Raw genomic sequence first — 122,538 nt, 5'->3', positions numbered from 1 at the left:
TATTATTATTATTATTATTATTATGACACAACAAACAAGATAATGCTGGATTTCACATCATTATCATTATTATTATTATTATTATTATTATCCCTCTGCAGCACTCTCTCCTGACATTTTCCCCACATCCTCTATTATTATTATTATTATTATTATTATTATTATTATTATTATTATTATTATTATCCCTCTGCAGCACTCTCTCCTGACATTTTCCCCACATCCTCTATTATTATTATATTATTATTATTATTATCCCTCTGCAGCACTCTCTCCTGACATTTTCCCCACATCCTCTATTATTATTATTATTATTATCCCTCTGCAGCACTCTCTCCTGACATTTCCCCCACATCCTCTATTATTATTATTATTATTATTATTATTATTATTATTATTATCCCTCTGCAGCACTCTCTCCTGACATTTCCCCCACATCCTCTATTATTATTATTATTATTATTATTATTATTATCCCTCTGCAGCACTCTCTCCTGACATTTTCCCAACATCCTCTATTATTATTATTATTATTATTATTATTATCCCTCTGCAGCACTCTCTCCTGACATTTCCCCCACATCTATTATTATTATTATTATTATCCCTCTGCAGCACTCTCTCCTGACATTTTCTCCACATCCTCTATTATTATTATTATTATTATTATTATTATTATTATTATTATCCCTCTGCAGCACTCTCTCCTGACATTTTCCCCACATCCTCTATTATTATTATTATTATTATTATTATTATTATTATTATCCCTCTGCAGCACTCTCTCCTGACAATTCACCTGCACCCTCTATTATTATTATTATTATTATTATTATTATGATGTCCCAGCAGCACTCTCTCCTGGCTTGGAGATGGTGCGTTCCCCACACAATATCAGGACGGGGTGGACTAGGTGGCCTCTGGGGGTCCCTCCCAACTCAGATTCTGTCTCTCTCTCTCTCTGGTTAAGGGTCCAGAGGGCGTGACGTCACGCGTGTGCCGGGAGGGAATGCCTGGGCCATGACGTCGCTTCCTCCTCCCCCCCAGACCCCCTTCCTGTTGTGTCTGGGGCCGAGGAGGAGGGGGCCGGGCCAGAAAAAAAATAGGGAGTGGGAGGCCCACAGGCAACATTTTCATCCTCTCCATCCATCATCTCCAGCATCTCCACCACCATCATCTTCACCATCTCAGCCGACTCCATCATCTCCATCGTCTCCATCATCTCTATCTACCGTTTCCATCATCCCCATCATTCTGTTTCCATCATACCCACCATCCCCATGATCTCAGATGTCTCCCTCATCTCCATTGGCTCCATCATCTCCATCGTTTTTATCATCTCTATCCATCATCTTCATCATCTCAGCCGCCTCCATCATCTTCATTGTCTCCATCATCCCTGTCGGTTGTCTCCATCATCTCCATTATCTCAGTTGTCTCCATCATCTCCGCTGCCTCCATCATCTCATCGTTCTATCTCCATCGTCTCCATCATCTCAGCCGCCTCCATCATCTCTATAGTCTCCATCGTCTCATCATTCTACCTCAATCATCTTCGTTGTCTCCATCATCTGTCGGTTGTCTCCATCATCTCCATCATCTCAGTTGTCTCCATCATCTCCATCGTCTCCATCATCTCTATCTACCGTTTCTTTCATCCCCATCATTCTGTCTCCATCATACCCACCATCCCCATGATCTCAGTTGTCTCCATCATCGCTATCCATCATCTTCATCATCTCAGCGGTTTTCTTGTACTGATTCTGCTCTAGTTTGTAGTGCGGTTTTCTTGTACTGATTCTGCTCTAGTTTGTAGTGCGGTTTTCTTGTACTGATTCTGCTCTAGTTCGTAGTACGGTTTTCTTGTACTGATTCTGCTCTAGTTGGTAGTGCGGTTTTCTTGTACTGATTCTGCTCTAGTTCGTAGTGCGGTTTTCTTGTACTGATTCTGCTCTAGTTTGTAGTGCGGTTTTCTTGTACTGATTCTGCTCTAGTTCGTAGTGCGGTTTTCTTGTACTGATTCTGCTCTAGTTTGTAGTGCGGTTTTCTTGTACTGACTCTGCTCTAGTTTGTAGTGCGGTTTTCTTGTACTGATTCTGCTCTAGTTGGTAGTGCGGTTTTCTTGTACTGATTCTGCTCTAGTTTGTAGTGCGGTTTTCTTGTACTGATTCTGCTCTAGTTTGTAGTGCGGTTTTTCTTGTACTGACTCTGCTCTAGTTTGTAGTGCGGTTTTCTTGTACTGATTCTGCTCTAGTTCGTAGTGCGGTTTTCTTGTACTGATTCTGCTCTAGTTTGTAGTGCGGTTTTCTTGTACTGACTCTGCTCTAGTTTGTAGTGCGGTTTTCTTGTACTGATTCTGCTCTAGTTTGTAGTGCGGTTTTCTTGTACTGACTCTGCTCTAGTTTGTAGTGCGGTTTTCTTGTACTGATTCTGCTCTAGTTTGTAGTGCGGTTTTTCTTGTACTGACTGCTCTAGTTTGTAGTGCGGTTTTCTTGTACCGATTCTGCTCTGTTTGTAGTGCGGTTTTCTTGTACCGATTCTGCTCTAGTTTGTAGTGCGGTTTTCTTGTACTGATTCTGCTCTAGTTTGTAGTGCGGTTTTCTTGTACTGACTCTGCTCTAGTTTGTAGTGTGGTTTTCTTGTACTGACTCTGCTCTAGTTTGTAGTGCGGTTTTCTTGTACTGATTCTGCTCTAGTTTGTAGTGCGGTTTTCTTGTACTGATTCTGCTCTAGTTTGTAGTGCGGTTTTCTTGTACTGATTCTGCTCTAGTTTGTAGTGCGGTTTTCTTGTACTTTTTTTTTGTCTGCTGTGCTTTGAGAAGTTTCTGATTTTTGACTTCAATCAAAGCTGGTTCTTCACTTTGCTTTACATATTCTGCAAGGGTATGTTCTATTATTATTATTATTACTATTATTATTATTGTTCCAGCCCTTGTTTATGTATATATATCTATGGCGCTGAATGCAGTGCTGTGCTGCCCCCTGGTGGACGGCAGACTTGGGTCCGGCCTTCCTGCCCGGCTGCCTGGCTGGCAAACTTTGGCCCGCAAGGTCCAAGGGCCACTCACTTCCTCACTCACTCACTCACTCACTCGTGCAGTCCGAAAGCAGCTCGGAGCCTTCTGCCGGGGTTGAGAAGAGCCAGGAGACCCCCGAAAGGTAAGCGAGACGCCCCCAAAAACAACACAGGCTGGAGTTCTGTGGCTCTAATAATAATAATAATAATAATAATAATAATTTTTAAAAAATCAAATAAAATACTACTACTACTACTACTACTACACTACTAAATATAATACCGCTATTAAATATACATATAATACAAATACGAATATAATAATAATAATAATAATAATAATAATAATAATAATTTTATATTATTATTATTATTATTATTATTATTATTATTATTATTATTATTACCGGTGGTTAGAAATTATGGGAGGTTTTATTACAATTATATTTTATTATTATATTATTACTACTGGCGGTTAGAACGAGACCCTTCTTTTTGAGCCGAGCCATGTTGTTGTTCTCATGTGTTGTATCAACGTAGAGGCGTGGATGAGAGGTTGTGCTGTCAATTTTCGAGGTTGTGGGGCATTTAGTTTTGTTGTTTTGTCCGGCGCCGCGATCCCATTACCCTTTTATATATATACTTTATATTTTATTACAATTATATTTTATTATATTATTACTAGCTGTGCCCGGCCACACGTTGCTGTGGCAAAGTGGTGGCGGTATTGGTTAAAAATTGTTGTGTAATTTTTATTTGACGTTATTTGTATTTTTTAAATTAATTTTATTGTAAGCTATCTTTTTATTTATTATATTTTATTATTTTCTTGTATTATTTTTAGTTATTTTCTGTTATTATAGTATTTTATTATATTAATTTTTTTTAGTGTTTTTAATTATTTTTTAGGTCTTTTTTAGTGTTTTTTATTGGGTCGCTAGGAGACCAAGTTGGAGGAGCATAGCCTTCTAACTGGCAACAATTGGATAAAAGCAATTATTCCTCTCCCTCTAGTTAGGACTTTATTTTTCTTTTCTTTTTGTTGTATCAACCTAGAGGCGTGGATGATGGGCTGTGTTGTCAAATTTCGAGGTTGGGGGGCCTGTAGTTTTGTTGTTTTGTGGGTCGCCGTGATGCCATCACTCTTTTATATATATAGATTTTAGGAAGGGAGATATATATAAATATATAGAATACATTCATAGAACCAGAAATCATATTGCCCATATAATTTTTTTATTATTTTACTATTATTATATTTTAGTATTTTACTACTATTACTTTACTGTAATTTTTTTTAATTATTATTTTACTATAATTATATCTTGTTACTACAGTATTATTATTACCAGTGGTTAGGAAATTTTGGGAGGGCCGAGCCGTGTTCTTGTTGTCGTGTGTTCTTGTGAACGTGTGTGTTTGGCCCTTTGCTCTGCAGAGTCACTGCTTCCCGAACCCATGACTGTGAATCACCCGCGAGCTGCCGAGGACGAGCCGAGGACGATCCGATAAGCAAGAGGAGCCAAAGGTCTCAACTATATTCCTCCAGGAGGCCTCACGGGAAAGAATCATCTCCAAAGGTTCTTAACTATATTCTTCCAGGAGGCCTCCTTCTCAAGGGAAACAAACATCGGGGTTGTTGTATGTCTTTTGGGCTGTGTGGCCATGTTCCAGAAGCATTCTCTCCTGACGTTTCGCCCACATCTATGGCAGGCATCCTCAGAGGTGGTGAGGTATGGAGAAAACTAAGCAAAGAGGTTAATCTATATCTGTGGAAAGTCTAGGGTGAGAGAGGTCAGTGTGAATGTTGTGTAGTTAATCACTTTAATTAGCATTGAAAAGCTTATCTGCTGTCTTCTTCCTGCCTCTGGGGCATCCTTTGTTTAGAGTCGTTAACTGCCCTAGGTTGATTCATGTCTGGAAATCCTCTGTTTTCAGAGTATTGCTTTTTATTTACTGTTCTGATTCTTGAGTTTTTTAATACTGGTAGTATTCTGTGTCCAGGCTGGTTCATTAAATGCTCTGCTATGGACACAGAATACTATTTGAGAACACAAAAATGCTGGACCATTCTAACAACTATCATGTCAGACTACACAGAGAAGCCATTGAAATCCACAAGCATGTGGACAACTTCAACAGAAAGGAAGAAACCATGAAAATGAACAAAATCTGGCTACCGGTATTAAAAAACTCAAGAATCAGAACAGTAAATAAAAAGCAATACTCTGAAAACAGAGGATTTCCAGACATGAATCAACCAGGGGCAGTTAACGACTCTAAACAAAGGATGCCCCAGAGGCAGGAAGAAGACAGCAGATAAGCTTTTCAATGCTAATTAAAGTGATTAACTACACAACATTCACACTGACCTCTCTCACCCTAGACTTTCCACAGATATATATTTACCTCTTTGCTTAGTTTTCTCCATACCTCACCACCTCTGAGGATGCCTGCCATAGATGTGGGCGAAACGTCAGGAGAGAATGCTTCTGGAACATGGCCACACAGCCCGAAAGACATACAACAACCCTGTGATCCCGGCCATGAAAGCCTTCGACAACACATTGAAACAAACATCATCTCCAAAGGTTCTTAACTATATTCCTCTAGGAGGCTTCACGGGAAAGAATCCTCTCCAAAGGTTCTTAACTATATTCCTCCAGGAGGTCTCCTTCTCAAGGGAAACAAACATCATCTCCAAAGGTTCTTAACTATATTCCTCCAGGAGGCCTCACGGGAAAGAATCCTCTCCAAAGGTTCTTAACTATATTCCTCCAGGAGGTCTCCTTTTCAAGGGAAACAAACATCCTCTCCAAAGGTTCTTAACTATATTCCTCCAGGAGGCTTCACGGGAAAGAATCCTCTCCAAAGGTTCTTAACTATATTCCTCCAGGAGGCCTCCTTCTCAAGGGAAACAAACATCATCTCCAAAGGTTCTTAACTATATTCCTCCAGGAGGCCTCACGGGAAAGAATCCTCTCCAAAGGTTCTTAACTATATTCCTCCAGGAGGTCTCCTTTTCAAGGGAAACAAACATCCTCTCCAAAGGTTCTTAACTATATTCCTCCAGGAGGCTTCACGGGAAAGAATCCTCTCCAAAGGTTCTTAACTATATTCCTCCAGGAGGCCTCCTTCTCAAGGGAAACAAACATCATCTCCAAAGGTTCTTAACTATATTCCTCCAGGAGGTCTCCTTCTCAAGGGAAACAAACATCCTCTCCAAAGGTTCTTAACTATATTCCTCCAGGAGGCTTCACGGGAAAGAATCCTCTCCAAAGGTTCTTAACTATATTCCTCCAGGAGGCCTCCTTCTCAAGGGAAACAAACATCATCTCCAAAGGTTCTTAACTATATTCCTCCAGGAGGTCTCCTTCTCAAGGGAAACAAACATCATCTCCAAAGGTTCTTAACTATATTCCTCTAGGAGGCTTCACGGGAAAGAATCCTCTCCAAAGGTTCTTAACTATATTCCTCCAGGAGGTCTCCTTCTCAAGGGAAACAAACATCCTCTCCAAAGGTTCTTAACTATATTCCTCCAGGAGGCTTCACGGGAAAGAATCCTCTCCAAAGGTTCTTAACTATATTCCTCCAGGAGGTCTCCTTCTCAAGGGAAACAAACATCATCTCCAAAGGTTCTTAACTATATTCCTCCAGGAGGCCTCACGGGAAAGAATCCTCTCCAAAGGTTCTTAACTATATTCCTCCAGGAGGTCTCCTTTTCAAGGGAAACAAACATCCTCTCCAAAGGTTCTTAACTATATTCCTCCAGGAGGCTTCACGGGAAAGAATCCTCTCCAAAGGTTCTTAACTATATTCCTCCAGGAGGCCTCCTTCTCAAGGGAAACAAACATCATCTCCAAAGGTTCTTAACTATATTCCTCCAGGAGGCTTCACGGGAAAGAATCCTCTCCAAAGGTTCTTAACTATATTCCTCCAGGAGGCTTCACGGGAAAGAATCCTCTCCAAAGGTTCTTAACTATATTCCTCCAGGAGGTCTCCTTTGGCCTTTTGTCTCCGTTTCTTGGAAGCCCCGCCTTTGTTGCTGTCAATCTCTCCTTGTGGCCCCTCCCTCCCCCTCCCCCCGAGGCCCCTCCCCCTTTCCCTCCCCCTCTCTCTCTTTCTCTCTCTCTCTCTCTCTGTCTGTCTGTCTCATCCTCCCCGGATCCTCCTCCTCTTCTTCTGCTTCTTCTTCTTCTGCAAGAAACAGGTTCGGATCCGGATCGGAAAGGGTTTCGGGGAGGGATCGGGGGTCAACAAAGCCCCCCCCAAAACCCATCACCATGGGAAGGAGGGGTGGGGGTGGGTGGGTGGCCCCAAAATGGAGGGAAGGAAAAGAGGAAGCGTTGGGGTGGAGTGGCCGTCATCTGCGTCTAGGTCTCCTATGGGACCCGTAGAATCCTCCGAGCATTATTATCATTATCATCGTCATTATTATTATTATTATTATTACTATTGTCATTATATCATCATCATCATCGTATTATCACTATCAGGATTAGTATCAATTTATCATTATTGTTATTGTTATATTTATTTATTTATTATCATATATTTATTCATTATTATATTTGTTATTATTTTTATATTTATTATCATATATTTATTCATTATTATATTTGTTGTTTTTATATTCATTTATTTATTATCATATATTTATACATATTCATTTATTTATTATATATTTATACATATTCATTTATTTATTATATATTTATACATATTCATTTATTTATTATATATTTATACATATTCATTTATTTATCATATATTTATACATATTCATTTATTTATTATATATTTATACATATTCATTTATTTATTATCATATATTTATATATATTCCTTTATTTATTATCATATATTTATTAATTATTATATTTGTTATTGTTTCTATATTCATTTATTTATTATCGTAAATTTATATATATTCCTTTATTTATTATCATATATTTATATATATTCCTTTATTTATTTTCATATATTCATTATTATATTTGTTATTGTTTCTATATTCATTTATTTATTATCATATATTTATATATAGTCATTTATTTATTATCATATATTTATATATATTCCTTTATTTGTTATCATATATTTATTCATTATTATATTTGTTATTGTTTTTATATTCATTTATTTATTATCATATATTTATATATATTCATTTATTTATTATATATTTATTCATTATTATATCTTTTATTGTTTATATATTCATTTATTATCATATATTTATACATATTCATTTATTTATTATCATATATTTATTCATTCTTATATTTGTTATTGTTTTATATTCATTTATTTATTATTATCATATATTTATTATATTTGTTATTGTTTTTATATTCATTTACTTATTATCATATATTTATGATCATTTCTTGTTTATGTTTGTTTATTATTGTTTATATATTCATTTAATTATCATATATTTATTTACGATCATATATTATTGCTTATATTTATTATTATATTTATTATATATATTTATTATTATTATTACATATAATTATATTATTATATTATTATTGTTTATATATTCATGTATTTGTTATATTTATTATCATATATATATATTATATTTATTATATATTATTATATTTATTATCACATATTTATTGTTATTATATCTATTATCATTTATATATTTATTTATTAATTAATATATTTATTGTCATTTATATTTATTATTATATTATTATATTATTATATTTATTATTTATTTATATTTATTTATTGTCATTTATTTATTATCATATATTTGTTATTATATTTATAGTCATTTATATATTTATTATCATATATTTATAATTATATTATCATTTACATTTTCATTTTTTCCCCATATATTTATTTATTATAATATACATATATATATATATATCATTATATTTATTATTTTCATACATTTATTTATTATTTTATATTTATTGTTGTTTATATATACATTTATTATTATTATATACATCAAGGATATAATCATCACTATTATTACTATCGTATCACTATCACGATTAGTATCATTGTATTATTATTATTATTATATTTATTGTTGTTTATATATACATTTATTATTATTATATACATCAAGGATATAATCATCACTATTATTACTATCGTATCACTATCACGATTAGTATCATTGTATTATTATTATTATTATATTTATTATCATATCAACATTATTATCATTACATCCTCATTATTATCATCATGATCATATTATCACTATCGAGATTATTATCTAATTATTATTATTAGTATGGTACTGCAAGTCCCATTGTCAGTTGTGCCATAGGAAAGGGTAGGAAAGGGTTAAGGGAGAGGCGGTGGGCGGGGCTATGCAAATGAAGGGACCCTGGGATGTCCGTTCTGGAGGAAAAACAGAACATCTAGGCCTTATTATTATTATTATTATTATTATTATTATTATTATTATTATTGTGGACGATGGGAGTGGTAGTGCGGCCTCCCAAAGGAAGGAAGGAAGAGTTGACTTTGGGTAATTGGCCCGTAATGATCCGCCTAATAGACGATTACGGCGGGTTATATAACCATAATTGGGCCATCAGCTGCCATGGAGACGGGAGATAATGGCTGTGATTGACACCTGGAATCTCCTCGCCGCCGAGAGGGTTTAAATAAACATCATAATTATACAATAATATATACATATTAATAACGATTTAGGTTGAATTATGTATTATTATTAACAATACACGCTATTTATTTACTTGTTTAGTGCCTTTATACCCTGCTTTTAGTACGTGCTAATTAATTTACTTGTTTAGTGCAATTAAACCCCACTTTTAATACACACTATTTATTTACTTGTTTGGTGCATTTATAACCCGCTTTTAGTACGTGCTAATTAATTTACTTGTTTAGTGCAATGATACCCTGCTATTAATTTACTTGTTTAGTGCATTTATAAGTCGCTTTTAGTACGTGCTAATTAATTTACTTGTTTAGTGTAATTAAACCCCATTTTTAGTAAGCGCTAATTAATTTACTTGTTTGGTGCAATTAAACCCCGCTTTTAGTACGTTCTATTTATTTTCTTGTTTAGTGCAATTAAACCCTGCTATTAATTTACTTGTTTAGTGCAATTATACCGATTTTAATATGCGCTATTAATTTACTTGTTTAGTGCAATTAAAGCCTGATTTTAGTATATGTTATTTATTTACTTGTTTAGTGCAATTATACCGCTATTTATTTACTTGTTTACTGCATTTATACCCTGCTTTTAGTACGTGCTAATTAATTTACTTGTTTAGTGCAATGATACCATGCTATTAATTTACTTGTTTAGTGCATTTATAAGTCGCTTTTAGTACGTGCTAATTAATTTACTTGTTTAGTGTAATTAAACCCCATTTTTAGTAAGCGCTAATTAATTTACTTGTTTGGTGCAATTAAACCCCGCTTTTAGTACGTTCTATTTATTTTCTTGTTTAGTGCAATTAAACCCTGCTATTAATTTACTTGTTTAGTGCAATTATACCGATTTTAATATGCGCTATTAATTTACTTGTTTAGTGCAATTAAAGCCTGATTTTAGTATATGTTATTTATTTACTTGTTTAGTGCAATTATACCGCTATTTATTTACTTGTTTACTGCATTTATACCCCGCTTTTAGTCCGTGCTAATTAATTTACTTGTTTAGTGTAATTAAACCCCATTTTTAGTACGTGCTAATTAATTTACTTGTTTAGTGCAATTAAACCCTGCTATTTATTTACTTGTTTAGTGCAATTACGCCCTACTATTAATTTACTTATTTAGTGCATTTATACCCCACTTTTAGTACGTGCTAATTAATTTACTTGTTTAGTGTAATTAAACCCCATTTTTAGTACGTGCTAATTAATTTACTTGTTTAGTGCAATTAAACCCCACTTTTAGTACGTTCTATTTATTTACTTGTTTAGTGCAATTATACCTTGCTATTTATTTACTTGTTTAGTGCATTTACTCCGCTTTTAGTACGTGTTATTTATTTACTTGTTTATTGCATTTATACCCCGCTTTTAATATGCAATACTTATTTACTTGTTTAGTGCATTTATACCGCGCTTTTAGTACGTGCTAATTAAACCCTGCTATTTATTTACTTGTTTAGTGCAATTACACCCTACTATTAATTTACTTATTTAGTGCATTTATACCCCGCTTTTAGTACGTGCTAATTAATTTACTTATTTAGTGTAATTAAACCCAATTTTTAGTACGTGCTAATTAATTTACTTCTTTAATGCAATTAAACCCTGCTTTCAGTACATGTTATTTATTTACTTTAGTGCAATGATACCCTGCTATTTATTTACGTGTTTAGTGCATTTATACCCCACTTTTAGTGCACGCTATTAATTTACTTGTTTATTGCAATTATACCCTACTATTTATTTACTTGTTTAGTGCATTTATAACCTGCTTTTAGTACGTGCTAATTAATTTACTTGTTTAGTGCAATTAAACCCTGCTTTTAGTACATGTTATTTATTTACTTGTTTAGTGCAATTTACTTGTTTACTGCATTTATGCCCCACTTTTAGTACGTGCTATTAATTTACTTGTTTAGTGCAATTAAACCCCACTTTTAGTACGTACTATTAATTGTTTAGTGCCTTTATACCCTTTATACCCTTTATACCCTGATTTTAGTAAGCGCTAATTTACTTGTTTAGTGCAATTAAACCCTGCTTTTAGTACGTTTTATTTATTTACTTGTTTAGTGCAATTATACCTTGCTATTAATTTACTTATTTAGTGCATTTATACCCCACTTTTAGTACGCGATACTTATTGACTTGTTTAGTGCATTTATGCCCCACTTTTAGTACGCGCTAATTAATTTAGTTGTTTAGTGCAATTAAACCCTGCTATTAATTTACTTGTTTAGTGCATTTATACCCCGCTTTTAATACTCGGTATTTATTTACCTGTTTAGGGCAATTATACCCCGCTTTTAGTACGCGATACTTATTTACTTGTTTAGTGCATTTATACTCCACTTTTAGTACGCGCTATTAATTTACTTATTTAGTGCATTTATACCCCGCTTTTAGTACGCACTATTTATTTACTTGTTTAGTGCAATTATACCCCGCTTTTAATACGCGCTATTAATTTACTTGTTTAGTGCAATTAAACCCCGCTTTTAATACGCGCTATTTATTTACTTGTTTGGTGCAATTAAACCCCGCTTTTAATACGCACTATTAATTTACTTGTTTAGTGCAATTAAACCCCGCTTTTAATACGTGCTATTTATTTACTTGTTTGGTGCCTTTATACCCCACTTTTAATACACGCTATTTATTTACTTTGTGGGGGATTTTTGCCAGAATCGGCCTCGGAATTAAATATTAAACATGACCCGTCTCTTCCCGAAAAGCAGAGTCACTTGAGTTCAGGCTCCAAAGTTTACTCAGTTCTTAAAATAACTTTTTCCCCCTCTTATCACGGCATTTTGGGATGGTAAATAGATTCCCGATTGAGAGGCAACGAAAAGAAACACAGCCCTAAACCCGTTGTCAGAATATTAGTGTTTTACTATTATTATTATTTTACTATTATTAGTATTTTATTATTATTACAGGATAGACCTTATAGATGCATACTTTCATATATGTATATGCCTGGCATTACTATTATTATTATTATTATTATTATTATTATTATTATTATTACAGGATAGATCTTATAGATGCATACTTTCATATATATATATATATATATATATATATATATATATATATATGTATACGCCTGGCATCATCATCATCATTATTATTATTATTATTACAGGATAGACCTTATAGATGCATACTTTCATATATGTATATGTCTCGCATTATTATTACAGGATAGATCTTATAAATGCATACGTTTATATATTTATATGCCTGGCTATATTATTATTATATTACAGGATAGGCCTTATAGATGCATACTTTCATATATGTATATGTCTCGCATTATTATTACAGGATAGATCTTATAAATGCATACGTTCATATATGTATATGCCTGGCATTATTATTATTATTATTATTGCAGGATAGACCTTATAGATGCATACGTTCATATATGTATATGCCTGGCATTATTATTACAGGATAGATCTTATAAATGCATACTTTTATATATGTATATGCCTCGCATTATTATTATTTTTATTACAGGATAGATCTTATAGATGCATACTTTCATATGTGTATATGCCTGGCATTATTATTATTATTATTATTATTATTATTATTATTATTATTACAGGATAGATCTTATAGATGCATACTTTCTCATATATATATATATATATATATATATATATATATATATATATATGCCTGGCATTATTATTATTATTAATATTATTATTATTATTACAGGATAGACCTTATAGATGCATACTTTCATATATGTATATGTCTCGCATTATTATTACAGGATAGATCTTATAAATGCATACGTTTATATATTTATATGCTTGGCTATATTATTATTATATTACAGGATAGGCCTTATAGATGCATACTTTCATATATGTATATGACTCGCATTATTATTATTACAGGATAGACCTTATAGATGCATACTTTCATATATGTATATGCCTGGCTATATTATTATTATTACAGGATAGACCTTATAGATGCATACTTTCATATATGTATATGACTCGCATTATTATTATTACAGGATAGACCTTATAGATGCATACTTTCATATATGTATATGACTCGCATTATTATTATTACAGGATAGACCTTATAGATGCATACTTTCATATATGTATATGACTCGCATTATTATTATTACAGGATAGACCTTATAGATGCATACTTTCATATATGTATATGACTCGCATTATTATTATTACAGGATAGACCTTATAGATGCATACTTTCATATATGTATATGACTCGCATTATTATTATTACAGGATAGACCTTATAGATGCATACTTTCATATATGTATATGACTCGCATTATTATTATTACAGGATAGACCTTATAGATGCATACTTTCATATATGTATATGACTCGCATTATTATTATTACAGGATAGACCTTATAGATGCATACTTTCATATATGTATAGGACTCGCATTATTATTATTACAGGATAGACCTTATAGATGCATACTTTCATATATGTATATGACTCGCATTATTATTATTACAGGATAGACCTTATAGATGCATACTTTTATATATGTATATGACTCGCATTATTATTATTACAGGATAGACCTTATAGATGCATACTTTCATATATGTATATGACTCGCATTATTATTATTACAGGATAGACCTTATAGATGCATACTTTCATATATGTATATGACTCGCATTATTATTATTACAGGATAGACCTTATAGATGCATACTTTCACATCTATATTTGGCCGGCAAAGAGAGGATTTTGGGGAGAGAGAGGGATCAAGGGCGAGGATTAGGATTCCCGTCTGCTGCTTAATCGCATGCCGCTCGGAGAGAGAGACAGACACGGGGACCATGTCACGCCAATTAGGGAGGCGTGTATGTCACGTGTTGGGTTTTACCGCCTAGAGGGACGGATCCGGATCTGTGTTGACGAAGTAGAGTCGTTGGGAAGAAATAGGAATGCGTTATCGTTGGCGTAGATGAAACTTTGTGAGCGGTGATGGCATGATCGTCAGCCTAGAGGAAACTATAATAATATAATAACAACAACACTAATATCATTTACCATAATAATAATATCAATAATAATAATGTTCCTTACGGTATTGGCTGCTCATTTGTGAGCGGTGATGGCACGATCGTCAGCATAGAGGAAACTATAAAAATATAATAACAACAATAATAATGTCATTTACAGTAATAATAATGTCAATTACAGTAATGTCCCTTATATTGATGACTGGTCATTGGTGAGCGGAGATGGCATGATCGTCAGCATAGAGGAAACTATAATAATATAATAATAATAACAATAATAATCATGTCCTTTATGTTGATGACTGGTCATTGGTGAGCGGAGATGGCATGATCGTCAGCATAGAGGAAACTATAATAATATAATAATAATAACAATAATAATAATGTCCTTTATGTTGATGACTGGTCATTGGTGAGCGGAGATGGCATGATCGTCAGCATAGAGGAAACTATAATATAATAATAATAATAATAATAATAATAATAATGTCCTTTATGTTGATGACTGGTCATTGGTGAGCGGAGATGGCATGATCGTCAGCATAGAGGAAACTATAATATAATAATAATAATAATAATAATAATAATAATAATAATAATGTCATTTGCGGTAATGACTGGTCATTTGTGAGAGGTGATGGCATGATAATCAGCGTAAACTATAATAACATAATAATAATGACAATAATAATGTCCCTTATATTGATGACTGGTTATTGGTGGGCAGCGATGGCTCTATCATCAGCATAGAGGAAACTATAATAATAATAATAATAATAATAATAATGATAATAATAATGACCCTTATATTGATGACTGGTCATTGGTAGGCAGCGATGGCCCTATCGTCAGCATAGAGGAAACTATAATAATAATAATAATGATAATAATGATAATAATAATGACCCTTATATTGATGACTGGTCATTGGTAGGCAGCGATGGCCCTATCGTCAGCATAGAGGAAACTATAATAATAATAATAATAATAATAATAATAATAATAATAATAATGATAATAATAATGACCCTTATATTGATGACTGGTCATTGGTAGGCAGCGATGGCCCTATCGTCAGCATAGAGGAAACTATAATAATAATAATAATAATAATAATAATAATAATAATAATAATAATGATAATAATAATGACCCTTATATTGATGACTGGTCATTGGTAGGCAGCGATGGCCCTATCGTCAGCATAGAGGAAACTATAATATAATAATAATAATAATAATAATAATAATAATAATAATAATAATAATAATAATAATGACCCTTATATTGATGACTGGTCATTGGTAGGCAGCGATGGCCCTATCGTCAGCATAGAGGAAACTATAATAATAATAATAATAATAATAATAATAATAATAATAATAATAATAATAATGACCCTTATATTGATGACTGGTCATTGGTAGGCAGCGATGGCCCTATCGTCAGCATAGAGGAAACTATAATATAATAATAATAATAATAATAATAATAATAATAATAATGTCCCTTATCTTGATGACTGGTATTTAGTGGGCAGCGATGGCTCTATCGTCAGCATAGAGGAAACTATAATATAATAATAATAATAACAATAATGTCCTTTACGGTAATGACTGGTCATTGGTGAGTGGTGATGGCATGATCGTTAGCATAGAGGAAACTATAATAATATAATAATATCAATAATAATGTCCCTTATGTTGATGACTGGTTATTGGTGAGCAGCGATAACCCTATCGTCAGCATAGAGGAAACTATAATAATATTATAACAATAATAATAATAATAATGTCCCATATATTGATGACTGGTCATTGGTGAGCAGTGATGGAACGATACAGATACGGGATCGTGAATACTATCATGTTGACACAGGCTCCGCCGTTGGTTTCCAGGTCTTGTGACTCTCATGGCCATCTGTCGGGAGGGTTCGCCCCGGCGCTGAGAGGCCTCCTTTCCCCTTGCGGGGATTAGAGCCCCTAATCCGCATTGTGCTCCATCTGCTGCTGCCTCGCTCCTTCTGGGTCTTAGAAGCGGATTGTCCGCACCAGAAATAGCCCTCGCCGGCCGCTGCCTCTTCTTCCCAACAAAGCCGGCTCCCGTTTATTTTTGGACTGTTCTCCTCTGGCTTTGTAGGAAAGTCGTCCCGACCGTTTGATGGTCTGAATGTTTGCAGGAGATAAGGAGCCCGCTTTTAATACACGCTATTAATTTACTTATTTAGTGCCTTTATAACCCACTTTTAGTACGTGCTATTAATTTACTTGTTTAGTGCAATTAAACCCCGCTTTTAGTACGCGCTATTTATTTACTTGTTTAGTGCAATTAAACCCTGCTTTTAGTACGCGCTATTTATTTACTTGTTTAGTGCATTTATGCCCTGCTATTAATTTACTTGTTTGGTGCATTTATACCCCACTTCTACTACGCGCTATTAATTTACTTGTTTAGTGCCTTTATACCCTGTTTTTAGTACACGCTATTAATTTACTTGTTTAGTGCCTTTATACCTCACTTTTAGTGCACACTATTAATTTACTTGTTTAGTGCAATTAAACCCCACTTTTAGTACGTGCTATTAGTTTACTTGTCTAGTGCACTTATATCCCACCTTTAGTACGCGCTATTAATTTACTTGTTTAGTGCAATTATGCCTCGCTTTTAATACGTGCTATCAATTTACTTTTGGGGGGATTTTTTGCCAGAATTGGCTTTGGAATTAAATATTAGACATGATCCGGCACTTCCCGAAAAGCAGAGTTGCTTGAGTTCAGGTTCCAAAGTTTACTCGGAGTTTACTCATCCTCAGAGGTTGTGAGGTATAATTCACAACAAACTTGGGGAAAACACCAGGTCCAGAAGGCAAAGGGTTGTTGTGTGTTTTCCGGGCTGTATGGCCTTGTTCTGGGAGTATTCTCTCCTGACGTTTCACCCACACGTGTGGCAGGCATCCCCAGAGGTTGTGAGATATAACTCACAACAAACTTGGGGAAAACACCAGGCCCAGAAGGCAAAAGGTTGTTGTGTGTTTTCCGGGCTGTATGGCCATGTTCTGGGAGTATTCTCTCCTGATGTTTCACCCACATCTGTGGCAGGCATCCCCAGAGGTTGTGAGGGATAACTCACAACAAACTTGGGGAAAACACCAGGCCCAGAAGGCAAAAGGTTGTTGTGTGTTTTCCGGGCTGTATGGCCATGTTCTGGGAGTATTCTCTCCTGATGTTTCACCCACATCTGTGGCAGGCATCCCCAGAGGTTGTGAGGGATAACTCACAACAAACTTGGGGAAAACACCAGGTCCAGAACGTAAACTTTGGCGAAACACCAGGCCCAGAAGGCAAAGGGTTGTTGTGTGTTTTCCGGGCTGTATGGCCATGTTCTGGGAGTATTCTCTCCTGATGTTTCACCCACATCTGTGGCAGGCATCCCCAGAGGTTGTGAGGGATAACTCACAACAAACTTGGGGAAAACACCAGGCCCAGAAGGCAAAAGGTTGTTGTGTGTTTTCCGGGCTGTATGGCCATGTTCTGGGAGTATTCTCTCCTGATGTTTCACCCACATCTGTGGCAGGCATCCCCAGAGGTTGTGAGGGATAACTCACAACAAACTTGGGGAAAACACCAGGCCCAGAAGGCAAAAGGTTGTTGTGTGTTTTCCGGGCTGTATGGCCATGTTCTGGGAGTATTCTCTCCTGATGTTTCACCCACATCTGTGGCAGGCATCCCCAGAGGTTGTGAGGGATAACTCACAACAAACTTGGGGAAAACACCAGGTCCAGAACGTAAACTTTGGCGAAACACCAGGCCCAGAAGGCAAAGGGTTGTTGTGTGTTTTCCGGGCTGTATGGCCATGTTCTGGGAGTATTCTCTCCTGATGTTTCACCCACATCTGTGGCAGGCATCCCCAGAGGTTGTGAGGGATAACTCACAACAAACTTGGGGAAAACACCAGGCCCAGAAGGCAAAAGGTTGTTGTGTGTTTTCCGGGCTGTATGGCCATGTTCTGGGAGTATTCTCTCCTGATGTTTCACCCACATCTGTGGCAGGCATCCCCAGAGGTTGTGAGGGATAACTCACAACAAACTTGGGGAAAACACCAGGTCCAGAACGTAAACTTTGGCGAAACACCAGGCCCAGAAGGCAAAGGGTTGCTGTGTGTTTTCTGGGCTGTATGGCCATGTTCTGGGAGTATTCTCTCCTGACGTTTCACCCACATCCGTGGCAGGCATCCCCAGAAGTTGTGAGATATAACTCACAACAAACTAGGGAAAAACACCAAGTCCAGAAGGTGAATTTTGGGGGAACACCAGGCCCAGAAGGCAAAGGGTTGTTGTGTGTTTTCCGGGCTGTATGGCCATGTTCTGGGAGTATTCTCTCCTGACGTTTCACCCACACGTGTGGCAGGCATCCCCAGAGGTTGTGAGATATAACTCACAACAAATGTGGGGAAAACACCAGGTCTAGAACATAAACTTTGGCGAAACACCAGGCCCAGAAGGTGAATTTTGGCGAAACACCAGGCCCAGAAGGCAAAGGGTTGCTGTGTGTTTTCCGGGCTGTATGGCCATGTTCTGGGAGTATTCTCTCCTGACGTTTCACCCACATCTGTGGCAGGCATCCCCAGAGGTTGTGAGATATAACTCACAACAAACTTGGGGAAAACACCAGGTCCAGAAGGTGAATTTTGGCGAAACACCAGGCCCAGAAGGCAAAGGGTTGCTGTGTGTTTTCTGGGCTGTCAGGTCCAGAAGGAAAACTTCGGATCGGTCGACCAACTCGGAAGTCGTTCCGCTCTGGTGACAGTATTGAAACGTGTCACTCACTGTTGGTTTTGGAACGCTTCTCCGTCCAAGTTGCCCAATTCGGGCGCCCAACATGAGTCACTCGCTCCATCCACACGAGGCTTTGCCGCCGCCGTTGTCACTCGTTGGCATCGTTGTTGTCGTCCTCGCCGAGGGGAGAACGGCCTTTTCCTGTTCCCGCCTCTCGCTCGTTCCGTTTTGACGGCTTCTTCTTTTTCCCAAATCCCTTCCGGGAGGGAAACCAACCGCGGCTCCTTTTCCCCGAACCACAGTTGCGGGTTCGAGGCGTTGGCACAGGCCTCGGGGATCTGTAAACAAAAGAGCATCTGAACAAACGAGAATCCGGTCAGAGCCGTTTGCCGTCTTGCGCTGACCCAGAAAAAAAAATAACCAGGGCGGCCTCTGGGGTCACTGCAGCTGCTTTCGGGATGAACTCGGCGGTTAATTCGGGAGCGAATCGAGGGCACACTTATAAGGTATTTACGAACACAAACAAAGTTAAAAACTTGGCATTATATTAGATTTCCTTGGGCCATTTGGTGTCGCTGTGAAAAGGCCCTCCGTTGTCGGATTCGCTCATCTGGTGTCAGCCACTGATTGAGGTTCTGGGTTTCCATCAGCCGGTTTTGGACTCTTGCTTGCTGCGGTGTCTCTGCGGGTTTTTGTCAGCCGGTTTTGGACTCTTGCTTGCTGCAGCGACCCTGCGAGTGTCTCTGTGGGTTTTGTCAGCCGGTTTTGGACTCTTGCTTGCTGCGGTGTCTCTGCGGGTTTTCGTCAGCCGGTTTTGGACTCTTGCTTGCTGCGGCATCCCTGCGAGTGTCTCTGCGGGTTTTTGTCAGCCAGTTTTGGACTCTTGCTTGCTGCGTCATTCGTGTGAGTGTCTCTGCGGGTTTTTGTCAGCTGGTTTTGGGCTCTTGCTTGCTGCAGCATCCCTGCGAGTGTCTCTGTGGGTTTCCGTCAGCCGGTTTTGGACTCTTGCTTGCTGCGGCATCCCTGTGAGTGTCCCTGGGGGTTTTGGTCAGCTGGTTTTGGACTCTTGCTTGCTGTGGTGTCTCTGCGGGTTTTTGTCAGCCAGTTTTGGACTCTTGCTTGCTGCGGCGTCCCTGCGAGTGTCTCTGAGGGTTTCCGTCAGCTGGTTTTGGACTCTTGCTTGCTGCGGTATATAATAATAATAATAATAATAATAATAATAATAAAATATAATAATAATATTATAATAATAGTAATAATAATAATAATAAATATTTATTTACACCTCGCCGTATCTCCCCGAAGGGACTCAGGGCGTTTTCTAGAAAAACATGGCAAACATTGAATGCCAATGAAATGACAAACAGACGAGCAAACCAAACCAAAGGGTAAAACATCAATACATACTCAAAATGACTCACCAAAAAAAATATAAGTACCTCCCTAAACTTAATATATCTCGCTCGACATATAATGAAGTCATGTTTTCAAGTGCTGGGCGAGGTCTTTAAGCACTGAGTCCAGTGCACCTGTCACCACCGGGACCCCCTTGACCGGGCTAGTGCTGGAGTCTTTGCACTCCGATCTTCAAATCTTCGTTTCCCGCAACGGAGGTTGAGTGGTCTCCCGTCTTGTTCCCTTTTGGGAAATGTGAGCGAGTGGCTTTGAGGGAAGAGGAGGAGGAGCCGAGCCTTGGCCGGAGGAGCTTTTTTGGCTCGGAGCCGCTCTTTGGCTAATTAACTGGACGAGAAAGAAAGAAAGAAAGAAGGAAGGAATGAAAGGCAGCCACTTGTCATTCCGGGCAGGACAGCCGAGGAGTTGTTGTTGTTCCTTGAGAGAAGCTTCCAGGCCTCGAGTGGCAACAAGGGCGAGAAGAAGGAAGGAAGCTGTGGTTTCGAGCTTTGATTCTCTCTTAATGGTTTCTAACTGGGATTGTTTACATGTATTCCCGTTTTCACGTTTGCATATTGCTGTATTTTGAACTGTAGGCTGATGCTTTTATGTTACGCCGCTCCGAGAGAGAAAAAGCAAGATATAAATACATATAATAATAATGATGATGGTGGTGGTGGTGGTGGTGGTCCCAGTGATGATAATAACGATGACGTAGTAATTCTATCTTCCTGCTTAGATATCCCTTGGGGAGGGCGGGGGTCTTGTCTGACTTTAGAAATCTAATAATAATAATAATAATATTAATATCATAATATGAAGATTTGAGGAGGGAAGTGCACAAGCCAGGTCAAGGTGGTCCCAATGGTGATGGGCACACTGGACGCAATGCCGTGCTGGCACTGCGTCCAGTGTGCCCATCACCATTGGGACCACCTTGACCTGGTTTGTGCACTTCCTTCCTCAAATCTTCATATTATGATATTATTATTATTATTATTATTATTATTATTATTAAACACAATTGGTGCTGACGAAATGACCACCTGTCCACTGCAAAAGGCCACCCTACCCGGACCTGCACACATGCATCACATAGTCCTTTGGAAGGGTCCAATGTGGGATCCAAGTTACTTGTAGTTACTTGTTATTCCCTTATAGCTCCTGGTACTTATACTTACTAATAGCCTCTTTGAGTTACTTGTACTTAGTTACTTGTACAGCTAGTTATTAGTATTCCCTTGTATCTCCTGGTACTTATACTTACTAATAGCCTCTTTGAGTTACTTGTACTTAGTTACTTGTACAGCTAGTTATTAGTATTCCCTTGTATCTCCTGGTACTTATACTTACTAATAGCCTCTTTGAGTTACTTGTACTTAGTTACTTGTACAGCTAGTTATTAGTATTCCCTTGTAGTTCCTGGTACTAATACTAATAGCCTCTTTGAGTTACTTGTAGTTACTTGTACAGCTAGTTATTAGTATTCTTGTAGCTCCTGGTACTTATACTTACTAATAGCCTCTTTGAGTTACTTGTAGTAGAGCAAGTTATTATTATTCCCTTGTAGTTCCTGGTACTAATACTAATAGCCTCTTTGAGTTACTTGTAGTTACTTGTACAGCTAGTTATTAGTATTCTTGTAGCTCCTGGTACTTATGCTTACTAATAGCCTCTTTGAGTTACTTGTAGTTAATTGTAGAGCAAGTTATTAGTATTCCCTTGTAGTTCCTGGAACTAATACTAATAGCCTCTTTGAGTTACTTGTAGAGCATGTTATTAGTATTCCCTTGTATCTCCTGGTAATTATTGTTTCTTATAGTGACTTATAGATACTAGTTATACTTATAGATACTATAAGACTTATAGATACTAGTAGCTTATAACTACTAGTTATAAGAGTTGGAAACCTGGCTATTTAGGCCGGCTTTTGCTAATGGCTAAGAGTATATTAACCTCCCGATCGGGCAGACTTTGAATGGTGCAAGAACAGGCCCGCAATTCCTTCCGTACATGGACGACCTCGTCCTGTATTTAGACGACTTGCTCATAACAGGCGCCGGGGCCCATGGGTCCTCCCTCCAGATGTTTTGGGCTCCAACTCCCACAACTCCCAGAATGGGGCAAAGAGAGAGCCGGGTGGCTGTGCGTTGGCAAAGGCAAGGCCCAGAATTCCCGGCAGGCCGGGAGGAATGCTGCTCGGCCTCGCTGCCAAGGCAAGGCGATGCTGCCAGAAAGTGTGACTCACTCACTCCCTCGGCCGCTCAAAGGGAAGCAAGAGGAACCCGATCCGGATCCCGTGGCGAAAGGAGGAGGAGCTCCGCCCTGTTCTGTTCTCTGCCCAAACCCGTGCCCGGCAGATGCATCCCGTACAAGGCCAGGGAACAATCCTAGCCTTGCAAGGGACCCCCAAAGGACATCCAGTCCAACCCTCTCACTCTAACATAGCTGCTTAGAGTCTCCTTCGGGAGAGGATAAAGCGGGGTATAAATATAATAATAATAATAATAATAATAATAATATTAATGATACGTAGCCGCTGAGAGTCTCCTGCAGGAGAGGATAAAGCAGGGTATAAATATAATAATAATAATAATAATGATAATGATACGTAGCCACTTAGAGTCTCCTGCAGGAGAGGATAAAGCGGGATATAAATATAATAATAATAATAATAATAATAATAATAATAATAATAATAATAATGATACATAGCAATTTTGAGTCTCCTTCAAGCTATAAATAAATCTAAATATAATAATAATAATAATAATAATAATAATAATAATAACAATGATACATAGCAGCTTTGAGTCTCCTTCAAGCTATAAATAAATCTAAATATAATAATAATAATAATGATACATAGCCGCTTAGAGTCTCCTGCAGGAGAGAATAAAGCGGGATATAAATATAATAATAATAATGATAATAATAATAATACATAGCCACTTAGAGTCTCCTTCGGGAGAGGATAAAGCGGGGTATAAATATAATAATAATAATAATACATAGCTGCTTAGAGTCTCCTTCGGGAGAGGATAAAGCGGGGTATAAATATAATAATAATAATAATAATAATAATAATAATAATAATAATAATACATAGCTGCTTAGAGTCTCCTTCGGGAGAGGATAAAGCAGGGTATAAATATAATAGATATAATAAAAATAAAAATAATATATAATAAAATAAAATAATATATTTTATATAATAATAATAATAATAATAATAATAATAATAATAGATACACAGCAGATTTGAGTCTCCTTCGGACTATAAATAAATAAATAAATAATAATAATAATAATAATAATAATAATAATCTATATAAATGAAAATGTAATGTTCATCTGTTAGGGACCCCATATCTCCCAAACTAGGAAATTTGGACACAACATAGCACTCGAACCACTGTGTGTTTTAAACCTACTCTCACCAACCTGACACACCTAAGAAATGTAAAATCTATAAATGAATGTCCGTATGTTAGGGACCCCGTATCTCCCAAACGACTCCACTGATCGCTATGAAATTTGGACACAACATAGTGTTCGAACCGCAGTGCGTTTTAAGCCTATTCTCACCAACCTGACACACCTGAGAACAGTAAAATCTATAAATGAAAGTCCGTATGTTAGGGACCCCGTATCTCCCAAGCGACTCCACGGATTGCTATGAAACTTGGACACAACATAGTGTTCGAACTGCAGTGCGTTTTAAGCCTATTCTCACAAACCTGACACACCTGAGAAATGTAAAATCTATAAATGAATGTCCGTATGTTAGGGACCCCATATCTCCCAAACTAGGAAATTTGGACACAACATAGCACTCGAACCACTGTGTGTTTTAAACCTACTCTCACCAACCTGACACACCTGAGAACAGTAAAATCTATAAATGAAAGTCCGTATGTTAGGGACCCCGTATCTCCCAAACGACTCCACGGATTGCTATGAAATTTGGACACAACATAGCGTTCGAACTGCAGTGTGTTTTAAGCCTATTCTGATAAACCTGACACACCTGAGAAATGTAAAATCTATAAATGAATGTCCGTATGTTAGGGACCCCGTATCTCCCAAACGACTCCACGGATTGCTATGAAACTTGGACACAACATAGTGTTCGAACTGCAGTGCGTTTTAAGCCTATTCTGATAAACCTGACATGCCTGAGAAAAGTAAAATCTAGAAATGAAAATGTAATAACTGTCTGTTAGGGACCCCGTATCTCCCAAATGACTCCACGGATTGCTATGAAACTTGGACACAACATAGTGTTCGAACCGCAGTGCGTTTTAAGCCTATTCTGATAAACCTGACACACCTGAGAAATGTAAAATCTATAAATGAAAGTCCGTATGTTAGGGACCCCGTATCTCCCAAACGACTCCACTGATCGCTATGAAATTTGGACACAACATAGTGTTCGAACCACTGTGTGTTTTATGCCTACTCTCACAAACCTGACACACCTGAGAAAGGTAAAATAAAACCCCTAAGTGTTAAAGGATGTTACCGAGGGGATACCAGAATATCTTCTGTATAATAATATAATAATAATAATAATAATAATAATAGAACCATAGCATTGTAGAGTGGGAAGGGATCCCCAGAGGCCATCCAGTCCAATCTATTGCAAAACGACAGCTTTGCTGCCAAACTTGGGAGGAGAGATAGATATAGATCGGATGCGAGCCCAGCGTTCGCTTCCACACCTCTCGCCGCCTCCGGCTACGAATGATTGGCGGGAGACAGGCGAAGGCATGCTCATGAAAGGCAGATTTGGGAGGGAAGGGATGCCTGGAGGCGAGCATACATACATACATAATACATACATGACAATGGCAAGCCCAGGCAAGGAGCCTCAATTTGCTCAGGCGTTCTCACCCGGAAGAACAGCCCTATTATGATTGATTGTGCCTTATTATTTTTATTATTTTAATATTGTTGTATTATTTTTAATATCATCACATTTTTATTACTAGCCTATTTTTATTATTTTAATATTCTAATATTGCTTTTAATATTACTTAATATTATTTAATATTTTATTCTTATATTACTATATTTTATTCTTATATTATTCTATAGTATTAGGATATTGTTTTCATTCTTTTAATATTATTATGAGAATTATTATATTTTATTGTAATATTATTAGTATATTATTTTTATTTTTTATAATTGTTATTTTTAATATTATATTGTTATTTTTAATATTATTGGTATATGATTTTCATTCTTTTAATATTGTTGTATTATTTTTAATATCATATTATTTTTATTACTAGCATAATTTTATTATTTTAATATTATAATATTGCTTTTAATATTACTATATTTTATTCTTATATTATTCTATAATATTAGTATATTATTTTTATTCTTGTTATTTCTTATTATATTATATATTATTATATATTATATTTCGTATTTCTTATTATTATTATTGTTATTTCTAATATTATATTATATTATTATTTTTTAATATTTTAAGTATATTATTTTCATTCTTTTAATATTATGATAATTATTATATTTTATTGTAATATTATTAGTATATTATTTTCATTCTTTTATTATTATGACTATTATATTTTATTGTAATATTATTAGTATATTATTTTTGTTATTTTATTGTTATTTTTAATATTATATTATATGATTTCATAATATTTTTAGTATATTTTTATTGTTATTTTTAATATTATACCATATTATTATATTTCATAAAATTATTATATTTTTATTATTTTATTATTGTTATTTTTAATATTATATTATATTATTTCATAATGTTAGTATATTATTTTTATTATTTTATTATTTTAATATATTATTTCATAATATTATTCGTATATTATTTTTATTTTATTTAATATATTATTTCATAATATTAGTATATTATTTTTATTATTTAATTTTTAATATTATATTTCATAATATTATTAGTATATCATTTTTATTATTTTATTGTTATTTTAATATATTATTTCATAATATTATTAGTATATTATTTTTATTATTTGAATATTTTTATATTATTTCGAGTACGTGTCGGCCGGTTTTGGACTCTTGCTTGCTGCGGTGTTTCTGTGGTTTTGCATCAGCCAGTTTTGGACTCTTGCTTGCTGCAGTGTCTCTGCGGGTTTTGCATCAGCCAGTTTTGGACTCTTGCTTGCTGCGGTGTTTCTGTGGGTTTTCGTCAGCCAGTTTTGGACTCTTGCTTGCTGCGGTGTTTCTGTGGTTTTGCATCAGCCAGTTTTGGACTCTTGCTTGCTGCAGTGTCTCTGCGGGTTTTGCATCAGCCAGTTTTGGACTCTTGCTTGCTGCGGTGTTTCTGTGGGTTTTCGTCAGCCAGTTTTGGACTCTTGCTTGCTGCGGTGTTTCTGTGGTTTTGCATCAGCCAGTTTTGGACTCTTGCTTGCTGCAGTGTCTCTGCGGGTTTTGCATCAGCCAGTTTTGGACTCTTGCTTGCTGCGGTGTTTCTGTGGGTTTTTGTCAGCCAGTTTTGGACTCTTGCTTGCTGCAGTGTCTCTGTGGTTTTGCATCAGCCAGTTTTGGACTCTTGCTTGCTGCAGTGTCTCTGTGGGTTTTTCTCAGCCAGTTTTGGACTCTTGCTTGCTGCGGTGTTTCTGTGGTTTTGCATCAGCCAGTTTTGGACTCTTGCTTGCTGCGGTGTTTCTGTGGGTTTTTGTCAGCCAGTTTTGGACTCTTGCTTGCTGCAGTGTCTCTGCGGGTTTTGCATCAGCCAGTTTTGGACTCTTGCTTGCTGCGGTATATAATAATAATAATAATAATAATAATAATAATAATAATAATAATAATAATACTAAAATAATAATAATAAATATGTACAACTCGCCGTACCTCCCCTGGCAGGAGGGGTGTTGCCTGGTCTGGATGTCCTCTGGGTGCCCCTTGTGACTCTCTTCTTTCCGCCTTCCGGCAGGCGATGTCCCTCCCGCTGACGGACTGGCTGTGGCGGCACGAGTTCTGGCTCCCGCCGGGCATCACCTGGGAGGACATGCGCGAGACGGCGGAGGTGCGCTACCCGCAGCCCCGGCACCTGCTGCTCAGCCTCCCGCTCGCCCTCCTCCTCGTCGGACTCCGATTCCTCTTCGAAAGGTCAGTCCACGGGCTAAGACATTCGGACACAACATGCCATTCGAACTGCCGTGCGTTGCAAGCCGACTCTCATAAACCTGACACTCCTGAGAAGGGTAAAACTGTTTTGTTTTTTTCATTGAACCAGACTAGGCCACAGCAACACATGTCTGGGAATATTATAGTATAATATAAAATTTCCTGTAAAATAATCTTCTATATCTATAAAAGAGTGATGGCATCACGGCGACCCACAAAACAACAAAACGACAGGCCCCCCAACCTCAAAATTTGACAACACAACCCATCATCCACGCCTCTAGGTTGATACAACAAAAAGAAAAGAAAAATAAAGTCCTAATTAGAGGGAGAGAAATAATTGCTTTTATCCAATGGCTGCCAGTTAGAAGGCTAACACGCGTTGCTGTGGCAAAGTGGTGGTGGTATTGGTTAAAAATTGTTGTGTAATTTTTATTTGACGTTATTTGCATTTTTTTATTAATTTTATTGTAAGTTATATTTTTATTTATTATATTTTATTATTTTCTTGTATTATTTTTAGTTATTTTCTGTTATTATAGTATTTTATTGTATTAATTTTTTAGTGTTTTTTATTTATTTATTTTTTTGGGTTGCTAGGAGACCAAGTTGGAGGAGCTTAGCCTTCTAACTGGCAGCAATTGGATAAAAGCAATTCTTCCTCTCTCTCTAATTAGGACTTTATTTTTCTTTTCTTTTTGTTGTATCAACCTAGAGGCATGGATGATGGGTTGTGTCGTCAAATTTTGAGGTTGGGGGGCCTGTAGTTTTGTTGTTTTGTGGGTCACCGTGATGCCATCACTCTTTTATATATATAGATTATATATTATATTATAGTAAAGTATATTATATTATATTATATTATATTATATTATATTATACTAGCTGTACCCGGACAGTCTGGTTCAATTAAAAAACAAACAAATGTTTTACCTTTCTCAGGAGTGTCAGGTTTATGAGAGTAGGCTTAATACATAGGTTCGAACGCTATGTTGTGTCCAAATTTATATATCTACTAGCTGTGCCCGGCCACGCGTTGCTGTGGCTTAGTCTGGTGGTGTTGGTCAGTCTACATGAGGTTGTATTTATGCTGTGACCTCCACCTTCTTTATACTCACATTAGTAGTAGTATTTGAAGTCTGTTACTTTCTTCAATTTTTGTGTTGATTGATAATTGCTTGAGATCCCTGTTGTCTTTGGTTTGTTGTTAGTTGTAATGTCTGATTCTGCTGAGTGCGGTTTATATTTTTATTGTGGTACAATAGTCTTTTTTTTTGTTTTGCCTGTGTAGCTGTTTATTATTATTGTTGTTGTAGTGGTCATGAAGGTTGGATAAGTTAGAGGCTACTGTATTGTTTTTTGGAGGCCCAGTGTAGCACTGACTGGCCTCTCAGCCTCAGTGCCTGGCTGTTTCTTGCCTGTGATGGTGTAGATTCTTATTGTTGTTGTTGTCATTGTTATTATTGTAATTGTTTTTTTGGAGGCCAAGTGTGAATGTAGGGATTGGGGAGGTGGATGAGCACTGAATGGCCTTGTAGACTCAGTGCATGGCTGATTCTTGCCTGTGTAGGTGTTTATTATTAGTGGGTGAGTGGATGGATAGATGAGTGGATGGATAGATAGAGTGGGTGCTCTCCTTGTTTCCTTTATTCCTATGCTGTTCCCTTTCTCTCCTCCGATCCTGAGCTCGCTGATAAGAACACACTGGTCAGAAAGGAGAGTAAATATAACCGGATCAATGGTCTTTCTCTCCCTTTTGCTCTTGGCCTTCTGGGCAAAGAAGGAGGGCTCTTAATACATAGGTTCGAACGCTATGTTGTGTCCAAATTTTATATACAAAAATAAAGGCCTTCTGTGTCCCAAATCGGAAACGGCTCGAGGGCCCGACCGCAAGGCTCTCTTAGCGCTTGGCTGGACGTTGACAGACGGGCCTTTGTGACCCTTCCATGGGCGAAAGCGGGGCCCATTGTTGGGAAACAAGGCCCATTGTCGGGACGCGACGGAGACAATGGACCGCTGAGCCGGCCTCTCTCCCTCTCTCTCCCTCTCTCTCTCTCTCTCTCTTTACATTGTTCTTAATGAGGACTCGCTCGTAAGTTGGATGCTTGTTCTGTAATCCGCCCAGAGTCTCCTTGGGGAGGTAGAGCGGAATATAAATAAAGTATACTATTCGTATGATTATCAATAATAATAATAACAATAACAATAATAATAATCGTAATGTGTGTCTTACGGGGTGTTGTCCTCCTCCCTGGCAGGAACGTCGCGGTGCCCTTGAGCCGGCGGATGGGCCTTCGGGAAAAAGTCCGGAGGAAAGTGGCCCCGAACCCGGTCCTGGAGGCCTTTTACGCCACGCGCCGGAGGAGCCCCACGGGGGTGAGTGAGTGCCCCTCTCAATGTCAACAACAAGGAAAACATTTACATATACAATATAACAATTTATAATATATAATATAATATTATGTTATATACTAAATTACAGTAGAGTCTCGCTTATCCAACACTCGCTTATCCAACGCTCTGGGTTATCCAACGCATTTTTGTAGTCAATGTTTTCAATATATAGTAAGTAAGTAAATAAGTAAAAGTTTATTTGTATCCCGCCCTCTCTCCCGGAAGGGACTCAGGGCGGTTTCCAATATAAAATCAGCATAAAACATTGTACAATAAAACACTGAAAACACTATAAAACGCTATAAGAATTAAAACACTGAAAACACTATAAAACGCTATAAGAATTAGAAACGAAAACAAAACATAACAATTGACTAAAACAATCACAGAAGCAGAAGGAATATAATCACTCAAATAACATATGAATCTGCAAAGAAAGAGGGGAAAAAAAGACCACTGGGATGGAGGAGAGGATGGTATATACAGTAGAGTCTCACTTATCCAACACTCGCTTATCCAACACTCTGGATTATCCAACGCATTTTTGTAGTCAATGTTTTCAATATATCGTGATATTTTGGTGCTAAATTCGTAAATACAGTAATTACTACATAACATTATTGCGTATTGAACTACGTTTTCTGTCAAATTTGTTGTCTAACATGATGTTTTGGTGCTTAATTTGTAAAATCATCACCTAATTTAATGTTTAATAGGCTTTTCCTTAATGCCTCCTTATTATCCAACATATTCACTTATCCAACATTCTGCCGGCCCGTTTATGTTGGATAAGTGAGACTCTACTGTATCTACAGACCCACAAGGGAAATCCAACCAATGCTACGGTCAGCGAAGGACAAGAGGATAATAATAATAATATGATCCTGAAGCAGAGTATAAATAAATATCAATATAATAATAATAATAATAATAATAATAATAATAATAATAATAATAAGGGCCTGAAGCGGGGTATAAATAATAATAATACAGTAGAGTCTCACTTATCCAACACTCACTTATCCAACGTTCTGGATTATCCAAGCCATTTTTGTAGTCAATATTTTCAATATATCGTGATATTTTGATGCTAAATTCGTAAATACAGTAATTACTACGTAGCATTACTTCGTATTGAACTACTTTTTCTGTCAAATGTGTTGTATAACATGATGTTTTGGTGCTTCATTTGTAAAATCATAACCTAATTTAATGTTTAATAGGCTTTTCCTTAATCTCTCCTTATTATCCAACATATTCACTTATCCAATGTTCTGCCGGCCCATTTACGTTGGATAAGCGAGACTCTACTGTATATATATCTATATATATAAAAGAGTGATGGCATCACGGCAGCGGACAAAACAACAAAAGTAAACACCCTACAACCTCGAAAATTGACAGCACAATCCATCATCCACGCCTCTAGGTTGATACAACAAAAAGAAAAGAAAAATAAAGTCCTAATTAGAGGGAGAGGAATAATTGCTTTTATCCAATTGCTGCCAGTTAGAAGGCTAAGCTCTGTTCACTTGGTCTCCTAGCAACCCACGCAGCCCAGGGGACCCTTTACCTTAACTACCACCAATTCCTCAATACTTTATTTCCCATACAGTAGAGTCTTGCTTATCCAACGTAAACGGGCCGGCAGAACGTTGGATAAGCGAATATGTTGGATAATAAGGAGGGATTAAGGAAAAGCCTATTAAACATCAAATGAGGTTATAATTTTACAAATTAAGCACCAAAACATCATGTTTAACAACAAATTTGGCAGAAAAAGTAGTTCAATAGGCAGCAATGCTATGTAGTAATCACTGTATTTACTAATTTAGCATTAAAATATCATGATATATTGAAAACACTGACTACAAAAATGCGTTGGATAATCCAGAATGTTGGATAAGCGAGTGTTGGATAAGTGAGACTTTACTGTACCACCATACTTCGCCACAGCAACGCGTGGCCGGGCACAGCTAGTAATATATATAATATAGCATTTGAACGGCCGTGTTTTACACCTATTCTCACCAACCTGACAGGCCTGAGGACAGTAAAAGCAAACTGCTAAGTGTTAAAGGATCTTGTTACCCAGGGGACACCTGGATGTTTTCCCGTCCTGTCGAACTCATTATAAGTTTGTTTCAGGCTGTTGGGTCTTTGGTCAGTGGTCAGCGGTGTCTGGCTTTTGCCGGACAGGACGCTCCTGACCGCCCTGCGTCCCCTTTGGACAGGGTTTCGCAATCAGAAACCGTATCTGTGGGATTGTTTTTCGTGTCGTTTTCTCTCTACTTTCGGTTCCGTTTTGTGTGGTTTCGCGCTCCGAAAGTCACCGTTCGAGCAGGGCTCTGTGTTGCAGCTGCAACCGACTCTCCCGCTAGCAAAGCATTTGTAAAAATGATATGGTTCCCTTTTTGATTGACACCCTGCCTTGCTTGGGTGATTGACACCCTGCTTTGAGTAGGACTGGATGGCCCGTGACATCTATTCCAACTCTACGATTCTATGATTCTATGTTGTTTGACGAGGAGTTCAGCCGAACCGAACCCGCCTTATTCCCGGCCTTTTGTTCCTCGTCTGAGCCGAGTCAGGCGCCTGACTCACATTCCCTGGAAAACCAGACTCAGCCACGATGATGACAACGATCTCCAACATCCCTGCGTGTAAATAGCTCCGCGATGAAAGAGGCCCTTCTCCTTCTCCTCCTCCTCCCGTGACTCATATCTCCATCCGTCCCTCGTCGGAGGCCTCCGAGCAGAGGGCCACCTGCCGACGGAAACACAACAACACACGGGCTGTTTTCTGCCTCGTGTCGCTCTGCAGAAAAGACACATTTCGGGTTCACAACGAGCCACGACCCCGGACTCCCCGGACTCTTTCTTCTCTCTGTTTTTCTTCTTCGTGGTCTCGGTGAAATTGCACCTACAGGTCTCCTCCTCCTAGAGAGTTCCGGAACTCTAATAATAATAATAATAATAATAATAATAATAATAATAATAATAATAATAATAAAACTTTATAAGGCCTACCTTCAATGTCATGACGCAACTGTAAATGCTTTCTTCTTTCTTCTCTCTCTTTTTCTTCTTCGTGGTCTCGGTGAAATTGCAACTACAGGTCTCCTCCTCCTAGAGAGTTCCGGAACTCAAATAATAATAATAATAATAATAATAACAATAATAAACTTTATAAGGCCTACCTTCAATGTCATGTCGCAAATGAAAATGCTTTCTTCTTTCTTCTCTCTCTCTTTTCTTCATCGTGGTCTCGGTGAAATTGCACCTACGGGTCTCCTCCTTCTATAGCATTTCAGAACCTTCTAGAAGCTCTAAAAATAATAATAATAATAATAATAATAATAATAATAATTTCTTTGTATTCAAAGACATGTTTTGGGTTCACAATGAGCCATGACCCCGAACTCCCCGGACGCTTTCTATTTTTCTTCTTCGTGGTCTTGGTGAAATTGGACCTACGGGTCTCCTCCTTCTATAGCATTTCAGAACCTTCTAGAAGCTCTAATAATAATAATAATAATAATAATAATAATAATAATAATAATTTCTTGGTATTCAAAGACATGTTTTGGGTTCACAATGAGCCATGACCCCGAACTCCCCGGACGCTTTCTATTTTTCTTCTTCATGGTCTTGGTGAAATTGGACCTACGGGTCTCCTCCTTCTATAGCATTTCAGAACCTTCTAGAAGCTCTAATAATAATAATAATAATAATAATAATAATAATAATAATAATAATTTCTTTGTATTCAAAAACATGTTTTGGGTTCACAATGAGCCATGACCCCGAACTCCCCGGACGCTTTCTATTTTTCTTCTTCGTGGTCTTGGTGAAATTGGACCTACGGGTCTCCTCCTTCTATAGCATTTCAGAACCTTCTAGAAGCTCTAATAATAATAATAATAATAATAATAATAATAATAATAATTTCTTTGTATTCAAAAACATGTTTTGGGTTCACAATGAGCCATGACCCCGAACTCCCCGGACGCTTTCTATTTTTCTTCTTCGTGGTCTTGGTGAAATTGGACCTACGGGTCTCCTCCTTCTATAGCATTTCAGAACCTTCTAGAAGCTCTAATAATAATAATAATAATAGTAATAATAATAATAATAATTTCTTGGTATTCAAAGACATGTTTTGGGTTCACAATGAGCCACGACCCCGAACTCCCCGGACGCTTTCTATTTTTCTTCTTCGTGGTCTTGGTGAAATTGCACCTACGGGTCTCCTCTAATAATAATAATAATAATAATAGTAATAATAATAAACTCTATAAGGCCAACCTTTGATGTCGTGATGCAACTGTAAATACTTTCGTCTCCCTCTTTTTCTTCTTCGTGGTCTTGGTGAAATAGCACCTATGGGTCTCCTCCTAGAGATGCGAGTAGATCAATAGGTACCGCTCCTATTGGTGGGAAGGTAACGTTCCGGGCTCTTGTGTCTTGTGCAGGTGGAGGTGGAGGGCCTGGCCAAGCAGTGCGACCTGCAGCCGCGGCAAGTGGAGCGCTGGTTCCGCTCCCGACGCAAGTGGGACCGGCCCAGCCTCACCAAGAAGTTCTGCGAGGCCAGGTGAAAAGGGAGGGTGGCCCTCTTGGGAGGGTGTCCCCTGGTTCAGGGAGGAAGGCGAGGCCACTTCACCCCGGAAGCAGACTCACCCCTTCTCTTCCTTTCCATTCGCAGCTGGCGCTTCACCTACTACGTCACCGCCTTCTGCACAGGAGTGGCCATCCTCTACAATGTAAGCGGGAACCATCACAGGCACCGGCACCATGTCCTACAAGTCCCTTTGGAGCCTATTATTATTATATTATATTATTATTATTTTCTTATTGTTATTATATTATATTAATATTATTTTTATTATTATAATATTTATATTAGTATTTTCCTCTATTTTTATTTTATTATTACTATTATTTTACTATATTATCATTGTTATTATTTTATTATTTATTTTATTATTTTACTGTATTTTTATTGTTATTACTATTATTTTACTATTTTTATAGTTATATTATATATATATAATTTATTATTATTTATATTATTATTTTACTATATTATCATTATTATTTTATTATTTATTTTATTATTTTACTGTATTTTTATTGTTATTACTATTATTTTACTATTTTTATAGTTATATTATATATATATAATTTATTATTATTTATATTATTATTTTACTATATTATCATTATTATTTTATTATTTATTTTATTATTTTACTGTATTTTTATTGTTATTACTATTATTTTACTATTTTTATAGTTATATTATATATATATAATTTATTATTATTTATATTATTATTTTACTATATTATCATTATTATTTTATTATTTATTTTATTATTTTACTATATTTTTATTGTTATTACTATCATTTTACTATTTTTATAGTTATATTATATATATATAATTTTATTATTATTTATATTATTATTTTACTATATTATCATTGTTATTATTTTATTATTTATTTTATTATTTTACTATATTTTTATTGTTATTACTATTATTTTACTATTTTTATAGTTATATTTTATATATATATATATATAATTGTATTATTATTTATATTATTATTTTACTATATTTTCATTGTTATTATTACTATTGCTATTATAATAATATTATTTTTATTATTATTTTATTATTATTTATATTATTTTACTATATTTTCCTTATTATTATTTTATTTATTTTATTATTTTACTATATTTTTATTTCATTGTTATTACTATTATTTTACTATATTATTTTATTATTTATTTCATTATTTTACTATATTTTCATCATTATTTTATTTATTATTTATTTCATTATTTTACTATATTTTTATTGTATTGTTATAGTATAACAATATAATAATAATAAATTATTATTGTTATTATATTATCATTGCTAAGCAGGGGCTGCATGGCCATCTGTCGGGAGGGATTAGAATGGGGTTGGATCTATTATTATTATTATTATTATGACTGTATTATATTATAATATTATATTATTATTATTATATTACTATATTTTATTATTACTATTATTATTATTATATTACTTTATTACTATATTATACTGTATTATTATTATTATTATTATTATTATTTTCTCCTCCTTTCTGCAGAAACCCTGGTTCTGGGACCACCGCGAGTGTTGGGTCGGGTACCCCCAGCAGGTAAGTGGGGAAACCACGACATCGAACGGGACATAATACTTTCCGACCAGGAACCGAACGTTGTGACATAGTGTGATAACAATTTCCTACTCACCCGTGAGTTGAGTTCAGGCGACACTGGGTGAGCGTCTGTTTTCCTTCCTTCCTTCCGGTAGCCGCTCCTGCCCTCCATCTTCGGCTACTACGTCCTCCAGCTCTCCTTCTACTGCTCCCTGGTGGCCACTCTACCCTTCGACGTCAAGCGCAAAGTGAGTTTCGGTCCTGCCGGACTGGCCTTTCTGGTCCCGTGGGGATGGCGGCCCGTACGTGACCACCGGCCTCGTCTTTTTCCTCCTCCCGCAGGACTTCCACGAGCAGATCGTGCACCACGCGGCCACCATCTTCCTCATCAGCTTCTCCTACTGCGCCAACTACATCCGCATCGGAACTCTGGTCATGATCATCCACGACGCGCCCGACTGTCTCTTGGAGGTACATATACAATATTCGTAAAAAATAGTCCGGAAATTTTTTTTTTTTCTGATTTTTGTGTGTAAGAAAAAAAAAATGCAATTTCACAGTGACCACGATGGAGAAAAATTTTCACGGAATTCTTCTGCGAAATACAAGAAATATTTTCATGGATTTTTTTTTTTTTGCAAGATACATATAAATATGCGTAAAAATATTCAAGAGAAAAAAAAATGCAATTTCACAGTGACCACGATGGAGAAAATTTTTTACGGAATTCTGCTGCGAAATACAAGAAATATTTTCATGGATTTTTTTTTTTTGCAAGATACATATAAATATGCGTAAAAATATTCAAGAGAAAAAAAAATGCAATTTCACAGTGACCACGATGGAGAAAAATTTTCACGGAATTCTTCTGCGAAATACAAGAAATATTTTCATGGATTTTTTTTTTTTTTTGCAAGATACATATAAATATGCGTAAAAATATTCAAGAGAAAAAAAAATGCAATTTCACAGTGACCACGATGGAGAAAATTTTTAACGGAATTCTGCTGCGAAATACAAGAAATATTTTCATGGATTTTTTTTTTTTGCAAGATACATATAAATATGCGTAAAAATATTCAAGAGAAGAAAATGGCAATTTAACAGTGACCACGATGGAGAAAATTTTTCACGGAATTCTTCTGCGAAATACAAGAAATATTTTCATGGATTTTTTTTTTGCAAGATACATATAAATATTCGTAAAAATATTCAAGAGAAAAAAATGGCAATTTCACAGTGACCACGATGGAGAAAATTTTTCACGGAATTCTGCTGCGAAATACATATAAACATTCATTTAAAAAATTATTCTGGAAAAAATATTTTTCTGATTTTTTTGTGTGGATACTTTTCTGTAGAATACATATAAATATTCATTAAATAATTCGGGAGAAAAAAAATCCCAATTTAACAGTGACCATGAAGAAGAAAATTTTTCACAATTTTTTTTTTGTAAAAACTATTCCAGAAAAAAAATGTTTTTCTGATCTTTTTTGTGTGGATATTTTTCTGTAGAATACCTATAAATATTCGTAAAAATATTCAGGAGAAAAAAAATCGCAATTTCACAGTGAGCACAATGAAGAAAAAATTTCACTGAATTATTTGCTGTGAAAAACATAAATATTCATAAAAAATATACCGGGAAAAATCGTAATTTCATAGTGACCACAATGAAGAAATATTTTCACGGAATTTTTTTTCTGCAATACATATATAAATGTTCGTAAAAAATATTCTGGAAAAAAGATTTTTTAAAATTTTTGTGTGTGGATATTTTTCTGTAGAATACATATAAATATTCTCAAAAATATTCAGGAGAAAAAAATTACAATCTCATGGGGACCATGATGAAGAAATTTTTTTCTGCAAAATACATATCAATATTCCTAAAAATGTCCAGGGGAAAAATCGCAATTTCACAATGACCACGATGAAGAAAAAAATCTGCAAAATACATATCAATATTCCTAAAAATATCAGGGGGGAAAAATTGCAATTTCACAGGGACCACGATGAAGAAAAAAATCTGCAAAATACATATAACTATTTGTAAAAAAATAATTAGGAAAAAATGCAGTTTCACAGTGACCACGATGAAGAAAAATTTTCCCACAAAAAATATTTCATGCAGAAATATTCAATATATATATATATATATATTCAGGAAAATATTCACAAACATATTCGTTAATTATTTGCGCGGGTTTTCGAAATACTCGTAACTTGGCGAACTCATTTTTTTGCAGCCCACCAAGATCTTCAACTACTTGAAATGGCGGCGGATTTGCGACGCGCTCTTCCTGACCTTCTCGGCCGTCTTCCTCTTCACCCGCCTGGTCATCTTCCCCTACAAGTAAGCCGCCGGAGAGCGAGTGGCGCTCCTACTCCGAGTAGTAGGAGCAAGTCTTGGGTCGGTTGGTGTTGTTGGGTCAAGAAGGATCGAGTTTTGGGTCGGTTCCATCTCGTTCCTTCTCGTTGCTTCCTCGCAGGGTGATCTACAACACCTACTACTACTCCATGGAGATCTTCCAGCCCTTCTTCGGCTACTACTTCATGAACGGGCTCCTGATGCTGCTCCAGCTGCTCCACCTCTTCTGGTCCTGCCTCATCGTCCACATGGTCTACAAGTTCCTCAAGTGCGGCACGGTACGTAGCCACAACCACCTTCTTAAGGTTGTTTCATAGACGGCCATGAAATCGTTCTGTTTCCCGTGAATTTCTCTCTCCGTTTTCCCGCGTAATCTCTCTGAACGATACAAGATTTTCAGCTCTGATTGGTAAACAAAGACTTGTTTTTGTTCCCGGGTTCTCATGGGAAGCCTCCTTATCACTCAGTTCCTCACTCGACTCCTTGTTGTCGCTACTTCTGTTGCTAATTATTATCATGTACACTGGAACCCAATCGACAGACCCAGTTTTTTTGAACTGAACATGCCTACCTGTATTTTATAATGTGTTTTATGAATACTGATGTAAGTTAATAATAATTTTTTAACTGATTTATATTGCACTGTATAATTTTTATATATGCGTTTTATTGTAAGCCGCCCTGTTGGGTGAGAAGGGCGGGATATAAATATTGTAATAAAATAAATAATAATTTTTATACCTTTCCTCCATCTCAGCTAATATTCGATTTCATGGGTCGTTGTTCCAAAATTTATTTATTTAATTTACAGTATTTCTTTTATTTATTTACAGTATTTATATTCGATTTCATGGGTCGTTGAACAATTTCATGGATCGTTGTCCCAAAATTTATTTTATCTACAGTATTTATTTTATTTATAGTATTTATATTTGATTCCATTGGTCGCTGCCCCAAAATTAATTAATTAATTAATTTAAATTCCACTATTTGTTTTATTTTATTTTATTTTATTTACAGTATTTATATTCGATTCCATTGGCCGCTGTTCCAAAATTTATTTATTTATTTATTTTATTTCCAGTATTTGTTTTATTTTATTTTATTTTATTAACAGTATTTATTTTATTTTATTTTACAATATTTATATTCGATTTCATGGGTCGCTAAACGATTTCATGGGCCGCCGAACGATTTCATGGGCCGCCATTCCAAATGTTATATATATTGACTGTAATAAAAGTTTACTACTACTACTACTACTATCATGTATATCTATTATTTATTTACAGTATTTAAATACTGGATATTTACAGTACTTATATATTTATATTTATATATATATATAGGATTTAAATTGATATTTTTATAGTATTTATATTAAACGGCGATATCGTCGCGCATGCAAACCTGACGGGGAGGAAATTGCCTGTCTTCCATTTCTTATTTGACTGGCGGGTATTTCCTTTTTTAACAAAATTACTTTTTAATTATTTATTATCGTTGTTATTATTTCCTTGCAGATGGAGAAGGACTTGCGGAGTGAGACCGAGGACAGTGAGAAGGCCGAGGACGAGGCTGAGAAAAAGGAGCCGCGGCGAAATGGGAGCCTCAGCAACGGGAACTGCGGCGACGGCAACGTCGACGGCGACAACGTCCTTCTGGGCAAAGAGCGCCCCCTGGAGCTCAACGGCAGGGCTCTCCCGGACAACGGCCACCACCTTAAGGCCAGATAGCCCTCCGCCGTGCCCGCCTCCTCTCCTTCCTCCCTTCTTTTCCTTCCTCCCACCCATCCAATTTCCCCCCAAACGGTTTCCGGTAGACTGTAGCCTCCTAGCCGAATATTCCGCTCGACCACAATAACCAGAAGACTAATCATAACCATTAACGATAACTATACTACTACTACTACTACTACTACAAGATAAACCTTCTCGTCAGATCAGCGCCGTGCTTTGGGTCTCGGGAGGAAAACGGATCGGACCGGTCGGACGGACGGGGATGGTGCCCGAGATGCCGGCGTGGGAATACGGACGGACCGAGGGTGCCGGGAAGGAGACGGTGATGCCCCACCCGCCCTCCGTCGGCCGCAGCGGAGTCTCCTCCCTCCACGTTGAGCGTGGACAGGGCTCCGGACTCTCCTCGGGGGGTGGGGGGTGCCGTGGACAGGGCTCCGGACTCTCCTCAGCAGTGGGGGGGGGATGTCATGGGATTTGGACTCTCCTCGGGGATGTCATGGGATCTGGATACTCCTCAGAGGGTCATGGACAGGGCTCCGGACACTCCTTGGGGGGTCGTGGACAGGGTTCTGGACTCTCCTCGGGGTGGGGTGTGTCATGGGATCTGGACACTCCTCAGGGGTTCATGGACAGGGCTCCGGACACTCCTTGGGGGGTCATGGACAGGGTTCTGGACTCTCCTGGGGGTGGGGGGTGTCATGGGATCTGGACACTCCTCAGAGGGTCATGGACAGGGCTCTGGACACTCCTTGGGGGGTCATGGACAGGGTTCTGGACTCTCCTGGGGGTGGGGTGTGTCATGGGATCTGGACACTCCTCAGAGGGTCATGGACAGGGCTCCGGACACTCCTTGGGGGGTCATGGACAGGGTTCTGGACTCTCCTAGGGGGTGGGGTGTGTCATGGGATCTGGACACTCCTCAGAGGGTCATGGACAGGGTTCTGGACTCTCCTTGGGGGTGGGAGGGGTGTCATGGGATCTGGACACTCCTCAGGGGCTCATGGACAGGGTTCTGGACTCTCCTTGGGGGTGGGAGGGGTGTCATGGGATCTGGACACTCCTCAGGGGCTCATGGACAGGGCTTCGGACACTTCTTGGGGGGTCATGGACGCTCCTCCAGGGGTCGTGGATGCTCCTCGGGAGGTCCTTGGGGGTCTCCAGACTCTCCTCAGGGGTGAAGGGGTGTTGTGGGATCTGGACACTTCTCGGAGGGTCATGGACTCCAGACTCTCCTCAGGGGTGTGGGGGGGTGTCATCAATCTGGACGCTCCTTGGGGGGGTCGTAGACAGAGCCCCGAACTCTCGTCAGGGGGTGTCATGGGATCCACAGGTGGGACCGGAATGTTGTGGGAGGGTCTGTGCAGGGCGTCGGCAGGAGAAGGACATGTATCTGGGACGGTGAAGGACGGAGCCATGGTGAGAGTTCGGGGTACCGTTGAGCAGGGAACGATGGCTACCGTTTCCGCCCCCCCCCTTCCTGGCTGCACGTTGGGGTTTTCTTTCCTCGAGCTGCCCGGACACTGGAACCGATAATAAAAACTAATTCCAGGAAATGTATCGGCTTGATCGTATTCCGTGGTTCCGCCGGTTTAGAAGAACGAGCAGGAGCAGTCCGGACTCTGGAGAACGGGTTTATTGGCATCGCTTTCGGGGGGTATAGTGTCTGGAAGTTTGTCCGGAAGTCAAGGGGTCGGTGGCGGTGGAGGGTCGTGGGGGTCATGGGACGGACCCCGCTTCCTCTGTCGCCGCCGGAAGAGCAGGAACAGGAGGGCGACCAGGACCAGCAAGGCCGCCAAAAGGGGGAGCAGGACCCTGGCAGGGCCATGAGGAGGCCTTGTTTTGGGTCCTGGGGTTGCCGGGGTGGAGGTCACAGGGGAGGCATGACCTGGAAAGAAGAAGGGATACGGGGGGGGGGGGGGGACAAGCACCCCAAATGAATATACACCATAGCAATAGCGGCAACCGTGGTTCCTGATCCCTGGGTAGGGATGCCAGCGACCGTGATTGCTGCTCCGAGGCCGGGAGACTAAGACAACCGTACGTCTCAAATCTAATGCAGAACTCATCATCCCCATCATCCTCATCTGGAAAATACAGTCGGGAGGGGTCTCACCTCGACATGTCCCGCCCGGGCAGCCCCCGGTCGCGGCAGGCGGACTCCTCCGTGCCATCATGTCCTCCTCCGTCCCGTAGAGCTTCAGGGTGGCGCCGTCCAGGAACCCTGCCGGGCGGAGAGAAATGGGATCCCTCCCGACAGAGGGCCACCCAGCCGTGAATATGATAGGCACCACCCGATCCCTCCCGACAAGATGGCCGCCCAGCCATGCATATGACAGAGCGACACACTATAGGGATCCCTCCCGACAGAGCGTCGCCCAGCTGTGAATATGATAGGCACCACCCGATCCCTCCCGAGAGATGGCCATCGAGCTAAATATATGATATACACTATGTTCTATATATCTATATATCTATATATACATATATATATTGGGGTATCACTTGAATGGGACCCGAAGGCACCACACGATCCCTCCCGACAGATGGCCGCTCAGCCATGCATCTGACAGAGCGATACACTATATTCTATAATAGACACCACCCGATCCTTCCTGACAGAGGGCCACCCAGCCATGCATATGATAGACACACTATATTCTATGATATATCTATTGTAGGACATTAGGGTTGGCAGGGACCCCAAGGCACCATCCGAATCCCTCCCAATAGATGCCCACCCAGCCATGCATATGACAGATGCCACCCAATCCCTCTCAATAGATGGCCATCCAGTCGTGAATATAACAGACACCATCCAATCCCTCCCGACAAGACGGCCATCTAGCCAAGTATATGATAGACACACTATATTCTATGATATATCTATTGTAGGATATTAGGGTTGGAAGGGACCCCAAGGCACCATCCGAATCCCTCCTGACAGATGGCCACCCAGAGAAGAGGCTTCCACCGGACTCTGAGATCCCTCAGAATCGGTACGGGGGGGGGGGGGGGGCAAGACCTGTGTTGTCGGCGTCCCCCTTGTTCTCCAGCAGGAGGGTCCAGGTGCCGCGGGGGTCTTCGTCCCAGTGGTGAGTGGACATAAAGGACCAGGCCTGGTAGCCCTGGCGGCTGGTGTCAGAAGGCCTGCCGGGCAGAGGGACAGGCAGGCGTCACTCGTGGAGGCGTGTTGGAAGAGACCTCAAAAGCCGTCGAGCCCGACCCCAGCCCCCCAGAACCGGGCCCACGAGAGAGCCCTCTTCACGGCTGCTTAACCAACGACCGATCCACCGAAGAGTGGCCTCGGAAGCGGGAGGCCTGTCCGCACGAACCTGACGTCGACCAGGACGGAGCGGGTCCCTCTGGGGCTGGAGAGGGAGACGGCCAGGTCTCCCCGGCGGCTGTAGCGCAGAGAGAGTTGGACCTGGACATGCTCCAAGGAGCGGATCCGGCGGCTCTCGCCCAGGCAGGAGCCCGTCACGTTGCGGGAGACCCGGAGCCGGGGACCCTCCATCCGCCTGCCTCCGGGAAGAAAGGCCACCCAACCGTCAATCATCGTCGTACTGCATTGACTCGAGTCTCATACTCATCCCTCACTCGTCCTCACATTGGTTGCTGGAGCATCTTGACATCGCACTGCCTCTGTGGACGGGTGGCGTTCCACGTCGCGGCCAAGGCCACCAACACCCCGGCGTCCAGGAGTCCGTATCCGTAGTAGTGACTCACTGGGAGGACAAAGAGCTTTGTTGACGTTCCTCAGCCCGTCCCCATTGAGGGGAGACCCATCCTGAGGTGTTCTTCAACGGGGAGGATGTGTACCTTTGCGTCCCACCCCGTTCGTGGCCCAGTCGTCCGCCTGGAGGTGGGCCGGGCGGGAGGCTCTGACCACTAGGTGCTGCATGTCGCGCCACGTCAGGGCTGGGCTGAAGAAAGGAATGAACCGAGAGTATATCAGTCTCCGCAGAAGTTGAGTGGACACTCCTGATTGCCTCACTTTTGCAGCACTGTCCGGAGAAGGGACACCACGGTGACGGACTTTGGTCGTCCAAGTCTATAAGACGTCCGCTCCCAGAATCACCGACCACAATAGTCGGAGGTCCGAACCCCCGGAGGACCATGAGATTAACATCAGTTCCTGGGAATTGGAGGTCCGAAACCACGGGAGAATACAAGACAGACACCGGTTCCTGGGAATCGGAGGTCCGAAACCCCGGGAGGATACAAGACGGACACCGGTTCCTGGGAATCGGAGGTCTGAACCCCGGGAGGACTATGAGACAGACACCGGTTCCTAGGAATGGGAGGTCCGAAACCCCGGGAGGATACAAGACAGACACCGGTTCCTGGGGCTCAGGGGTCCACCAGGGGGATAGAAGACGGACATCGGTTCCTGGGAGTCTTACTTGGCCTCCAGTGCGAGGGCAATCATTCCGGCGGCCAGAGGAGCCGAGGCCGAGGTTCCCGTGTGGCTCCCAGTACAGGTGTGCCTCAGGTCCGTGGTCACCTGGAAGAGTACCACTCACTCTCAGAAAACTCACAGCAACCCAGTTGTATCTTTCGACAAGGTTCTGGAAGTGTTTGCGACTCACGATCTGCCGCTCGCCCTTGGCCCCGCTGCTGTAGGTGGTGGTGAGGGTGGAGGCGCAGGCCTCGCTGTACCAGGGCACCCGCCCACCCTCGCTGGTGCTGCCCACAGACAAGGTGTAGGGGCTGTTGGTGTAGCCGTCACAGTTGCAGTCGTCGCGGCGCAGGCCCCCGTTCCCCGAGGCCCAGACGAAGAGCGAGCCCAAGCCGCTGCGGCCCTGTGGGCAAAAGGAGGGAGAGAGCCCTTGTGGCACTCCTAATTTAAGCCCAGGCCCAACCAAGAAGCCGTGAGATCGTGCCGGACGCACCTGGGCTTCACGGACTTGTCACAGAGTCTCTCAGGACATCTAAACACCACTTAATTCAAGCCCAAACGCAACCAAGAAGCCGTGAAATCATGCCGGACACACCTGGGCTTCACGGACTTCTCACAGAGTCTCTCAGGACATCTAAACACCACGTAATTTAACCCCGAGCCTAACCAAGAAGCCATGAAATCGTGCCGGACGAAACTGAGCTTCAAGGACTTCTCACTACTCTACAAGTAAACACAACTTAATTCAAGCCCAAGCCCACAAGTCACAGAGTCTCTCAGGAGATCGAAACACCACGTAATTTAAGCCCAAGTCCAACCAAGAAGCCGTGAGATTGTGCCAGACGCACCTGGGCTTCAAGGACTTGTCACAGAGTCTCTCAGGACATCTAAACACCACTTAATTCAAGCCCAAACGCAACCAAGAAGCCGTGAGATCATGCCGGACACACCTGGGCTTCATGGACTTCTCACAGAGTCTCTCAGGACATCTAAACACCACGTAATTTAAGCCCAAGTCCAACCAAGAAGCCGTGAGATTGTGCCGGACACACCTGGGCTTCAAGGACTTGTCACAGAGTCTCTCAGGACATCTAAACACCACTTAATTCAAGCCCAAACGCAACCAAGAAGCCGTGAGATCGTGCCAGACACACCTGGGCTTCACAGACTTCTCACAAAGTCTCTCAGGACATCTAAACACCACGTAATTTAAGACCAAGACCAAGAAGCCATGTGATTGTGCCAGACACACCAGGGCTTCACGGACTTCTCACTACTCTACAAGTAAACACAACTTAATTCAAGCCCAAGCTTGACCAAGAAGCCGTGAGATTGTACCAGACACACCTGGTCTCCACGGACTTCTCACAGAGTCTCTCAGGACATCTAAACACCACTTAATTTAAACCCAAGTCCGACCAAGAAGCCGTGAGATCGTGCCGGATGCACCAGGGCTTCAGAGCCTCTCAGAACGTCTATCTTTCACTCCCACTGTCCTCAAACCTAATCTAGCTTCACAGGAAAACTCCCGATCAGCCAACAGCCATTTCACGAGGGGCGATTGGACCACCACCCCATTTCAAAGCCACGGGTACGAGACCACGGACTCACGCCGAGCACCCCTTTGCGGAAGGCTTCGGCAGCCAGGAATCCGGGCCCGTCCACGGTTTTCCCGTCGTCCTCGGGCCCCCAGCTGGCGCTGTAGATGTGGATGTGCTGCGGGCGGAGGCTCAGGGACCGGGCCTCCACCACGTCCGTCACCGACCCGTCTAGCATCCGCACCCCTGTGGAGGAGCGGAGAAACGAGGACTACAATAAGAAGGGTTGCGAGGAGTGAGTTGAGACACATAGGGCTCTCAAGGGGGTGGCAAATGCTCACTTGCCCCCAATTCTCGCTCTGTGGGCGACGCCGGCTCCGCAGACGTCGTTGTCGGCAACTGCTGCGACCTCTCCCGCGCATCGTGTCCCGTGCCCGGGAGAGAAAAACGGACAACGTTTCAACACTCAACAAATGTAAACACATAATATTATAATTTTTTCCCGGTGTCTCCCCGAATCTCACCGGTTCTCATCCCAGGAATTGTATCGTGGTTGCGGGTCTGGGTCGTTGTCGTTGAAGTCGTAACTCGCTAGAGGATCCTGCGGAATGAGCGGAATTCTACAAAACCCATCAAGAGAGGTTGACATCCTTTAGTGCCCCCCACCATGTCAGATGGTTCAAGGATCCCCACGAGCCCCGCCCCGGGCTCACGTAGTTGGCGGCCAGGTCCGGGTGGTCCTTCTCAAGCCCGTCGTCCAGGATGCTGACCACGACCCCGGCTCCCGTGTAGCCCCGTCTCCACGCGCTCAGCACCTCCAGGTCCGGGCGCAGCTCGTGGTTCTCCGGGGAGAAGAACAACAACACAAGGGGCCCTCAGACACGGGCAACCGGAGACCACGACCAAGAAGCCATGATGTGCTTGTGTGGCCAAGATAAAGCCATCGTAAGTATTGACCTGCCTTTAAAACCAGTGCCGAGCATAGATAGGGAAAGACCTGTTCTTTCTACAAATAGTAGCTTAGCACCGGGGCAGAGAATGCCTCTGGATTTCTTTGCCACTGGCTTCTTCCCTACCAACCTCGCCTCAAAAACTAGCTTCTCACTGAGTCTCTCAGAACGTCTAGTCTAGTAAACACTTGGGCTTCTCATGGATTCTCTCACAACGTCTACACCACTTTTTTTATAATAGTAGCTTAGCACCGGGGCAGAGAATATCTCCGGATTTCTTTGCCACTGGCTTCTTCCCTACCAACTTCGCCTCAAAAACTAGCTTCTCACGGAGTCTCTCAGAACATCTAGTCTACAAGTAAGCACTTGGGCTTCTCATGGATTCTCTCACAACGTCTACACCACTTATTTTAAGCCCAAGCCACACAAAACGCACCATGTACCACTGTTTCGGGAACCAGGGGTCGGTGGGCACCGCCCTCCGCACGCGCCGCCTCAGCGCCTGCTGCTCGAACCACGAGATCTAGACGACGACGGTGACAATAAGAATGAATAATATGGATAGGTGACCCCATTTCGACCCCGGGGTCGGGCCAGACCGACCTTTGGCTCTCTCTCCAGGCGGAGGTGCCAGCCCCGGTGGCGCCGCAAGGACTTCTGGGCCAGACCCCGGTGCTTCAGGTGGAAGTAGGGCTCGCCGTCCATCACCTGATAAGCAAAGGAGAGTAGATGAATAGGTACTGCAAGTGGCTGGACTGAATCTGGGGAGCGGGAGTGAGTTCCCACTGTCAGCCCCAGCTCGCCCGTTAGGGTTAGAAAATGTGCCGACATGAGTAGATGAATAGGTACTGCAAGTGGCTGGACTGAATCCGGGGAGTGGGAGTGAGCTTTACTTACTTTCGGTTTCGTTTTGCGCTGTATACAATGGAATATTATAATAATTAAATGTTATAATTAAATGTAATAATAATAGTACTAATATAATGTATATAATATATAATATAATAATATAATGTATATAATCCTTTACTTACTTTCGGTTTCGTTTTGCACTGTATACAATGGAATATTATAATAATTAAATGTAATAATAATATTACTAATATAATGTATATAATATATAATATAATAATATAACATATATAATAATATAATGTATATAATCCTTTACTTTCGGTTTCGTTTTGCACTGTACACAATGGAATATTATTATAATAATTAAATGTTATAATTAAATGTAATAAGTTTGTACACAGAGGCCTTTGTTTACTTTTGGTTTCATTTTGCACTGTATACAATGGAATATTATTATAATAATTAAATGTTATAATTAAATGTAATAATAATATTGCTAATATAATGTATATAATATATAATATAATAATATAATGTATATAATCCTTTGCTTACTTTCGGTTTCATTTTGCACTGTATACAATGGAATATTATAATAATTAAATGTTATAATTAAATGTAATAAGCTTGTATACAGAGGCCTTTGTTTACTTTCGGTTTTGTTTTGCACTGTATACAATGGAATATTATTATAATAATTAAATGTTATAATTAAATGTAATAATAATATTACTAATATAATGTATATAATATATAATATAATAATATAATGTATATAATCCTTTGCTTACTTTCGGTTTCGTTTTGCACTGTATGCAATGGAATATTATTATAATAATTAAATTTAATAATAACAGTGAAATTAAATATAATAATATAATGTTGTAAAATATTATATGAGGCGTCGGAAGCGACTGGACGAATAAGCAACAAATAATAATAATAATATTACTTACTTTCGCTTTCGTTTTGCACTGAATACAATGGAATATTATTATAATAACTAAATGTTATAATTAAATGTAATAATAATATTACTAATAAAATGTATATAATGTATATAATATAATAACGTAATGTATATAATAATATAATGTATATAATCCTTTATTTACTTTCGGTTTCATTTTGCACTGTATACAATGGAATATTATTATAGTAATTAAATGTTATAATTAAATGTAATAATAATAGTACTAATATAATGTATATAATATATAATATAATAATATAACGTATATAATAATATAATGTATATAATCCTTTACTTTCGGTTTCATTTTGCTCTGTATACAATGGAATATTATTATAATTAAATGTTATAATTAATAATAAAAAAACTAATATAATGTATATAATATATAATATAATAATATAATGTATATAATCCTTTACTTACTTTCGGTTTCGTTTTGCACTGTATACAATGGAATATTATTATAGTAATTAAATGTTATAATTAAATGTAATAATAATAGTACTAATATAATGTATATAATATATAATATAATAATATAATGTATATAATAATATAATGTATATTATCCTTTACTTTCAGTTTCATTTTGCACTGTATACAATGTAATATTATTATAATTAAATGTTATAATTAAATGTAATAATAATAGTACTAATAGAATGTATATAATATATAATATAAAAATATATCATATATAATAATATAATGTATATAATCCTTTACTTTCAGTTTCGTTTTGCACTGTATACAATGGAATATTATTATAATAATTAAATGTTATAACTAAATGTAATAATAATATTACTAATATAATGTATATAATATATAATATAATAACATAATGTATATAATCCTTTGCTTACTTTCGGTTTCGTTTTGCACTGTATACAATGGAATATTATTATAGTAATTAAATGTTATAATTAAATGTAATAATAATAGTACTAATATAATGTATATAAAATATAATATAATAATATAATGTATATAATCCTTTACTTTCGGTTTCATTTTGCACTGTATACAATGGAATATTATTATAATTAATGTTATAATTAAATGTAATAATAATAGTACTAATATAATGTATATAATATATAATATAAAAATATATCATATATAATAATATAATGTATATAATCCTTTATTTTCGGTTTCGTTTTGCACTGTATACAATGGAATATTATTATAATAATTAAATGTTATAACTAAATGTAATAATAATATTACTAATATAATGTATATAATATATAATATAATAACATAATGTATATAATCCTTTGCTTACTTTCGGTTTCGTTTTGCACTGTATACAATGGAATATTATTATAATAATTAAATGTTATAATTAAATGTAATAGTACTATTAATAGTACTATTAATAGTACTAATATAATGTATATAATATATAATATAATAATATAATGTATATAATCCTTTACTTACTTTCAGTTTCGTTTTCCACTGTATACAATGGATTATTATTATAATAATTAAATGTTATAATTAAATGTAATAATAATGATAATAATAATATTACTAATATAACGTATATAATATGTAATATAATAATATAATGTATATAATCCTTTGCTTACTTTCGGTTTCGTTTTGCACTGTATACAATGGAATATTATTATAATAATTAAATGTAATAATAATATTACTACTATAATGTATATAATATAATAATATAATGACTATAATAATATAATGTATATAATCCTTCAGTTACTTTCGGTTTCGTTTTGCACTGTATAGAATGGAATATTATTATTATAATAATTAAATGTTATAATTAAATGTAATAAGTTTGTACACTGAGGTCTTTGTTTACTTTCGGTTTTGTTTTGCACTGTATACAATGGAATATTATTATAACAATTAAATGTTATAATTAAATGTAATAATAATAGTACTAATATAATGTATATAATATATAATATAATAATATAATGTTTATAATAATATAATGTATATAATCCTTTACTTTCGGTTTCGTTTTGCAATGTATACAATGGAATATTATAATTAAATGTTATAATTAAATGTAATAATAATAGTACTAATATAATGTATATAATATATAATATAATAATATAATGTATATAATAATATAATGTATATAATCCTTTACTTTCAGTTTCGTTTTGCAATGTATACAAGTATACAATGGAATATTATAATTAAATGTTATAATTAAATGTAATAATAATATTACTAATATAATGTATATAATATATAATATAATAATATAATGACTATAATAATATAATGTATAAAATACTTTACTTTCAGTTTCGTTTTCCACTGTATACAATGGAATATTATTATAATAATTAAATGTAATAATAATATTACTAATATAATGTATATAATATATAATATAATAATATAAGGTATATAATCCTTTACTTACTTTCGGTTTCGTTTTGCACTGTTTACAATGGAATATTATTATAATAATAATTAAATGTTGTAATTAAATGTAATAAGTTTGTATGCAGAGGCCTTTGTTTACTTTCGGTTTCGTTTTTGCACTGTTTACAATGGTGAGGGTTCGCGCATGCGCAGAAGGCCGCTTTCTCGCCTCACCTGCCCGAGGAAGAGGAGCGCGTGCTTGCGGGCGAGGCGCTGGGCCTGGGCTCCGCCGTCGGGCACGCGCACGGCCCACTCGTTCACGTACACGCGCCCGCCCACCGTGGGCAGCAGCAGCAGGACCCACAGCCGCAGCGCCTCCGGACCCATGGCGCCCACGCGAGCGGCGCCGCGGCCTAGCCCGCTTTAAGGCCTCGAGCCGCCGCCGCCGTCGCCATGGCAACAGCGGAGCCTCTTCTCTCCCATTGGCCGCCTTCTGCCCTTGAGTCCCACCCACTTGTAAACGCCGAGCTCCCATTGGCAGCTCCGTGAAGTGGGCGTTGCCTTTCCCCTTACAAGCCCCGCCCACCTGTTAGAGCCAAACGGATTTATTTTCTCCTCAGGCGTGGCCCCGCCCCCCTCTCTCTCCCATTGGCCGCCTTTCGCACCGAAGTCCCACCCACTTGTAAACGCCTAGCTCCCATTGGCAGCTCCGTGAAGTGGGCGTTGCCTTTCCCCTTACAAGCCCCGCCCACCTGTTAGAGCCAAACGGGTTTATTTTCTCCTCAGGCGTTGCCCCGCCCCCTTCTCTCTCCCATTGGCCGCCTCTCGCACTGAAGTCCCACCCACTTGTAAACACCGAGCGCCCATTGGCTGCTCGTTGCAGTGAAGCCCCGCCCACCTGTTAGCGCCAAACGGATTTATTTTCTCCTCAGGCGTGGCCCCGCCCCCTTCTCTCTCCCATTGGCCGCCTTTCGCGCCGAAGTCCCACCCACTTGTAAACGCCGAGCTCCCATTGGCTGCTCCGTGCAGGGAAGCCCCGCCCACCTGTTAGCGCCAAACGGGTTTATTTTCTCCTCAGGCGTTGCCCCGCCCCCTTCTCTCTCCCATTGGCCGCCTCTCGCACTGAAGTCCCACCCACTTGTAAACACCGAGCTCCCATTGGCTGCTCCGTACAGTGAAGCCCCGCCCACCTGTTAGAGCTAAACGGATTACAGTAGAGTCTCACTTATCCAACATAAACGGGCCGGCAGAATGTTGGATAAGTGAATATGTTGGATAATAAGGAGGCATTAAGGAAAAGCCTATTAAACATCAAATTAGGTTATGATTTTACAAATAAAGCACCAAAATATCATGTTAGACAATAAATTTGGCAGAAAAGGTAGTTCAACATGCAGTAATGCTATGTAGTAATTACTGTATTTACGAATTTAGCACCAAAATATCACGATTTATTGAAAACATCGACTACAAAAATGCGTTGGATAATCCAGAATGTTGGATAAGCGAGTGTTGGATAAGTGAGACTCTACTGTATTAAGAGAAACCTTTTCTCCTCAGGCGTTGCCCCGCCCCCTTCTCGCTTGTAAGTGACGAGCTCCAATTGGCCACTCTGCTTTTCAATCCCCGCCTACTTGTAAACAACGAGCTCCCATTGGCTGCTCCGTGCAGTGAAGCCCCGCCCATCTGTTAGAAATAAACGGATTTATTTTCTCCTCAGGCGTGGCCCCGCCCCCTTCTCTCTCCCATTGGCCACCTTGTCGCACCCACCTGTAAGCGACGAGCTCCAATTGGCCGCTCTGCCTTTCAATCCCCGCCTACTTGTAAGCGCCGAGCTCCGATTGGTCGTTTCTTTTTATAAGCTCCGCCCACCTGTTAGAGTAGAGCAGATTAGAGTTTAGCGAGAAAAAGAATTTACCTCAGGACGGCGTGGCCCCGCCCCCTCTCTCCCATTGGTCGCTCGGAGAAAGAGGCGGTGCCTGCTTGGAAACGCCGAGCTCCCATTGGTTCGCTCTGTGTAGTGGGCGGCGCCTTCTCCCCTGAGAGGATTAGAGCTCCCCGCCGGTCTCCGCTTGGGTTTTGTTCCGCGATGGACTCGCTTCAGCGCCGCTTCCAGGCCTTTTTGGACCAGCCGGGCTGGCTGGGCGACTTCCTGGGCGGAATGGAGGCCCGGACCGGCGTGCAGCGCTATTACCTGGCCACAAGTAATATTATTTTATATTATTATTATTATTATTTATTTATATAATATATTATTATTATTTATTTTATGTTATAACATTATTATCATATTAATAATAATATGTTGTTAAATAAATATATTTCCTATTGGTATACATTATGTCAATATAATATCATTATTGCCATATATTACTTTTTTAATTTATTGGTATATATTATTATATTATTATCACATATTATTTTATTTTGTAATACAATATGTTATTTATTTTATTTACATTATGTTATCATAATATTATTATATTATTATTATCATATATTATTTTGTATTATGACACGTTATTTATTTTATTTATATTACTATATAAAGAATATGTTTTTGGTATATATTATTATATGACTTATTGGTATATATTATTATATTATTATCATATATTTTATTTTGTAATACAATATGTTATTTATTTTATTTATATTATCATAATATTATTATATTATTATCATATATTATTTTGTATTATGACACGTTATTTTATTTATATTATTATATAAAGAATATGTTATTAAAATATCTCTTATTGGTATATATTATTATGTATTCTTATATTGTTTCTGTATTGTAATATATTATTACATATATTTATATTATAATATTATTATATATCTTATTATATTATTCGTAGTATCATATATTAAATTTTTGGAGTATAATATATTAAGATTTATTATATTTATAAGATTATTTATTATTTTATATTATAACATTAATATCATATTAATAGTAATATGTTATTAAATTAATATATATCCTATTGGTATATATTATGTTAATATAATATAATTATTGGCATATATTACTTTTTTATTAATACATGACTTATTGGTATATATTATTATATTATTATCATATATTATTTTATTTTGTAATACAATATGTTATTTATTTTATTTACATTATGTTATCATAATATTATTATATTATTATTATCATATATTATTTTGTATTATGACACGTTATTTATTTTATTTATATTATTATATAAAGAATATGTTATTAATTTATCTCTCATTGGTATATATTATTATGTTATTCTTATATTGTTTCCGTATTGTAATATATTATTATATTTATATTATAATACTATTAATAATATAGCTTATTATATTATTATTATATTATTAGTAGTATCATATATCAAATTTTTGGAGCATAATATATTATGATTTATTATATTTATAATGTTATATTAATAATATATTATTATAGTAATATATCTTCTTGGTATATATAATATTAGTATTGACTTATTTTTTTGTATTATAATTTGTAATATATGTAGTAGATATAATATTATCTTATGGTTACATATTATAATATTATGAATTATCTATATTAATATAATCATTCTCTTATTATATTATCATGCTGCTATATTGTCAATTTGATATAATTATATAATAATAATTGGATAATGTTATAATAATATTATATTATTATTATAGTAATATATATCTTATTGGTATATATAATATTATTCTTATTGGCATATATTATATTATTTTTTTTCTATTGTTATATATAATTTTATTATTATTCTATTTGTATTAAATGTGATTACCGGTATATGATTATATCTAATTTGTAATATATGTAGTAGATATAATATTATCTTATGGTTACATATTATAATATTATGAAATATATATATATATATATATATATATATATATATATATATATATATAATATTATATTATATTATATTATATTATATATATATATTATATATTATATATATATATCTATAATCATTCTCTTATTATATTATCATGCTGCTATATTGTCAATTTGATATAATTATATAATAATAATTGTATGATGTTATAATAATATAATCACATTATTATATTTTAATATAATTTTTAATAATATAATAATATTATTATATTATATTATAATAATATAATTATATTATTATAATATGTGAAATAAATTATAAATAAAGGGCAACGCTCAGCATTTTATAAAAATGGAAGGCTGTTCAAGCGTCAGGAGAGAATGTTTCTGGGACATGGCCAGACAACCTGGGCCGGTTTGCATTCCATAGAAACGCACTAAATTCAAGCCGTTGGTCCCAGAAGGGATTTTGAACTGGAATAACTGGGTTTGCGCCATGTGTCGCAATGCAAAAAAACCCCGCCAAGATGTGAGATTGCGTCGAGCTGGACTTTGCCTTTGAAATGTTTAATAATTGTCCCACCGCCATAAAAAATAGTTCCTCCCGGGTTCAAAAATCACCTCATTAAGGCTTTGCATATCATGATGATTTGCATGTTGGGTCGCTGTGAGTTTCCCGGGCTGCCGGGCCACGTGCCCGAAGCAGCATTCTCTCCTGGCGTTTCGCCCACATCTCTGGCAGGCATCCTCAGATAGAGGTTGTCAGGTCTGTTGTAAACTGGGCAACTTCGCCGACAATAGCAAGATAATATACTGTATAGATGTGCACCTAAGAGCGAGATAACAATAATAATAATAATAATAATAATAATAATAATAATAATAATAAGAGAAGCTTTGCTCAAATCAACCACGTCTTTACCGGCGGATATGTCATGATCTCCAATCTTTGACATCTCCGGTCGGCGGACAAAGAACAGATGCCAGCCATAAAACGGGCCAGCCATAAAACCTCAATGACCCTCTGGTATGTGAGAGACCCTATATAAATGGGCCAAAGAGAAGGTTCTGGGATTCTGTACAAATTGTCGGGTTCTCTTGTGCTACGGGTCAGTCTTCCACCAGAAAAAGCACCAAGACACACGCTGGTAGATCCCAACAGGTTTTATTGTACAGAATCCCAGAACCTTCTCTTTGGCCCATTTATATAGGGGCTCTCACATACCAGGGGTTAATTGAGGTTTTATGGATTGTTAAGTTCTCTTCTCCCAATTGTGCTGCGGGTCAGTCTTCCACCAGAAAAAACACCAAGACACACGCTGGTAGATTCCAACAGGTTTTATTGTACAGAATACCAGAACCTTCTCTTTGGCCCCTTTATATAGGGGCTCTCACATACCAGAGGGTCATTGAGGTTTTATGGATTGTTAAGTTCTCTTCTCCCAGTTGTGCTGCGGGTCAGTCTTCCACCAGAAAAAGCACCAAGACACACGCTAGTAGATTCCAAAGGGTTTTATTGTGCAGAATCCCAGAACCTTCTCTTTGGCCCATTTATATAGGGGCTCTCACATACCAGAGGGTCATTGAGGTTTTATGGCTGGCACCTGTTCTTTGTCAGCTGACCGGAGATGTCAAAGATTGGAAATCATGACAGTTGGCTGCCTTGCTCACAATTGCGGTTCTGGAGCTTTCCCAAGCTTCCGTATCCGCGGTTGTGTTCCCCGAACCCACGCCTGTTGTGTTCTCTGTTGTGTCTCTCCCGGGGGGTCCCTCCTCCTCCTCGCCCCCCCCCCCCAGGTGCGGTGGCCATGCTGGGCCTCTACCTGATGTTCGGCTACGGGGCCTCCCTCCTCTGCAACCTCATCGGGTTCGTCTACCCGGCGTACGCCTCGTAAGTATCACAAGACCCATCAGCCACCTGGAAATAATGTATTAAAAGGCCCACCTTCTCCCTGAAAATAATGGGGATATCATATATTAAAAGACCCGACTAATTCCCAAAATGATGGGGAAATAATGGGTTAAAAGACCCACTTGTCACCTGGGAGCAATGTATTAAAAGACCCATCTCTCACCTGGAAATTATGGGAAAATAATGGATTAAAAGACCCACCTTCCACTTGAAAATAGTGGATTAAAAGACCCACCTTCCACTTGAAAATAATGGATTAAAAGACCCACCTTCCACTTGAAAATAATGGATTAAAAGACCCACCTTCCACTTGAAAATAATGGATTAAAAGACCCACCTTCCACTTGAAAATAATGGATTAAAAGGCCCACCTTCCACTTGAAAATAATGGATTAAAAGACCCACCTCCTACCTGGAAATTATGGGAAAATAATGGATTAAAAGACCCACCTTCCACTTGAAAATAGTGGATGAAAAAAGACCCACCTTCCACTTGAAAATAATGGATTAAAAGACCCACCTTCCACTTGAAAATAATGGATTAAAAGACCCACCTTCCACTTGAAAATAATGGATTAAAAGACCCACCTTCCACTTGAAAATAATGGATTAAAAGGCCCACCTCCTACCTGGAAATTATGGGAAAATAATGGATTAAAAGACCCACCTTCCACTTGAAAATAATGGATTAAAAGGCCCACCTCCTACCTAGAAATGGTGGGTAAATAATGGATTGAAAGACCCATCAAAATATGGGGAAATAAGGGATTAAAAGGCCCATCTTCTTCTTGGGAATGATACCACGATGCCTCCCGCAGCATCAAGGCCATTGAGAGCTCGTCCAAGGAGGACGACACCACGTGGCTGACCTACTGGGTGGTCTACGGGCTCTTCAGCGTGGCCGAGTTCTTCTCCGACACCTTCCTCTACTGGTTCCCCTTCTACTACGTCGGGAAGGTGAGCGCGGGGTGGCCGACTGTCCATGGACGTGGTTGACCTAGTTTAGCACCCATTCCTGACCGTACCCGGGGGAGAGGATCATGTGGTCACCTCCCGTCCTCCTTGTCGCAGAGCCTCTTCCTGGTCTGGTGCATGGTCCCGGTCTCCTGGAACGGCTCGCAGGTGTTGTACCGGCACGTAGTCCGGCCCTGGTTCCTGCGGCACCACCAGGTGGTGGACAGCGTCCTCAACGACCTCGGGGGGAGGGCCGCCGCCGCCTCCAAGGAAGGTAGGGAACTATGTCTCCCCTCCGTCAGACCCCGTGGTCCATCGGGTCCCGTCTCATCCAGCTAATGCGTAGCGTTATCGTGGTAAATGCCACTTAATTTAAGCCCGAACCCCCACCAAGTACCCATGAGATCGTGCCTAACACACCTGGGCTTCGAGGACTTCTCGCAGAACATCTAATTCTTAGTCTACTTTTCATGACCAAGAACCCATGAGATTATATTATTAAATTATATTATTATAATTCTATTTTATGTTATATTAATATTATATTCTCTCAGAACGTCTGATTAGTCTACAATAAATGCCAATTTAAGCCCAAGCCCGACCAAATACCCATGAGATCATGCCTAACGCACCTGGGCTTCTCACAGAATATCTAATTATTAGTCTATTTTTCACTCCCTCTGTTCTCTAAGCTAATCTGACCTCTCGTGAAATCTCCTCATTGAACGAAAGTCATTTCCCAAAATACATGGACCTTTCACTGATTATTATTATTATTATTATTATTATTATTATTACTATTAGGCTCTAATTCTTAGTCTATTTTTCACTCCCTCTGTTCTCAAAGCTAATCTAACCTCTCGTGAAAACTCTCCATCGGTCAAAGGCCATTTCCCAAAATAGATGGACCTTTCACTGGTTATTATTATTATTATTACTATTAGGCTCTTGAAGCTCTCCTGTGAGTTTTTCCCCCCTTGAGCTGTCCTTCCTGTCCTCCGTTTTCTTATTCTTCCTTCCTTTCTTTCCTTCCTTCTTTCTTCCTCTTCTGGCCTCAGTCCTCCAGTCTCTGGTCAACGGCTGAACCCTTTGGCCACCAAACGACAAAAAGGGCGGAGATTCCGGCCGTTTGTGCGTCCGTCCATCCGTACGTAATAATAACCCCAAAGCCTCCCCCAGCTCAAAGCAGTCGTCTGTCTTTTGTATACATGTGTTTTTATGGTGTCGTAAATTAGTTAAATTAGCGGTACCTAAGTTTCCTACTTGACAGATGCAACTGTCTTTCGGGCTGCTTAAGTCAACTAGTAGCCAATCGTCAATATATGGAAACTGTTGTTTACCAACTATGAGCAAATCGTCTATATAGGGAACCTGTTGTTGCGGGTCAGAGCAGTGGGTAATACAAATATCTCCGATTCTGACGAACCCGAGTGTTGTGCCTTCCTTCCCGCCACGGGTTGCGGGTTCTATTTCAGACCAAAGAGGCTTAAGGCCTCTCTGTGCCGGGCTCGTAAAGTGGATTACCTGCCCGGCGACTATTTCGGTCAGGCGACAGGGAGTAGGAAACCCATTGGAGTATGTTTTTTATTATTATTATTATTATTATTATTATTATTATTATTATTAATTCCACTCTCCAAAGAAGCTGTCAAACGGACCTTCCAGGTGACATATTATTATTATTATTATTATTATTATTATTATTTATTCCAGTTTCCAAAGAAGCCGTCAAACGGACCTTCCGGGTGACAGATTATTACTATTATTATTAATTCCAGTTTCCAAAGAAGCTGTCAAACGAACCTTCCGGGCGCCAGATTATTATTATTATTATTATTATTATTATTATTATTATTATTATTATTATTTATTCCAGTTTCCAAAGAAGCTGTCAAACTGACTCTCCAGGCGACATATTATTATTATTATTATTATTATTATTATTATTATTTATTCCAGTTTCCAAAGAAGCTGTCAAACGGACCTTCCGGGTGACAGATTATTACTATTATTATTATTATTATTATTATTATTATTATTATTATTAATTCCAGTTTCCAAAGAAGCTGTCAAACGGACCTTCCAGGCGACAGATTATTATTATTATTATTATTATTATTATTATTATTATTATTATTATTAATTCCAGTTTCCAAAGAAGCTGTCAAACGGACCTTCCGGGCGCCAGATTATTATTATTATTATTATTATTATTATTATTATTATTATTTATTCCAGTTTCCAAACAAGTGTCAAACGGACCTTCCGGGTGACAGATTATTATTATTATTATTATTATTATTATTATTATTATTATTATTTATTCCAGTTTCCAAACAAGTGTCAAACGGACCTTCCTGTTGACAGATTATTATTATTATTATTATTATTATTATTATTTATTCCAGTTTCCAAACAAGTGTCAAACTGACCTTCTGGGCGACAGATTATTATTATTATTATTATTAGTATTAATTCCAGTTTCCAAAGAAGCTGTCAAACGGACCTTCCGGGTGACAGATTATTATTATTATTATTATTATTATTATTTATTCCAGTTTCCAACGAAGCCATCAAACGGACCGTACGGGCGACAGAAGACTAAGCTGCAGTTGTTATTATAGATAGATATATATATTTGTATACAAACCCAGAATTCCCAAATAAAAAAGATGCCGAAATGTCTGGATTCTTTATATTTCTATTTGCTGGGGCAATTTCTATATATTGAAATATATATATATATGCGAGAAAATTGCAGGGGCATTGGCTGCCAGCAGGGGGCGCTGCTGTTTTAAGGATTTCCAGTTCTCACCAAAGCCCAGCAGGAGGCGGCATTGCGTCAAATATATACATAAATATATATATATATATATATAGTGTGTGTGTGTGTATATATATATATATATATATATATATATATATATATAGTCAAATATATACATGCATGTATACATAAATATATAGTGTGTATTATATATAGATAGATAGATAGATAGATAGTCAAATATATACATGTATGTATACATAAATATATATATATAGTGTGTGTATGTGTGTGTGTGTATGTATGTATATATATATATATATATATATATATATATATATATATATATATATATATATATATGTAGTCAAATATATACATGTATAATATGTAGTGGAAAATATATACCTGTGTGTATATATAGCTATGTAGAGAGAGAAATGCATATGTAGGGGTGTGTAGAGTAATATGTATAAATATGTGTATGTATATATATATAGAGAGAGAGAGAGAAATATATACTATATTAGTAGAGTAATATGGATATATGCATATATAAATATGTCTGTATATAGAGAGAAATATATATGTGTGAGTATAAATATGCGATTTGACAGAGACCACGATAGAGAAAAGTGTGTGTATATATATATATATATAGAGAGAGAGAGAGAGAGAGAGAGAATTATTATTATTACTATTATTTTCCTGATGATCCTGCGTGTTGTTGTTATTATTATTATTATAACTATTTTCCTGATGATCCCGGGTGTTGTTGTTGTTGTTATTATTATTATTATTATTATTATTATTATTATTATTATTACTACTACTATTTTCCTGATGTTCCTGGGTGTTATTATTACTATTTTCCTGATGATCCTGGTTGTTGTATTATTATTATTATTATTACTATTTTCCTGATGTTCCTGGGTGTTACTATTATTACTATTTTCCTGATGTTCCTGGGTATTATTATTATTATTATTATTATTATTATTATTATTATTATTTTCCTGATGTTCCTGGCTGTTACTATTATTATTATTATTTTCCTGATGATCCAGGGTGTTATTATTATTATTATTATTATTATTACTATTTTCCTGACGTTCCTGGGTGTTACTATTATTGTTATTATTTTCCTGATGATCCTGGGTGTTGTTATTATTATTATTATTATTATTATTATTATTCCTGACGTTCCTGGGTGTTACTATTATTACTATTTTCCTGATGATCCTGGGTGTTGTTATTATTATTATTATTATTATTATTATTATTATTATTATTTTCCTGATGTTCCTGGGTGTTATTATTGTTACTATTTTCCTGATGATCCTAGGTCTTATTATTATTATTATTATTACTATTTTCCTGACAATCCTGGGTATTATTATTATTATTATTATTTTCCTGATGATCCTGGGTGTTGTTGTTGTTGTTATTATTATTATTTTCCTGATAATCTTGGGTATTATTATTATTATTATTACTATTATTTTCCTGATGATCCTGGTCTCTCCAAGTGCCTTGATGGGGGACAGGGCGGGCTGTGTCTTTGGTTATGGGCCCACCCGGGCGGCTCTGACCCAATTATCCCCCAATTAGAAGGGGCTTCGAGGGGACGGAAGAAAGGAAGGAAGGACAGCTGCGGGAACGAGCCCAGCGTTGTTATGACTTTGGGGGGGGGGTCCCACCAAGGCAACGCTTTCCCCCCGCTTTCCCCCCGACCGAGACCCTTCAGGCCGAATTAGTGACGGGTGGCCTCCGGATGTCGCAGCGCTACAGGCGGTTTTGCAAAAATCGTCTCTTATTTATTTATTATTTTTGTAAATAAAGTCACGATCCCGGAAAAAAAGAGCGGAGCGGACCCCGTACAAAGAGAGCGTGTTCCCTTCTCTACATCCCGCGTATTATAAGAAACACTATATTGTAAGAAAATATTCCGAGAAAGAAGAGGCGGGTTGCCGTTGTTTGGGAGTGACGGGGACCCAAATTCCCCTAATGAGCCCCGTCTGTCCGTCCGTGGGGGTCCCGCCCAAGCCCCTTTGCGTCAGTGGGGCAGCCAGGCGTGCGGGCGTCGCCTCCCGACCCTCTGGAGCGGAACCGAACCGCAACAAGTTGTGCTGTGCGGACAGAACCAAGGGGAGAGGAGCAGGAGGAGCCATATGTGTCAAAAACAATTACGTTGTCCAAGGAACCGGGACTCAAAAAAATCTCATCATGGGTGTCTACTAAAGACTTCCGAGCCAGCATGAAGAACTACGTATTTTGGACCTCCCTCGAACTCTGGACCTTTGGGACAATGACTACTGACTCTTGACTACATATTTTGGACCTCCCTTGAACTCTGGACCTTTGGGACGATGACTGCTGACTCTTGACTATGTATTTTGGACCTCCCTTGAACTCTGGACCTTTGGGACAACGACTACTTGACTCTTGACTATGTATTTTGGACCTCCCTTGAACTCTGGACCTTTGGGACAACGACTGCTGTCTCTTGACTACATATTTTGGACCTCCCTTGACCTCTGGACGTTTGGGACAACAATTACGCTTTGGCCTCTTGAACCTCGGACATGAATGCTCACGTATCCTGTCGTAGTTTGAATCCCTGGACTGACTCTGGACTACGTATTTTGGACCTCCCTTGAACTCTGGACCTTTGGGGGGAAGACTACTGACTCTTGACTACGTATTTAGGACCTCCCTTGAACTCTGGACCTTTGGGACGACTACTTTTTGGCGTCTTGAACCTCAGACATGAATGCTTTTGTATCCTGTTGGACCTTGAATCCCTGGACGGACTCTTGACTACGTATTTTGGACCTCCCTTGAACTCTGCACCTTTGAGATGACTACTCTTTGGCCTCTTGAACCTCGGACATGAATGCTCACATATCCTGTCGTAGTTTGAATCCCTTGACTATGTATTTGGGACCTCCCTTGAACTCTGGACCGTTGGGATGACGACTACACTTTGGCCTCTTGAACCTCGGATATGAATCAGCGAACCCTGGACTACAGCGGACTCTGATTCTTGAACCCTGATTACGGCGGACTGTGATTCCTGAATCCTGATTATGGCGGACTGTGATTCCTGAACCCTGATTATGGCGGACTGTGATTCCTGAACCCTGATTATGGCGGACTGTGATTCCTGAAACCTGATTACGGCGGACTGTGATTCCTGAACCCTGATTACGGTGGACTGTGATTCCTGAACCCTGATTACAGCGGACTCTGACTCCTGAACCCTGATTACGGCGGACTGTGATTCCTGAACCCTGATTACAGCGGACTGTGATTCCTGAACCCTGATTACGGCGGACTCTGACTCCTGAACTCTCGTTTGTACCACGCTCTTTGTTCTAAGCCTTTCTTTTGTACCTGAGACACACATATCTTTATGTTTTGAGTCAAACAAGTGAGAAAATAGTTTTCAGATGAGCCGGGCGTTGAACCGGTTAGTCTCAGGCCAGGATCCGGAAACTAAGTCTCTTCGATGTTGTACGATTTGACGTCCGGACTCTTGGAACCGCGACCGGCGGACTGAAGACCCGGGGGGAAGAGGGCCAAGTCTCTCATTTCGACAGGCCCAGTGCGACCCCAAAGTCGATACCTATCCCCCTGTGAGGCTGTGTCCGGATTCGCTGGGCCGTGACCCGCCCCCCAAGCCCCGCTCAGATGGGCTGCCAGGTCTTGTCGATGGTCTGGATGTGCTCCTTGGCCTTGAGCCGCAGGGCGGCGATGCTGGAGCTGCGCTGGTCGGCCTCCTCCAGCGGGAACGGCGGCCCCCCCACGGCGGCGGCGCCGCACGGGAAGCCCCCCATGCTCTGGGGCAGCGGCTGGGGCCCGTTGAGGAAGGGGAGCGGCCCGTAGCCCGGCGGGGGGAGGCCCTGCCCTGAGCCCATGAAGCCCGCCAGGCCGGGGAGGGTGCCGCCTGGGGGGCCCGGGGGGGCCGGCATCCAGGGGTCCAGGGGGAGGGGCCCCACGCCCGGGGCCAGCGGGGGGCGCCCGAAGGAGAGCAGCGGGGCCTCGTGCAGCCGGGACGCCCCCGACTCCATCTTCTCCTGCCGGCGCCACTTGGCCCGACGGTTTTGGAACCACACCTACGAGCGGAAGGAAGGAAAAAAGAACATAAGGTTATATCGGGTGGACCGCCCTCTGTCAGGAGGGATCGAATTGTGTCCTCAGGCATAATAGAAATGAGGCTGGAATGGATGCCTGTCTGTCAGGAGGGGGGTTGGACTGGATCGTCATCTGTCAAGAGGGATCGGATAGTGTCCTGAATCACAAAAACAGGTTGGACTGCATGGTCATCTGTTGGGAAGGATCGGATAGTGTCCCAAATCACAGAAACAGGTTGGACTGCGTGGCCAGCTGTTAGGAGGTATTCGGTTGGGTCCTCCAGCATAATAGAAACAGGGTTGGACTAGATGGCCATCTGTCAAGAAGGGTCAGATAGGGTCCTGAATTACAGTATAGGGTTGGACTGCCATCTGTCGAGAAGGATCGGGTGGTGTCCCCTCCAGCATAATAGAAATCAGGCTAGAATGGATGGCCATCTGTTGAGAGGGATCGGGTGGTATCCTAATAGAATGGGGTTCAACTGGATGGCCATCTGTCAAGAGGGATCGAAGGTCAGAATAGCACTGGACTAGATGACCATCCGTTGAGACGGATCAGATGGTAACAGGAATGAGGGCGGACTGGCCATCTGTCGGTGAGGGATCGGACTGTGCCCTGAGTAACAGAACAGGCTCGGACTGGGTGGCCATCTGTCGGGAGGGATCGGGTGGTGCCCTCCGAAATATTATAACCCAAGGAGGTCCCTTCCAACCCTAGGATTCTATGGTTATGATGGTGGTGATGGTGGTGGTGGCTACAACCCACCTGGACGCGGACCTCGGGCAGGTTGACCTTCATGGCCAGCTCCTCGCGGCTGTAGACGTCCGGGTAGTGGGACTTCTCGAAGGCGCGCTCCAGCTCGTGCAGCTGGTACGTGGTGAAGGTGGTGCGGTTGCGCCGGTGCTTCTTCTTGGGGGGCTCCAGACCCTCTGCCGCCACCTCTGGGACCACCTCCCCGCCGCCACCGCCGACCTCGGACTCGGCCTCCTTGCGCAGCAGCAGCGACGACGACGACACCAGCTCCGCCTCGCACTTGCCCAGGAACATCCCGGCTGCAAAGACAACGAGGGCGTGAGGGTCAAGGGCTAGACGGCCTCAGGATCTCATAAAACAAGAAGGGACCACCAAAGACCTTCTAGTCTACTCCTAGGTGGTCCTCCGTAAGACTAGATGAGCCTCAGGATCTCATACGGCATGAGGAGACCACCAAAGATCATCTAGTCCACCTTTAGGTGGTTCTCCATAAGACCAGATGGGCCTCAAGGTCTCATAGAGCCAAAGGAGACCCTCAAAGACCTTCTAGTCTACTCCTAAGTCATAAGACTAGATGGGTCTCAAGGTCTCATAGAACCAAAGAAGAACCCCAAAGACCATCTAGGTGGTCCTCCATAAGACCAGATGGGCCTCAGGATCTCATAAAACCAGAAGGGACCACCAAAGACCTTCTAGTCTACTCCTAGGTGGCCCTCCGTAAGACTAGATGGGCCTCAAGGTGTCACAGAGCCAAAGGAGACCCTCAAAGACCTTGTAGTCCACCTCTAGGTGGTCCTCCATAAGACCAGATGAGCTTGAGATCTCATGGAGTCAGAGAGGACCCTCAAAGGACATCTAGTCTACGCCTAGGTGGTCTTCCGTAAGACTAGACGGCCTCAGGATCTCATACGGCATGAGGAGACCCCAAAATACATATGGGAAGAGTCTTGAAGAGCCAGAGGGAACCCCAAAGGACATTTAGTCCTCCCTAGGGGTCCTCCATAAGACGTGATGGGCCTCAAGGTCTCATAGAACTAAAGGAGACCCTCAAAGACCTTCTAGTCTACTCCTAGGTGGTCCTCCATAAGACTAGATGGGCCTCAGGATCTCAGAGAGCCAAAGGAGACCACTAAAGGACATCTAGTCTACTCCTAGGTGGTCCTCCGTAAGACTAGATGGGCCTCAGGATCTCAGAGAGCCAAAGGAGAACCCCAAAGACCATCTAAGTCAGGGGTCCCCAAACTAAGGCCCGGGGGCCGGATGCGGCCCTCCGAGGTCATTTACCTGGCCCCCGCCCTCAGTTTTATAATATAATATATTGTATATACATATAAAATTGATAATAATATTATAATGTAATACACTATAACACTAATAATAATACTATATAATAATATTAATTATATATTCTATATTACATATAATATTACTAATAATATTACAGTACAGTGGTATAGTTCAACATAGTAATATATAATGCTAATAGTGTGCTATGTTAATAATATAACATATTGTATGTACATACAATTTGTAAGCCACTCTGAGTCCTCTTTGGGGTGAGAAGGGTGTGATACAAATGTAGTAAATAAATGCAGTAAAAAAATAATAAATAAATTTTAGACTTAGGCTCGCCCAAAGTCTGAAATGACTTGAAGGCACACAACAACAACAACAACAACAACAACAACAACAACAACAACCCTAATTAACTTGACTATCTCATTGGCCAGAAGCAGGACCACACTTCCCATTGAAATCCTGATAAATGTATGTTGGTTAACATTGTTTTTATTTTTAAATATTGTATTGTTCTTTCATTGTTCTTGTTCTTGTTGTTTTTGCACTACAAATAAGACATATGCAGTGTGCATCGGAATTTGTTTGTATTTTTTTTCCAAATGACAATCCGGCCCCTCAACAGTCAGAAGGATTGTGGACCGGCCCTCGGCTTAAAAAGTTTGAGGACCCCTGATCTAAGTGGTCCTCCGTAAGACTAGATGGGCCTCAAGATCTCATAGAGTCCAAGGAGACCACTAAAGGACATCTAGTCTACTCCTAGGTGGTCCTCCGTAAGACTAGATGGGCCTCAGGATCTCAGAGAGCCAAAGGAGAACCCCAAAGACCATCTAAGTGGTCCTCCGTAAGACTAGATGGGCCTCAAGATCTCATAGAGTCCAAGGAGACCACTAAAGGACATCTAGTCTACTCCTAGGTGGTCCTCCGTAAGACTAGATGGGCCTCAGGATCTCAGAGAGCCAAAGGAGAACCCCAAAGACCATCTAAGTGGTCCTCCGTAAGACTAGATGGGCCTCAAGATCTCATAGAGTCCAAGGAGACCACTAAAGGACATCTAGTCTACTCCTAGGTGGTCCTCCGTAAGACTAGATGGGCCTCAGGATCTCATAGAACCAAAGGAGACCCCCAAAGTCCATCTAGGTGGTCCTCCGTAAGACTTGATGGGCCTCAAGGTCTCATAGAGTCCAAGGAGACCACTAAAGGACATCTAGTCTACTCCTAGGTGGTCCTCCGTAAGACTAGATGGGCCTCAAGGCCTCACAGAGTCAAAGGAGACCCCCAAAGACCATCTAGTCCACCCCTAGGTGGTCCTCCATAAGACTAGAGACCCCACAACCACCGTCTGGCCCACCCCTAGATGACCGAGTGACCCATCCAATCATCACAGGAACCTTCAAATCCTACGAGGTGCTTCCTTGGGTTCCTCTAGAACGATTCCATCCATATATATATATAGATAGATAGATAGATAGATAAATAGATATAGATATATATATATGGATGATACCCGTCGTAATCCTTCCTCCGTCCGCTCCCTCCCTCCTTCTTTCTTTCTTTCTTTCTTCTGATTTATTTATTTCCTTCCCTTTTTCTCCGGCTTTAAGGCCTTAAGCCCCGAGATTGGGAGGCAAGAAAGCCAGCAATCTCCGGAGGGATTTACTCATCCGCCGCAACCGCCCAGGCCGAATCCAAAATGCCAGCCACATATATCTATATATATCTATATCTATCTATCTATATCTATATGTCTATAAAAATTTTTATATATATATATATATAGCATTGCATGATAAATACATTTTAAAATGATGAAAAAAGGAAATGTATATATATATATATATATATATATATATATATATATAACATATATTATATATATATATATGTATATATGTGTGCATATGTGTGTACATATATATATATATACACACATATATATACACACATGTATGTATATGTATATATGTGTATGTACTTGTATATACAGACACATACACACATATATACACACATACATGCACACATATATACCTGCATATATACACACACATGTATGTATATGTATATATGTGTGTGTGTGTACATATATATATATACAGACACATACACATATATACACATATACATACATACATATATACATGCATACATATACACACACATATACCGTAATATATTAACATGCATATATATACACACACATATACTATAACGTATTTATGTGCATATATACATACACCCATATACTGTAATATATTTACATGCATATACACACACATATATATATTACATGCATATACACAAATATACTGTAATATATTTACATGCATACACACATATATTTACATGCATATACACACATACTGTAATATATTTACATGCATATGCACACACACATACTGTAATATATTTACATGCATATACACAAATATACTGTAATATATTTACATGCATTCACACAATATACTATAATATATTTACATGCATATACACAAATATATTTACATGCATGTATACACAGACATATCCTGCAATACACTCACATGCATATACCGTAATATATTTACTTGCATATGCTGTAATATACATGCATATACACACATATACTTTAATATATTAACATGCATACACACACATATACTGTAATAGATTCACATGTATATGCACATATATTTACATGCATATACACACATATACTGCAATATAGTCACATGCATATACACAAATATACTGTAATATATTAAGGTGCATATACACAAATATACTGTAATATATTTGCATGCATATACACATATATGTACATGCATATACACAAATATATACTGTAATATATTTACATGCATATACACATATATGTACATGCATATACACAAATATATACTGTAATATATTTACATGCATATACACACACATATTTACATGCATATACACACCCATATACTGTAATATATTTACATCCATATACACACACATATACTGTAATATATTTACATACATACACACACATATATGTACATGCATATACACAAATATATACTGTAATATATTTACATGCATATACACACACATATTTACATGCATATACACACCCATATATTGTAATATATTTGCATACATATGTACATGCATATACACACACAATATACTGTAATATATTTACATGCATATACACACCCATATACTGTAATATATTTACATGCATATACACACACATATATATATTACATGCATATACACACATATACTGTAATAGATACACATATATTTACATGCATATACACACATGTTCTGTAATATATTTACATGTATATACACACATATATGTACATGTATATACACACATTTATACTGTAATATATTTACATCCATATACACACACGTCATATATTTACATGCATATACACACCCATATACTGTAATATATTCACATGCATATACACACAAATGCTGTAATATATGCACATGTATGTATATGTATACATATGAACGCATACATATGTATACATAGATGTGTATTCCAGTGCGTTCAATTGTATAATCGGAATCCGCCCGCAACAAGGAGCCTGATGGGTCTGTGAGTGATGGGGAAGCACCCGAACGGAAGGAGACCCAACTGTTGCGTCTCGGCGGCAAACGAGAGGCCGCGAAGAGGGGAGGGCGAGGGGTCCGGGGAGGGGTGGGGGTCCCGTGTTACCTGCCCGGACGGGGTGTCCGGTCCCGGCGTCCCCCCGGCTCGGCTCCACTCGGTCCGCGAGTCTCGGGCGCAGAGGAGTCTTTATTTAGTCCCGCAGATGTCACCGGACCCTGAAGATTGGAAACGAGTCCAAGGGATTAAGGCGGAGGAGGTCATTAATTGGAGGCCTTCCCCTTTAAGAGTGATTGACAGTGACTTTCGGGATCAGTAATTGCTCTAAGTGGGAGAGGGAGGCGGGTGGGGGTCCGGGGGGGGGGCGGGGCGGTGGGGGGGCACCCGTAATCCCCTCCTGACGCCAACACCGCCTGCGTCTCCCGGGGGTCGCGGTGGGGTCGGCCAAGCGGAGACCCCACGGTGGGTCCCGATGAGGGCCGGAGGGTCAAGAGAGTGACCCCGAGGGGGGTTTCGGACCAAAGAGTGGCCCCGAATTGGGTTTCGGCCAAAGTGTAGACCTCGAGTTGGGTTTTGGTCCAAAAAGTGACCCCCAAGTAAGGTTGGGAGTAGAGCCAAAGGGTCAAGAAAGTGACCACAAGGTGGGTTTTGGTCAAAAGAATGACCCAAGTAAGGTCCAGAGTGACCCCAAGGTGGGTTTCGGCCCAAAGAGTGACCCCAAGGTGGGTTTCAACCAACGTGTAGACCTTGAGTTGGGTTTTGGTCCAAAGAGTCACCCCCGAGTAAGGTCCAGAGTGGGTTCAAATGGCCAAAAGAGTGACACCAAGGTGGGTTTTGGCCAATGTGTAGACCTCGAGTTGGGTTTCGGCCCAAAGAGTGACCCCCAAGGTGGGTTCAGAGTGGGTCCAAATGGCCAAAATATTGACCCTGAGTTGGGTTTCAACCAAAGTGTAGATCTCGAGTTGGGTTTTGGTTGATGTGTGCACCCCAAGTAAAGTTCAGAGTAGGGCTAAAGGGTCAAGAGTGACCCCAAGGTGGGTTTCGGCCCAAAGAGTGACCCCAAGTTGGGTTCAGAGTGGGTCGAAACGGCCAAAATAGTGACCCCATAGTGGGTTTACACCAAAGTGTAGACCTCGAGTTGGGTTTTGGTCAAAAGAGTGACCCCAAGTAAGATTCAGAGTGGGTCCAAAGGGTCAAAAGAGTGACCCTGAGTTGGGTTTTGGTCAAAATATAGACCCCGGGTTGAGTTTTGGCCAATGGCGTGACCCCAAGTTGGGTTTTGGCCAACGTGTAGACCTCGAGTTGGGTTTTGGCCAATATGTGGACCCCAAGTAAGGTTCAGAGTAGGGCCAAAGGGTCAAGAGAGTGACCCCGAGTTGGGTTTCAACCAAAGTGTAGACCTCAAGTTGGGTTTTGGTCAAAGGAGTGACCCCAAGGTGGGCTTTGGCCAAAGTGTAGACCTCGATTTGGGTTTTGGTCAAAGGAGTGACCCCAAGTTGGGTTCAGAGTAGGACGGAAGGGTCAAGAGAGTGACCCCAGGGTGGGTTTTGGGCCAAAGAGTGACCCCAAGTTGGGTTTCGACCAATGTGTAGATCTCAAGTTGGGTTTTGGCCGATGGAGTGACCTCTAGTTGGATTCAGAATAGGTCCAAAGGCCCAAAAGAGTGACCCCAAGTTGGGTTTCGGTTAAGGGAGTGACCCCAAGTTGGGTTCAGAGTAGGTCCAAAGGGTCAAGAGAGTGACCCCAAGGACCAAAATATGGGCCTCTGAGCAAAACATAGACTCTGAGTTGGGTTCTGGCCAAAAGAGTTGACCACAACTTAGGTTCGGAGTGGAGCCAAAGGGTCAAGAGTGCCTCTGAGCACGAGCAGAGTTCCCCACTTGCCTCCTCCCTCCCCACACCCCCCCCCCCCTTGTCGCCTCCCACCTGCTTTTGGGCGACGGAGCCAGACGGGCCGCGGCGGCCCCGAGGCCATCTGTCCCCGGGGCTCTTTTTAAATTAATTTCATTAATTGCATTACGCTCCAATTATATTAACTATTTAGGCATAATAAGCCTCCCCTCCCTCCGGGGAACAGGGAGGGAGGGGGGAGGGAGCGGGGGGAGCGTCCGGACATCTCTCCACTCATCTACATATCCCAATGTGTTTGGATCCACAACAACGTGGGTCAGGTGACCCCTTGGTTGACCAACGTGTCCGATTCCAAGAGGACAAGGACTTGGGTGGTGGGACTGAGAGTAGAGCCTCCTCGGAAGATCTAAACCTCTGAGGTGGTTCATGCTGGGAAATACGTTCGAGTAGGTAACCGGGACTTTATAGGGACCAGTTGGACCAGTTGGACCAGTTGTAGCTCCCGAACAGTCTCCAAAGGCAGCCCCACGTAGAACGCATTGCAGTAGTCTATCCGGGATGTAAAACAGTCTCCAAAGGCAGCCCCACGTAGAACGCATTGCAGTAGTCTATCCAGGATGTAAAACAGTCTTCAAAGGCAGCCCCACATAGAACGCATTGCAGTAGTCTATCCGGGATGTAACAGGAGTGTTGAGCTGCCGCCAGTTGGACAACTTGAAGCTCCCGAACAGTCTTCAAAGGCAGCCCCACGTAGTGTGTGTTGTAGTAGTCTATCCAGGATGTAACAGGAGTGTTGAGCTGTCACCCGTTGGACCACTTGAAGGTCCCGAACAGTCTTCAAAGGCAACCCCATGTAGAGTGTGTTGCAGTAGTCTATCTGGGAAGTAACAGGAGCGTTGAGCTGCCGCCAGTTGAACCACTTAAAGCTCCCAAACAGTCTTCAAAGGCAGCCCCACGTAGAGTGTGTTGTAGTAGTCTATCTGGGAAGTAACAGGAGCATTGAGCTGCCACCCGTTGGACCACTTGAAACTCCCAAACAGTCTTCAAAGGCAGCCCCACATAGAACACATTGCAGTCGTCTATCTGGGAAGTAACAGGAGCGTTGAGCTGCCGCCAGTTGAACCACTTAAAGCTCCCGAACAGTCTTCAAAGGCAGCCCCATGTAGAACGCGTTGTAGTAGTCTATCCGGGATGTAACAAGAGTATAGACCAACCTGGACGACTGGAAGCTCTTGAAAGATACCCAAGCCCCAGTTCAGGACCCGAGCAGCCCCCTGAGCAGCAAGTGCAAAGGAGTGATGGAGTTTGGCGTCATCTGTGTACAGACGACACCGGACTCCAAAACTCTGAACGACCCAGAACCCAGGAACCGGTTCGGGACCCGAGCAGCCTCCTTAGTGCCATCTGTGTACAGACGACATTGGACTCCAAGTACTGGTTCCGGACCTGAGCAGCCTCTTTAGCGGTGGGTTGAAAGGAGTGATGGAGTCGGGTGTCATCTGTGTACGGACAACATCGGACTCCCAAACTCTGGACGACATGGCGAACAGGACCCAGGAACCAGTTCAGGACTCTGGACGACATGGGAAGCAAGACCCAGGAACCAATTTGGGACTCCAAAACTCTGGACGATCTCTCCCAGATGTAAACAACATAGGGAACAAGACCCAGGAACCGGTTCGGGAGTCCCAAACTCTGGACGACATGGGAAACAAGACCTAGGAACCAGTTCGGGAGTCCCAAAGTCCGGACGATACCCAGGAACCGGTTCAGGACTCCCAAACATAGGGAACAAGACCCAGGAACCGGTTCGGGAGTCCCAAACTCTGGACGACATGGGAAACAAGACCTAGGAACCAGTTCGGGAGTCCCAAAGTCCGGACGATACCCAGGAACCGGTTCAGGACTCCCAAACATAGGGAACAAGACCCAGGAACCGGTTCGGGAGTCCCAAACTCTGGACGACATGGGAAACAAGACCTAGGAACCAGTTCGGGAGTCCCAAAGTCCGGACGATACCCAGGAACCGGTTCAGGACTCCCAAACATAGGGAACAAGACCCAGGAACCGGTTCGGGAGTCCCAAACTCTGAACGACATTGGGAACAATACCCAGGAACTGGTTTGGGAGTCCCAAACTCTGGACGATACCCAGGAACTGGTTCGGGAGTCCCAAAGTCCGGACGATACCCAGGAACCGGTTCAGGACTCCCAAACATAGGGAACAAGACCCAGGAACCGGTTCGGGAGTCCCAAACTCTGAACGACATTGGGAACAATACCCAGGAACTGGTTTGGGAGTCCCAAACTCTGGACGATACCCAGGAACTGGTTCGGGAGTCCCAAACTCTGGACGATACCCAGGAACCGGTTCAGGAGTCCCAAACCTAGGGAACAAGACCCAGGAACTGGTTCGGGAGTCCCAAAGTCCGGATGACATTGAGAACAATACCCAGGAACCGGATTGGGAGTCCCAAACTCTGGACGACACAGGGAACAAGACCCAGGAACCGGTTCGGGAGTCCCAAAGTCCGGACGAGACCCAGGAACAGGTTCAGGACTCCCAAACATAGGGAACAAGACCCAGGAACCGGATTGGGAGTCCCAAACTCTGGACGACATGGGAAACAGGGCCCAGGAACCGGATCGGGATCCCAACAAGACAAATCGGCAGGAAAGAAAGAAGGAAGGAGGGTGTCCGTCGTTGGCGTCGTCGGCGTGATTAGTGGTCAAATTAGGATAATGGCAGTGGGAGGTGGCGCTGGGAGGGGGCGGCCCCGCTTGGCCGGCTCCCGACGACCACGCTAATCGCCTTCATCACTTTAAAATGTTAATGCTACCCTCCTTTGCTCGTTTCCCAATTACCCTAATTGAAGGCAAATTGGCTCAAGAGGTGCCGGGCCCCGGGATCACAGGGCTTTGCTTCACGCCCATGACAGTTTTAGCCGCCGGTAAGCGCCTTAGGCGCCCCAAAGCCGATCAGGGCACCACGTCCAGCGAGAGAGAGAGAGAGAGAGAGAGAGAGAGAGAGAACGAGGAGGAGGAGGAGGAGGAGGACTCGCCCACAAACACACAGACAGACAGACAGACAGACAGAGCAGGACACATCAGCAGTCTCACCATCCCGATATCATCATCATCATCATCATCATCATCATCATCATCATCATATTATTATTATTATTATTATTATTATTATTATCATCATCATCATCATCATATTATTATTATCATCATCATCATCTTCTTCTTCTTCTTATTATTATTATTATCTTATTATTATTATTATTATCATCATATTATTATTATCCTCATATTATCATCATCACTGTCACCATTATATTATCATCATCATCATCATCATCGTCTTGTTATTATAATTATTATTATCATATTATTATTATTATTATTATCATCATATTATTATTATTATTATCATCATCATCATCATCATCTTATTATTATTATTATCTTATTATTATTATTATTATTATTATCATCATCATATTATTATTATCCTCATATTATCATCATCACTGTCACCATTATATTATCATCATCATCATCATCATCATCATCATCATCATCTTATTATTATTATCATCATCATCATCATCATAATATTATTATTATCATCATCATCATCATCTTATTATTATTATTATTATCTTATTATTATTATTATTATCATCATCATATTATTATTATTATCCTCATATTATCATCATCGCTGTCACCATTATAATATCATCATCATCATCATCATATTATTATTATTATTATCATCATCATATTATTATTATTATTATTATTTTATTATATTAATAAATATACTGTAGTGAATAATATAATAATAAATTATATAAATAATAATAATAATAATATAAATGTAATAATAATAATATAATTAATACGTATAATATAATATATACCGTAGTGAATAATATAATAATAAAATTATATTAATAATATAATATAATTAATAATATAATATATACCGTAGTGAATAATATAATAATAAAATTATTTAAATAATACAAATAAAAATATAATATGTTTAATATGTATAATATAATATATATACCGTAGTGAATAATATAATAATAAAATTATATAAATAATACAAATAAAGATATAATAATATAATTAATATGTATAATATAATATATACCGTAGTGAATAATATAATAAAATTATATAAATAATAATAATAATAATATAATAATGAATAATATAATAATATAACAATAAAACGACATAATAATTATATAATATAATAAATATAATAATAAGCAATAATAATAATAAAACTATCCAACTTGCAAAGTTATGAACAATGGGGCTGAGACCACAGGAACTGAGAGGAATTGTATATTATTATTATTATTATTATTATTATTATTATTGTTATTATTATTGGGAAGCCACCCTTTCGGCCCTCGTCTTGCTTACGTCCTGGCCTTCTCTGCAGCGGTCAGCGGCCGTAATCCTTGGGCCGAGATCCACGTGGCCTGGCGGTCCTTGGTCAGGGCCTTCTCCGGGGTGGCCCTTCCGGGTGTCCATCGTGGCCGAAGGGAAGAAGAAGCAGCGGTCAAGCCTCCTCTTCTGACCGCTCTCCGGTCTCCTTCTCGACTGTCCATCCTGAGCTCGGTCTGGACGAGAAGCCCGTGAGGAAGGAAGGGAGTCAGGAGGACACCCGGGGCCTCTTGTCCTGTCCGCCCGGCCGGCCATAATCAATCCCATCAGGCCCTATTAATTAGCTCGTTGTTTCATTAAGCAATTTCTCCCTCCCGAGGAGAGCCGGAGGGCCAAACGAGTGGCAACGAACAAACGAGGAAGGAAAGACGGAAAGAAGGAGGACGAGACATACGGACATGACTGTACGAGTGTTACGACCCCGTATAGACGTGAGAGCCCCTAGATAAATGGGCCAAAGAGAAGGTTCTGGGGTTCGGTACAAAATTGCCGGGTTCTCTTCTCCCAGTCGTGCTGTGGGTCAGTCTTCCACCGGGAAAAGCAACGAAGGCACAGCCATAAAACCTCAATGACCCTCTGGTATGTGAGAGCCCCTAAATATGTGGGCCAAAGAGAAGGTTCTGGGGTTCGGTACAAAATTGTCGGGTTCTCTTCTCCCAGTTGTGCTGTGGGTCAGTCTTCCACCGGGAAAAGCAATGAAGGCACAGCCATAAAACCTCAATGACCCTCTGGTATGTGAGAGCCCCTAAATATGTGGGCCAAAGAGAAGGTTCTGGGGTTCGGTACAAAATTGTCGGGTTCTCTTCTCCCAGTTGTGCTGTGGGTCAGTCTTCCACCGGGAAAAGCAACGAAGGCACAGCCATAAAACCTCAATGACCCTCTGGTATGTGAGAGCCCCTAAATATGTGGGCCAAAGAGAAGGTTCTGGGATTCGGTACAAAATTGCCGGGTTCTCTTCTCCCAGTTGTGCTGTGGGTCAGTCTTCCACCGGGAAAAGCAACGAAGGCACAGCCATAAAACCTCAATGACCCTCTGGTATGTGAGAGCCCCTAAATATGTGGGCCAAAGAGAAGGTTCTGGGGTTTGGTACAAAATTGCCAGGTTCTCTTCTCCCAGTTGTGCTGTGGGTCAGTCTTCCACCGGAAAAAGCAACAAGACACACGCTGCTAGGTTCCAACAGATTTTACTGTACCGAATCCCAGAACCTTCTCTTTGGCCCACATATATAGGGGCTCTCACATACCAGAGGGTTATTGAAGTTTTATGGATTGTTAGGTTCTCTTCTCCCAGTCGTGCTGTGGGTCAGTCTTCCAAAGGAAAAAGCACCAAGACATACGCTGCTAGGTTCCAACAGGTTTTATTGTACCGAATCCCAGAACCTTCTCTTTGGCCCATTTATATAGGGGCTCTCACATACCAGAGGGTCATTGAGGTTTTATGGATTGTTAGGTTATCTTCTCCCAGTCGTGCTGTGGGTCAGTCTTCCACCTGAAAAAGCACCAAGACACACGCTGCTAGGTTCCAACAGATTTTATTGTACAGAATACCAGAACCTTCTCTTAGGCCCACTTATATAGGGGCTCCCACATACCAGAGGGTTATTGAAGTTTTATGGCTGTGTCTTGATGCTTTTTCTGGTGGAAGACTGACCCGCAGCACGACTGGGAGAAGAGAACCCGACAATTTGTACCGAATCCCAGAAGCTTCTCTTTGGCCCGTTTATGTAGGGGCTCTCACATACCAGAGGGTCATTGAAGTTTTATGGCTGTGTCTTGATGCTTTTTCTGGTGGAAGACTGACCCACAGCACGACTGGGAGAAGAGAACCCGACAATTTGTACCGAATCCCAGAAGCTTCTCTTTGGCCCGTTTATGTAGGGGCTCCCACATAGCAGAGGGTCGTTGAGGTTTTATGGCTGTGTCTTGATGCTTTTTCTGGTGGAAGACTGACCCACAGCACGACTGGGAGAAGAGAACCCGACAATTTGTACCGAATCCCAGAAGCTTCTCTTTGGCCCGTTTATGTAGGGGCTCCCACATACCAGAGGGTCGTTGAGGTTTTATGGCTGTGTCTTGATGCTTTTTCTGGTGGAAGACTGACCCACAGCACGACTGGGAGAAGAGAACCCGACAATTTGTACCGAATCCCAGAAGCTTCTCTTTGGCCCATTTATGTAGGGGCTCTCACATAGCAGAGGGTCATTGAGGTTTTATGGCTGGCACCTGTTCCTTGTCAGCTGACCAGAGATGTCAAGGACTGGAGGTCATGACAAGAGGTGACAATCCATACAGACATTACGACCTTCGCGGACGTTACGGCCCATATGGACATTATTGTACGAGTGTTACGACCGCATACAGACATTACGAACCATACGAATGATATGACCAATGGGAGGAGCCTTGGGCCGAGAGCGTGTGACTCCGGAGCAGGAATTTCAAGCAGAAATACAATCCGCCGTGAATTTTAAAAGGGTTTCCCGGGCTTATCGCCGCCGAGGAGAGAAGATCCGGGATTAGGAGAACCCAACACGGAAACAGGCCTTAAGCCAATGACCGTCAGGCCGGCCGTCCACCTCGCACGGACAGCGGTCAGTCGGGTGAAAATAATAAAATATAGGAATATTAAAATATTAAAATGTTGTATTACAAAAATATAATCTATATTATGTATTATTATTATTTTATACTAATATACATATATAAAATAGAATAGAATATTAAAATATTGCATTACAAAATTATAACATATTATCTATTTATTGTTGTTTTATACTAATATATATATATATATACACAATAAAATATAATATTAAAATATTGCATTACAAAAATATAATATTTGTTTATTATTATTTTATACGAATATATATAAAATAAAATATAATATTAAAATATTTCATTACAAAAATATAATATAATATATCATCTATTATTTATTGTTATTTTATACTAATATATATATAATAAAATATATTAAAATATTGATTTACAAAATTATAATATATATTAAAATATTGCATTACAAAATTATATATTATCTATTATTTATTATTATTTTATACTAATATATATATAAAATAAAATATTAAAATATTGCATTACAAAATTTTAATATATATTAATCTATTATTTATTATTATTTTATAATTATAATATATATTATCTATCATTTATTATTATTTTATACTAATATATATATACAATAAAATAAAATATTAAAATATTGCATTACAAAATTATAATCTATATTATCTATTATTTATTATTATTTTATACTAATATATATAATAAAATATTATATATAATAAAATAAAATATTAAAATAGGTATTGCATTACAAAATTATAATATATATTAATCTATTATTTATTATTATTTTATACTAATATATATATAATAAAATATTATATATATAATAAAATAAAATATTAAAATATTGCATTACAAAATTATAATATATATTAATCTATTATTTATTATTATTTTATACTAATATATATACATTAAAAATAAAATAGAATATTAAAATATTGCATTACAAAATTATAATATATTATTTATTTATTATTTTATACTAATATATATATAATAAAATATAATAAAATATAGTAATATTAAAATAATAAATTATTACTAAAATATAATACAATATATTATTTATTATTATTTTATAATATATATAAAATAAAATATAATATTAAAATATTGCATTGCAAAAATATAATATATATTATCTATTATTTATTGTTAATTTATACTAATATATATATATATAATATATTTTTGTAATGCAATATTTTAATATATTTTATTATATATATATGTATAAAATAACAATAAATAATAGATAATATATTAGATTTTTGTAATGCAATATTTTAATATTATATTTTACTATATATATATATATATATTCATATAAAATAATAAGAAATAATAGATAATATATTTTTGTAATGCAATATTTTATTATTTATTTATTATTTTATACTTATATATATATATATTATATTAAAATATTGCATTACAAAAATATATTTTATTACTTTTATTATTGTTATATTATGATATGATAAAATAATAAAATATAGTAATATTGTATTACAAAAATATAATAAAGAAAAATAACGATATAATAGTAATTTATATTATAAAATAATAAAAATATAGTAATAACTATATTTACTAATAGTAATATAGTAATATAGTAATCTATATATATAATAAAAATAATAAAATATAGGAATGTTAAAATATATTACAAAAATATTATAATAAAATATTATGATATAATATAATACAATAGTAAAATAATATAATAAAACATACTAAAATACAGTATAATATAATAATAAATAAATTATAAAATAATATAATACAATAAAATATAATAAAATGATATAATAAAATATAATACTAAAATATTATTCTAAAATAATATAATAAAATATAATACTAAAGTATAGTATAATAAATACATTATAATATAATATAATATCAATGTTATAAAAATGATATGATATAATATTATATTTAAAATATAATCCAATAATGTAATGCAATATAATAATATTATAAAAATATAATACAATAATAAATATTATATATGGAAACGGGTGGCGAGCGCCGTCCAATGGGAGCCGCGGTTTGCCTTCGAGGCAGCCAATGAGCGACGAGCACTAGAGAGGGGGCGGGATCTTCCCATTTCTTAACAGACTCTCGGGACGTCCAATGAGAGCGGCGGTTTGCCCGCGAGGCAGCCAATGAGCGACGTTAGAATCGGAGGCGGGCGCTAGAGAGAGGGCGGGAGAGCTGTTGCCTTTACTCCTTAACAGACGCGAGAGCCGTCCAATGAGACCGCGGTTAGCCCGTAAGGCAGCCAATGAGTGACGCCAAAAGCTGAGGCAGGCACTAGAGAGGGCGGGAGAGCGCTATCTTTTTCCCACCTCTTTAACAGACACGCGAATCGTCCAATAGGAGCAGAGTTTGGTCCCGAGCGGACCAATGAGCTGCATTGGAAGAAGAGACGGGCGCTGTGGAGAGGGCGGGAGAGTTCTTTCTCTTCCCACCCCTTTGACAGACACGGGAATCGACCAATGGGAGCCGAGCTTGGCCCGCGAGGCAGCCAATGAGCGACGTCAAAAGCTGAGGCGGGCACTAGAGAGGGCGGGAGAGCCCTCTCCCTTTGACAGACACGCGAGTCGCCCAATGAGAGCCGAGTTTGGTCCTCGGTTGGACCAATGAGCGACGTCAAAAGCTGAGGGGGGCACTAGAGTGGGCGGGAGAGCGCTATCTTTTCCCACCCCTTTAACAGACACTCGAATCGTCCAATGAGAGCCGAGTTTGGTCCTCTATTGGACCAATGAGCGACGTCAGTAGCCGAGGCGGGCGCTGTGGCGAGGGCGGGAGGGCTTTAGCTCCTCCCACTCCTTAACGGACGCGAGGGCGGTCCAATCAGAGCCGAGTTTGGTCCTCAAAGCGGCCAATGGGCGCCGCCGTTCGCGTGAGAAGGCGTGTCCCGCGGCTCCCTCCGCCTCTTTTCGGCTGCTGGCTGAGGGAGCGGACGGCTGCGGCGTTTCTCCTCGTCCTCGTCCTCCCCGCGCTCCCCGCTCTCCTCGCCTCCTTCCCGGCCGCCCCGGCTGCCTCTCTCGGCCTGCTTCTCCCTTCCGCCAGGTAGGCCCGCCGACGGGACCGAGTAGGCCGCAGAGGCCTCGCCGGTGACGTAGCCCGGGGGGGCGTGGCCTCCGAGGCCGCGTCATCAGCGGGCGCCATCTCCAGCGGCGTGACGTAGGGCCTCGCCGTGGTGGGACGGCCAGGCCTCGAGGCCTTCGATCAGCCCCGGCAGATGGCCAGACGGACAGAGGGTTTGATAAACAGGGAGGCAGATAGAGTCAGCCGAGAGGCGGAAGCACAGCCAAAGCCTTCCCAACAGATGGCCATCCAGTCCTAACTATCCTATAATACATATATAAAAATATCTAAATATATTAAAAAATATATGAAATTGGCCAAGCAGTCCAAGCCTGGAGGGATTATGATTAATAATAACAGAATTATATATATATATATAATTATTAATTATAAATGATTATATATATATAAATATAAATATTATATATATATAAATATAAATGATTAATAATAATAGAATTAGGAAATTGGTCAAGCAGTCCAAACCTGGAGGGATTATGATTAAATAATAATAATAGAAATATATATATATATAATTATGATTAATAATAATAGAATTTTATATATATATATATATATATATATATATATATATATGAAATTGGTCAAGCAGTCCAAGCCTGGAGGGATTATGATTAATAATAATAATAATAGAATAGTTATATATATATATTTATTATAATGTATTATATATGTGTGTATATGTATTATATATATATATATGAAATTGGTCAAGCAGTCCAAGCCTGGACGGATTATGATTAATAATAATAGAATTATATATATAATTATGATTAATAATAATAGATATATATATATATATATATATATATATATATATATAAAATTGGTCAAGCAGTCCATGCCTGCAGGGATTATGATTAATAATAATAATAATAGAATAGTTATATATATATATTTATTATAATGTATTATATATGTGTGTATATGTATTATATATATATATATATATATATATATATATATATATATAAAATTGGTCAAGGAGTCCAAGCCTGGAGGGATTATGATTAATAATAATAATAATAATAATAATAGAATAAAAATAATGGAGGGGTTTATGGAGAAAGTGGACACACATAGTATAATAATTACAACTATAGTGATATATATTTATTATATATATTAGTGTGTGTGTGTGTGTATGTACCGGTATATATATATATATTATTGGTCAAGCATTCCAAGCCTTGGAGGTTTATTATATATATTAATATATATGTGTATATTATATATTATGTGTGTGTGTGTGTGTGTGTGTATGTGGATATATATATATATATATATATATAGTCAAGCAGTCAAGCACTCCAAGCATGGAAGGATTAGTCATAACAATGATTAATAATAATAATAATAATAATAATAATAATAATAATAATAATAGAATAATAATAATTGAGGGGTTTATGGAGAAAGTGTTCACACATAATATAATAGTATATTACAACTATTTTATATATATATATATATATATATATATATAGACACACACACTATTATATATATTAATATATATGTACTTTGAAAACTATATGTAATATATATTATTAGTCAAGCGGTCAAGCAATCCAAGCGTTATATATATATATATACTTTTAATACTATATGTTATATGTATGTATGTATGTATATATATATATTATTAGTCAAGCAGTCCAAGCCTGGAGGGATTAGTCATAACAATGATTAATAATAATAATAGTAATAATAGAATAATAAGGGAGGGGTATATGGAGAAAGTGGACGCACATAATACAATTATTATAACTATAGTAATATATATTATATAGTAATATTATATATTATATAGTAATATAGTAAAATATATTACATATTATATAGTAATATAGTATATAGTAATATAGTATATAGTAATATAGTATATAATAATATATTTATTATATGTACGGATGTCTTGGACCCAAGCAGCCTTCTGTTTGTGTGTTTTAATATAGTAATATATATTTATTATATGGTAATATTATATATTATGTAGTAATACAGTAATATATATTATATAGTAATATAGTATATAGTAATATATTTTATTATATGTACGGATGCCTTGGACCCAAGCAGCCTTCTGTTTGTGTGTTTTAATATAGTAATATTATATATTATATAGTAATATAGTATATAGTAATATATTATATGTACGGATGTCTTCTGTTTGTGTGTTTTAATATAGTAATATTATATATTATATAGTAATATAGTATATAGTAATATATTATATGTACGGATGTCTTCTGTGTGTTTTAATATAGTAATATTATATATTATATAGTAATATAGTATATAGTAATATATGTACGGATGTCTTCTGTTTGTGTGTTTTAATTTAGTAATATTATATATTATATAGTAATATAGTATATAGTAATATATGTACGGATGTCTTCTGTTTGTGTGTTTTAATATAGTAATATATAATATATTATATAGTAATATTACATATTATATAGTAATATATATATAGATATATATTTATTATATGTACGGATGTCTTCTGTTTGTGTGTTTTAATATAGTAATATATATTTATTATATAGTAATATTATATATTATATAGTAATATAGTATATAGTAATATATTTATTATATGTACGGATGTTTTCTTTGTGTGCTTTAATATAGTAATATTATATATTATATAGTAATATAGTATATAGTAATATATGTATGGATGTCTTCTGTTTGTGTGTTTTAATATAGTAATATTATATATTATATAGTAATATAGTATATAGTAATATATTTATTATATGTACGGATGTCTTCTGTTTGTGTGTTTTAATATAGTAATATATATTTATTATATAGTAATATTATATATTATATAGTAATATAGTATATAGTAATATATTTATTATATGTACGGATGTCTTCTGTTTGTGTGTTTTAATATAGTAATATTATATATTATATAGTAATATAGTATATAGTAATATATTATATGTATGGATGTCTTCTGTTTGTGTGTTTTAATATAGTAATAATATTATATATTATAGTAATATAGTATATAGTAATATATTTATTATATGTACGGATGTCTTCTGTTTGTGTGTTTTAATATAGTAATATTATATATTATATAGTAATATAGTATATAGTAATATATTAAATGTACGGATGTCTTCTGTTTGTGTGTTTTAATATAGTAATATTATATATTATATAGTAATATAGTATATATTAATATATTATATGTACGGATGTCTTTGTGTGTTTTAATATAGTAATATTATATATTATATAGTAATAAAGTATATAGTAATATATTATATGTACGGATGTCTTTGTGTGTTTTAATATAGTAATATTATATATTATATAGTAATATAGTATATAGTAATATATTAAATGTACGGATGTCTTCTGTTTGTGTGTTTTAATATAGTAATATTATATATTATATAGTAATATAGTATATAGTAATATATTATATGTACAGATGTCTTCTGTTTGTGTGTTTTAATATAGTAATATATATTTATTATATAGTAATATTATATATTATATAGTAATATAGTATATAGTAATATATTTTATTATATGTACAGATGTCTTGGACCCAAGCAGCCTTCTGTTTGTATGTTTTAATATAGTAATATTATATATTATATAGTAATATAGTCTATAGTAATATATTTATTATATGTACGGATGTCTTCTGTTTGTGTGTTTTAATATAGTATATAGTAATATATTTATTATATGTACGATGTCTTCTGTTTGTGTGTTTTAATATAGTAATATTATATATTATATAGTAATATAGTATATAGTAATATATTATATGTACGGATGTCTTCTGTTTGTGTGTTTTAATATAGTAATAATATTATATATTATACTAGCTGTGCCCGGCCACGCGTTGCTGTGGCTAGGACTTTATTTTTCTTTTCTTTTTGTTGTATGAACATAGAGGCATGGATGAGTGGTTGTGCTGTCAGTTTTCGAGGTTGTGGGCCATTTAGTTTAGTTGTTTTGTCCGGTGCCGTGATTCCATTACCCTTTTATATATATAGATAGTAATATAGTATATAGTAATATATTTTATTATATGTACAGATGTCTTGGACCCAAGCAACCTTCTGTTTGTGTATGTTTTTTGGGGGGGTGTCCAGGGTCCTTTTTTGGGCGAGGATGTCGAATGGTTACGAGGACCACATGGCCGAGGACCTGAAGGACGACATTGGGCGGACGAACCTGATAGTGAACTACCTTCCGCAGAACATGACCCAGGACGAGCTGCGCAGCCTCTTCAGCAGCATCGGGGAGGTCGAGTCGGCCAAGCTCATCCGGGACAAGGTCGCAGGTAAGGCAGGCCCCGCTCTCCGCGCCGACCACCACCACCACCACCACCACGTCCCGCCCGCGGGCTCACGCCTCTCCCTCTCCCTCCAGGACACAGCCTGGGCTACGGCTTTGTGAACTACGTGACGGCCAAGGACGCCGAGAGAGCCATCAACACCCTCAACGGGCTCAGGCTCCAGTCCAAGACCATCAAGGTGAGCCTGGCCGTGGCGGGTTCCCTGCCCCTCGCTTTGGCTGGGAGGGCACTGAGCGCGTTCAGGCACAGGACTCCCTTTTGTATGCTGCGTTTGCGTTACACCTCAGTGGAGGTGGATGCATGTCTCTATTATTATTATTATTATTAGTGGAAATGGAAGTGGATGTGTCTCTTCTTTACACCTCAGTGGAGGTGGATGCATGTCTCTATTATTATTATTATTATTATTAGTGGAAATGGAAGTGGATGTGTCTCTTTACACCTCAGTGGAGGTGGATGCATGTCTCTATTATTATTATTATTATTATTATTATTATTATTAGTGGAAGTGGATGTGTCTCTTCTTTACACCTCAGTGGAGGTGGATGCATGTCTCTATTATTATTATTATTATTATTATTATTATTATTATTATTATTATTATTATTGGAAATGGAAGTGGATGTGTCTCTTCTTTACACCTCAGTGGAGGTGGATGCATGTCTCTATTATTATTATTATTATTATTATTATTATTATTAGTGGAAATGGAAGTGGATGTGTCTCTTCTTTACACCTCAGTGGAAGTGGATGCATGTCTCTATTATTATTATTATTATTATTATTATTAGTGGAAATGGAAGTGGATGTGTCTCTTCTTTACACCTCAGTGGAGGTGGATGCATGTCTCTATTATTATTATTATTATTATTATTATTATTATTATTATTATTATTATTATTGGAAGTGGAAGTGGATGTGTCTCTTCTTTACACCTCAGTGGAGGTGGATGCATGTTTTTATTATTATTATTATCATTATTAACGGAGGTGGATGCATGTTTTATTATTATTATTATCATCATTAATGGAGGTGGATGCATGTTTTATTATTATTTGTGGAGATGGATGTGTCTCTGCTTTCCACCTCAGTGGAGGTGGATGCAGATTATTATTATTATTGTTGTTGTTGGAGATGGATGTGTCTCTGCTTTCCACCTCAGTGGAGGTGGATGCAGTTCACCGAAAGCTTTGTGTTTCTGCCCCGAAGGTGTCCTACGCCCGTCCCAGCTCGGAGGTCATCAAGGACGCCAACCTGTACATCAGCGGCCTGCCACGGACGATGACGCAGAAGGACGTGGAGGACATGTTCTCGCGGTTCGGGCGCATCATCAACTCCCGCGTCCTGGTCGACCAGACCACAGGTGCGCACACCAGGAAGGGTGGTGGGCCTTGGGTTCGGGAGTTGTGGTTCACCCACATCCAGGGAGCACTGGAGATTTTATATAATAAATGTATATATATAAAAGAGTGATGGCATCACGGCGACGCACAAAACAACAAAACTACAGGCCCCCCGACCTCGAAATTTGACAACACAACCCATCATCCACGCCTCTAGGTTGATACAACAAAAAGAAAAGAAAAATAAAGTCCTAATTAGAGAGAGAGGAATAATTGCTTTTATCCAATGGCTGCCGGTTAGAAGGCTAAGCTCCTCCAACTTGGTCTCCTAGCAACCCAATAAAAAACAATTAAAAAAACACTAAAAATAATTAAAAACACTAAAAAGTTAATACAATAAAATACTATAATAACAGAAAATAACTAAAAATAATAATACAAGAAAATAATAAAATATAATAACTAAAAATATAACTTACAATAGAAATAATTAAAAAATGCAAATAAAGTCAAATAAAAATTACACAACAATTTTTAACTAATACCACCACCACTTTGCCACAGCAACGCATGGCCGGGCACAGCTAGTATATATATATTTGTAGGGAACAGTCTTTGTCCTCAGTCTAACAACTGAGTAACCTGTGTGCCATGACACGAATTTTTTAATAAATATAGTGTTTTCCAAAGGTCAGCTTCTAAAGAGGCCATGTTTTCTTGACTAGTGAGTGGTTGACCCACCCCTGAACCCGCCCCCCCTCCCCCCATCGTGACTTCCAGGTTGACCTAACAACTGAGTAACCTGTGTGCCATGACACAAATTTTTTACGAATATTGGGTTTTCGGAGGGTCGGCTTCTAAAGAGGCCGTGATTTTCTCGACGAGTTATTGGTTGACTCCCTCTGAAACCCCCTCCCCTCCCATCGCGACCTCCAGGTTGGCCTAACAACTGAGTAACCTGTGTGCCATGACATTAATTTTTAATGAATATGTTGTTTTCCGAGGGTTGGTTTCTGACGAGTCTGTGATTTTCTTGACTAATGAGTGGTTGACTCCCCTCTGAACCCCCCCCTCCCATCGCGACCCCCTGGTTGACCTCTAACAACTGAGTAGCCTATGTGCCATGACACTAATGTTTCCGAATATCGCGTTTTCAGAGGGTCGGCTTCTAACGAGACCGTGATTTTCTTGACTAATGAGTGGTTGACCCCCCCCTCTGAACCCCCCCCTCCCATCGCGACCTCCAGGTTGGCCTAACAACTGAGTAACCTGTGTGCCATGACACTAATTTTTAATGAATATGTTGTTTTCCGAGGGTTGGTTTCTGGCGAGTCTGTGATTTTCTTGACTAATGAGTGGTTGACTCCCCTCTGAACCCCCCCCCCTCCCATCGCGACCCCCTGGTTGACCTCTAACAACTGAGTAGCCTATGTGCCGTGACACTAATGTTTCCGAATATCGCGTTTTCTGTGGGTCGGCTTCTAACGAGGCCGTGGTTTTCGTGACGAGTGGTTGATGCCCCCCCCTCCTCTTCCTCTTCCTCCCGTCCCCAGGCCTGTCCCGCGGGGTGGCCTTCATCCGCTTCGACAAGCGCTCCGAGGCCGAGGAGGCCATCTCCAGCTACAACGGGCACAAGCCCCCGGGCTCCTCGGAGCCCATCACGGTCAAGTTCGCGGCCAACCCCAACCAGAACAAGAACGTGGCGCTGCTCTCCCAGCTCTACCATTCTCCCGCCCGGCGGTTCGGGGGCCCCGTCCACCACCAGGCCCAGAGGTTCAGGTAGGTCCCCGGGCGGCCCCCCGGCCCCTCTCGCGGCCCCCCGGCCCCTCCGTCTTGTCTCTGTCGCTTCCTGTCACTCATTGCCCTCCCGTCATCACACGCTCTACGCCGACGACAGCGACACCACGTCCCCCCATTCGCTAGGCCCAGCAGAGCATAAGAAGGCCTCCTTAAGATTGTATTAATTTATAATATTATGACAATATTATACGTATATACAATATATTATATTACAGCATAACATTAGTATTATCAATATTACAGTAGAGTCTCACTTATCCAACGTAAACGGGCCGGCTGAACGTTGGATAAGCGAATATGTTGGATAATAAGGAGAGATTAAGGAAAAGCCTATTAAACATCAAATTAGGTTATGATTTTACAAATTAAGCACCAAAACATCATGTTATACATCAAATTTGACAGAAAAAGTAGTTCAATACGCTGTAATGCTATGTAGTAATTACTGTATTTACAAATTTAGCACCAAAATATCACGATATATTGAAAACATTGACTACAAAAATGCGTTGGATAATCCAGAACGTTGGATAAGCGAGTGTTGGATAAGTGAGACTCTACTGTATATGTATACAATATACTATATTATTAGTATAGCACAATAATAATATTATCAGTATTATGTGTATCTACTGTATAATATAATATTAGTATAGCATGATGTTATGATCAGCATTATATGTGTATACAACAAACTATATTTTTAGTACAGCACAATATTAATATTATCAATATGTGTATATACAATATACTATAATATTAGTATAGCATAATAGTATTATTAATACTGTATGTATATATTGTATAATATAATATTAGTATAGCATGATGTTATGACCAATATTATATGTCTATACAATATACTATATTATTAGTATAGCACAATATTAGTATTATCAATATTATGTGTCTATACGAACTATTAGTATAGCATAATATTACTGTTATCAATATTGTAGGGATATACAATATAATATATTATTACTATAGCATGATATTAATATCAATATTCTATGTCTATACAATAAACTATATTAGTATAGCATAATATTAGTATTATTGTAGGTAATAATACAATTATTACAATATTATATGTATATACAATATATTACATTATAGCATAACATTAGTATTATCAATATTATATGTATACAATATACTTTATTAGTATAGCATAGTATTCGTATTATCAATATTATGTGTATCTACTGTAGTATTATCAATATTATATGTATACAAGATACTATATTACTAGTATAGCATAATGTTATGATCAATATTATATGTGTATACAATATACTATATTTTTAGTATCAATATTATGTGTCTATACAAACTATTAGTATAGCATAATATTAGTATTATCAATATGTGTATATACAATATACTATAATATTAGTATAGCATAATAGTATTAATACTGTATGTATATATTGTATAATATAATATTAGTATAGCATGATGTTATGATCAATATTATATGTCTCTACAATATACTATATTATTAGTATAGCACAATATTAGTATTATCAATATTATGTGTCTATATGAACTATTAGTATAGCATAATAGTATTATTATCAATATTGTAGGTATATACAATATAATATATTATTACTATAGTATGATATTAATATCAATGTTGTATGTATATACAATATAATATATTTGTATAGCATAACATTAGTATTATCGATATATGAATACAATATATTTGTATATCATAATATTAGTATTATCAATATTATATGTATACAATATACTATATTATTAGTATAGCACAATATTAATATTATCAATATTATGTGTATCTACTGTATAATATAATATTACTATAGCATAATGTTATGATCAATATTATATGTCTATACAATATACTATATTATTAGCATAGTATTAGTATTGTCAATATTACGTGTCTATACAAATTATTAGTATAGCATAATATTCATAGTAGTATCAATATTATGTCTGTGCAATATACCATATTATTATAGCATAATATTAATATTATTAACATATATTATTAGTATAGCATAATATTAGTATTAGTATTAATATAATATGTCTATACATATGTTAGTATAGCATAATATTAGTATCATCAATATTGTATTTATATACTGTATAATATATTAATATATCAATATTATATTTCTACATAGTATATTAGTATAGCATAGTAGTAGTAGTATTAATATTATGTATCTATATAATATATTATTAGTATAGCATAATATTAGTATTATTATCAATATTGTATGTATATACAATGTAATATGTTAGAATAGCATAGTATTAGTATTATTAATATATGTCTATACATACTATATTATTAGTATAGGATAATAGTATTATTATCATTGTGCGTATATTCAATATACTATATTATTAGTATAGCATAATATTAGTATTAACAATATTATATGTATATTAGTACAGCATAATATTAGTATTATTCTCAATATTGTATGTATATGCAATATATTAGTATTGCATAATATTATTGCCAATATTATGTGTATGTACAATATAATATATTATTAGTATAGCATAATAGTATTATAATATGTCTATACCATATATTATAGGTATAGTATGATATTAGTGTTATCAATATTATATGTATATACAATGTAATATATTAGTATAGCATATTCGTATTGCTATCAATATTGTATGTATATACAATATAATATATTATTAGTATAGCATAATATTAGTATTATATTTTATTATATTGACATAGTAGACATGGTGGGATGTCCAAGACCCGAACAGCCTCCTTAATATTGTTATACATTATAATATTATTATCAATCGGCACTGGTTCAAGACCCGAACAGCCTCCTTAATATTGTTATACATTATAATATTATTATCAATCGGCACTGGTTCAAGACCCGAACAGCCTCCTTAATAACCAGCGGAAAGGAGTGATAATAGTTCGGTGAAATCTTGAACACAACTTGTTAGTGTTTGCTCTCTGGGAAGGCTCATGGACCCCTTGACCTCGTTCTTCTTGGCCCCTCGTAGCCACCATATTGACCCGCCCGCCCTGTCGTTACGGCCCTTCCTCCTTCTCGTAGTTTTAGGGCTCGATGTGACTCTGTATCCGCGGATTTCCTGCGACGCCGTTAACCAAACTCTCTCCCCATGTTTCTTGACAGTTCGCGTGGAGCCCATCCGCTTGGTCCCAATTGCACCTCCAACTTCTTCCATTAGATTAATTATTATTATTATTTTCTTATTAATAATTCTGTATCGACCGCGGAGAGTTTCCGTATCCGCGGTTCCGTTCCCGCCCTTCCAAAGCGATTTCTGTACCGTTGTTGATGTCCATTTCTGTTCCGTATTATTATATTATTTTATTTACCGTCCTCTCTCTGACTCCCCCTTCTCTTCCATTTAAATTAGAGGATTTTTTAATTATTAGCTTCTCCCTGCTAATAAAGTTTGAAACACTCTCTGTCTGCTCTGATGTTTCATGGACGTTGCGCGGGAGCGGGACGGCGGCAGTGACAACGCGGTGTTTGTTGCAAAAAAAAAATTGCCACAAATATCAAAATATATTATTTTTAATATCCTCCCAAACCTACCAAAGGGGTTTGTTTACGTTTGTTAGTAAGTTACCCAGCCAATGGGATTTGTTTACGTTTGTAAGTTACCCAGCCAAAGGGGGTTTGTTTACGTTTGTAAGTTACCCAGCCAAAGGGGGTTTGTTTACGTTTGTAAGTTACCCAGCCAATGGGATTTGTTTACGTTTGTAAGTTACCCAGCCAATGGGATTTGTTTACGTTTGTAAGTTACCCAGCCAAAGGGGGTTTGTTTACGTTTGTAAGTTACCCAGCCAATGGGATTTGTTTACGTTTGTAAGTTACCCAGCCAAAGGGGGTTTGTTTACGTTTGTAAGTTACCCAGCCAATGGGATTTGTTTACGTTTGTTAGCAAGGTTCCCTGCCAAAGGGATTTTGTTTACTTTTGTTTACCTTTGTTTACTGTTGTTATTTGTTCAATTTGAAGGTGGGAAAGGCCCTTGTTTACTTCGGTAGGAAGGCTCTCGGTTGTCACTCACTTGCTCGGCTTCTCTGACCCGAAAACAGTGAAAATACAAAGTAAAAGTTAAAACCCCGTTTAACGGGGACTTGGGTTCAGGTCTGCTTGGAAATGTGATATTATTAGTAAATATTATTGCATGTAATATATAAATGTTTTCTTTTCGTTGTATGAACGTAGGAGGTTGTGGGCCATTTAGTTTAGTTGTTTTGTCAGGTGCCGAGATCCCATTACCCTTTTATATATATATTATTATTATTTTCCTGGAGACCATAAGGGCTGTGCTGGATGCCTCCTTGATACTAAGGCCTTCTTAATGTTGTTATACATTATATTATCAATATTATGTGTATAAATGATATAGTATAATCGGTGGTGAACATAGTAAACAATCGTGATAGTAAGGGGTCTATAATGAAAGTCCTTAAATGACTTATAATCCCACGGCGTTGTAAACAATGGGGTCTGCTCAACATAGTTAAGTTGAAGGTGGAGGATTGAGATGTATATCATAATGTCAACCATCTAATCCCTCCTGACAGACGGCCACCTAACCATAGATAGGATTGAGATGTGTATCATAATGTCACAATGCGATCCCTCCCGACAGATGGCCATCCAGACTCTACTCGATGAATCCCCCCTTTCATGGGAAGCCAGATTGAATGGCCTATCTTTTATTTTGTTTGTTGTTTTGTTTATTGTTTTTTTCCCTGAACGGCTGTTGTGTTGCTTTCCTTCCTTCCGCCAGGTTCTCCCTGCTGGGTGTAGATCCCATGAGTGAGCTCTCGGGTGTCGGCATGCCAGGGAACTTGTCCTCCTCGGATTGAACTGCCTCTCTTTTATTTGTTTGTTGTTTTATTTATTGTTTTGTCCCTGAACGGCTGCTGTGTTGCTTTCCTTCCTTCCGCCAGGTTCTCCCCCCTGGGTGTAGATCCCATGAGTGGGCTCTTGGGTGTCGGCATGCCAGGGAACTTGTCCTCCTTGGATCGAACTGCCTTTCTTTTATTTTGTTTATTGTTTTGCTTGGTCCCTAATTGCTTCTAACCCTGCGTGTAGATCACATGAGTGGGCTCTCGGGTATCGGCATGCCGGGGAACTCGTCCTCCTCGGATTAAATTTTGTTTATTTTGTTTGTTGTTTTGTCCCTGAACGGCTGTTGTGTTGCTTTCCTTCCTTCTGCCAGGTTCTCTTTTATTTTGTTTATTGTTTTGTTGTTTTGTTTATTATTTTGTTTGGTCCCTAATTGCTTCTCCCCCTGCGTGTAGATCCCATGAGTGAGCTCTCGGGCGTCGGCATGTCGGGGAACTCATCCTCCTCTGATCAAATTTTATTTATTTTGTTTGTTGTTTTGTCCCTGAACGGCTGTTGTGTTGCTTTCCTTCCTTCCGCCAGGTTCTCTTTTATATTGTTTGTTTGGTCCCTGATATGTTCTACCCCTGGGTGTAGATCCCATGAGTGTGCTCTCGGGCATCGGCATGCCTGGGAACTCGTCCTCCTCGGGTCGAACTGCCTCTCTTTTATTTTGTTTATTCTTTTGTCCCCGAACGGCTGTTGTGTTGCTTTCCTTCCTTCCGCCAGGTTCTCCCCCCGGGTGTAGATCCCATGAGTGTGCTCTCGGGCATCGGCATGCCGAGAAACTTGTCCTCCTCCGATCGAACTGCCTCTCTTTTATTTAGTTTGTTGTTTTGTTTATTGTTTTGTCCCTGAACGGCTGTTGTGTTGCTTTCCTTCCTTCCCCCAGGTTCTCCCCCCTGGGTGTAGATCCCATGAGTGTGCTCTTGGGCATCGGCATGCCGAGAAACTTGTCCTCCTCCGATCGAACTGCCTCTCTTTTATTTAGTTTGTTGTTTTGTTTATTGTTTTGTCCCTGAACGGCTGTTGTGTTGCTTTCCTTCCTTCCGCCAGGTTCTCCCCCCTGGGTGTAGATCACATGAGTGGGCTCTCGGGCGTGGGCGTGCCGGGGAACTCCTCCTCCTCGTCCTCCTCCTCCTCGGGCTGGTGCATCTTCATCTACAACCTGGGCCAGGATGCCGACGAGGGGATCCTCTGGCAGATGTTTGGGCCCTTCGGGGCCGTGACTAACGTCAAAGTCATCCGCGACTTCAACACCAACAAGTGCAAAGGCTTTGGCTTTGTGACCATGACAAACTATGAGGAGGCCGCCATGGCCATCGCCAGCCTCAACGGCTACCAACTGGGGGACAAAATCTTGCAGGTTTCCTTCAAAACCAACAAGGCACACAAATAACAACAACAACAACACACCCCGCCGCTTCGTTTATTTCTCGACTTATTCCCCCTCTTGCTTTATTTTTTTTTTCCTCGATGACGACGATTAATATTAAATTTTTTGTTGTTTTTTTCTTTTTTGTATGGAATTTTTGGGGTTTTGTTGTTTTTTTTTGTTTTTTGTATGGAATAGAGAGAAACGAGAGAGTGACAGGAAGACAAGGAAGGTAAACAAAAACACCTTTATTATTGTTATTATTATTATTATTTGGGTTAGCGTATTACCGTTCTTTCCTTCCTTCGTTGTGTTGTTTTTCCGCGTCCTTCCGATGTCAACGATAACACGGGAGAGGTTGCGTTGTGTTTCTGGGATGCCAAAATGTTTTGGAAAAGCTTTCGATCCAATTATTGTTTTATTGTTTTGGAAACGCATTTGACCCAATTATTTTATTATTTTGGAAATGCATTCGACCCAATTATTTCATTATGTTTTCGAAACTCGTTCGATCCCATTATTTTATTATTTTGGAAACGCATTTGACCCAATTATTATTTTATAGTTTTGGAAACGAGTCCGATCCAATTATTTTATTGTTTTGGAAACACATTCGATCCAATTATTTTATTATGTTTTGGAAACGCGTCCGATCCCATTATTATAATTTTATTATTTTGGAAATGCATTTGATCCCATTATTTTATTGTTTTGGAAACGAGTCCGATCCGATTATTATTTTATTATTTTGGAAACGAGTCTGATCCGATTATTATTTTATTGTTTTGGAACCGAGTCCGATCCGATTATTTTATTATTTTGGAAACGCATTCGACCTAATTATTTCATTATGTTTTCGAAACTCGTTCGATCCCATTATTACTTTATTATTTTGGAAACGCATTTGACCCAATTATTTTATTGTTTTCGAAACTCGTTCGATCCCATTATTATTTTATTGTTTTGGAAACGCATTTGATCCCATTATTATTTTATTGGTTTGGAAACTAGTCCGATCCCATTATTTTATTGTTTTGGAAACGGGTCCGATCCGATTATTATTTTATTGTTTTGGAAACTAGTCCGATCCCATTATTTTATTGTTTTGGAAACTAGTCCGATCCGATTATTTTATTATTTTGGAAACGCATGCGATCTGATTATTATTTTATTATGTTTTGGAAACGCATTCGACCCAATTGTTTCATTATGTTTTCGAAACTCGTTCGATCCATTATTTTATTGTTTTGGAAACGAGTCCGATCCGATTATTATTTTATTGTTTTGGAAACGAGTCCAATCCAATTACTTTATTGTTTTGGAAACGCATTTGACCCAATTATTATTTGATTATGTTTTGGAATTGCATTCGATCCCATTACTATTTTATTATTTTGGAACCGCATTTGACCCAATTATTATTTTATTGTTTTCGAAACTCGTTCGATCACATTATTATTTTATTATGTTTTCGAAACTTGTTCGATCCCATTATTATTTTATTATTTTGGAACCGCATTCGACCCAATTATTATTTTATTATGTTTTCGAAACTCGTTCGATCCCATCATTATTTTATTGTTTTCAAAACTCGTTCGACCCGCGTTCGACCCAATTATTTTATTATGTTTTGTAAACTCATTCGATCCAGTCGTTACAATTTTATCGTTTTGGAAAAGCATTCGATCCAATTATTTTATTATTGTTTTGGAAAAGCGTTCGATCCAATTATTATTATTGTTTCGGGAAAGCGTTCGATCCAATTATTATGATTTTATTATTACATTTTTTGGAAAACGTTTGATCCCATTATTACGATTTTACGTGTCGTCGAAAAGGCTCCCGTTGCGGTTGCTGCGAGTTTGGCGGTCTGCCCGGCTAGGTCCCAGCAGCACTCTCTCCTGACGTTTCACCCACATCTACTGCAGGCATCCTTGGAAGTTGTGAGGTCTTGTTGGAAGACTAGGCGAGCTGGGTTGATATATATATATATATATATATATATATATCCGTGGTGGTGTCCAGGTTGCGAATGGTGTTAGCTGGCCCTGATTGTTCCCTAGGGTTTTGTATAGCTATGGAAGGTCCAGGAAGTCTTTTGTCTGTGTGATGCAAGTGGCAATGTTGCAAATGGCCAGCTTAATCGACATCGAATGGCCTCGCAGCTACAAAGCCTGGCGGCTTCCTACCCGGGTTGAATCCTTTGTTGGGAGGTGTTAGCTGGCCCTGATTGTTCCCTAGGGTTTTGTATATCTGCGGAAGGCCCAGGAAGTCTTTGTCTGTGTGATGCAACCTCAAATAGCCTTACAGCGTCAAAGCCTGGTTGCTCCCTTCCTGGGGGACTCCTTTGTTGGGAAGTGTTAGCTGGCCCTGATTGTTCCCTAGGGTTTATATATATCAGAGGAAGGTCCCAGATGAGAAAAATAAGTCTTTGTCTGCCTGCGAATGTTGCGAACAACCAGTTTGATTAACACTGAATAGCCTGGCTGCTTCCCGCCTGAGGGAAATCCTTTGTTGGGATGTGTTAGCTGGCCCTGATTGTTCCCTAGGGTTTATATATATCAATGGAAGGTCCCAGATGAGAGAAATAAGTCTTTGTCTGCCTGTGAATGTTGCAAATGGCCGGCTTGATTAACACTGAATAGCCTCGCTGTTTCCCGCCTGGGGAAAATCCTTTGTTGGGAGGTGTTAGCTGGCCCCGATTGTTCCCTAGGGCTTATATCTGTGGAAGGTGGTCCGGGGAGGCCGAAATAAGTGAGAATATTGTCATGGGAATAGTCCTTACAGCTTCAAGGCCTGGCTGCTTCCTCCCTTTGGGGAATCCTGGGTTGTCCCGACCTCACAACCTCCCACAGATGTGGGTGAAACGTCAGGAGGGAGTGCTTCCGGAACGTGGCCAGGCAGCCCAGAAAAGTCTCAGCAACTTTATTTTTATTTTATTTTATTATTATTATTATTCTTTTCAAGACGACGACGATGACGACGTCATCAACACCCCGAAAATCAAGACTCGCGATTGTCGGACGTCTTTCTTTGCAAAACCGTTGTGTCGGGAGGAACACAGACAAAAAAAACAATCCCACAATCCCCTGTTTCCAAGGACCAAAGAGTTTCGGAAGGAGCTCTGGGAACGGTCGCGGAGCCGTTGTTTTCGAACGAAACTCGGAACTCGTCGCGCCTGCGCATTTGAGCATCGTTCACTCTCTTCGTTTGGGGTTTATTAATTATTTTAAATTTTTTTTTGCATCCTTGCTAACGAATAAGTACTAGGTTGACCTTGTTGTTCTTCCCCCCCCCCTTTCTTATTTTAATAATAACGACGATAATAATAATAGGATAGTTTTACGTATTTGAACGAGTTCCGAGACTGACGAAGTCACAACCTCGTCGCCGATGACGATTTTGCTTGAACGGAAGCCCCTCCCCCTTAACGAGACAGGTTATTATTCTCGTCAGGCTGCCTTGAAACTATTTTTTTTTTAAAAAAAAAGTTCTTTGTTTTCTGTTTAATTTTGTTCTTTTGCTTTTGATTTTTTTGGTTTGTTTGTTCATTTGTTTGTTTTTACTTTTTTGCCTTGGAAAAGACCTGATTAAATTTGATTTTGGTTTTGCTCGAGTTTTGTTTTGGTTTGTTTGTTATTTTAATTTTACCCCCCTAACCCCGCTTTCCCGACACACGCACAAAGGGAAGTGGCCGGAAGAATCGCTTCCACCCACAGACGCTCCGGCAATTCCGAGTCCGAGAATTTCAGAAACTCAGACTCGGGAAAGAGCCAGAGGTTCCTTAGAAGTGACCGGGAAAAATGCCGTCCAGAGTCCGAGAGCGTCAGTCCATCCCATAAAGAGTTGACTGTAAACATGACTTCTGTCCGGATCGGGGTGAGTTCTCGAGGAATCAGTCTCGCTCAGCAGAAGGTTGAGTCTGAAGCCTGGGTCAGGGTGACCTCCTGAGCAATCCAGAGTTGGCTGTAAACATCGCTTCCACCCATAGGCGCTCTGGCAGTCCAGAGTCCGAGAGCGCCAGTCCGTTCCGCAGAGAGTTAGCTTAAAACATCGCTCCCACCCGGGTCGGGGTGAGCTCTCGAGGAATCAGTCTCGCCCACTGGAAGAGAGTCCGAAGCCCGGGTTGGGGTGAGCTCCTGACTAATCCAGAGTCCAAGAGCGTCAGTCCGTTCCGCAGAGAGTTGGCTGTAAACATCGCTTCCACCCATAGACGCTCCGGCAGTCCAGAGTCCGAGAGCGTCAGTCTGTTCCGCAGAGAGTTGGCTGTAAACATCGCTTCCACCTGGGTCAGGGTGAGCCCCCGAAAAATCAGTCTCGCCCACCAGAAGGTTGAGAGTTGGAAGCCCGGGTCGGGGTGAGCTCCCGAGGAATCAGACTTGCCCACCAGAAGGTTGAGAGTCCGAAGCCCGGGTCGGGGTGAGCTCCCAAATAATCAGTCTCACCCACCAGACGGTTAAGTGTCCGAAGCGTGGGTGGGGGTGAGCCCCCGAACAATCAGTCTCGCCCACCAGAAGGTTGATAGTTCGAAGTCCGGGTCGGGGTGAGCTCCCGAGGAATCAGTCTCGCCCACTGTAAGGTTGAGAGTCCGAGAGCATTGGCTGTAAACATCGCTTCCACCCGGGTCAGGGTGAGCTCCTGAGGAATCCAGAGTCCAAGACCGTCAGTCCATTCCGCAGAGAGTTGAATGTAAATATGACTTCCATCCAGATCGGGGTGAGCTCCCGAGGAATCAGTCTCGCCTACCGGAAGGTTGAGAGTCCGAAGCCTGGGTTGGGGTGAGCTCCTGACTAATCCAGAGTCCGAGAGCGTCAGTCCGTTCTGCAGAGAGTTGGCTGTAAACATCGCTTCCACCCATAGGCGCTCCGGCAGTCCAGAGTCCGAGAGCGTCAGTCCGTTCCGTTGACGATAACGCACGGTCTTCAAGTCAACGTAAAACAAATCTTCACACAGACAGCAATTTAAGTCTTCAATGAACAAGCTTACCACTTGTAAACGATGAGAGCCTTCGAAGACACTGTGCTGAGAACAGGAATGCCCCAAAAATAGGCCAGTTGCAGCCAGCACTAATTTATAGTCCCGAGCTTCCCTTAGGGACACGAATGGCGTCCTGCAATGTCCGGGAAAGAGCCAGAGGTTTCTTAGAAGTGAACGGGAAAAACGTCCTTTGTCTTTATCACTTCTCGACATTTGTTGACAAATCTCAGCCATCTTCGAGACGAGCGAGTGGAGAGAAAACGCCGCAGGAACGGAACCTGAAAATGAACGGGGAAAGGATACTCGCCGGGTGCGTTTCTGCCTCACTTCTCTCCCGTTTGCCATGGATTTATCGTTCTTTGGAGTGACAGACGAGATGGGATCATTGCCAAACTAGAAATGCCAAAGTTTCCTCTCGTTTATGGAGAGGCCGTTTCGCTCGTTCTTCATTCGTTGCGGAAGGTTTGTATGCATTCCCAGATTTTTCGGCTTCCCGATCCATCTATCAATGTGCCAATGTTTATATATATCTATATATAATATAGATACGAACACACAACCTCATGAACATTTCCAGGAATGGATTTCCCTCTGAAGACTTTGCTGCTCGATCCACAATTTCGTCTTGGATAATACAACTGACCCTTTCGTTCCACTGCCAAAACGTGGTTTTTCCTGCCCTGTTCTCCTTTATTTGTGTTTTTTTATATATTATTATGATTATTTCTAAAGGCCTGGACCAAACTTTGTATAGGGTGTAAATCTCAAAATACAGAGACAGACAGGACACGAACAGAGGCAAGGCTGTTGTTTTCCGCGCCGAGGAGCCAGTCGTCTATATATGTGTTTCACAGTCGGATTTTTGCCCGGCTTTAGCACACCCTAAGATACGATTTATCTCGCCCACCAGAAGGTTGAGAGTTCGAAGCCCATTTGAGAGTCCGAAACCCGGGTCGGGGTGAGCTCCTGAGCAATCAGTCTCAGAGTCCGAAACCCGGGTCGGGGTGAACTCCCAAATAATCAAAGTTTAAAGCCCGGGTCAGGGTGAGCTCCTGAGTAATCAGTCTCAAATTCCGAATCCCGAAATAATTGTGGAGTCCGAAACCCGGGTCAGGGTGAGCTCCCAAATAATCAGAGTCCGAAACCCGGCTCGGGGTGAACTCCTAAATAATCAGAGTTTAAAGCCCGGGTCGGGGTGAGCTCCTGAGTAATCAATCTCAAATTCCGAATTCCCGAAATAATCGGAGTCCGAATCCTGGGTCGGGGTGAGCTCCTGAGCAATCAGTGTCAGAATCCGAAACCCGGGTCGGGGTGAGCTCCTGAGTAATAAGTGTCAGAATCCGAAACCCGGGTCGGGGTGAGCTCCTGAGTAATAAGTGTCAGAATCCGAAACCCGGGTCAGGGTGAGCTCCTGAGTAATAAGTGTCAGAATCCAAAACCCGGGTCGGGGTGAGCTCCTGAGCAATCAGTGTCAGAATCCGAAACCCGGGTCAGGGTGAGCTCCTGAGTAATAAGTGTCAGAATCCAAAACCCGGGTCGGGGTGAGCTCCTGAGCAATCAGTGTCAGAATCCGAAACCCGGGTCGGGGTGAGCTCCTGAGTAATCAGTCTCAGAGTCCAAAACCCAGGTCAGGGTGAGTTCCCAAATAATCAGAATCTGAAACCCGGGTCGGGGTGAGCTCCCGAGTACTCAGTCCGAAACCTGGGTTGGGGTGAGCTCCTAAATAATCAGAGTCCGAAACCCGGGTCGGGGTGAGCTCCCGAGTACTCAGTCTCAGAGTCCGAATCCCGGGTCGGGGTGAGCTCCCGAGTACTCAGTCTCAGAGTCCGAAACCCGGGTCGGGGTGAGCTCCCGAGTACTCAGTCTCAGAGTCCGAAACCCGGGTCGGGGTGAGCTCCCGAGTACTCAGTCTCAGAGTCCGAAGCCCGGATCGGGCTTCGGACTCTGAGACTGAGTACTCGGGAGCTCACCCCGACCCGGGTTTCGGACTCTGATTATTTGGGATCTCACCCCGACCTGGGCTTCGAATTCAGCTCCTATTTATCTACTCACATCTGTTTTCGGACCTCTGGATGGGCAGGAGCCGGGCGATCGAACGGTCCGGAGCTCACCCCGACCCGGTTCCCCCCTTTTTTGCTTTACCTTCTTCCTTCCAAAATGTACAATCTTGATGATGCTTGAGACACATATTCTTATTTTTATTTTTTGTACGTATATTTATTCGGTGTGTTTGTTTGTTTTTTGGTACCGTTTTATACCGAACGAGACGATTTATTTGTTTGTTTATTTATTTTCCAGGGGCCACTTCTTTCGGACTTTTTTCTTTCTCTGCTTCGGACTTTTGGGGGGAATTTACTCTTTTCTTCTTCTTCTTCTTCTTTTTCTTTTCCTCCTTCAATAAAGTATTGACGCTGCTACACGGAGGCCTCCGCTGCCCTTGAATGCGCTTCGGGGGAGGCGGGGGGGGCCACTCCACCTTCGGAGCGCGTACGGACATACACGGCACCCCAGAGGGCCACTCCACCTTTGGGATGCCTACAGAGCGACGTGGCATCCCAGAGGGACGCTCCATCTTTGTGATACATACATGGCATCCCAGAGGGCCACTCCACCTTTGCGATATGTACAGACATACATGGCATCCCAGAGGGCCACTCCACCTTTGGGATGCCTACAGAGCGACATGGCATCCCAGAGGGCTGCTCTGCCTTTGTGATACATACATGGCATCCCAGAGGGCCACTCCACCTTTATGATACATGCACCCTATCGCAGAGGGCCACTCCACCTTTGTGATACATCTTTGGGAAACCTACAGAGCGACAAGGCATCCCAGAGGGCCACTCCACCTTTGCAATATGTACAGACATACATGGCATCCCAGAGGGCCACTCCACCTTTATGATACATGCACCTTATCCCAGAGGGCCACTCCACCTTTATGATACATGCACCCTATCCCAGAGGGCCACTCCACCTTTGCGATACATCTTTGGGAAACCTACAGACTGACATGGCATCCCAGAGGGCCACTCCACCTTTCGGATACACCTTTGTGATACATACAGACACATCCGGCATCCTGAGGACCACTTCCCCTTTGTGGTACATGGTGTCCCGGAGGGCCACTCTACCTTTTGGATGCATGGTGTCCCGGAGGGCCACTCTACCTTTCGGATACATGGCGCCCCAGAGGGCCACTCTACCTTTCGGATACATGGCGTCCCAGAGGGCCACTCCACCTTTTGGATACATGGCATCCCAGAAGGCCACTCCACCTTTGTTTTCCTACCAACCGAACCAAACCCTCGAGTTTACGACGTCTTGGTCAGACTGACCGACTGGACGGATGGAATCTCCCGAGACGAGGTTGTTGTTATTATTATTTAATTAATATTTATTTATTTATTTACACTTATATATGTATATGTATATATATTTTAAAAACAACAACAACAATGTACCCTGTTCTCCGCCCCTCAAAAAACGGGTCGGAAAGTTTTGCCTCCCGTGTCGCCGGAAGCTGCCGCGGATCGCGGACTCCTCGCGGTACCTATTTACCTACCCGACTCCGCTGGGAAAGCTAGGGCTGACGGGCGGGAGCTCGCCCCCCATATGTAGCTACAGATAGATAAACAAATAGCGGGGAGAAGGGCGAGGCCCAGCCCTAGACGTCGGTCTCCCTGAGGCGGAGGAAGCACCCGGGGTCCCAGGCGCAGAGCGGCGCCGCCTCCTCCTCCTCCTCCTCCTCGGACCCCTCCTTGCCCAGGATGAGGGTCTTCCTGCTCTCGGCGGGCGGGGGGTCCGCCGGCCCATCGTCCCCCTCCGTTCGGGCCTCCTCCACACGCCGGTCGGGGTCCTGCCAGGACGGGAAAGAAGAGACGTCGCCCAGGATGTCATTCAGAGGTACCTATTTATCTACTCTCGACCTGCTAGGTGGGCAGGGGAGCTGGGGCTTACAGTGGGTGCTCACCCTGACCCAAAGAGCCCTGTCCATCATCTTTGCTGAGGAGCTTTGTCATCCTTAGACATCCTCCCGATTGATATCCTTGAGGATTACCTCCCCGCTAAAAGCGGTACCTATTTATCTACTCTCTGCTAGGTGGGCAGGGGAGCTGGGGCTTACAGTGGGTACTCACCCCGACCCAAAGAGCCCTGTCCATCATCTATGCTGAGGAGCTTTGCCATCCTTAGACATCCTCCCGATTGATATCCTTGAGGATTACCTCCCCGCTAAAAGCGGTACCTATTTACCTACTCTCTGCTAGGTGGGCAGGGGAGCTGGGGCTGACAGCGGGTACTCACCCTGACCCAAAGAGTCCTGTCCATCATCTATGCTGAGGAGCTTTGTCATCCTTAGACATCCTCCCGATTGATATCCTTGAGGATTACCTCCCCGCTAAAAGTGGTACCTATTTATCTACTCTCTGCTAGGTGGGCAGGGGAGCTGGGGCTTACAGTGGGTGCTCACCCTGACCCAAAGAGCCCTGTCCATCATCTATGCTGAGGAGCTTTGCCATCCTTAGACATCCTCCCGATTGATATCCTTGAGGATTACCTCCCCGCTAAAAGCGGTACCTATTTATCTACTCTCTGCTAGGTGGGCAGGGGAGCTGGGGCTTACAGTGGGTGCTCACCCTGACCCAAAGAGCCCTGTCCATCATCTATGCTGAGGAGCTTTGCCATCCTTAGACATCCTCCCGATTGATATCCTTGAGGATTACCTCCCCGCTAAAAGCGGTACCTATTTACCTACTCTCTGCTAGGTGGGCAGGGGAGCTGGGGCTGACAGCGGGTACTCACCCTGACCCAAAGAGTCCTGTCCATCATCTATGCTGAGGAGCTTTGTCATCCTTAGACATCCTCCCGATTGATATCCTTGAGGATTACCTCCCCGCTAAAAGTGGTACCTATTTATCTACTCTCTGCTAGGTGGGCAGGGGAGCTGGGGCTGACAGCGGGTACTCACCCCGACCCAAAGAGTCCTGTCCATCATCTATGCTGAGGAGCTTTGCCATCCTTAGACATCCTCCCGATTGATATCCTTGAGGATTACCTCCCCGCTAAAAGTGGTACCTATTTATCTACTCTCTGCTAGGTGGGCAGGGGAGCTGGGGCTTACAGTGGGTACTCACCCCGACCCAAAGAGCCCTGTCCATCATCTATGCTGAGGAGCTTTGCCATCCTTAGACATCCTCCCGATTGATATCCTTGAGGATTACCTCCCCGCTAAAAGCGGTACCTATTTATCTACTCTCTGCTAGGTGGGCAGGGGAGCTGGGGCTTACAGTGGGTACTCACCCCGACCCAAAGAGTCCTGTCCATCATCTATGCTGAGGAGCTTTGCCATCCTTAGACATCCTCCCGATTGATATCCTTGAGGATTACCTCCCCGCTAAAAGCGGTACCTATTTACCTACTCTCTGCTAGGTGGGCAGGGGAGCTGGGGCTGACAGCGGGTACTCACCCTGACCCAAAGAGTCCTGTCCATCATCTATGCTGAGGAGCTTTGTCATCCTTAGACATCCTCCCGATTGATATCCTTGAGGATTACCTCCCCGCTAAAAGTGGTACCTATTTATCTACTCTCTGCTAGGTGGGCAGGGGAGCTGGGGCTGACAGCGGGTACTCACCCTGACCCAAAGACTCCTGTCCATCATCTATGCTGAGGAGCTTTGTCATCCTTAGACATCCTCCCGATTGATATCCTTGAGGATTACCTCCCCGCTAAAAGTGGTACCTATTTATCTACTCTCTGCTAGGTGGGCAGGGGAGCTGGGGCTGACAGCGGGTACTCACCCTGACCCAAAGAGTCCTGTCCATCATCTATGCTGAGGAGCTTTGTCATCCTTAGACATCCTCCCGATTGATATCCTTGAGGATTACCTCCCCGCTAAAAGTGGTACCTATTTATCTACTCTCTGCTAGGTGGGCAGGGGAGCTGGGGCTTACAGTGGGTACTCACCCCGACCCAAAGAGCCCTGTCCATCATCTATGCTGAGGAGCTTTGCCATCCTTAGACATCCTCCCGATTGATATCCTTGAGGATTACCTCCCCGCTAAAAGCGGTACCTATTTATCTACTCTCTGCTAGGTGGGCAGGGGAGCTGGGGCTGACAGCGGGTACTCACCCTGACCCAAAGAGTCCTGTCCATCATCTATGCTGAGGAGCTTTGTCATCCTTAGACATCCTCCCGATTGATATCCTTGAGGATTACCTCCCCGCTAAAAGTGGTACCTATTTATCTACTCTCTGCTAGGTGGGCAGGGGAGCTGGGGCTGACAGCGGGTACTCACCCTGACCCAAAGAGTCCTGTCCATCATCTATGCTGAGGAGCTTTGTCATCCTTAGACATCCTCCCGATTGATATCCTTGAGGATTACCTCCCCGCTAAAAGCGGTACCTATTTATCTACTCTCTGCTAGGTGGGCAGGGGAGCTGGGGCTGACAGCGGGTACTCACCCTGACCCAAAGAGTCCTGTCCATCATCTATGCTGAGGAGCTTTGTCATCCTTAGACATCCTCCCGATTGATATCCTTGAGGATTACCTCCCCGCTAAAAGTGGTACCTATTTATCTACTCTCTGCTAGGTGGGCAGGGGAGCTGGGGCTGACAGCGGGTACTCACCCTGACCCAAAGACTCCTGTCCATCATCTATGCTGAGGAGCTTTGTCATCCTTAGACATCCTCCCGATTGATATCCTTGAGCACACCTTGATTGCCTCCCCGCTGAACGTAGTACCTATTTATCTACTCGTGACCTGCTAGGTGGGCAGGAAAACTGCCAACCTTTTCTGCAGCTATTATTACGGCTGATCAACCCAACCTTTCAATCGGCAGGATTTTTTGCAACTATTATTATTATTATTATTATTTGCTGTTGTTGTTGTTGGGTGACCTTTGCCCCCTTGGCTGACCCCTTACCTTGCCCAAGGGTTCCTTGAGGTCATCGGGAAAGTCAGAATCATGAGTGGCGGGTGTCCGTTTCATGATGTCCCACCAGAGCATTCTGGGACGCTTCTCGCTGCCTTTCGCTGGCCCTGAATAATAATAATAATAATAATGATAGTCTAATATAAATAATATACTTATAGTTCATGAATAAATAATAATAATAATAATATACTTATAAATCATGAATAAATAATAATATACTTATAATTCATGAATATATAATAATATATAAATAATATACTTATAATTCATGAATATATAATAATAATAGTTAATATAAATAATATAATTCAATAATATATAATAATAATAATATACTTATAATTCATGAATAATAATAATATACTTATAATTCATGAATAAATAATAATAATATAAATAATATACTTATAATTCATGAATTAATAATAATAATAATATAAATAATATAATTCATGAATAAATAATAATAATATAAATAATATACTTATAATTCAAGAATATATAATATTAATATACTTATAATTCATGAATAATAATAATATACTTATAATTCATGAATATATAATAATAATAATATAAATAATATACTTATAATTCATGAATAAATAATAATAATAATATAAATAATATAATTCATGAATATATAATAATAATAATAACGTTGACCTTTGAGGTAGCTGGTCAAGACCCCGACAACGATGGTGGAGAGGGTGCCCAGCGCCCCGTAGTAGAGGTACGAGATGGCATAGAAGTCGTCCAGCATGGCCGAACTGTGGACAAAGTGAGGTCAGACGGGGTCACCCTCAAGGGTCCATCGGTCACTCACCTCTCTGGGTCTCCTGGGTCATCCAGGGAAGACCTACCAGGTTCCGACCGGCCACTCACCTCTTGGGGTTGTCCAGTGAGAGCTCACCAGGTTGCGACCGGTCACTCACCTCTTGGGGTTGTCCAGGTTGTCTGGTGTGACCGGTCACTCACCTCTTGGACTCCTGGGTCACCCTCGAAGTCCCACTGGGTTGCGACCGGTCACTCTCTAAGTCTCCCAGGTCACCCTTGAGGTCCACACCAGATTGTGACCGGCCACTCTCTAAGTCTCCTGGGTCATTGGGTGAGGTCCCACTGGGTTGAGACTGGTCACTCACCTCTTGGTTTCCTGGGTCACCCTTGAAGGTCTACTGGGTTGTGACTGGTCACTCACCTCTTGGGGTTGTCCAGTGAGAGCTCACCAGGTTGCGACCGGTCACTCACCTCTTGGGGTTGTCCAGGTTGTCTGGTGTGACCAGTCACTCACCTCTTGGACTCCTGGGTCACCCTCGAAGTCCCACTGGGTTGCGACCGGTCACTCTCTAAGTCTCCCAGGTCACCCTTGAGGTCCACACCAGATTGTGACCGCCCACTCTCTAAGTCTCCTGGGTCATTGGGTGAGGTCCCACTGGGTTGAGACTGGTCACTCACCTCTTGGTTTCCTGGGTCACCCTTGAAGGTCTACTGGGTTGTGACTGGTCACTCACCTCTTGGGGTTGTCCAGTGAGAGCTCACCGGGTTGCAACCGGTCACTCACCTGGTCTTGGACTCCTGGGTCACCCTCAAAGTCCCACTGGGTTGCGACCGGTCACTCACCTCTCTGGGTCACCTTTGAGGTCCACCAGGTTGTGACCGGTCACTCACCTCTCTGGGTCACCCTTGAAGGTCCACCAGGTTGTGACCGGTCACTCACCTCTCTGGGTCACCCTTGAGGTCCCACTGGGTTGTGACTGACCACTCTCTAAGTCTCCCGGGTCACCCTTGAAGGTCCACCGGGTTGCAACTGGCCACTCACCTCTCTGGGTCTCCCGGGCCATTGTCCGTGTGGGTCAGCGGTCCGAAGTGTATGGTGGCGTTGTGGCCGTGGGAGGCGTTGTAGAGCGGGCAGAAGTGTCCGAAGGAAGGCAGGACGCCCATGGTGGCCGGACTGGGCGGGTAGAGGGTGCCCCCCACGGCCACCCACAGGGACAGTCCGAATCCGGCCCCCAGGCCGCAGAAGACCCCCTGTAAGCAGGACACACACACAACCCTTGACCCCGGTGTTGACAAAGGGGCTTCCGGTTTGTGTCGTCTACGCTGACGATCACGCCATCACGTCAACATTTTCTCAGGATCATGGACTATAACCCGTAAGCACATGCGTGTTTGCGTGTTGCGTGTTGCCTTACCAGGGTGTTGCAAACAGGGACGAACATGCCCAGGACGAAGGCGCCCAGGAGTGGCCCGCTGATGACCCCCATGACCGTGAAGGAGCCCTGCAAGTTAGTATTATTATTATTATTATATAAATAATATTATTATTTGTTATATAAGCAAGATTGGTTTCCCCCTGTAACGGGCAGTAAGACCACCTAAAGCTTCTGCTCAACTCGGCCGTGATGACGCTATCGTCAGCATGGACTAAAATCCGTAAGCCTATCGACTAAGATTTCCCAAGAGCTACGTCATTACTATTATTGTCTATTAGCTGTGAGGTAGCACCAGGGCAAGAAATCACCCGGGATTGACTACTACTCTGCATTATCTGTGGGGCGGCCCTTGGAGACTGCCATTGTTGTCATAATAACTACACTGGATCGCCACCTATTGAGCATCCCAAGATGTAATGAATTGATAGGATCTACTACTAGCTCGTCCAGGACACCCAGGGCTAGAAATCACCCGGGATTGACTACTACTCTGCTTGATCTGCGGGGCGGCCCTTGGAGACTGTCATTATTATTATCATCATAATAACTACACTGGATCGCCACCTATTGAGCATCCCAAGATGTAATGAATTGATAGGATCTACTACTAGCTCGTCCAGGACGCCCAGGACTCGAAATCACCCGGGATTGACTACTACTCTGCTTTATCTGCGGGGCGGCCCTTGGACACTGTCATTGTTATCATCATCACTACACTGGATAGCATCCCAAGGTGTAATGAATTGATCGGATCTACTACTAGCTCGTCCAGGACACCCAGGGCTAGAAATCACCCGGGATTGACTACTACTCTGCTTTATCTGCGGGGCGGCCCTTGGAGACTGTCATTATTATTATCATCATAATAACTACACTGGATCGCATCCCAAGATGTAATGAATTGATTGGATCTACTACTAGCTCGTCCAGGACACCCAGGGCTAGAAATCACCCGGGATTGACTACTACTCTGCTTTATCTGTGGGGCGGCCCTTGGAGACTGTCATTATTATCATCATCATAATTACACTGGATCGCATCCCAAGATGTAATGAATTGATCGGATCTACTACTTGCTCGTCCAGGACTAGAAATCACCCGGGATTGACTACTACTCTTCACTATCTGCGGGGCGGCCCTTGGAGACTGCCATTAGAAGTATGTATCTACTACTAGTACTGATGATGATGATGATGATGATGATACTGACCTGGAGCACCCCTCCGCCCAGCAAGGAGGACAGGGCGGCCACCGTGATGCAGGACGTGCCGTAAATCAGCGCTGGAAGAAACACAGACCAAGGTGAGACCCAAACCCGAACAACACAGAGTCTTGATCCGGAGTTGGGAGAGATCTAACTTGTTCAATAAGAACACAATGCAGTGAAAACTCTGCCAACTCCCGACCAAGACTCTGCAACCTCTAGAGATGTTCTGACGTGAGGAGATACTCACAGAGTCCTTTGGAGACGAGGGTGAGCTTTCGCGGCGAGAGGTTGGGCAGGTTGGGCTTGACGAGGTCCTCCACGGTGACGGCGGCCATGGCGTTGATGCTGGTGGAGGCCGTGCTGTTGGGGGTCAAAGGGTTAGCGGGCGGTACATCACACTGGACGGATTCGAGATCAAGACCTTGGATTCGAAGTCCAGGTGCGTCAGGGAGCCTGGTGTCACGATCTGGTATGTGAGAGCCCCTATCTAAATGGGCCAAAGAGAAGGTTCTGGGATTCTGCACCATAAAACCTGTTGGAATCTACCCAGCGTGTGTCTTGGTGCTTTTTCCTTTGGAAGACTGACCCACAGCACAACGGGGAGAAGAGAACCCAACAATTTGTACAGAATCCCAGAACCTTCTCTTTGGCCCATTTAGATAGGGGCTTTCACATACCAGAGGGTCATTGAGGTTTTTTGGCCGGCCGGTTTTATGGGTGGCTTCTGTTCTTTGTCAGCCGACCGGAGATGCCAAAGATTGGAGATCATGACACCTGGTCAACAAGGACCTTCTCCAAACAGCCCACCGAAGGACCTCCGGCCACCTCCGGAAGGATCTCAATGGGGTCTTTTGTGACCCCGGAAAGGGGGGGGGTGGGGTCTTGGACTGACCTGAGGGTCCCGCTGTAGGCACAGGCCAGGAAGAGTCCCGGGACGCCCGGGAAGGGCTCAAAGATGTCCAGCACCAAGTACGGCATGTACTGCAAGGAGGGCGGAGAAGGTCAGCGGGATCCGGATGGACGGATGGATGGATGGATGAGAAGGAGGGATAGACGAGAAGGAGGGATAGACGAGAGGGAGGGAGGGAGGGATGGATAGATGGGAGGATAGATAGATACCTGGATGGATGGATGAGTTGATAGATGGTTGGATGGATGGATGGATGGATGGATGGATGGATAGATGAGAGGGATGGATGGATAGATAGATAGACAAGTGGATGGATGGATGGATGGATAGATGAGAAGGAGGGATAGATGAGAGGGAGGGAGGGATGGATGGATAGATGGGAGGATAGATAGATAGATAGATACCTGGATGGATGGATGGATGGATGGATGAGTTGATAGATGGTTGGATGGATGGATGGATGGATGGATGGATAGATGAGAGGGATGGATGGATGGATGGATGGATAGATAGATAGACAAGTGGATGGATGGATAGATGAGAAGGAGGGATAGACGAGAGGGATGGATGGATGGATGGATGGATAGATGGGAGGATAGATAGATACCTGGATGGATGGATGGCTAGATGGATGGATGAGTTCATAGATGGTTGGATGGATGGATGGATAGATGAGAGGGATGGATGGATGGATAGATAGATGGGAGGATAGATAGATGAGAGGGATGGATGGATAGATAGATGAGAAGGAGGGATAGATGATTGGATGGATGGATGGATAGATGGGAGGATAGATAGACGAGAGGGATGGATGGATAGATGAGAGAGTGCTTGGGTAGATGGATAGATTGACAAGTGGATGGATGGATGGATAGATAGATGATGGATGGATAGATGGACAGAAAGCTAGATGAGAGGATAGATAGATAGAAGGATAGATGAGGGATGGATGGATAGATAGGTGACAGGATAGATGGATGGATGGATGGATGGATGGATAGATGATAGGAAAAGCACGATCCGATCCCTCCCGACAGACAGCCAGCCCCCCAGAGTCGGAAGGGGCCCCAAGAGGCCCATCTGTTCCGAGTCCCAGGATGGTGGGTCTCACCTGGTCTGGGGCGGAGATGTGTCCGGCGAGGAGGGGGTCGCAGTCCTTGTAGAGGGCAAACATCACGACCCCGCAGCCGACGGCACAGCCCACGATGACAAAGAGGCTCAGCTGGTTCACCAGGAGGGCCCTGCCCAGGAGAGACAGACACTCTTCACGTCAGGATTTGGAACATTTGATTTCAGGGCTCAGAAGCCCAGGTGCGTCAGGCACGATGTCACGGGATCCTGGTCGGGCTTGAATTTGAGTAAAATTATTGAAATTAAAAAATATATTAATAAAATTATTAAAATTAAATTATGAATAAAATTCTTAAAATTAAATTATGAATAACATTCTTAAAATTAAAAAAATATGAATAAAATCCTTAAAATTAAAAAAATGTGGATAAAATTATTAAATTTAAAAATTATGAATAAAATTTTAAATTAAAAAAATTATGAATAAAATTCTTAAAATTACAAAATTATGAATAAAATTCTTAAAATTAAAAAATTACGAATAAAATTATTAAAATTACAAAATTATGGATAAAATTATTAAAATTAAAAAATTATGAATAAAATTATAAAAATTACAAAAAAGAATAAAATTATTAAAATTAAATGATGAATAAAAGTATTAAAATTAAATTATGAATAAAATTCTTAAAATTACAAAATTATGATGAAAATGATTAAAATTTAAAAATTATGAATAAAATTATTAAAATTAAAAAATTATCAATAAAATTCTTAAAATTATTATTTTTTTAATTTGAATGAAATTATGAATAAAAAGTATTAAAATTAAAAATAATTTAAAATTATAATTTTAGACCTCGGAAGTCCAGGTGCGCTAGGCACGATGTCATTATGAATAAAAATTATTAAAATTACAAATTATCAATAAAATTATTGAAATTAATTTTTTTAAAAATTTGAATGAAATTATGAATAAAAATTAAAAAATTATTAAAAAATTAAAAATAATAATTTTGGATCTTGGAAGCACAGGTGCATTAGGGACGATGTGATGTGAGCCTGGTCGGACTTGAATGAACTTCTACTCACAGCTGGGCCTGCCTCTCGGTCTTGCAGGCCACGTATCGCTGGACCTGGGCCTGGTTCACGCCATACATGGACAGCCAGACCAGCGTCCCCCCCACAAGGAACGTCCAGAACGTGTAGCGGCTGCGCGGGTCCAGGTCGAAGCTGCGAGAAGGACACGGCGGCGGTCAGTCCGGATGGGAAACTTGTGGAGTTTTACCGGTTGCCCCGCCCACACTCCCTCAATCCTCGTACTCGGCCGGGTTGACCCGGGATCCGTTGTGGGCGATGTCCAGGACTCGGCCGGGCCCGCCGACCAGGAGTGTCCCGCGGATGAGGATGGCCACGAAGCCCGAGAGCATCACCAGAACCTGGAAGACGTCCGTCCAGATCACCGCCTTCATCCCGCCCTGGCCGAGAACAGGAAGAAAGAGGTATCGTTATTATTGTTATTATTTCATAATGTCGTCTCAGTAATAATAATATACTCGCTATGAAATCGAAGTGCAAAGGCTTCGAAGCCCAGGTGCGTTAGGCATGATGTCATGGGAGTCTGGTCAGACTGGAATTTATTATTATTATTATTATTTCATAATGTTGTCTCAAGTCTTCTTTGTGGAGAGAGAATAATAATATTTATTAAAAATAAAATAATAATAGTAATAATAATAATAGGGACTCACTATGTCGGCTTGAGTCTCTTTTGTGGAGACATATAATAATAATAATAATAACAATAACAACAACAACAACAACATGGACTTACGATGGTGGTGTAGAAGGTGCAGATGATGCCGGTGGAGAGCAGGGAGGCCCAGATGTCCAGACCGGTCACTACAAAGGAAGCATTGGGATGCATTGAATTGAATTTAATGTGATTTCCTGACTGACATGCATGTCAAGATCCCTTGATTGACAGTACCTTGGTTGAGGATCAGGGCCGGAGCGTAAATGACGATCCCTGTGTACAGCATCTGTCGGGAACAAAGGTGCGTTAGGCACGATGTTATGGGAGTCTGGTCAGGCTTAACTTAAGTGCTTAAAATAATAATAATAATAATAATATGATCCTCCCTATGAATTCGAAGCACAAAGACCTCGAAGTCCAGGTGCGTTAGGCACAATGTCATGGGAGTCTGGTCGGGCTTATGTTAAGTGCTTAAAATAATAATAATAATAATAATAATAATAATAATATGCTCTCTCTGAAATTGAAGCACAAAGACCTCGAAGTCCAGGTGCATTAGGCACAATGTCATGGGAGTCTGTTCGGGCTTAAATTAAGTGCTTAAAATAATAATAATAATAATAGTAATAATAATAATAATATATTATTAATAATAATAATATAATAACAATAATAATAATAATAATAATAATAATAATAATAATAATAATAATAATAATATACTCTATATGAATTCAAAGCACAAAGACCTCGAAGTCCAGGTGCATTAGGCACGATGTTATGGGAGTCTGTTCGGGCTTAAATTAAGTGCTTAAAATAATAATAATAATAGTAATAATAATAATAATATATTATTAATAATAATAATATAATAACAATAACAATAATAATAATAATAATAATAATAATAATAATAATAATAATATACTCTATATGAATTCGAAGCACAAAGACCTCGAAGTCCAGGTGCATTAGGCACGATGTTATGGGAGTCTGTTCGGGCTTAAATTAAGTGCTTAAAATAATAATAATAATAGTAATAATAATAATAATATATTATTAATAATAATAATATAATATAATAACAATAACAATAATAATAATAATAATAATAATAATAATAATAATAATAATAATATACTCTATATGAATTCGAAGCACAAAGACCTCGAAGTCCAGGTGCATTAGGCACGATGTTATGGGAGTCTGGTCGGGCTGGAATGATCTTGTTTGCCGTGAACTCGTTGTGTTGTGTATCACATAACAATAATAATAATAATAATAATAATAATAATAATATGTTCCCCATGGAGGTCTCACCGTGGCCAGGACGTACTGGACGGTCCCGCAGAGCCGGACCTTCTTGGAGAACCGCATCTCCAGATACTGTTGAGAACGAGAGACAGAAAGAACGAGAGTATCAGGGACGGACTCTGTTGTTTCTGCCCCAAGAATGGAATGAATGGAACGAATGGAAAAATGACCGCTGGGGACCCAGCTGGACCGCCCTCGCCCTCTGACCCCTCGCGGTGTTTGTTTGTTTACATCCCGCTCGGAATCACAACAAAGGGACGGCGGAGGAAAACAGCCGCCTTGACCTCTCGTTCCGACCCGAAGAAGGTCCGGCACGTTTCGGGAAAGAGAAAATATTAAAAATATATTATTAATATATAATAATATAATAGTATAACATTCCAATAATATAATAATACAATATTAAAAACTATAATATATAATTCATATATCATAACATAAAAATATTTTGAGCTATATTATAATATATAATAAAATCAAAATATTAAAATATTATATATAATTCAGAAATTTATTACAATGTATTACAATCAAATATACTAGTAATAAAATAAAATATTTAGAAATAATATAATCTTAACATAATAATAAAATAATATATGTTGTTGATATATAATATTACAATTATAGTAATGCAACATTTAAAGTAACAATATTATAATAAAACAAAAATGTTAATATATTATATCATTATTATATGATAATATATATTAAAATATTGAAAAATAAAAATGTTAAAATATTACATCATTATTATATGATAATATATATTAAAATATTCATATACAATAATAATATAATAACATTACTGTTTTTATATAAAATATGTAAATAATAATATAATATAATAATATAATACAATATAATAGGAATAATAAAATATTTTTAATATATATATATTAGTAACATAATATAATAAAATATTAAAATATATTATGTATATAAAAATTATATATTATATAATAATATGAAAATAAAAAATAAAATATAATAAAATTTTAAATATATAATAATAACATAATATGAAAATAAATATTAAAATATATTATTATGTATATGATGATATAATATAATATGAAAATTAAAAATTAAAATATAATATTATTAATAAAAAATAAATATAAAATAGTAACATAATATGAAAATAAATATTAAAATATATTATGTATAAAATAATATAATGAAAATTAAATATTAAAATATAATATTAATAATAAATAAATATATTATATAATAGTAACATAATATGAAAATAAAATATATTATGTATATAATAGTAATATATAATAATACAATATGGCAATAAAATATTAAAAATTATTATGTATATAAAAATTATATGTTCTCTAATAATATAATATGGCAATAAAATGTTAAAATATATTATTATGATGAGGGAGGGAGGGCCGGAGTTGGCCTGTGCTTCCCCGAGTCTCTCCCTCTCTTGAGGGCCACTCAAGTGAGGGACGCTTCGTTGGGTTGGCCAACGGAGAGGAGCCGAGTCTTCGCTCCATTGACCAGAGAGGCCTCCAGACCCTCCAAGAAGCACGGGAGGGTGGACAGGTGTTGTGGATCTTGACCTGGGAAGACCTGGTGAGTCCGAGTCGGTAGAAGGAGGGGAGGAAGAGGGTGAGGAGGGACTGATGGACAGGAGAGACTGATGGACAGATGAATAGATGAGAGACTGGATGGATGGATGGATGGATGGATAAGAAGGTAGATAGATAGATAGATACATTGATGGATGGACAGTTGGCTGGATTGATGACTAGATGGATGGATGGACAGACGGATGGAAGGATGATGGATAGACAGTTGGATAGATGGGTGGAGATGGATGGACACATGGTTGGATGGATTGATGGCTAGATGGATGGATGATGGATGGATAGATAGATACAAGACTAGATGGATGGATGAGAAGATAGATAGATAGATAGATAGATAGATAGATAGATAGATAGATAGATACATTGATGGATGGACAGTTGGATAGATGGATGGATAGATAGTGGGATGGATTGATGACTAGATGGATGGATGAATGGATAGACGGACGGATGGAAGGATGATGGATAGACAGTTGGATAGATGGGTGGATAGATGGATGGACACTTGGATGGATGATGGATGGATGGATAGATAGATGAATAGATGAGGGACTGGATGGATAGACAAGAAGGTAGATAGATAGATAGATAGATAGATAGATAGATAGATAGATAGATGGATGGACAGTTGGATGGATTGATGACTAGATGGATGGATGGAAGGATGATGGATAGACAGTTGGATAGATGGGTGGAGATGGATGGACACATGGTTGGATGGATTGATGGCTGGATGGATGGATGATGGATGGATAGATAGATACAAGACTAGATGGATGGATGAGAAGATAGATAGATAGATAGATAGATAGATAGATAGATAGATAGATAGATACATTGATGGATGGACAGTTGGATAGATGGATGGATAGATAGTGGGATGGATTGATGACTAGATGGATGGATGAATGGATAGACGGACGGATGGAAGGATGATGGATAGACAGTTGGATAGATGGGTGGATAGATGGATGGACACTTGGATGGATGATGGATGGATGGATAGATAGATGAATAGATGAGGGACTGGATGGATAGACAAGAAGATAGATAGATAGATAGATAGATAGATAGATAGATAGATAGATAGATTGATGGATGGACAGTTGGATGGATTGATGACTAGATGGATGGATGGAAGGATGATGGATAGACAGTTGGATAGATGGGTGGATAGATGGATGGACACATGGTTGGATGGATTGATGGCTAGATGGATGGATGGATGATGGATGGATAGATAGATACAAGACTAGATGGATGGATGAGAAGATAGATAGATAGATAGATACATTGATGGATGGACAACTGGATAGATGGATGGATAGATAGTGGGATGGATTGATGACTAGATGGATGGATGAATGGATAGACGGACGGATGGAAGGATGATGGATAGACAGTTGGATAGATGGGTGGATAGATGGATGGATGGATTGATGGATGGATGATGGATGGATGGATAGATAGATGCAAGACTAGATGGATGGATGAGAAGATAGATGAATAGATGAGGGACTGGATGGATGGATAAGAAGGTAGATAGATAGATAGATAGATAGATAGATAGATAGATACCTTGATGGATGGATGGCTAGATGGATGGATGAGTTGATAGATGGGTGGATGGATGGATAGATGCGAGAAGATAGGTGAATAGATAGATAGATAGATAGATAGATAGATAGATAGATAGATAGATGACTAGATGAGGGACTGGATGGATGGATAAGAAGATAGATAGATAGATAGATAGATAGATAGATAGATAGATAGATAGATAGATAGATACCTTGATGGATGGATGAATTGATGACTAGATGAGTGGATGGTTGGATGGATGGATGGATGGACGGATGGACGGATAGATGCAAGACTAGATGGATGGATGAGAAGATAGATGAATAGATGAGGGACTGGATGGATGGATAAGAAGGTAGGTAGATAGATAGATAGATAGATAGATAGATAGATAGATAGATAGATAGATAGATAGATACCTTGATGGATGGATGGCTAGATGGATGGATGAGTTGATAGATGGGTGGATGTATGGACAGATGGATGATGGATGGATGGTTGGATAGATGGGCAGATGGATGGACGGACGGACGGAAGGATGGATGGATGGTTGGATGGTGGGATAGATAGATGGATAGATAGATGGACGGATGGATGATGGATGGACAATTGGAGAGATGGATGGATGGATGGTTGGATGAGAAGATAAATGAGACACGGGATGGATGGATGGATAGATAGATAGTGGATGGATGGATGAGAAGATGGATGGAAGGTGGATGGATGGACAGATTGATACATGGATTGATGGATGGAGGATGGATGAGAAGATAAATGAGACACTGGATGGATGGAGAGATAGATACAAACAGGCATGGATGGAGAGATGGATGGTTCGGTGGGTGGATGAGAAGATGGATGGATGGATGGATGGATGGAGAGATGGATGAAGAGATGGATGGATGAGAAGATGGGTGGATGGATGGATGGAGAGATGGATGAAGAGATGGATGGATGGAGAGATGGACAGTTGGATAGATGGGTGGATGGAGAGATGGATGGTTGGGTGGGTGGATGAGAAGATGGATGGATGGATGGACAGTTGGATAGATGAGTGGATGAATGGATGGATGGAGAGATGGATGAAGAGATGGATGGATGAGAAGATGGGTGGATGGATGGATGGAGAGATGGATGGTTGGGTGGGTGGATGAGAAGATGGGTGGGTGGAGGTCTCCTGACCTGGTAGGTGCTGGTGAGGCCGAGTCGGTAGAAGGCGGGGAGGAAGAGGGTGGCGGTGAGGAGGGCGTTGAGGGCCTGGGCCAGGCACATCCACAGGAACTTGAGGCCGTAGCGGTGGGCCTCGGCCGGGACCCCCAGCACCTGGATGGCCGACATGAAGCTGGCCGAGAGAGACAGGCCCACCGGCACCGCCGGCATGCGCCGCCCGCCCGTGAAGAACTCCTCCGTGGCCGTGGCGGTGGTGCCCGGGGTGGAGGAGGAGCCCTTGGGAGGCCCCTGGGGTGGCCCCCGCAGGGCCTGGAAGAGGCCGATGGCCGTGGAGACCGCCAGCATCAGGGCAAAGACCCCGTAGTCCCCCGGGCCAAAGGTCAGCCGCTCCCCCCGGAAGGGCACCACAACATCCTCCGCCCCACTGGACATCGCCAAGCGGTCAAGCGGTCACTCCTGCAAGAAAAATGGAGACAAATATTATTATTATTATTATTATTATTATTATTATTATTATTATTATTATTATTATTATTATTAGTGGTCAAGAGGTCACTCCTGCAAGAAAAATGGAGACAAATATTATTATTATTATTATTATTATTATTATTAATAGTGGTCAAGAGGTCACACCTGCAAGAAAAATTGAGAAAAATAATATTATTAGTGTTAATATAATATTAATAAATACATAGAATGTTATAATTTAATTTGGTATATAATATAATACATAGAATGTTATAATTTGGTATATAATATAATACATAGAATGTTATAATTTGGTATATAATATAATATATTTAATATAATATATAATGGTATATAATATAATATATAAGTATATAATATAATACATATAATGTTATA

At 39.8% G+C, this 122,538-nt stretch overlaps 6 protein-coding genes and 2 long non-coding RNA genes across 16 annotated transcripts in view; 4 read left to right on the top strand and 4 right to left on the bottom strand.

The window, feature by feature from the left end:
* The first annotated feature begins 2,831 nt into the window (after positions 1–2,831).
* Positions 2,832–42,323, top strand: cers4 (ceramide synthase 4). 3 transcript variants are annotated; one of them, XM_062959145.1, is made up of 12 exons: positions 2,832–3,159; positions 4,455–4,596; positions 27,869–28,044; positions 30,321–30,438; positions 34,931–35,049; positions 35,161–35,218; positions 36,607–36,657; positions 36,813–36,905; positions 37,000–37,128; positions 38,910–39,016; positions 39,153–39,309; positions 40,555–42,323. In XM_062959145.1, the coding sequence occupies exons 1-12, from the start codon at positions 2,963–2,965 to the stop codon at positions 40,765–40,767; spliced, it is 1,560 nt and encodes a 519-aa protein (XP_062815215.1). In that variant the 5' UTR covers positions 2,832–2,962; the 3' UTR covers positions 40,768–42,323. The 3 variants fall into 3 exon arrangements, with proteins under 3 accessions (XP_062815215.1, XP_062815217.1, XP_062815216.1); XM_062959147.1 differs by lacking the exons at positions 2,832–3,159; positions 4,455–4,596 and adding an exon at positions 7,081–7,226; XM_062959146.1 differs by lacking the exons at positions 2,832–3,159; positions 4,455–4,596 and adding an exon at positions 19,702–20,021.
* LOC134293013 (uncharacterized) lies at positions 5,645–6,954 on the top strand. 2 transcript variants are annotated; one of them, XR_010000084.1, is made up of 4 exons: positions 5,645–6,244; positions 6,298–6,421; positions 6,475–6,536; positions 6,590–6,954. It is a non-coding gene; the product is annotated as an uncharacterized LOC134293013 (long non-coding RNA). The 2 variants fall into 2 exon arrangements; XR_010000083.1 differs by having other exon boundaries at positions 5,645–6,421.
* Positions 17,022–21,738, bottom strand: LOC134293014 (uncharacterized). The gene is made up of 2 exons (XR_010000085.1): positions 20,937–21,738; positions 17,022–20,698 (listed from the first exon to the last, which is right to left on the bottom strand). It is a non-coding gene; the product is annotated as an uncharacterized LOC134293014 (long non-coding RNA).
* A 65-nt stretch (positions 42,324–42,388) lies between the features above and the next one.
* On the bottom strand, positions 42,389–52,337 carry pcsk4 (proprotein convertase subtilisin/kexin type 4). 2 transcript variants are annotated; one of them, XM_062959144.1, is made up of 15 exons: positions 52,087–52,337; positions 48,261–48,365; positions 48,094–48,180; positions 47,421–47,549; positions 47,233–47,308; positions 47,053–47,142; positions 46,781–46,953; positions 45,360–45,572; positions 45,174–45,274; positions 44,590–44,693; positions 44,378–44,495; positions 44,103–44,288; positions 43,793–43,917; positions 42,884–42,991; positions 42,389–42,655 (listed from the first exon to the last, which is right to left on the bottom strand). In XM_062959144.1, exons 1-15 carry the CDS (start codon positions 52,237–52,239, stop codon positions 42,453–42,455), a joined length of 1,971 nt encoding a protein of 656 aa, XP_062815214.1. In that variant the 5' UTR covers positions 52,240–52,337; the 3' UTR covers positions 42,389–42,452. The 2 variants fall into 2 exon arrangements, with proteins under 2 accessions (XP_062815214.1, XP_062815213.1); XM_062959143.1 differs by lacking the exons at positions 42,389–42,655; positions 42,884–42,991; positions 47,233–47,308; ... (2 more) ...; positions 48,261–48,365; positions 52,087–52,337 and having other exon boundaries at positions 43,798–44,288; positions 44,590–45,572; positions 47,049–47,231.
* Positions 52,338–53,860: 1,523 nt separating this feature from the next.
* On the top strand, positions 53,861–61,258 carry reep6 (receptor accessory protein 6). 2 transcript variants are annotated; one of them, XM_062959149.1, is made up of 6 exons: positions 53,861–54,056; positions 57,509–57,602; positions 58,442–58,580; positions 58,695–58,851; positions 59,636–59,724; positions 61,136–61,258. In XM_062959149.1, the coding sequence occupies exons 1-5, from the start codon at positions 53,942–53,944 to the stop codon at positions 59,659–59,661; spliced, it is 531 nt and encodes a 176-aa protein (XP_062815219.1). In that variant the 5' UTR covers positions 53,861–53,941; the 3' UTR covers positions 59,662–59,724; positions 61,136–61,258. The 2 variants fall into 2 exon arrangements, with proteins under 2 accessions (XP_062815219.1, XP_062815218.1); XM_062959148.1 differs by lacking the exon at positions 59,636–59,724 and having other exon boundaries at positions 53,864–54,056.
* A 3,493-nt stretch (positions 61,259–64,751) lies between these two features.
* On the bottom strand, positions 64,752–66,559 carry rax2 (retina and anterior neural fold homeobox 2). Its single transcript, XM_062960297.1, has 2 exons — positions 66,247–66,559; positions 64,752–65,462 (listed from the first exon to the last, which is right to left on the bottom strand). Exons 1-2 carry the CDS (start codon positions 66,526–66,528, stop codon positions 65,034–65,036), a joined length of 711 nt encoding a protein of 236 aa, XP_062816367.1. The 5' UTR covers positions 66,529–66,559; the 3' UTR covers positions 64,752–65,033.
* A 16,404-nt stretch (positions 66,560–82,963) lies between these two features.
* On the top strand, positions 82,964–104,320 carry elavl1 (ELAV like RNA binding protein 1). Of its 3 annotated transcripts, none has more exons than XR_010000317.1 (7): positions 82,964–83,117; positions 87,293–87,483; positions 87,573–87,676; positions 88,708–88,861; positions 90,395–90,620; positions 96,606–97,156; positions 104,200–104,320. XR_010000317.1 is itself a non-coding variant. In XM_062960645.1 (6 exons), exons 2-6 carry the CDS (start codon positions 87,312–87,314, stop codon positions 96,946–96,948), a joined length of 999 nt encoding a protein of 332 aa, XP_062816715.1. In that variant the 5' UTR covers positions 82,964–83,117; positions 87,293–87,311; the 3' UTR covers positions 96,949–104,320. The 3 variants fall into 3 exon arrangements, 1 of the variants encoding a protein (XP_062816715.1); XR_010000316.1 differs by having other exon boundaries at positions 99,892–104,320; XM_062960645.1 differs by having other exon boundaries at positions 96,606–104,320.
* A 951-nt stretch (positions 104,321–105,271) lies between these two features.
* The window catches only part of slc5a5 (solute carrier family 5 member 5), a 21,188-nt gene continuing 3,921 nt past the window's right edge, over positions 105,272–122,538 (bottom strand). Inside the window, exons 2-16 of one of the 2 annotated variants that reach the window (XM_062960634.1) lie at positions 121,684–122,127; positions 117,317–117,382; positions 116,231–116,282; positions 116,075–116,142; positions 115,564–115,718; positions 115,333–115,473; positions 114,281–114,410; positions 113,152–113,240; positions 112,507–112,619; positions 112,263–112,333; positions 111,032–111,118; positions 110,659–110,867; positions 109,506–109,609; positions 108,828–108,943; positions 105,272–105,760 (exon numbers count right to left, since the gene is read on the bottom strand). In XM_062960634.1, the coding sequence (XP_062816704.1) occupies positions 105,569–105,760; positions 108,828–108,943; positions 109,506–109,609; positions 110,659–110,867; positions 111,032–111,118; positions 112,263–112,333; positions 112,507–112,619; positions 113,152–113,240; positions 114,281–114,410; positions 115,333–115,473; positions 115,564–115,718; positions 116,075–116,142; positions 116,231–116,282; positions 117,317–117,382; positions 121,684–122,103 (2,013 nt within the window). In that variant the 5' untranslated portion in view covers positions 122,104–122,127 and the 3' untranslated portion in view covers positions 105,272–105,568. Of the gene's footprint in view, positions 105,761–108,827; positions 108,944–109,505; positions 109,610–110,658; positions 110,868–111,031; positions 111,119–112,262; positions 112,334–112,506; positions 112,620–113,151; positions 113,241–114,280; positions 114,411–115,332; positions 115,474–115,563; positions 115,719–116,074; positions 116,143–116,230; positions 116,283–117,316; positions 117,383–121,683; positions 122,194–122,538 lie in introns of those variants that run through there. The other variant, XM_062960635.1, reaches the window with a different exon arrangement.

The sequence above is a fragment of the Anolis carolinensis genome, unplaced genomic scaffold, assembly GCF_035594765.1.
Source record: "Anolis carolinensis isolate JA03-04 unplaced genomic scaffold, rAnoCar3.1.pri scaffold_7, whole genome shotgun sequence".
In the NCBI taxonomy this organism is placed as follows: domain Eukaryota; kingdom Metazoa; phylum Chordata; class Lepidosauria; order Squamata; family Dactyloidae; genus Anolis; species Anolis carolinensis.
The sequence above is the reverse complement of the archived record's forward strand: the minus strand, read 5'-3'. Positions and strand labels throughout refer to the sequence as shown.

What these genes read in the sequence shown, in the direction of transcription:
- elavl1 (XM_062960645.1), top strand. Translation starts at nt 87,312, where the DNA reads ATGTCGAATGGTTACGAGGACCACATGGCCGAGGACCTGAAGGACGAC. An exon ending in TCCAGTCCAAGACCATCAAG is followed by an intron (nt 87,677 to 88,707) that starts GTGAGCCTGGCC and finishes TCTGCCCCGAAG; the next exon opens with GTGTCCTACGCCCGTCCCAG. An exon ending in CACCAGGCCCAGAGGTTCAG is followed by an intron (nt 90,621 to 96,605) that starts GTAGGTCCCCGG and finishes TCCTTCCGCCAG; the next exon opens with GTTCTCCCCCCTGGGTGTAG.
- reep6 (XM_062959148.1), top strand. Translation starts at nt 53,942, where the DNA reads ATGGACTCGCTTCAGCGCCGCTTCCAGGCCTTTTTGGACCAGCCGGGC. An exon ending in CCTTCTACTACGTCGGGAAG is followed by an intron (nt 58,581 to 58,694) that starts GTGAGCGCGGGG and finishes TCCTTGTCGCAG; the next exon opens with AGCCTCTTCCTGGTCTGGTG. An exon ending in CGCCGCCGCCTCCAAGGAAG is followed by an intron (nt 58,852 to 61,135) that starts GTAGGGAACTAT and finishes TATTTATTCCAG; the next exon opens with TTTCCAACGAAGCCATCAAA.
- pcsk4 (XM_062959144.1), bottom strand. Translation starts at nt 52,239, where the DNA reads ATGGGTCCGGAGGCGCTGCGGCTGTGGGTCCTGCTGCTGCTGCCCACG. An exon ending in GCCTGGAGAGAGAGCCAAAG is followed by an intron (nt 48,181 to 48,260) that starts GTCGGTCTGGCC and finishes GTCGTCGTCTAG; the next exon opens with ATCTCGTGGTTCGAGCAGCA. An exon ending in GGGGGACGCCGACAACACAG is followed by an intron (nt 42,992 to 43,792) that starts GTCTTGCCCCCC and finishes TCCGCCCGGCAG; the next exon opens with GGTTCCTGGACGGCGCCACC.
- cers4 (XM_062959145.1), top strand. Translation starts at nt 2,963, where the DNA reads ATGCAGTGCTGTGCTGCCCCCTGGTGGACGGCAGACTTGGGTCCGGCC. An exon ending in AGCCAGGAGACCCCCGAAAG is followed by an intron (nt 3,160 to 4,454) that starts GTAAGCGAGACG and finishes TTTGCTCTGCAG; the next exon opens with AGTCACTGCTTCCCGAACCC. An exon ending in CTGGTCATCTTCCCCTACAA is followed by an intron (nt 39,017 to 39,152) that starts GTAAGCCGCCGG and finishes GCTTCCTCGCAG; the next exon opens with GGTGATCTACAACACCTACT.
- rax2 (XM_062960297.1), bottom strand. Translation starts at nt 66,528, where the DNA reads ATGTTCCTGGGCAAGTGCGAGGCGGAGCTGGTGTCGTCGTCGTCGCTG. An exon ending in TGCCCGAGGTCCGCGTCCAG is followed by an intron (nt 65,463 to 66,246) that starts GTGGGTTGTAGC and finishes TTCCGCTCGTAG; the next exon opens with GTGTGGTTCCAAAACCGTCG.